The sequence below is a fragment of the Oncorhynchus clarkii genome, chromosome 16, assembly GCF_045791955.1.
Source record: "Oncorhynchus clarkii lewisi isolate Uvic-CL-2024 chromosome 16, UVic_Ocla_1.0, whole genome shotgun sequence".
NCBI lineage: Eukaryota > Metazoa > Chordata > Actinopteri > Salmoniformes > Salmonidae > Oncorhynchus > Oncorhynchus clarkii.
Window position 1 is genome coordinate 36467838 of NC_092162.1, and position 144179 is coordinate 36612016.

At 43.0% G+C, this 144179-nt stretch overlaps 5 protein-coding genes across 8 annotated transcripts in view; 3 read left to right on the plus strand and 2 right to left on the minus strand.

The window, feature by feature from the left end:
- The first annotated feature begins 32218 nt into the window (after positions 1-32218).
- On the plus strand, positions 32219-37449 carry LOC139368360 (keratin, type II cytoskeletal cochleal-like). Its single transcript, XM_071107136.1, has 8 exons — positions 32219-32893; positions 34642-34850; positions 34935-35091; positions 35204-35368; positions 35484-35609; positions 35735-35955; positions 36120-36181; positions 36308-37449. The coding sequence occupies exons 1-8, from the start codon at positions 32327-32329 to the stop codon at positions 36577-36579; spliced, it is 1779 nt and encodes a 592-aa protein (XP_070963237.1). The 5' UTR covers positions 32219-32326; the 3' UTR covers positions 36580-37449.
- A 3728-nt stretch (positions 37450-41177) lies between these two features.
- On the minus strand, positions 41178-47115 carry LOC139368362 (mitogen-activated protein kinase 14A-like). 2 transcript variants are annotated; one of them, XM_071107137.1, is made up of 12 exons: positions 46907-47115; positions 46150-46279; positions 45674-45732; positions 44916-45027; positions 44471-44500; positions 44317-44364; positions 43964-44078; positions 43742-43813; positions 43402-43481; positions 43152-43230; positions 42715-42888; positions 41178-42520 (listed from the first exon to the last, which is right to left on the minus strand). In XM_071107137.1, exons 1-12 carry the CDS (start codon positions 47023-47025, stop codon positions 42459-42461), a joined length of 1080 nt encoding a protein of 359 aa, XP_070963238.1. In that variant the 5' UTR covers positions 47026-47115; the 3' UTR covers positions 41178-42458. The 2 variants fall into 2 exon arrangements, with proteins under 2 accessions (XP_070963238.1, XP_070963239.1); XM_071107138.1 differs by having other exon boundaries at positions 42346-42520; positions 46150-46260; positions 46907-47090.
- Positions 47116-55228: 8113 nt separating this feature from the next.
- On the plus strand, positions 55229-105817 carry LOC139368363 (plexin-B1-like). Its single transcript, XM_071107139.1, has 38 exons — positions 55229-55451; positions 82079-82156; positions 82267-83383; positions 84288-84470; positions 85269-85397; positions 85682-85782; positions 85948-86083; positions 86192-86348; positions 86487-86595; positions 86686-86791; positions 87123-88031; positions 88464-88562; positions 88664-88786; positions 89819-89912; positions 90009-90175; positions 90275-90426; positions 90531-90636; positions 90745-90881; positions 91054-91230; positions 91314-91548; positions 91888-92130; positions 92253-92429; positions 92628-92776; positions 92896-92996; positions 93168-93385; positions 93542-93720; positions 93857-93923; positions 94033-94179; positions 94352-94520; positions 94742-94845; positions 94974-95058; positions 95237-95409; positions 95671-95831; positions 98017-98164; positions 98361-98425; positions 103076-103151; positions 103304-103378; positions 103489-105817. The coding sequence occupies exons 3-38, from the start codon at positions 82277-82279 to the stop codon at positions 103591-103593; spliced, it is 6669 nt and encodes a 2222-aa protein (XP_070963240.1). The 5' UTR covers positions 55229-55451; positions 82079-82156; positions 82267-82276; the 3' UTR covers positions 103594-105817.
- An 8636-nt stretch (positions 105818-114453) lies between these two features.
- LOC139367579 (SRSF protein kinase 3-like) lies at positions 114454-125068 on the plus strand. Of its 3 annotated transcripts, none has more exons than XM_071105836.1 (12): positions 114454-114698; positions 119862-119962; positions 121191-121299; positions 121400-121487; positions 121779-121866; positions 121980-122086; positions 122228-122393; positions 122604-122680; positions 123097-123204; positions 123478-123547; positions 123668-123760; positions 123947-125068. In XM_071105836.1, exons 1-12 carry the CDS (start codon positions 114646-114648, stop codon positions 123985-123987), a joined length of 1101 nt encoding a protein of 366 aa, XP_070961937.1. In that variant the 5' UTR covers positions 114454-114645; the 3' UTR covers positions 123988-125068. The 3 variants fall into 3 exon arrangements, with proteins under 3 accessions (XP_070961937.1, XP_070961936.1, XP_070961935.1); XM_071105835.1 differs by having other exon boundaries at positions 114468-114698; positions 124468-125068; XM_071105834.1 differs by having other exon boundaries at positions 114474-114698; positions 121191-121320; positions 124468-125068.
- A 16131-nt stretch (positions 125069-141199) lies between these two features.
- Positions 141200-144179, minus strand: part of LOC139367580 (LHFPL tetraspan subfamily member 3 protein-like) — a 19467-nt gene continuing 16487 nt past the window's right edge. The window contains exons 2-4 of the mRNA XM_071105837.1: positions 142337-142576; positions 141489-141505; positions 141200-141259 (exon numbers count right to left, since the gene is read on the minus strand). Coding sequence (XP_070961938.1) covers positions 141200-141259; positions 141489-141505; positions 142337-142576 — 317 coding nt within the window. The remainder of the gene's footprint in view (positions 141260-141488; positions 141506-142336; positions 142577-144179) is intronic.

Here is a 144179-nt window from a genome sequence, read left to right on the forward strand (position 1 = left end):
GTCGGAACAGTGGAAGCAAAGTGGCTCAAGCCTTGTAGAACACCTCCTGTAGGTTCTGGTACTCCGCGGGAATGGCGAAGAGGTCCTGGGCACCTTCCGAGCCCCCAGGAAGACGTCTCGGGGCAGGTTGCGCTGACATCAGACACTGGGCGTGGCAGAACGGACTCCAGCCCATGATGAGGGGATTGTGTCGCTGGAGCAAGGAGAATCCCAATACCACGGGAATCTGAGGAGACTTGATGAGTAGGATTTGAATAGTATCGCTGTAATTGCCTGACACCCATAGGTTGATGGGAGTGGTAATATGAGTGACCCGGCCTATAGAGTGCCCATCCAGTGCTCTAACATCCATGGGAATGGAGAGAGGCTGAGTGGGGATGTTCAGCTCAGAAGCCAGGGTAGCGTCCAAAAAACTCTCATTGGAGTCAATGAGGACCCGGAGAGATTTAGACTGGCTACCCCACAGCAGAATGGCATGAACAGGGTTGTGAGCAAGGGAAGCAGGAAAGTTCTCCATATGGCCCACTCGCTCCTACCAGTGAGCCTGATCTCTTAAAAAGGACAAGAGGACACAAAATGACAAAGAGTCCCGCAATACAGACAACTCTCAGTGTTGATCATGTATTGCCGTTCCACTGGCGATAGCCCAGCTCTACCTAGTTGCATAGGCTCAGGAAGCGGTGACTCAGCCGTCTCCGGCGACTCTCAAGGAAGGTCGGGAGGCCTCGGGTTCTCTCGGCAACGGGATCGTCTGGGACTTCCGGGATAACTCGGAGGCAAGGTGGAATTGTTGGACGTGTGAGCAAAGTCGAAATTCTTCTCCCTCCGTTATTCCTGTTATCGCCCATTGATTCGGATGGTCAAAGCGATGAGGGAATTGATATCCGTAGGTAACTCCCGAGCAGCAAGTTCGTCCTTGACCTCCTCCAAGATGCCGTGCAGGAACATGTCGAACAGTGCTTCCTGGTTCTAAGCACTCTCCGCTGCCAACGTGCGGAAATCCAGCGTATACTGTAGTCAGCCACACTGTAGGAGTCCTGCCGAAGCTGGATTAGCTCCCAGGCAGCTTCTCTCCCGGAGAACGGGGTGTAAAGAACCTTATTCACCTCTCCCACAAACCCCTCCAGACTAATGCATATAGCCAGCTGCTGTTCCCATACAGCATTAGCCCAGGTGAGAGCCCTGCTGGACATCAGCGTGATGAGATAGGCTACCTTGGAGCGATCCGAGGGGAAGGAGGAGGGATGAAGCTCGAAAATGAGGGCACACTGAGCTAGAAACACCATAGGTGTGGGGGGGAAACTATGGGGTTCTAGAGAAGATGGAGTGGCCGATGTGACGGCGCTGCTATCAGCTGGGTTACCGAGGGGCTGTGGGGTTACCACCGTGGTAGGCTGCTTCCCAGACAACCCGTGGAATTTCTCCAGCAAACTGTTCAATGTCCGGTCATGGCGTTCAGCCAACGTTTGGATCCCCTCCATAAGGCTACGAAGCAGTTCCTCGTGCCTCCCGATGGTGGCTCCACAGGAGGAGATGGCGTAGCGCAGCTGACCCGGGTCTGCTGGGTCAGTCATGGCCAATTCATATTATCAGGATAAGGTAAGACCCAGATGGAGACCGTGTCGAAGTAGCAATGTTAATTACAGCAGGAAGGCAGGCAGGCATGCATGCTCAGGGTCAGGTCAGGCAGAGGTCGGTAAATCCAGAGACGGGGCAAATGTACAGGATGGCAGGAACGCTCAGGCAGAGTGGTAGCGTGTGGGCTCACAGTCAGGACAGCCAAGGGTTAAACCAGGACAAGAAAAGAGAGACTGGGAAAAAGCAGGAGCTGATACAAAAATGCTGGTTGACTTGACAAACAAGACGAACTGGCAACAGACAAACAGAGATCACCGGTTTAAATACACAGGGGATAATGGGGAAGATGGGCGAAACCTGGAGGGGGTTGAAGACAATCAAAAAGACAGGTGAAACATATCATGGCGTGACATTAATGTACAACTTTGTTCCTTTTTATCTGATAATATTCTTAATATAAACCAATCAGGGTTTAGGTCTGGGCATAGTACAACCACAGCAACCACGCTAGTTGTCAATGCCTTGGATGCTAAAAAGAGCTCTGCTGCCTTGTTTATTGAGCTGTCAAAGGTTTTTGACACTGTTGATCATTATGTTTTGCTGAAGAAATTAGGCCTGGGATAGAGTAGGCCTGGGATATACAGCCTGTTTATGGTTTCAGAATTATCTTAGCGACAGAACTCAGGCCATCTTGATAGATGGGGTTAAATCTGAATTTCCTGAAATTCAAAAGGGTGTTCCTCAGGGATCGATTTTGGGAAAATCTGCATTTTGTTGTTTTGCACATAATTTGTGGAACAATATGCAGAGTTCTAGATGTGCTGGTGCCACTCAGGCAGTTTAAATGATTGATTGAGGACCTCTATGTAGTTGAATGTGATTGCTTTCAATACATATGCTTATTTTAGTTTATTGTGCTGAATTATATTGTTTTACACACATACACTACCATTCAAAAGTTTGGAGTCACTTAGAAGTGTCCTTGTTTTTGAAAGAAAAGCACATTATTGTCCATTTATAACGATGTACGCTGAGAGTCGGGAAGCAAGTTCAGTGATGGAGTCCAGGTGAGTGTCATTATGCGTGTAACGCTGGTGAAAGGTGTGTGCCCTAACAAGCAGCCGGAGAGGGAGCAGACGTGACACCATTAAAATAACATAAAATGTATTAGAAATAAAGTGTGGATATTGTTAATGTTGTAAATGACTATTGTAGCTGAAAACAGCTGTATTTGCATGGAATATCTACACATAGGCATACAGAGGCCCATTATCAACAACCATCACTCCTGTTTTCCAATGGCACGTTGTGTTAGCTAATCCAAGTTTGTTATTTTAAAATGCTAATTGATCATTAGAAAACCCTTTTGCAACTAGTTAGCACAGCTAAAAACTGGCCTTCTTCAGGCTAGTTGAGTATCTGGAGAATCAACATTTGTGTGTTCGATTACAGGCTCAAAATAACCAGAAACAAAGTACTTTCTTCTGAAACTCGTCAGTCTATTCTTGTTCTGAGAAATGAAGACTATTCCATGTGAGAAATTGCCATGAAACTGAAGATCTCGTACAACGCTGTGTACTGCTCCCTTCACAGAACAGGGCACACTGCAGTCAGTTGGTATTCTGTCTATAATGGAGTGGCCAGCACAGTCACCGGATGTTTTTGAAGGACACAATTACAAATCGTAATTTATGAAGTCTTGACTATATTTCATATTCATTTTGCAACTCATTTCATGTACAGTGAGTGCCTTGCGAAAGTATTCGGCCCCCTTGAACTTTGCGACCTTTTGCCACATTTCAGGCTTCAAACATAAAGATATAAAACTGTATTTTTTTGTTTTTTTGTGAAGAATCAACAACAAGTGGGACGCAATCATGAAGTGGAACGACATTTATTGGATATTTCAAACCTTTTTAACAAATCAAAAACTGAAAAATTGGGCGTGCAAAATTATTCAGCCCCTTTACTTTCAGTGCAGCAAACTCTCTCCAGAAGTTCAGTGAGGATCTCTGAATGATCCAATGTTGACCTAAATGACTAATGATGATAAATACAATCCACCTGTGTGTAATCAAGTCTCCGTATAAATGCACCTGCACTGTGATAGTCTCAGAGGTCCGTTATAAGCGCAGAGAGCATCATGAAGAACAAGGAACACACCAGGCAGGTCCGAGATACTGTGGTTAAAGCCGGATTTGGATACAAAAAGATTTCCCAAGCTTTAAACATTTGCAGTGGTCTGATACTCCTTCCATTTCAATATTACCGCTTGCACAGTGCTCCTGTGCAAGCAATAATATTGAAATGGAAGGAGTATCAGACCACTGCAAATCTACCAAGACCTGGCCGTCCCTCTAAACTTTCAGCTCATACAAGGAGAAGACTGATCTGAGATGCAGCCAAGAGGCCCATGATCACTCTGGATGAACTGCAAAGATCTACAGCTGAGGTGGGAGACTCTGTCCATAGGACAACAATCAGTCGTATATTGCACAAATCTGGTCTTTATGGAAGAGTGGCAAGAAGAAAGCCATTTCTTAAAGATATCCATAAAAAGTGTCGGTTAAAGTTTGCCACAAGCCACCTGGGAGACACACCAAACATGTGGAAGAAGGTGCTCTGGTCAGATGAAACCAAAATTGAACTTTTTGGCAACAATGCAAAACGTTATGTTTGGCGTAAAAGCAACACAGCTGAACACACCATCCCCACTGTCAAACATGGTGGTGGCAGCATCATGGTTTGGGCCTGCTTTTCTTCAGCAGGGACAGGGAAGATGGTTAAAATTGATGGGAAGATGGATGGAGCCAAATACAGGACCATTCTGGAAGAAAACCTGATGGAGTCTGCAAAAGACCTGAGACTGGGACGGAGATTTGTCTTCCAACAAGACAATGATCCAAAACATAAAGCAAAATCTACAATGGAATGGTTCAAAAATAAACATATCCAGGTGTTAGAATGGCCAAGTCAAAGTCCAGACCTGAATCCAATCGAGAATCTGTGGAAAGAACTGAAAACTGCTGTTCACAAATTCTCTCCATCCAACCTCACTGAGCTCGAGCTGTTTTGCAAGGAGGAATGGGAAAAAATGTCAGTCTCTCGATGTGCAAAACTGATAGAGACATACCCCAAGCGACTTAAAGCTGTAATCGCAGCAAAAGGTGGGGCTACAAAGTATTAACTTAAGGGGGCTGAATAATTTTGCACGCCCAATTTTTCAGTTTTTGATTTGTTAAAAAAGTTTGAAATATCCAATAAATGTCGTTCCACTTCATGATTGTGTCCCACTTGTTGTTGATTCTTCACAAAAAAATACAGTTTTATATCTTTATGTTTGAAGCCTGAAATGTGGCAAAAGGTCGCAAAGTTCAAGGGGGCCGAATACTTTCGCAAGGCACTGTATGTCTTCATGGAAAACAAGGACATATCTAAGTGACCCCAAACTACGGCAAGCAGTACCAGAGTGCAAATTCTAGGTCCAAAAGGCTTCTTAACAGCTTTTAACCCCAAGCCATAAGACTCCTGAACAGCTAATCAAATGGCTACCCCCCCCCCCCTTTTACAATGCTGCTACTCTCTGTTTATTATCTGTGCACAGTCACTTTGACTCTACCTAAATGTACATATTACCTCAATTACCTCGACTAACCGGTGCCTCTACACATTGACTCTGTACCGGTACCCCCTGCATATAGCTATTGTTGGTTATGGGCTTGTTAGTGAGCATTTCACTGTTAAGTCTACACATGTTGTATTTGGCGCATGTGACAAAAAACTATTGATTTGATTTATAGTGCAGACATCAGCAGATTGTTAGACAAGTTGAATATTAAAGTCCACATTGAGGTAAATTACATAAGAAATGTGTGTTAGAACTGGTCAATTCAGTGTCTATTCCACATTGGTTGAATGTCATTTCACATTAAGAATCATGTGGAGACAAAGTTTATTCAACCAGTGTGTGCCCAGTGCTTTGTTCTGGCTGTCAGCTTAAAATATAAGAGCAGATAGACTGGCTCCATACAAATAATGTACAGTTGATACCCCTAGCACAATGCAGGCTGAGACAAGGCAAACTAATCTCCTTCAACCTTTAAAAACCTCACATTTCACTTCAAAGGGTTCTAGGATGGGCTTCGCCGCTTGTCAGAGCTTGCCATCCTGGAAAAATATGTGATGGAGGTGTAGGCCTATCAATGAAGGGGCGTATCAATGAGAGAGGCCCTATATTTCACACACAGTGTTGAAACTAAGTCCTAAATCTATCTGTGACCAGGGAGTGCGTGACATTCAGCCTCCCCACATCACAAGGCAACAGATTCACCGCAATGAAGTATTGTTTACTCTTTGACAGAGGGGCGTATTTGAAAGCAGTTAATCAGCTGGCTGGAGTGTTTACGGACATATTCAATCTCTCCCTATCCCAGTCTGTTTGCTTCAAGATGTCTGCCATTGTTCCTGTACCCAAGAAAGCAAAGGTAACTGAAATAAATTACTATTGCCCTGTAGCACTCACTTCTGTCATCATGAATGAAGTGCTTTGAGAGGCTAGTTAAGGATCAGCATTCAACACCATAGTACCCTCCAAGCTCATCATTAAGCTCAGGGCCCTGGGTCTGAACCCCACCCTGTGCAACTGGGTCCTGGACTTCCTGACAGGCAGCCCCCAGGTGGTGAAGGTGGGAAACAACACCTCCACTTCACTGATCCTCAACACAGGGGCCCCACAAGGGTGCGTGCTCAGCCCCCTCCTATACTCCCTGTTCACCCATGACTGCATGGCCACGCACGCCTCCAACTCAATCATCAAGTTTGCAGACGACACAACAGTAGTAGGCCAGATTACCAACAATGATGAGACAGCCTAAATGGAGGAGGTGAGGGCCCTGGGAGTGTGGTGCCAGGAAAATAACCTCTCACTCAATGTCAACAAAACAAAGGAGCTGATTGTGGAAAAAGCAGAGGGAGCACACCCCTATCCACATCGAAGGGGCCGCAGTGGACACGTCTCTGACAATAGTCCAGCCACACAGAGTGTGGTGAAGAAGGTGCAACAGTGCCTCTTCAACCTCAGGAGGCTGAATAAACCCTCACAAACTTTTACAGATGCACAATTGAGAGCATCCTGTCGGGCTGTATCATCGCCTGGTACAACAACTGCACCACCCGCAACCGCAGGGCTCTCCAGCGGGTGGTGCGGTCTGCCCGGGGGCAAACGCATCACCGGGGGCAAACTACCTGCCCTCCAGGACACTTACCGCATCCGATGTCACAGGAAGGCCAAAAATATCATCAAGGACAACAACCACCCGAGCCACTGCTCCTGCTATCATCCAGGAGGCGAGGTCAGTACAGGTGCATCAAAGCTGGGACCGAGAGACTTAAAAACAGCTTCTATCTCAAGGCCATCAGACTGTTACATAGCCATTACTAGGCAAATTCCACCCGGTTAAGTAATCCTGCACGTTAGAGGCTGCTGCCCTATATACATAGACTTGAAATCACTGGTGTCGTGTCTTTGGCTATGCCGGATTAAGTGATATGACATGCTATTCTATAAAATCATTTCTCCGTAATTAATATTACCTGATTGAGCTAATCGTGTAAATGTAATTAACAAGAGAGTCGGGGCACCACAAAATAATATTTATAGAGCAGTTATCTTCTGAATAAACTCTTAAAGACCTAGTAATATTTTACATCAATAGCAGTCTATATTAATCCACATCTGAATTCAGTCTCATCTGAAAGTTGTAAATTCTTGGTTATCTGCACGAACCCTGGCTAACAAGTTGAATCAGTAATACAAAATTGGGTTTAATTATTTATTTACTAAATAACTAATCACACAGAATTACACATACACATAATTAATCATAAATTGATTACAAATTACGTCATAAAGGAAAACGTCCCTAGCGGGCGGAACAGATATGACAGCCTGGATTTGAGTGAAAGAGAAGACTGAGGGACAAAGGGAGAAGCTGTGCTATATTAAATACAGTATCTCATGCATTCTAAATTACCGCTCATTTGGAAAAAGAAAATGCAATAAATATTTACTCTGAGCTGCGCTTCGGTAGGTTGGTGGTAGATGGAAGGCCGTGTTGCCCAACCGAGTCCTTTGTCTTTTGAAGAATGTCTCTGCTGGTAAATTGGCTACGTTGTAGTAATGTTGTTGTGTGGTAGACGGGATACTCTGTCTGTTCCTTCCTGACCTGCGTTTGCAGCTGCTGTTGATAACTCAACGGCTAGGAGGTATCACTTCTGTAGTGAATAAGTTTTCAAAGTTCATACCATTTGCAACATTTGTAGTTATTATCTGAACTATTCTGACATCGGACCGTCGTCATCACATCCTCGGAACAGGAGGTTATATTGTCGTCAAGGCTTTATATAGGAAGGGAGAGGAGGGCGTGTTTTTCATAGTTTACAACCTATGTCTCTTCATGTGGGCGGGCCACTGAGTCGGGCCTGATTCACTCATGAAAACCCAATTCTCACATTTCAGAAGCTAAAATCACATTTCATCCAATCACGAATAATTTCATATTCAAACATTTAAATTGAACAACAATTCCATGTGAATCCGATAACTCTGATGTGTAGACTTTCCACTGTAGAGTTTATGTCATCTTATCATTGATGAGAATGTTTCAAATGACAACCGAACTGACATCATATTCAGTAAGTACCACCGCATATGTTCAATTGGTCGGATTACCAGAATATAGTTAATTTCCCCCCACCTTCTGATGTTCCCAGAATCTCTATGTTAACCAAGGGGTTTGCACATGTAACATCAGTAGGGTAGAGAGAGGAAAAAGGGGGGAAGAGGTATTTATGACTGTCATAAACCTAACCCCCAGGCCAACGTCATGACACTGGCCACTTTAATAATGGAACACTAGTCACTTTAATAATGTTTACATATTTTTTGCTTTACTCATCTCATACTGTATGTATGTACTGTTTTCTATTCTACTGTATTTTAGTCTATGCCACTATGACATTACTCATCCTAATACTTATATATTCCTTAATTCCATTATTTTACTTTTAGGTTTGAGCTAGAAACACAAGCATTTCGCTACACCCACAATAACATCTGCTAAACATTTGTATGTGACCAATAACATTTGATTTGATTTGTTCATACAGGTTTCACAATCTTGTGGATATACAGTACAGTATGTTGTGGGAGAAGCCAAAAGCATCTTGTTGCTTCTGAGTGGACAATACTTTACTATACAGTAAGGGTATACTGTTCATATGTAACAGCTCAACCTTGTGTTATGGAATGAGGTCATGGAAAAAGGTCAGGTACAATGTCAGTCTGATTCATGTAAAATTCTCAATCTTCCTTTCCCTTCAAGAGGAAGCTTCTTACTGTAACCAGTGCCTGTAATCTGGTTCAGGTTATTCATTTACCAGGGTGTTAATGTAACAGTATAACTTTAGACCGTCCCCTCGCCCTTACCCGGGTGCGAACCAGGGACCCTCTGCACACATCAACAACATTCACCCACGAAGCATCATTACCCATCGCTCCACAAAAGCCGCGGCCCTTGCAGAGCAAGGGGAACTACTACTTCAAGGTCTCAGAGCAAGTGACGTCACCGTTTGAAACACTATTTAGCGCGCACCACCGCTAACTAAGCTAGCGTTTCACATCCGTTACACTCACCCCCCTTTTGACCTCCTCCTTTTCCGCAGCAACCAGTGATCCGGGTCAACAGCATCAATGTAACAGTATAACTTTAGACCGTCCCCTCACCCATACCCGGGCGTGAACCAGGGACCCTCTGCACACATCTACAACAGTCACCCACAAAGCATCGTTACCCATCGCTCCACAAAAGCCGCGGCCCAAACTTAGGCAGGAAATGCCAACAACGAACAGTGAGCCATAATATTCATGCATAAAAATAATTTATGAAAGAAAAGCATTGCAAGTTTGAATTCTATAAAGTTAGTGTGGGCGAGGTTAGGTGGGAAAATGATTGTTATTGATCAATAATAACAAACCTCCTGGCATTGACAACTTAGATGGAAAGCTACTGAGGATGGTAGCTGACTATAGCCACTCCTATCTGTCATATATTTAATCTGAGCCTAGAGGAAAGTCTTTGTCCTCAGGCCTTGGCGGGAAACCGAAGTAATTCCGCTACCCAAGAGTGGTAAAGCGGCATTTACTTGTTTTAACAGCAGACCTATAAGCTTGCTGCCAGCTCTTAGCAAACTGTTGGCAAAAATTGTGTTTGACCAAATACAATGCTATTTCTAACAACAGACTTTCAGCATGCTTATAGAGAAGGGCACTCAACAGGTACTGCACTGACACAAATAATAATAGGAACATTTTGGGAGCTGTGCTATTAGATTTCAGTGCAGCCTTTGATATTATTGACCATAACCTGTTGTTGAAAAAACACATGTGTTATGGCTTGTTAACCTTTGCCATATTGTGGATTCAAAGGTATCTATCTAATAGAACTCAAAGGCTTTTCTTTAATGGAAGATTCTCTTAATGTCAAACATGCAAAGTGTGGTGTACTGCAGGGCATCTCTCTAGGCCCTCTACTCTTTTCTATTTTTACCAATGACATGTCACTGGCATTAAACAAAGCATGTATGTCCATGTATGCTGATGATTCAACCTTATACACTTCAGCAACTACAGCTAATGAAGTCACTTTTTTTTTTTTTTTTTTTTTTATTTTACCTTTATTTTACTAGGCAAGTCAGTTAAGAACAAATTCTTATTTTCAATGACGGCCTAGGAACAGTGGGTTAACTGCCTGTTCAGGGGCAGAACGACAGATTTGTACCTTGTCAGCTCGGGGGTTTGAACTTGCAACCTTCCGGTTACTAGTCCAACGCTCTAACCACTAGGCTACCCTGCCGCCCTTAACAGAGAGTTGCAGTCTGTTTTGGAATGGGTGGCCAGTAATAAACTGGTCCTGAACATCTCTAAAACTAAGAGTATTGTATTTGGTATAAATCATTACCTCAGTTCTAGACCTCAGCTGAATCTGGTAATGAATGGTGTGGCTGTTGAACAAGTTGAGGAGACTACATTTCTTGGCGATACCTTAGATTGTAAACTGTTATTGTCAAAACATATAGATTCAATGGTTGTAAAGATGGGGAGAGATCTGTCCATAATAAAGAGATGCTCTGCTTTTTTGACACCACACTCCAAAAGCAAGTTCTGCAGGCACCAGTTTTGTCTAATCTTGATTATTGTCCAGTTGTGTGGTCCAGTGCTGCAAGGAAATATCTAGTTAAGCTGCAGCTGGCCCAGAACAGAATGGCACATCATGCTCTTCATTGTAATCAGAGGGCTGATATAAATACTATGCATGCCAGTCTCTCTTGGCTAAGAGTTGAGGAGAGACTGACTGCATCACTTCTTATTTTTATAAGAAACATTGTGTTGAAACAGCTCCAAAACAGCTCTGACACACACTTACACCACCAGACATACCACCATGGATCTTATCACAGTTCACAGCTTATGGGGATCTAACAAATACCATCCTAATCTTGTGTTACAGTAATTTTGGTATTTATCCTCATCGATTTTGTCCAATATTGACTCCACAAACTCCCCATAGGAGGTTTAGGGATTGTTTCCTCTCAAGAGACTTCAGTGCATATATATTTATATATTTTTATATACATAAGCTCTGTCAAAACAATGGCACTAGTTATGATTGGTCCAGTACAGACAGATTGATGGAGTAATACACCTTGTCATTGTAACGCTCAAAGAGTGTATGGAGTCAGGCGCAGAGAGCAAAAGGATGCGGGAAAAACACGCTTTAATGTCCAGAATAAATAACAGCAACAAAATAGAAAACAATAATGTGAAAAAATAAAGGACAGCGAGAAACCCGAAATGCAAACACAAACCACTCTAGCACATACATACGAACAAGCCTGCACAAACAGAAGCGGGCTGAACAAACTTATATAACCCCACCCTAATAACCAAACAAGAAACAGGTGAAACCAATTAGACAAAACCAAATGAACACAGAACAAAGGATCGGTGGCAGCTAGTAGACCGGCGACGACGACCGCCGAGCGCCACCCGAACAAGAAGGGGAGTCACCTTCGGTAATATTCGTGACAGTACCCCCCCCCCCCCCCCGACGCGCAGCTCCCGCAGCGCGCCGACGCCGGCCTCGGGGACGACCCAGGGGCCGAGGCGCTGGGCGATCCGGATGGAGGCGATGGAACTCTCTCAACATAGATGGATCCAGAATATACCCCACCGGGACCCAGCACCTCTCCTCCGGACCGTACCCCTCCCAGTCATTTCTGCCCAGGGGATGTATCTCGCCCACTCCCCTGGCCGGTCCTGGCAATACGACCACGACCGCAGAAACCTACCCACCTCCTGGTTCACTCTCTCCACCTGCCCATTACTCTCCAGGTGATACCCTGAGGTCAGGCTGACCGAGACCCCCAGACGTTCCATAAATGCCCTCCACACACGGGAGGTAAACTGGGGACCCCGATCAGAAACGATATCCTCGGGCACCCCGTAGTGCCGGAAGACATGGGTGAAAAGGGCTTCCGCAGTCTGCAGGGCCGTAGGGAGACCGGGCAATGGGATAAGACGGCGGGACTTAAAGAACCGATCCACAACGACCAGGATCGTTGTGTTCCCTTGAGAGGGGGGAAGGTCAGTAAGAAAATCCACCGATAGATGGGTCCGCGGCCGTTGTGGAACGGGGAGGGGTTGTAATTTCCCTCGTGGCAGGTGCCTAGGAGCCTTACTCTGGGCGCACAACGAACAGGAGGAGACATAGAATCACACATCCCTCACCAAGGTGGGCCACCAGTACTTCCTCCTGAGACCTCGCACTGTCCTAGAAATACCTGGGTGACCCGACGAGGGTAGACTATGAGCCCATCGAATCAATTGATCACGAACAGCGAGCGGCACGTACCTACGACCCTCCGGACACTGTGGAGGCGCAGGGTCCTCCCTTAGCGCCCGCTCGATGTCCGCGTCCACCTCCCATACTACTGGTGCTACCAGCTTAGCCGCCGGAATGATGGGAGTAGGATCGATGGACCGGTCCTCAGTGTCATAGAGTCGGGACAGCGAGTCGGCCTTAGTGTTGAGGGAACCTGGTCGATACGATATAGTACAACGAAATCTGGTGAAATACATGGCCCACCTTGCCTGACGAGCATTCAGTCTCCTAGCTGATCGGATATACTCCAGGTTACGGTGGTCAGTCCAGATAAGGAAAGGGTGCTTAGCCCCCTCAAGCCAGTGTCTCCACACCTTCAGGGCCTTAACCATAGCCAACAATTCCCTGTCCCCCACATCATAATTCCGCTCCGCTGGCCCGAGCTTCTTAGAAAAAAAGGCACAGGGGCGGAGCTTCGGTGGCGCACCCGAGCGCTGTGAGAGCACCGCTCCAACCCCAGCCTCGGATGAGTCCACCTCTACTATGAACGCCAAAGAAGGGTCCGGATGCGCCAACACCGGTGCCTCAGTGAACAGCGCCTTCAACCTATGGAAAGCTCCGTCCACCTCTGCTGACCACTGCAAACGCACCGGCCCCCCCTTCAGCAGTGAGGTAATAGGAGCTGCTACCTGACCAAAACCCCGGATAAACCTCCGGTAGTAATTGGCAAACCCTAAGAACCGCTGCACCTCCTTTACCGTGGTCGGAGTCGGCCAATTACGCACGGCCTTGACGTGGTCACTCTCCATTACCACCCCCGAGCTGGAAATGCGATAACCCAGGAAGGAAACGGCTCGTTTGGAAAACTCACATTTCTCCGCCTTCACGTACAGGTCATGCTCCAGCAGTCGTCCAAGAACCTTGCGCACCAGAGACACATGCGCAGTGCGTGTAGCGGAGTAGATCTAAATATCGTCAATATACACTACCACACCTTGTCCGTGCAGGTCTCTGAGAATCTTATCCACGAAGGATTGAAAGATAGCTGGAGCATTCTTTAACCGGTATGGCATGACGAGGTACTCATAATGGCCAGATGTAGTGCTAAATCCAGTTTTCCGCTCATCTCCCTCCCGAATACGCACCAGATTATACGCACTCCTGAGATCCAGTTTTGTGAAGAACTGCGCTCCGTGAAATGATTCCACTGCCGTAGCAATGAGAGGTAGTGGGTAACTAAAACCCACAGTGATGGAATTTAGACCTCGATAATCAATACACGGACGCAAACCACCATCCTTTTTCTTCACAAAAAATAAACTCGAGGAGACGGGTGACCTGGAGGGCCGAATGTACCCCTGTCCCAGAGCTTCGGTGACATATGTTTCCATAGCCAACGTCTCCTCCTGGGATAAAGGATACACATGACTCCTGGGGAGTGCAGCGTTTACCTGGAGGTTTATCACGCAATCCCCCTGTTGATGGGGTGGTAATTGGGTCGCCTTCTTTTTACTGAAAGCGATAGCCAAATCGGCATACTCAGCGGGAATGCGCACGGTGGAAACCTGGTCTGGACTCTCCACCGTTGTCGCACCGATGGAAACCCCTACACACCTGCCTGAACACTCATCAGACCACCCCTGGAGAGTTCCCTGTTCCCACGAAATCGTTGGATTGTGAATAGCCAGCCAGGGAATCCCCAGCACCACCGGAAACGCAGGTGAATCGATAAGGAACAGACTAATTCGCTCCTTATGATTCCCCTGCGTAATCATCTCCAAAGGAATTGTGGCTTCCCTGACCAGCCCTGACCCTAATGGTCGACTATCTAAAGAGTGCATGGGAAAAGGGGGGTCTACTTTTACTAACGGAATCCTCAACCTCTGAGCGAGTCCGCAATCTATAAAGTTCCCAGCTGCGCCTGAATCTACTAGCGCCTTATGCTGGAGAGTGGGAAAAAATGTAAGGAAACAAATGAATAAAAACATGTGACCAACAGGAAACTCTGGGAGAGTGTGGTGCTTACTCACCTGGGGTGACCGAGGAGTGTTCTGCCTGCCTTCTCGATTCCCAGATGAACTCCTCCAGCACCGACCTGAAGTGTGCCCTCTCCGGCCACAACTGGTACAAGAGGAGCCTCCTCCTCCGATCTCCCTTGACGCGGCCCCTCCTAGCTCCATTGGGATAGGAGCGGGAGGGTCAGGAGGTGGAACTAACAGGACCCTTTCAGAACGTCCGCGAGCAGCTAGCAGATGGTCTAACCGGATCGACAGGTCTATAAGTTCATCAAGGCTAAGCGTAGTGTCCCGACAAGCCAGGTCCCTGCGGTCGTCCTCTCTCAGGCTATACCTGTAATGGTCTATCAGGGCCCTGTCGTTCCACCTTGCTCCAGCGGCCGGGCCCGGCTGAGTCGGGACCGTTCCAGACAGCATTGGCCCACTCCAGGGCTCTACCCGTAAGGCAAGTGACGAGGACACTCATGCTCTCCTCGTCCGAGGGAGCCGGCCGAACGGTGGCCAGGTAGAGGTCTAGTTGAAGCAGGAATCCCTGGCACCCCGCCGCTGCTCCATCGTACTCCCTCGGAGGCGTAATGCGCAGAGCGCTGGAACCAGATCCCGCTGGGGGAGATGGTAGAGTTGCTGGTGGGAGGGTAGGTGGGGTAGTAGGGAGACCACTCCTCTCCCAACGATCCATCCTCTCCATCATTTGATCCATCGCTGATCCGATGCGATGGAGGATGGACGTGTGATGAAGGACTCTCTCCTCCATCGAGGGAATAGGGGTGGTCGCTGCTCCTGCTGACTCCATATTATGGTGCGGGCTTCTGTAACGCTCAAAGAGTGTATAGGTGTGGAGTCAGGCGCAGAGAGCAAAAGGATGCGGGAAAAACACGCTTTAATGTCCAGAATAAATAACAGCAACAAAATAGAAAACAATAATGTGAAAAAATAAAGGACAGCGAGAAACCCGAAATGCAAACACTAACCACTCTAGCACATACATACGAACAAGCCCGCACAAACAGAAGCGGGCTGAACGAACTTATATAACCCCACCCTAATAACCAAACAAGAAACAGGTGAAACCAATTAGACAAAACCAAACGAACACAGAACAAAGGATCGGTGGCAGCTAGTAGACCGGCGACGACGACCGCCGAGCGCCACCCGAACAAGAAGGGGAGTCACCTTTGGTAATATTCGTGACAGTCATCCAGCCAATGAGACCTGGGTAAGCAGCACCATTGGCCAAGCAGTCTCCCATCCAGACCACACAGTGATGCCAAGCTGCAGCCAACTAGATCATCTGGCTCATGGCTTAATTGTCAAGTCATGTGACAGTGGTGCGATCGGGCGCACTCATCTAGTCCACACCTATTTATGTAGGTGCTGGCATCTCTACTATACTACAGCCAACCAACGGTATGACACTGTCTCTTGGGCATGTACCAACAACATCTCCATGAGCCTGGCAGAGGATCTGCAGCAGGTTGAGAATATTTGTGGAATTCATCATCATGTATATTTAAACCTAATGAGCTGTCATGGTTCATGATTCATTGTCATGTTCTTCACTGACCCAATTTCATACATCTGTTCTGTGTGTGAAGGCACAAATTCAGTAAGTCACCAGGTAAGCCAAATTAGTCCTACTATTCAATTAATTTTTATAGAAAGAATTACTTAAATTTGGCCTCCAAGACTAACTGAATACCTGTCACAAATACTATGTGTAAGGACTTAGGTGTGGCTCTATAGCCGACAGGCTATAGAGGCTTCTGCAGGTACTTGCAGCACAGAGTATGACCCCAGGGGAGCCTGTCAGCGAAGGGGTGTGGAGCAGAAAGTGAGAGTGACTGAGTATTGTTCTGTATTAAACAAAATAAGGGAGAGGCCGTAAAAGACGGAACAAGAAATAGAAAACTGTAAAGTATACTATGGAATATACAACGTACACAGACATTGACATAATCAGATATGGAGACTACTGATCGTTGCAGAAAGTTCAAAGGGTTACTCATCAGTTCAATAAATCGAAGTGTTAACACGGTTGTTGTTTTTCGGTCATCAGGTAGGCTATGCCAGCACATTGAAATCAATAAAACATGTAGAAATGTAGCAATGACACATATAAGTTTTGTCGTTTTTCCAGAAGTTGGTTTGCATCTTGAGGTCTTTGAGATAATCCCTTTCCTGCAGTCAATGACCAAAAGCATCCTCTTTGGCCTCATGGGCGGACTGACTAGTGATGGAACGGGTAGCGCTTTTTTACTGATTCAGAACTTTTTGACTTGTTCAGTCAAAACAACAAATCTTTCCACTAATTTCATGAATTTGAGTCAGTAGTGCCCAGAGCACGCAGGACCAGCGAACGATGAACTGAAAATTCAGAAGAGTCCAAATTTGGCACAGACGTCAATTCAATGTCTATTCCATGTTGGTTTGAAATGATTTGGAAACGATGTTGATTCGGCCAGTTGTGCCAGTGAGGGTCATGGTTCTACAAGCCTCTTGTTCACCATAGGGGCCAGGCCGGATCACCTATCGACGAACAACTAACTGAAAACTCGAAAGAGTCACGACTCTACAAGCCTTTTGTTCACATGTCATTCACCAAAGGAGGCTGATTGGAGCTGTCATTTGTGAGTGAGACTTGTAAAAGTGTGCTTTAAACAACGTACATTCGTTGATTGCTAGGCATACAGATACGATTATTTCTTGATACATTTGAAACGAGACCTAGTTGTGGCCACAACCGGACTAAATTGTGAATTACTCTTGGCGGAATGCATTGCTTGACTCTCATGAGGATGAGAAGAACAATGTAATTTGCGCACCATGCAATCAATCATCAGTTCTAAATGTCTTTTTCTTCTCTGTGCTCACAATCATCAGTATTTCCCTGTGCACATAGGACAGTTGGTGATCAGAGCATGTCTCTGGAGCTGCTGAGCAGGATGAGTGTGTATTAATTCTGCTGTAGGACTCATTGTGGCCAGCACTATGAGGTCAATGAGTGACTAAAAGTCACTCAGAAAAATCAATCATGACTCTCGAGTCCGTTAAAAGAGTTGTTATAAAAGAACGTATCATTTGCGAACTGCACATCATTAGCGAGGACAATGGCGCCCGATGATGACAAAGATGATTCTGGCCAACTGGGAGTGAGATTTTTTGAGAAACTGCATCCTTGGCTTCTGGCTGAACCATATGTGATGTCAGGTTGGGTGGAGAAGAGGTTGGGGACTATTGAATCAATGAAAGTAACTCAAAGTTAATTAAAACAAGTACCAGAAGTCCCACTATGACTTCTGCAGAATCATCAAATGAGCAAAAGGACAATATAGGAATAAGGGGGAATCATATCGCACAGGCTCTGCCTCCTGCCCCCAGTTTGATAAACAGATAGTAGCAGTAGCATGAAGGAGGGGTTGGCGGGTGGTGGGTGGCGGGACACAATGCAGATAGCTTGGTTAGCCAATATGCTGGTTGGTCGGGTTGGTCGGGCCAAATGAGGTAGTATGTACATGAATGTATAGTTAATGTGACTATGCATATATGATAAACAGAGAGTAGCAGCAGCATAAAAGAGGGGTTGGGGAGGCACACAATGCAAATAGTCCTGTTAGCCATTTGATTACCTGTTCAGGAGTCTTATGGCTTGGGGGTAAAAACTGTTGAGAAGCTTTTTTGTTCTAGACTTGGCACTCCGATACCGCTTGCCATGCGGTAGTAGAGAGAACAGTCTATGACTGGTGTGGCAGGGGTCTTTGACAATTTTTAGGGCTTTCCTCTGATGCTGCCTGGTGTAGAGGTCCTGGATGGCAGGCAGTTTAGCCCCAGTGATGTACTGGGCCGTACGTACTATCCTCTGTAGTGCCTTGCGGTCGGAGGCCGAGCAATTGCCGTACCAGGCAGTGATGCAACCAGTCAGAATGCTCTCGATGTTGCAGCTGTAGAACCTTTTGATGATCTGAGGAACCATGCCAAATCTTTTTAGTTTCCTGAGGGGGAATAGGCTTTGTCGTGCCCTCTTCACGACTGTCTTGTTGTGTTTGGACCATGATAGTATGTTCTTGTGTGTTTTTGTCCTTCTTTACATGTTTTATATTACTACTGGCATTGATTAATGCATTTCTGGTAATGAGCTTGCAAGAAGGCATTTCACTGTACTTGTGCACGTGACAATAAGAACTAATGATGGAATGTCCTTTCTCTTTGCTTATTTGAGCTGTTCTTGTTATAATATGGATTGGTCTTTTCCCAAATAGGGCTTTCTTCTGTATAGAAAAAAAATTGAAAAACCATTGAATGAGTAGGTGTTTCCAAATGTTTGACTGGTACTGCTGTGTAATTCCTATTGGAATCCAGCCAGATTGAGGATATCCAACAATTGGAACTTTTAGTCACCCATAACCTGCATTGAAAATGACTGCCAGTCTAGGGAATATTGACTCTTCTTCTATGGTATTATGGTGGTCCGCAAACATTCGTTAGAGGTGCATTCTGCCACCTACTGTGTGGGCTGTATCAGCCTACTTTTTCTGTATACCACCCCTACCTTGTCACAACACAACTGATTGGCTCAAACACATTAAGAAGGAAAGAAATTACACAAATAAACTTTTAACAAGGCACACCTGCTAAATGAAATGTATTCCAGGTGACATATCCACTACCCTCTGTAGCGCCTTGTGGTCGGACGCCAAAAAGTTGCCATACCAAGTGGTGATGCAGCCAGTCAAGACGCCAAGCTTATGATCATGTTGCAGCAGTGTGTAGGAGGGAGATTCCTAGATGTGAGAAATGTGCAGGGGGGCATGAGACAAATAAATGTGTTGTATCGGTGGAAAAAGCTGTGTCTGTTAACTGTAGGGGTAACCATGTTACTGGAGATCAGAAGTGTCCGGTGAGAGAAAGGCAGGTTGAGGTTGCCAGGGTCAGAGTAGTACAGAAGGTGTTGTATGCTGAGGCAGTGGAGAGAGGCTCTCTGTAAGTAGGCCGAGGCCAATAGATTATATAATTTTAAAATAAAAATGTGTAAACTAACACTCACTTGACCTCCCCCCCCCCCTTACTAGCTCTGACCTTGTTGATAGCTGCTTATTGAGGAAAAATGTACTTACTATGACTGTGAAATGTGGTTGTCCCACCTAGCTATCTTAAGATGAATGCACTAACTGTAAGTCGCTCTGGATAAGAGCGTCTGCTAAATGACTAAAATGTTCAAATGTAAATGTAGAAATAACATGTGCTTCAGTAAAGTTGGCTTCTTAGCGTTCATAGCCATGGTTATAAACTGTACTGTAGAAATAGAATGTAAATCACAGAAAAAAAGATGTTGTAGTGTTGAGGTTTTAAAGGATGTAGTTTTTTTTATTATTTTTTTATTATTTATAACCTTTATTTAATTAGCCAAGTCAGGTAAGAACAAATTCTTATTTACAGTGACGGGTTAGTTGGTAGGACAATTTATCTTCCCTTTTCCTTCCCGTTTTGTGTCACAGTGTAAGGAATTCTCACTTCAGAAAAAGTAGGTGGATACAGCCCACACAGTAGGTGGTGGCATGCACCTCTAATGAATGTTTGCGAACCACCATAATACCATAGAAGAAGAGTCAATATTCCCTAGACTGGCAGTCATTTTCAATGCAGGTTATTAAAAGTTCCAATTGTTGAATATCCTCACTCTGGCTGGATTCCAATAGGAATTACACAGCAGTACCAGTCAAAAATGTGGACACACCTACTCATTCAAGGGTTTTTCTTATTTTTTTCTATACAGAAGAAAGCCCTATTTTGGAAAAGACCAAGTCCATATTATGGCAAGAACACCTCAAATAAGCAAAGAGAAATTACAGCCCGTCATTACTTTAAGACATGAAGGTCAGTCAATGAGGAACATTTCAAGAACTTTGAAAGTTTCTTCAAGTGCAGTCGCAAAAACCATCAAGCGCTATGATGAAACTGGCTCTCATGAGGACCACCACAGGAAAGGTCCCAGAGTTACCTCTGCTGCAGAGGATAAGTTCATGAGAGTTACCAGCCTCAGAAATTGCAGCCCAAATAAATGCTTCACAGAGTTCAAGTAACAGACACATCTCAACATCAACTGTTCAGGGGAGACAGCGTGAATCAGGCCTTCATGGTGAAATTGCCGCAAAGAAACCACTACTAAAGTACAACAAACACAGGCAATGGACATTAGACCGGTGGAAATCTGTCCTTTCGTCTGATGCGTCCAAATTAGACATTTTGGGTTCCAACCACCATGTCTTTGTGAGACGCAGAGTAAGTGCACAGATGATCTCTTCATGTGTAGTTCCCACTGTGAAGCATGGAGGAGGAGGTGTTATGGTGTGTGTTTTTTTTACTGGTGACGCTCTCTGTGATTTGTTTAGAATTCAAGGCACACTTAACCAGCATGACTACCACAGCATTCTGCAGCGATACTCCATCCCATCTGGTTTGTGCTTAGTGGGACTATCATTTGTTTTTCAACAGGACAATGATCTAACACACCTCCAGGCTTTGTAAGGGCTATTTGACCAAGAATGAGATGGTGCTGCATCAGATGACGTGGCCTCCACAATCACCCGACCTCAACCCAATTGAGATGGTTTGGGATGAGTTGGACTGCAGTGAAGGAAAAGCAGCCAACAAATGCTCAGCATATGTGGGAACTCCTTCAAGACTGTTGGAAAAGCATTCCTCATGAAACTAGAGAATGCCAAGAGTGTGCAAAGCTGTCATCAAGGAAAAGGGTGGCTACTTAGAACATCTAATATCTAAAATATATTTAGATTTTTTAACACTTCTTTGGTTACTACATGATTCCATATGTGTTATTTCATAGTTTTGATGTCTTCACTATTATTTTACAATGTAGAAAATAGTACAAATAAAGAAAAACCCTTGAATGAGTAGGGTGTGTCCAAACGTTTGACTGGTTCTGTATATATGTATTTATTCATTTACACCAAAGAAAACAAGTCATAGATAGCAGTTTGCAGGTGTGGTTGGAAGCACAAAAAAAATATATAGACGTGTATATAATACATACTGTAAGTACAAAAATAAAAAAGGTTTGTTAAAACCTACTAATTATAAATGTATAAATGAATTGATCTTCAATCATCAAATTATAATATTTGTTTTGTTTAACTGTGTGTGTGTGTGTGCATGTGTCCATGTGAGTGTGTAAGAGTTAGGCTACATGGAGGATATTACTATATGTAACGTATTTTCATAAAAATATCATTTTACACTGAGAAATATGCAAACAAGGTTGAATTAATTCTCAAGTTGAATTGTATGGTCACTCAATCTAATGCTATTTTGTTGAGCATATTCACAATCCTATTTCAGCTTACAATATGTTGAATTAACTTTTATTTTACAGTGAAGGTGGTCTGTCAGCATTTGCTTTCTTTATGCAGTTTGTTGTGGTAAACTAACAACAGACAATGCTTGGGATACCCCCAGGTCAGCGGACTCTCTGGCCTATCAAAAACTACCGGAGGAAGAGAAGAACCAGCGCTACTACAGACCTTGAGGCTCTGGTTTGAATATCCCTGACCTAGTGTGAGTTATGTAATGGCTTGGAAACATCAGAGCTTCTGTGATTTAGCTTCTTATTAAGACAATGATGTACTCATTCACCTCAGGGAGGACGTAAATTATCAGCAGTAATCTCAGTGACAGTCTTACATTCTTTCCTACCCCTTCCACCCCTTAAAGTAGGGCCAGTAGGTGCTGGGATTTGTACACACGCAGGCAGGAGATACACATATGTGCCATGGGCGGCGGCCTTAACTGCAAGGCCACCCTCAGGCTGACAGTCTCACATTCTACCTATAAAAATAGTATTGTATTGTCAAAGAGAACTCTCTGTTGTTTAACCATACTCCCTTAAGAAGAGGTCTTATATTTTTTTAAGTTACAGTTTTTTTGGATTGCTTACACACTAAAATGAAAAGTAGTACACTATTAGCAAAACCTTACACTCAAGAAGCAAAACATCAGCCCATATTTGCACAACTATAAGCACATTTTCAAACCTCACACTTGTTGCAAAACTCTACACACAGTGATTTGCAAAACACTAAACACACTTAACATACATTACACACAAAAATCTATCATGAAGTCACGTCCTTGCAATACCAAAGCACTGACTGTCAAATTACCACACCGTCCAACCAATTGGTTCAACACAGTCATCAGGTGTGCAAACACTCGTTTGCTTAATTGTAGACACACCAATCAGGTGTATAAGCACTAAAAAAAGCAGCAGGTGAGTTCATCGGTCTTCAAGCACAATGGAAAGAGTCAGAGAAAGAGTAAGACGACGAGGAGGAGGAGGAGGAGGAGGAGGAGGAGGACGACGACGAGGAGAACGAGAAGGACGAGGAGAACGAGGAGGACGACGAGGAGAATGAGGAGGACGAGGAGAACGAGGACGAGGAGGAGAACGAGGAGGAGGAGGAAGGGGAGGAAGAGGAAGAGGAAGACAAGAAGGTGCTCAAAGAGGACCGAATCTGACAAATGAGATCCACGCAACACTGGTTGACCACGTTGTCAACCACGGCCTGACGCAGAGGGAAGCTGGACTGCGCGTACAGCCAAATCTAAGCCGATATACAGGGGCAAGTGTGATGAGAACATTTCGACTGAAAAATAGGTATTGTAAAAATATCATCATATCAAAAACATCTGCACGGTTTCAGTAACTGCTTACAGTACTGTATTCTATGCACTATCAGCACTTCTGTTACCTTTTCCAGTGAAATTACTGTACTATTGTATACTGTTTTTTTTCTACATAGGATTGAGTGTCAGGGACGACAAGGGGGAAGGCCTCCTATGTTCACAGAACAGCAAGAGAGGGAGATAGTAAACATGGTTTTGGCCAACAATGCTATAACACTCAAGCAGCTCCAAGCTAACATTGTCAATAACCACACCATTTTCAACGATATCCATCAGGTCTCAACATCAACACGCATCCTAAACAAAAAACATATTCAAATGAAGCAAATTTATCGAGTGCCTTTCGAGCGCAATTCCGAAAGGGTGAAACGACTGCGGCATGATTATGCAGAGGTATGTATTCACTTTAGCAGTGTGATCTTGCATACTGTCTCATAATATTTTACTGTACTGTAATATGTATACTAGATCTACACTGAACGACACAATTTTGCCTGACACTGTTTTTCAGAGAGTTTTACGAATGGATGGAGAGGAGATCCAGCATGAGTTCATTTATGTAGATGAGGCTGGATTCAACCTGACGAGTACACGAAGGAGGGGAAGAAGCATCATTGGCCACAGTCAATGTCCAGGGCAACGTGGGGGTAATATAGCACTGTGCAGCCATTACACAGAATGGGGTCCTCCAAAGTCATGCCTATATGGGCCCTTACAACACAGCACTCATACTTACATTCTTGGACCAATTGCACAACATAACAGCAGCAAATCAAATCGATCATATGCAATACATTGTTGTCTGGGACAATGTGTCTTTCCACCGCTCTGCTCTGGTTCAGAACTGGTTTCAGCAAAATCCACATTTCACCGTCCTATATCTTCCACCATACTCTCCATTCCTCAACCCTATAGAATAGTTTTTCTCGGGATGGCGGTGGAAGGTATATGATCTCTGTCTCCAGGTTGAGGTACCCCTCATCCAAGCCATGGAGGAGGCCTGTGACCAGATGGAGGTAACAGCAATGCAAGGATGGATTCGTAATTCAAGACGTTTCTTTCCAAGGAGTCTTGCTAATGACAACTTTGCCTGCGATGTTGATGAAATTCTCTGGCCAGATCCAGCTAGGCGAAGAGACAATGTCTAGTTATTTTATTTTTTATTTTTTTGAACTTACAATATGTAAAGTGACGTTTGGTTACAGTATTATGAATCTCCATGTCAACATTTTGGGCGTGTTGAGAAATAAATGAGTTTCTTCAGTCTGCAACATTGGTCTTGTGTAGTGTTTGGTGAATTTACATTATATTTGTACTTTGTTGATAGTAGCCTACTCTAATCATATGGAAGTAGAAGTGTTAAAAGTGTTTTAGGTTTATCACAGCAGAGTGTAACTCGTGTGAACAGAGTATAGTAATGTGAAACGTGTGTGTTTCATATGGTAACAAAGTGTTGTTTTTAAAAAGAAGTGTATAGTTTTTACAAGAGTGTTTAATTTTGCAAAGGATCTGTGGTGTTTTGCTACTTGGGTGTGTGGTTGTGCTAATTGTGTGTAGTGTTTTGAAAACACGGGCCCTGTTTTGAAAATCGTGCTTAAGCAATCAAAAAAAACTGTAAGTAACTGCTCAGGAGGGTGCGGTCTTCAACGGTTACATTTGACCTGTAGTGCCTGTCTTAACATCTGCACGTCCTTTGTTCAGAGTGTTCTCACGTTCTGTTTCCAAGCCTGGTACACTCAACTATTCATCTCAGACAAAAACCAACCACCTACACCATCAGGTCGTCAATACAGATCCCGTGTACACAAAACTGCCAAAACGCTGAAATCATATTCCCCCCCCCCCCCCCCCCCCCCCCCCCGCCATGAATCTGACCTGTATGAAATGTTGCTTACCATATGAACTATATAATGTGTTGTTTTTGTTGTTACAATTTTGCTTGTGATTTACATTGCTGTATGTAGGGAAATTATGTATTTATAAACTATACGTGGTGATGCTGTGCTGTTGAGTTTGAGATGAGATGCAAGACAAATTTCCCGAAAGGGACACACCATAAAGAAATGATTACCGGCAGCCAAAAGTCAACTGTTGGTGCATTAAGGAAAAAAGTTAGAAACAATGCAGCATCATCAATGAGACATTAGCTGCGTGAAGCAGATATTCTTTCCTGTACTGCTCCGCTACTTCTCTCTTTTCTGTCATACTCCATGTGTCACTCATCACATTTAACAAGGGCTGCACCTACTTTAATTTTCTTTAGCTAAAGCAGGAATTTCACCATTCTTACATTCACTACTATTACTTTTAAAACTCTTTGCATTCTCAGCGTCATTGTCATTCTCACACCCCTGAACTTTAAGCTGAGAAGAATGTTCTTTAAGGACTAAACTCCCAGGGCGAAAGCACATGCCATAGTATGATCATTAAAATCAACCTTTACAAATGTGTTCTCATCACTTCTTTGGGGAGCGGGTTCACATTTGTTGGATTTCGTGCATGATTTATCTACACAAATAACATGCTTGTTTTTCATCTCTGTGGTGAAAAGCCACTTTTACCACAGCAATAAGTCACTGTAATGACTGGAAAGAGAACGTTCCTAACGCCCACCCACAGTTACAAGTGAAATGAAGTCAATCTGAACAGAATGGTACGCTAGAGTTATAATTGTGGTTCTAAACCCGAAGACAATGTAGAGCTAATCCTTGGTTACTCTTGTTCAGGAAAGTGCAGGTATAGGTAGACCTAATGCAGGGTATTTCAAGTATACCTTTGAAGTATTTTGAATATAAAATGTAGAATAATTATCTGCCATTTAGCAGACACTTGATTTCAAAGTGACTTAGTAATGCATGCATACATTTTTTACATATGGGAGGTCACAGGAATCGAACCGACTATCCTGGCATTACAACCTCCATGCTCTTACAACAGCTACAGAGGATAATTTTATTGAAGTGTTTTTATAAGCTATACCAGCAGTGTTACGTATAACACACCATGTATGTACAGTAGGCCTGCACTTTATAATGTTCAACTGAGTTAAATGAAGAACTCCCAAACACTGCCAGAGATGTGACATGCAATGATTCATTGAAAGTATAACAAAACAGTCCCTTAACATCAATAGTGCGTCTTCTGCCAGAGGCTCATTTTACTCACATAATCACTCTAGCTTTTCTCATCAAATCTGCTGCCAAGTGCAGATAAACTGGATTTGAGCTGGGCTGTCACTGAAACACTCACAAGAGCATACCGCATGCAGCCTGTACCAACAGGCAAGCTGAAATGTCACATGTCATATCTGAGAAGATCAGATAAGATCATCTAGTAGCTGTACAACATTGCATCTTCTCAGCAATGCAACTCAAGTCAACAGTAAAGTCACACAAGAGTCATAGTCTCTTTATTATCCCCATGGGCGTCACGCCCTGACCATAGAGGGCCCTCTAGGTCAGAGCGTGACTAGGGGGTGTTCTAGTCCTTTATTTTCTATGTTGGTGATTTGTATGGTTCCCAATTAGAGGCAGCTGGTAATCGTTGCCTCTAATTGGGGATCATATTTAGGAAGCCCTTTCTCCCACCTGCTTTGTGGGATATTGTTTGTGTATGTGCTTGTTGAACTACGTGTGTGTGTGTGTGTGTGTGTGTGTGTGTGTGTGTGTGTGTGTGTGTGTGTGTGTGTGTGTGTGTGTGTGTGTGTGTGTGTGTGTGTGTGTGTGTGTGTGTGTGTGTGTGTGTGTGTGTGTGTGTGTGTGTGTGTGTGTGTGTGTGTGTGTGTGTTTGTGTTTGTTGAGAAGTTTCACTTTTAATAAAGATGTGGAACTCAAATCACGCTGTGCCTTGGTCGGTCCATTCTAACAACCGTGACAATGGGGTAATTCATTTTGCCGGACATAGTAAAAACAATAGACACAAAAACAAAACAATATATACAACACAGAAAGTAGACATCTAAACTAGACATGAAAAGAGAGTTAGTCTGTACCTTAACAGTACAGTACTACAGCTTATTGAGAAAGCTGATAGCAGCTGGGATGAAGTAGAGCAGGATTCCCCAACTGGCCCCCCAAGTTTTCTGGCGCACACACAGAGACAATTATTTTATATAGAGGTGCTGACTAACGGCAAATAAACTATAAGCTCTAAAAGATTAAGAGTCACACACAATATATAAACCACCAGTAATTTATTGGGTAAATCACCAACGTTTCGGCATGACTGTGCCTTCAAATTTAATAAATGTTTTGCTGTTGGACATAAAAGATAAACATACCAGCAAATCAATTCCAAGCGATTTACATTTTGGAAATCTATTCCAAGGTGTTCTCACGCATAATAGAGAGATATTCATTGAGTGTACAAAACATTAGGATTAGGAATTTCTAATATTCAGTTGCACCCACTTTTTCCGTCAGAACAGCTTCAATTCTTCGGGGCATGGACTCTTTCAAGGTAGCGAAAGCATTCCACATTATGGAATGGCCCATACTTGCCACAGTTGTGTCACGTTGGCTGGATATCCTTTGGGTGGTGGACCATTCTTAATACACACTCAAACCGGTGCGCCTAGAACCCACTACCATGCCCCGTTCAAAGGCACTTAAATCTCGGTCTTTGCCCATTCATTCTCTGAATGGCGCACATACACAATAAATGTCTCAATTGTCTCAAGGCTTAAAAATCCTTTAACCTGTCTGCTCCCCTTCATCTACACTGACTGAAGTGGATTTAACAAGTGACATCAATAAGGGATCATAGCTTTCACCTGGATTTACCTGGTCAGTCTATAGTCACACAAGAGTCGTAGTCTCTTTATTATCCCCATGGGTGTCACGCCATGTACTGTATGTACAGTAGGTCATGGAAAGAGCAGGTGGTCCTAATGTTTTGTACACACAGTGCATGTGATCATACACAACAAATGTAAGCAAGGTTTTTAAATTATTAAGTTTTAGTCAAATGTTATATTTGTTTGATCTTTTTGCAGTCAATTTGCAGAAACACAAATGATTTGCAATTATGTTCCTGCCCCCCCCCCCATCCGCTGAAGAAAGAATTGGCCTGTGGCTGAATCTAATTGGTGATCCTTGAACTAGAGTTTAGACCTGTATCTGCACTCAGGGAACCAACGAAAATTCATCAAACAGGGGATGCTAGGATCCTGCTAAATGGATTGCACCTTACGTATGACAGGTGTCTGATACAGGTGAGTAAATTCATACCAATGATCCTGCTATCTAGTTTCACAATATTACCCAGCCTGTTCTTGCTCTCTAGGTTTAGATTACTGAACCAGCAGATCATATTGAGTGTTAGCTCTTGTGTATGAGCATTCATATACAGTACTGTATTTGCATGAGGTACATTTGCTTACAACCATACTGTAAAGACCATGCAGACCTTTAAATTGATATGGCATTGACAATGTCTCCGATATCAGGTTTCCTTTTTCTGACATTACCATGTTTGGGAATAAAATGTTCTTAGAAGCCCTGTGTGTGTGTGTGATGGCGTGTTGAGTGTGTACCTTCCATTTGGGTGAAATACAACTGCACCCTGCAGACATTTTAGGTGTACTACGGAGAGAGGGATGTATCCGCCTGTACCAAGTCTGAACAAGTATTTGGTGGTTATTTGAATAAGTCTTAACAGGTACATTTTTTCTCATTTTTACTACCGCTGTCTTTTCTTCTAAACTGTCAATGAAATAGTTCCGTTTTTGAATAATAAACTTGAAATAGCCTTTAAGGTATAGGACCATTTACAGTAAAATAATAAACCACTGAATGTTGGATACAGTGTGATCACAAAAACACTTTTCAGGATGTTGGCATCTTTTAGCACCAAAGCGGTAAGTGGTATGCTTCCCCCTGGCAGCCCATGCAGTAACAGGCCAACACACATAACACAGCCAATGCCATAGATTATGACTGAAAGGATTAGGGCTTACTACCACCTGTCCCCACCTCAGCTTCTCTCCTATGCCTTTCACCAGGAGATGATGAGCCAATTAGCAAACCAGATTCATACATGATGCTACTTGTCGGGACAAAAATGAATCATAGCCTTGATATTTCTGTTATTATAACACTGTCAAATTTGCAGTAGACGGTGCCAAAAGCAGCGTCCTTTCAAAGCACCAACAACTCAACCCATAGTAAATATCTTTCTCTGTGCTTTATCTCCCTGTGCTGGTTCTCTCTGTGGATGAGATCACTTACAGTATGTGTACCGACAGCCCTGAGCTCACCATGTTTTGACTTGACAGGGTAACTATAGCAACACAAGGCCTACAATCAATCCTAGATGTATAACTTCTTCTATGGCTTTTCTGCATCCCCTGCGTATCTCCACTGCCATTCCACAGTCTAGCTCTTTTTCAACCTTTCGTCGTCCCATCAACCAAGATCAAGAGTAGCCCTAGATCAACTCTCCGCAACCACAAGACAGAAAACATACAGGAGAGAGGTTGAGACAGAGGCAGCATTACCCCCTGTGCTGCAACGCCACCTACAGAATGTGTTGATCAGAATGTAGTGTCAACGTATCTCTGTCACGCCACTATGAGGTAGGAAGAACCCTAAGGATAGTGCTGCAGAAATATAACCCACGTGATAATTGTGGATGTATCAATCTGTATATATGTATTAAAAGTGTCTTAGACCCTAACCAACACCAATAAATGTCAACAAAACACCTAACTATTCTCAGGCAAAAAGATGGCCAGTCCAGTCTCCAGGATGACTCAGTCCAGTCTGTGTCCATGAGTGAAACATTGAGCAGAGAACAGAGATGTGTTTGTTTTTCCAGACAGTCCTAGTCTCTGTTGAGATGAGAAAGATGATAGCCTCTTCTGGTGAGAGGTTAGGCGTGGTACAGTCTTCAGCAAATGTTACTCACTCAACATTTCCAGCAACCAGTACGCTATGCTATACTATACCGTCCATGTAGCATTGGAGGCTGCTGAGGGGAGGATGACTGATAACAATTTCGGAACGGAGCCATGTGGAAACCATGTGTTTGAATGTCACTACCATTCAAAAGTTTGGGGTCACTTAGAAATGTCTTTGTTTTTGAAAGAAAAGCACATTTTTTTGTCCATTAAAATAACATCAAATTGATCAGAAATACAGTGTAGACATTGTTAATGTTGTAAATGACTATTGTAGCTGGAAACTGATTTTTTTATGGAATATCTACACAGGCGTACAGAGGCCCATTATCAGCAACCATCACTCCTGTGTTCCAATGGCACGTTGTGTTAGCTAATCCAAGTTCATAACTTTTAAATGCTAACTGATCAATAGAAAACCCTTTATGTTAGCACAGCTGAAAACTGTTGTTCTGATTAAAGAAGCAATTAAATTGGCCTTCTTTAGACAAGTTAAGTTTCTGGAGCATCAGCATTTGTGTGTTCAATTACAGGTTCAAAATGGCAGAAACAAAGACCTTTCTTCTGAAACTCGTCAGTCTTGATCTGAAAAATAAAGGCTATTCCATGCGAGATACTGCCAAGAAACTGAAGATCTCGTACAGCGCTGTGTACAGCAGACGCCTCACAAGTCCTCAACTTGCAGCTTCATAAAATAGTACACGCAAACACCAGTCTCAACGTCAACAGTGAAGAGGCAACTCCGGGATGCTGGCCTTCTAGGCAGAGTTCCTCTGTCCAGTGTCTGTGTTCTTTTGCCCATCTTAGTCTTTTCTTTTTATTGGCCAGTCTGAGATATGTATTTTTCTTTGCAACTCTGCCTAGACGACCAGCATCCCGGAGTCGCATTTTCATTGTTGACGTTGAGACTGGTGTTTTGCGGGTACTATTTAATGAAGCTGCCAGTTGAGGACTTGTGAGGCATCTGTTTCTCAAACTAGACACTCTAATGTACTTATCCTCTTGCTCAGTTGTGCACCGGGGCTTCACACTCCTCTGTCTATTCTGGTTAGAGCCAGTTTGCCCTGTTCTGTGAAGGGAGTAGTACACAGCGTTGTACGAGATCTTCAGTTTCTTGGCAATTTCTCACATGGATTAGCCTTCATTTCTCAGAACAAGAATAGACTGGCGAGTTTCAGAAGAAAGGTCTTTGTTTCTGGCCATTTTGAGCCTGTAATCGAACCCACAAATGTCAATGCTCCAGATACTCAACAAATCTAAAGAAGGCCAGTTTAATTGCTTCTTTAATCAGAACAACAGTTTTCAGCTGTGCTAACAGAATTTCAAAAGGGTTTTCTAATGATCAATTATCCTTTTAAAATTATAAACTTGGATTAGCTAACACAATGTGCCATTGGAACACAGGAGTGATGGTTGCTGATAATGGGCCTCTGTACGCCTATGTAGATATTCCATTAAAAAATCATCCGTTTCCAGCTACAATAGTCATTTACAACATTAACAATGTCTACACTGTATTTCTTATCAACTTGATGTTATTTTAATGGACAAAAAAATAGCTTTTCTTTCAAAAACAAAGACATTTTTAAGTGACCCCAAACTTTTGAACAGTAGTGTAGTTGTTACCATTCCACCAATTCTGCTCCAACCATTACCACAAGCCTTTTCTGCCCAATTAAGGTGCTACCAACCTCCTGTGCATGCAGATATTAGTCTGTGCTACCAACCTCCTGTGCTAAAAATCCAGATTAAACTATGTGATGAACATTTAGTCTTCAGTACACATGAGACAGTAATGACTCTGAGCAACCTCGTCCGCTCTCTCCCCAGCACTAACTGAATGGGTTTGTCAGTCTTGCTTTCCCCGCCTCTACCCTGGGGTCCTTCTGCCATTCCTCTGTGTTTGCACCTGGGTGTGCCAGAGCCTGATCAGTTTACGGGGTCTGGCACGGATACCTGTCTGACGAGCTCGATCACTCCAACCCTTCAGTCTCCAGGTGCGACAGCTAGGAGGCAGGCCGATGCTGGGGAGGAGCCCTGTACCAGACAGGTAGATATAAGCCATCTGCCACCAGAGAGGAGTCACTCAGAGGGGCTTGACCTTCCTCTTAGTAAGCGCACCTGCTTCACCAATCCTCTCTGTCTCTCTCTCTCTCCTTTTCTTTTACTCCCATCAGAGGATCAGAAAAGCTGCAACCATGAGTTACAGGAGCAGTGGCAGCATGAGCGGAGGCTTCAGCTCTGGCGGAGGATTCAGCTCCGGTGGCGGTGGTGGCGGCACTGTGAGGAAGAGCTTCTCAAGCTTCTCCTCCTCAGCAGCCCCTATGGGCTCCAGCCGTATGAGCAGCTCATCAGTTAGACGCTCCGGAGGTGGTGGTGGGGGCGGCTTCGGCATGGGCGGTGGTGGAAGTGGAGGAGGCTCCAGCTTCAGCTATATGAGCAGCGGTGGAGGCATGGGCGGCGGCGGCGGCGGCGGCGGTGGAGGCTTTGGTATGGGTGGCGGCGGTGGAGGCTTCGGCCTTGGTGGCGGCGGTGGAGGCTTTGGCCTGGGTGGCGGTGGTGGAGGCTTCGGTGGAGGTGCAGGCTTCGGCATGGGAGGTGGTGGCGGCGGAGGTGGCTTCCCCCCCATCACAGCTGTCACAGTCAACTCAAGCCTGCTTGCCCCCCTCAACCTGGAGATCGACCCCAACATCCAGACCGTCCGCACCAATGAAAAAGATCAGATCAAGGGCCTCAACAACCGCTTTGCCTCCTTCATCGACAAGGTCAGTACACCTTTATTCTCTTAAAGCCCTTCAATTTAAGAGGATGTTAAACCTATCAAGTATGCCATGACTATGGGCCTGTCCAAGTAAATTAAAATATATTGCATTGCTCCTCATCTACCATATGCCAGCATAAACAGGGTACAGATATGCTGCAAAGGAGATACTGCAAAGGGATACTGCAAAGTATCTGGAAAAGGACACTTTGCAATAGCAGTTTATGGCTGGGATGTTGTTTTATGGTACTGGCTGCAAATAGCACACTTGAATAGTTCCAAGGCTGTGTCTCTTGTGTGCTACTGTAGGGCTCATGAAATATTTCACAGCCACTGATAACGCAGCCCCCGGAAAACCGGACCGTATAGGATCCAGTTAGAACTGGCTCTGAAAACAAATACACAGAATGATATAGTGACTGCATCCTCCACCTGAATGTATTAACAGGGGCATATCACCTTATCACAGGTGGTCAAAGTCCCAATGTGCAGCCAGTTGCATCGGAACTGACAGTTGAGTAGTTTTCTTTGGCCGTAATTGCCTTGGCTCTGTGAGTATGGGAGTGGGAGTGAGTTTGGAAACCATAGCCCAAGCGGATCTTATGACCATGAGGGAAGGGATCGGGTTATAATAGCCCCATTCCCATGGCAGCAGGAAGGGACTCACTGGCTTTCAATAGAATGCTATGTCTCTGATGGTGCACCTGAGAGTTTATCCTCTCTCCCATCTCTCCCTCACAACCTGCAGAGACACAGACACACACCTGCACAAAGTTGAAGCTGTTATGGCTAATAATATACTTTATCCATATTTCTGAAACAGCAAGGAGTTGTGTTAAATTAAAGGTTCTTCCTAAACACTTTCATCTTTCAGACAACAGCACGATAGACAATAGTGAACATTTTCTCAAGGGAGAGTTAGAAACTGCACAGTCAGCTTTACATAGACTCTAACCACACCTGCTTTTATTTTGGATGAATGGACAGATTCAATTCAATTACCTAATTTGCCTTCTTCTGCAAACAAATTGTATTTACCTTGTGCAAGGTAAAATACAACAATTAACCCTTAATTTTGCTGCTGTTACAGTCACAAATCATTAAATGCAGGTCATTCTCAAATTCTGCAGAATGCCTTATAATAACAGTACATGGCAGCAGGTAAGTTCATTCACTAAGAGGTGATTCCACCTCAGGCTAAGGCAGGGAAACCCAGCCATATCTGCTGGGACTTGCTATTACTTAGAATAAGGGGGGCTAAGGCGTGGCAGGCTTAGACATCTCCCTCCCGCCTCAGGGATGTGCAGCCACGCCCATGTACCTCACATGGAAGGTATCTTCTGAGAGCGAGATATAAAGTGGATAGATCTCTTCATGTCTGCCCCAGCCCTTAGGGAATGACTCAGCTCAGTACAATAGGCTATGGAGGGCTGTGTGTGCAAGTCACTCCTTTTTTACAGAGGTGTGGGAGAATGCCAGCTCTGTCTGAGAAAGTCCCAATAAAAACTTCAAGCAGACCGTTTTCATTACCTCAGTGAATGTAAGTCTAATCTTGAACCACTACATAAATCCACAAGTAAACCTTGCCAGGGAGCTGTTGCCAAGGCAACATCACATGATACAACTGGATATGACATAATATGACATAACCCAATTTAAATTCTCAACGTAATGGAAGATGTGTGCCAACCTGGTTCTAGCAGTACATATGACACCTGGTTGTAACTATTATATTTCTCTCTCTACACACAGGTACGCTTCCTGGAACAGCAGAACAAGATGCTGGAGACTAAGTGGAGCCTCCTGCAGGACCAGACCACCACCCGCTCCAACATTGATGCCATGTTTGAGGCCTACATTGCCAACCTGCGCAGACAGCTCGACGGCCTGGGAGGAGAGAAGGTCAAGATGGAAGGAGAGCTGACAAACATGCAGGGTCTGGTGGAGGACTTCAAGAACAAGTAATTTTTACACAAGACATTGTATGGATGTTCTAACTGTCCTACATGCTGGCCCATGTAACCATTGGTAATCTGTTTTTCCAGATATGAAGATGAAATCAACAAGCGTGCTGCAGTGGAGAACGAGTTTGTCCTCCTCAAGAAGGATGTTGATGGTGCCTACATGAACAAGGTTGAGTTGGAGGCCAAGGTCGACGCCCTTCAGGATGAGATCAACTTCCTCAGGGCCATCTATGAAGCGGTGAGGGCCATGTCAAACCACAAACAGCTTAGTTTTCGAAGCGCTGTGATATGAACAAAAAATCATCGACATTATGGCTTTCCTGACGTCCTTCTCTCTCATCTCTCTCCAGGAGCTGAGTGAACTGCAGGGACAGATTAAGGACACCTCAGTGGTGGTGGAGATGGACAACAGCCGTAACCTGGACATGGACTCCATTGTGGCTGAAGTGCGCGCCCAGTATGAGGACATCGCCAACCGCAGCAGAGCCGAGGCCGAGTCATGGTACAAGCAGAAGGTATGAGGAGACTTAAGTATATTTCTATGGATTTCATATAAATGAGAGGTGCAGTAAAATATAATACATAGGCTTCAGACTGACTAATGACTGTGCCAATCCTCTCATCCTTCAGTTTGAGGAGATGCAGTCCTCTGCAGGACAACATGGGGATGATCTGCGCAACACCAAGTCAGAGATTGCCGAGCTGAACCGCATGATCAGCCGTCTCCAAAACGAGATCGAAAACGTCAAAGGACAGGTATGTACAGTATGCTGGCAAATGACGGTCAATTCAAAATATCATCAGGTCTGGCACAACACTAACATTCAATTAAGTGAAAACATCAATCTTACTTCTGATCTTGTCTTTTCTTTACCTGGTAGCGTTCTACCCTTGAAGGCCAGATCGCCGAGGCTGAGGAGCGCGGGGAGATGGCAGTGAAGGACGCCAAGCTCCGCATCAGAGACCTAGAGGATGCCCTACAGAGAGCCAAGCAGGACATGGCCCGGCAAGTGCGTGAATACCAGGAGCTGATGAACGTCAAGCTGGCCCTGGATATTGAGATCGCAACCTACAGGAAACTGCTGGAAGGAGAGGAGGACAGGTGAGCACAGGATCAAATATAGACATTGTGAAACAACACGAGACAAATGCATGGCTAGGAAATGTAAAGGCACAAGAAATGGAAAATCTTCTAGATGCAGTCAGCTCTTTCACTATAGTACATGCCTAGAGATTATGTCAACTAATCTATACATCTTTACAAAGAATTACCTCTGGAGGGGGAACGGCAACCATCCACATAACCTCCGGCAGCAGTGGTGGTGGCGGTAAGAACTTCATACATATGCATTTAAATTCAGTTGGACAAGAAAAATAAAATAATACTTGTATGTCTGATTATCACCATCATCAGTCCAAGTATTGACTTTTCTCCTACCATCTTTCTCTCCCAGGCGGAGGTGGTGGATTCGGCATGGGCGGAGGCGGCGGAGGTGGCGGTGGCTTCGGATATGGCGGCGGCAGTGGCACGTCCATGAGAAGCGGTGGTGGCGGCGGTGGCTTTGGCATGAGCGGCGGTGGTGGCGGCGGTGGCTATGGCGGCGGTGGCGGCGGTGGCTTTGGCATGAGCAGCGGTGGTGGTGGCGGCTTCGGCATGAGCAGCGGCGGTGGTGGCGGCGTGTCCATGTCCCGCTCCTCCATGACCTCCACATCCAGACGCTTCTAAACACAGGAGTCTGTATGTCTGTCCCCACCTCCCCCTCTCCTCTCACACCACAACCAAAACAAGCTACAAACTCCTCCTGTCACATGCAGGCACAGAGCGTCCACTGATCTACACTATAACTCAGGATGGGCTGTTAAATCTGACCCCTCCTTAGCTGCATATTCCCCATAGCTACTGGCTGGTAGGAAATAGTGGATGACATCAGAGGATGCACTTTGAATGCTGACAGATCTTTTTTATCCCAATGTTTCCAGTGTTTTATTCCTGCTACCTCTTCAGCATCCTGTCCCTCACAGATTCAGAACATAGCCCTTAAAGATAGAGGCAGTGATAGTAAGAACCGGAAGCAGAGAATTACGTCTACTCCCTCTTCAGTCAGCCTGTCTTTAACTTGCTGGATGGTGCCTGTCATGGTGACACAACATTGGTTGGCGGTGCTGTGACAGTGCATCTTCATAAGGCAACACTAGTTTCTCATCGCACACAACATAGCGGCAGTCTCCAAATGAGCCTGGCAGGCAGGTGCCATGTTGTTCACTAAATGTTGAGACAACTGACAGTACAACATGCCACTACCCCCTGTGTTCCACTGCCCCCATATTGCTGTGCATTATGGTGAATGCCAGATCAACTTTAGCAGCTCTACTAAAGTGGCACCCCCTTTCTCTGGGGTAAACAATCTAGCATTAACTCTTAATTCTCCCTTTCCTAGGGACAATGGGTTCTCCACTGAGGTTTGCAAACAGTGTTTGGTTCTGTTTTTCTTTTCATTCTGATCAAAAAGGGATGACTGGTACACCCAGATTTATTGAATGTAATTGATCATGTGTCATCAACAAAACATCCTGAATAAATCTGAGTTTTATAAAATACTTGTGTTGAAAATTTTTCTTCTGACTGTATATAGGGGTGGCAGGTAGCCTAGTGGTTAGAGTTTTGGGCCAGTAACCAAAAGGCTGCTGGATTGAATCCCCGAGCTGACAAGGTAAAATCTGTTGTTTCCCGGTAGGTCCACTGTTTCCCGGTAGGTCGTCCTTGTAAATAAGAATTTGTTCTTAACTGACTTGCCTAGTTAATAAATAAATAAATAAAAAATATATATATATGTTCTATTTACATAGACGGTCAGACAATTGGGTAGAAAATGGCTCTAGATTTGGGGTCAGATGAGTATCATTCAGAAGAATGAGACACATTGACGTTATTGACAGGGCTGATAGGATTACTTAAAGCAACAACAGTATTCAAATTGTCAGTTGAGTATCCATCAGAAGAAGGAGAAACAATGACTTTACTGACAGGGCTTATAGGATGACTTAAAGCAACAACAGTATAAATGTTCTTAAAGAGTTAACTTAATTTGAATGAACTCAAGCACTGTAAAATGCCTTCTTGACAGTTTAATCCACTTTGGCAAGTAAACGTAAAAACGTAATCCTTATGACTCAACACCTTGTATTTATTTAATGCCCATGGATAAAAGCTGTTACACGGTGCATACCCAGATAATATATAACCGTTAAGGCCTCTGACACAACGTAAAGGGATCTATCATCACTATAAACTATAGAGAACCGCCAAGTTATTAAAGGGATAGTTCACCCAAATTACAAAATTATATTTGTTTCCCTTACCCTGTAAGCAGTCTATGGACAAGGTATGCTATAATTTGGTTTTGTTTACCTGGGAGTTGTTTCAAATGCTGCCTTTTTAGCATTTGTGTCAGAAATCCAATGCAAGTCAATGGTACCTGTATTAGCATTTCCGTGCTTCATGCTGTCATGCCTTGTCCATAAACTGCTTACAGGGTAACAATACCAATATATAATATAAATACTTATATCTGCTTCAAATTTCGACAGGTAGGCTACAGGCAGACAACTTTAACTAATGTAAGATATGCATATGTCTACCGTACCACAAGTGAAGTGACAACTTGACCTATCTAACCCATTCACAAAAACACATCCCTCGGCTTATGCTGCCCTCTAGTGAGAATAGAGGGCAGCATACAGTAATAATATTATACTGAACAGGTGTCGTCTACTGTACAGTATGTGTAATTATTCTTTCAGATTCTGTTTTCTGGTATCTAACATAATCTTTAATTTTACCCACATGAAAAAATAATATATTTTACTATAGAATACTAGAGTTTACTATAGAACACTGCAAATCAAATCAAATCAAATTGTATTTGTCACATGCGTCGAATACAACCTTTTAGTGAAATGCTAGCTTACAAATACGTGTTAAGTAACAGATAATTAAAGAGCAGCAGTAAAATAACAGTGGCTAAATAGAGGGGGTACCAGTACAGAGTCAATGTGCGGGGGCACAGGTTAGTCGAGTAATTCAAGTAATATGTACATGTAGGTAGAGCTATTGAAGTGACTATGCATGCATTAGCTTCTGTAGTGTCTTGCGGTTGGAGGCCAAGCAGTTGCCATACCAGGCAGTGATGCAACCAGTCAGGATGCTCTTGATGGTGCAGCTGTAGAACTTTTTGAGTATCTGAGGACCCATGACAAGTCTTTTCCGTCTCCTGAGGGGGAATAGGCGTTGTCGTGCCTTCTTCCAGACTGTCTTGGTGTGTTTGGACCATGATAGTTTGTTGGTGATGTAGACACCAAGGAACTTGAAGCTCTCAACCTGCTCATCTACAGCCCTTTCGATGAGAATGGGGGCGTGTTCGGTCCTCCTTATTCTGTTCATAATCATCTCCTTTGTCTTGATCATGTTGAGGGAGAGGTTGTTGTCCTGGCACCACACTGCTAGGTCTCTGACCTCCTCCTATAGTTGTCGGTGATCAGGCCTACCACGCTGATCAGGCCTACCACGGTGATCAGGCCTACCACGGTGATCAGGCCTACCACGGTGATCAGGCCTACCACGGTGATCAGGCCTACCACGGCGAACTTAGTGATGGTGTTGGAGTCTGTGGGTCTGTTGGGGTGGTATGCAAATTCGTGTGGGTCTAGGGTTTCTGGGATAATGGTACTGATGTGAGCCATGACCAGCCTTTCAAAGCACTTCATGACGACAGACTTGAGTGCTACAGGTCGGTAGTCATTTACGAAGGTTACCTTGGCGTTCTTGGGGCACAGGGAGTATGGTGGTCTGCTTGAAACACGTTGATTTTACAGACTCGGTAAGGGACAGGTTTGTCCTTACAGGGCTCCCGAGTGGCGCAGTGGTCTAAGGCACTGCATCTCAATGCAAGAGGCGTCACTACAGTACCTGGTTTGATTCCAGGCTGTATCACATTTGGCTGTGATTGGGAGTCCCATAGGGCGGCGCACAATTGGCCCAGCGTCTTTCGGGTTTGGCCGGAGTAGGCCGTATTTGTAAATAAGAATTTGTTCTTAAAACCTCTTAAGGACCCCTCTTTTTCAATTTTTGCCTAAAATGACATACCCCAATCTAACTGCCTGAGCTCAGGACCTGAAGCTAGGATATGCATATTCTTGAAACCATTTGAAAGGAAACACTTTGAAGTTTGTGGAAATGTGAAATGAATGTAGGAGAATATAACATATTAGATCTGGTAAAATATAATCTAGTGGCCAGCTACAGGTAGTTAGATTTGGGAATGTCATTTTAGGCAAAAATTGGGGCGGATCCTTAATTATTAACAAAAGACTGTCATCTGAGTGTGCCAGAGCGCAGAATAACTGATGAATTTACGAACGCTCAACACTCATTGAATATGGCCGGTGTCAGTAAACGTGGCAAAAAGCGTAATTAAATTGTTGCCAGCAGCACAGTTACAGTCACCAACGCTCTGGATAACATGAAAACAGCCTAACCATTTCTGCTAGGGTGAGTAAAATGGTTAGAGTGAGGTGTTTTCTCATTTGTGTCTGGAAGTAGCTAGCAAGCTAGCCAATGTTAGCCAGTTAGCTTGGGTGCTTGACTGTCGTAGTGAGAACAGAACGTTAGAATCAACCCTACTCATTAGCCAGAGCATCCAGTGTGCGCTCTGAACGCTCTGGAATTTACAATCTGACAGCACAGTTGCAGTCAGCAACGCTATGGGTAATATAACAGCCTAATCAGCTCTGCTCGGGCAAGTGATTTTCAGTGAACTGTTCTCTCATTTGTGTCTGGAAGTAGCTAGCAAGTTAGCTTGGGTGCTTGACTGCTGTTGTTAGTACAGAGCACTCGGATCAACCCTTAAAGAGATGGGTGGAGCTAAAGCTTAAGAGGGTGTGAACAATGCTTAATGGGTGCAAACAAAGAAGGGCTCTCCAGTAGTAGTACCAAAACATTCAAAGGCCATTTTCTCAAAAGTGAGTTTACAAGTTTATCAACTTTCAAAGCAGAATAACTTTCCCATTGTTCCTCAACTGTAGTGTATGATATGCCATTTTGTAGCTCTGAGTCTCTACTTTTATCCAATGTAAAAAACACAATTTCAAATTCTGTTACATAAGACCCATTTGAGCTGGTCGGTCACATATTATAAATACCTCACATGTTTATCCGACTCCGTTAAGATGATTAGCAATATGCAAGAGACGACAGTTGAACCATGTGCAGTCAAGTATTATCCATTTAGCAGACTAAGATCAATGAATGGTCATGAGAAGCGAATATCAAAGCAAGTATTATTTAATAACTTTGTAAAAAAAAAAAAAAAGGCAATACTGACATTAACAAAGCATAATTCTAGGCATATAGATCCTAAGGTTAACTTGCGAGACAAAGCATGTACAAAGAGATGCTTACTAGGCCAGAGTAGAATAGAAGCCTAGGAAATTAGAATTGATCATACAACCGTCCTCCATGGCTGGAAACAGGATAAGAGAGAGAACAAAGCCATGTAATTCCATTTATAACATCTGAAGGTGTAACCTTTCAACCCAAGACCAACCACCATTGACCAATCAAACGATACCAGGTTTACAGTGTAACCTGACCACAAAGGCCCAATCTACACAGGATGTCACAACATCTAAATGCTTGTGTAGCGGATTGGACCACTGTAAATGAGACATAATTCCTGAGAGGACGATAGCACCGCTGAGCGTAATTTAGAGTTTACCCTATACAGATACAAGTAACCACAGAGATCATACATACATAAACACGTGTATATACATAGCATCAGTTATCCTCAGTGAACAAGTTTCGGATAGATACTGGACATGGATACTATAGTATTATTATATCACATCCAATAGTCTGTCCTCTGAATACTGTAACAGAGAGAAACATTTTGGGCCCTCAGTGGGAGAAGGGCTGACTAGTCATTTTGCATTGTTCTCTGTCTTCCAACTCCAGGCGTCCAAGAGCACAAGCCTGCACTACATGGAACCCAATAGGGTTCGACCATAGGAGACCGATAGAGGATTCACTTTTGTATCTGTGCCATTATAGCGTCTGTGACAGAATGTAGTCAATTTTCTTCGCTGATCCCTCCTGATGACCCGGTTGGACATGGCTTCAACCGGGTCACCAAGAGGGATCAGCCAATTATGTTGAAAGTCCCACCCAGTTGACTACATTAAAATGGTGGAAGCACTCAATGGTGCTGACCATGCTAATACAGCCTTTTAGCCACTAGAGGCCTCTATCAAAAATTGTTGTACCAAAAAGGTTTCTTCAAAGGGTTCTCCTATGGGGACAGCCGAAGAACCCTTTTAAGTTCTAGATAGCACCTTTTTTTAAAGAGTGTATGACCTTCCCTTTAAATATGAGGAATCCATAAAAATTCTGACATACAGTATGACATTTCATAAAGTCATATACCATGTTGTGAAATGTGATACGCAAACTTTATATAACATATGTTATTCTCGTTTGTCATGCAGTTCATATGCTAAACTCCATGGTTCAAAAACTGGGGGGAGCCAGTGCTCTGTGGCGTCTGTCCACTACAATGCAGTTGCACTGGGGTTACTGGGGTCGAAAGCCATAATCTCCATGTGGATCAGACCTTAACAGGAAAAATCAAAGCATTTTAGAATTGTATCACAGGAATCACACCATATAGTATTTCAGAATTTCATATCCTGAAAGGGAAACTTTGCAGAACTTTAACTGTAAGTCTCCAAGAACCGTGAGATATTCAGGATAAATGCCATCAACATGTGCAACCAGGTAATCAGTCATAGAAGAAGATATACTCACTACTCCACTCTCCCACGTCAATCTTCAGGCTTTCAAAGGAGTCGTCGTACGTCGGGGAGTCGGGTTCAGATTCTGGGTCATGGAACTCAGCTAGGTAGGGGTGTGAGAGGCCCTCTTTAGCCGTCATCCTGGTCTCTGGGTCCAACAGCAGCACGTTCTCCAGCAGATTCACCGCTGGACAGAGGAACACACAGAACAGAGAGAGAGAGAGAGAGAGAGAGAGAGAGAGAGAGAGAGAGAGAGAGAGAGAGGGAGAGAGGGAGTGAGAGAGAGGATAGATAAGTATTACACAGTGAAAGGAAGGCATTAGGAAGTGGTGCAGGGAATACAGAGTCAAGCAAGCCCTCAACTGTTCTCGATACAAAGTAGGAAAACTGAGATATTCATAACCACCATGCAGGACGTAACATTAGCACAGTGATAATAGACCAACTCACCGTTTACATGCAAGGAGGGAAAGACCTCCTTGAAGTTTTTCTTCTTTTGGATAGGGAGACTCTGTACATATGAGCGAGCCTGCAAGACAATACCAACAATGTTCAACTGTCAACTGTATTTTTTCAACGTTATCTCCTTTTTCTTACAAGTTACCACCATAGTGAGCATACTTGTGATTTCAACACCAAGCTACATTGAATAGTTGCGAGCTGAACAGTTGCCATTAGATTGAGATGACAGTAGGCCTACATCTTTGCTCTGCATCTTCTGCACCAGGTAGGATGGTGGTGTTCCTGTAACGTTGAGGATCTTCTTCAGCTGGTCAATGCCTGAACAGGATGGTCAAGGAGTGTGTAGGGAAACACAAGGCAGACAGTAGAAACCACTACAAGCAAAATACTTAGAGCACTGATCAGTGAACAGTCTGCTACATGATTGGTGTTGTCCCTTGTGCAATTGCAGAATGATAACTAATTCATGATACGTACATCAGTAATATACAAAGAAATGGGGTACAGAGTATATGTTTTTTGTGTTGATGTAAACTTAGTGAGTTATACAGGTGTTAAGAGGAAACTTGAGAGGATACTGTCACTGCCTGGGAAAAGAACCTGGCCTGTCATCATCTCAGCCAGGATGCAGCCGGCAGACCACAAGTCCACTGAGAGTGGGACACACACACAGAATAAATAACACATGAGCTACAGCTGAACCAATAGTACAAAAGTAAGATCACCCCAGAAGTGCAGTGCATGGAATGTGAAGCCCAAATAAATTAAAAGGTAGTCATTGTGTGTTGGTGATAGGTCACCTGATTGGCTATAGTGCATCCAGTTGAAGATGACCTCTGGTGACCTGTACCAGCGTGTCACCACATAGCCTGTCATCTCACTCTCTGCATGTCTTGCTAGACCAAAGTCCAGGATCTGAGATAGAGAGAGAAAGCGAGGGAATGTGAAAGAAAAGTCAATTGAAGCTTATAAAAAGAAAGCCTAATACGTAACCACAACAATCAAACAATAATGTGTAGTCATTAAACACCAGTGTGTTATCTTCCTAAATCAAGTACATTATGTTTATCTTACTGTCTGAAGGTTTTACAATAAAAGGTTCAGTATAATTAAACAATTAATAATTAAAGAATGTTGCCAAATTCTTAATTACCTTTAATTCACAGTTCTCATTCACAGCAAGGTTACCAGGTTTTAGGTCCTGAAGAATACATTTTAAAAAACAAACATAGGATCTTATATGATCTGGCCACTCAAATGTACTTAGAAATGTATTTCAAGTATATTCATAAGAACCTAATACAAACCCGATGGATGATCCCTGCAGAATGGATATACTAAGGGATAGAAAAATGTAAAGAAACATTATCTTCAGGTGAATATAAGATTACGATTTAAGATTAAGATCAAGGTCCAACCAAAATTTGACTTCCGCTTTATCCCATCCCTTCTGAAAGATACACGCACATACAGGTTGAGAGGTCAGAGCAGGGGTCTGCCACACTGGGCGCCTATGGAGCAGTTGTTTTGGGGTGGTTTAAGTGCATTGCTCAAGGGCACAACGGCAGGCAAAGGCATCTAGGATTTGATACCAGCAAACCTTCGGTTGCCAACTCATTTCCAGATGGATAACCTTTTCCTCACAGATCGGGGATTCAAAATGGCAACCATCCATTTGCTGGCACCCCTCTCTGACGGCTAGGCTACCTGCCACCCCATATAATACAATGATTTCTTAGTAGTGGTGAACACCTTCAGGCCACGTAGCAGCTGGTAGAAGAGGTAAACGATGATGCGATCGGTCAGTCTCCTGCTCTTCATGATGCGACCGAGGTCCTGAGCCACAAAGGGCATTACCATGTAACTGTAACATGGAGGAGAGAGATGGGAAGTCAGATACAAACAGTGTTACCATGTAACTGTGACAGAGAAATAAAGTAGGGAAAGGGAATGATACAATACGTCATGTACTAAAGCTATCTCCTCAAACTAAGCATTATAAATGTATAAAATGATTACATAACAAAAAATGCTGGTAATATCATACACTATCATACACAGACATAAAATATATGTTTTAACACAGCTAACAGATTATATCACATACACAAGCACATACAAAGGAGCAAAGGCGAAGTAAGCACAAACAAACATGAATAAACCTGCACACACACAGCTTTGTTTTTGGAGTGTAAAAATGTTTGACAATTAAAAATCGTATTTTCCCTAACCCCTAACCCTAAATCTAACCCTAACCTAACCCTAAACTTAACCTGAAAAACCCTGAACCTGACCTTAATCCCAAAACCTAATACTTAAATTTAAAATAGCATTTGAACAAATTCAGAACATTCGGTTGAAATTTTAGGACATTGGGGTCCTAATAATGTAGGAAAACAAGTACACACACATGCACGATCAAATTCAAACTTCATGATACACTCTCAGCAGCCTGTCTCAACAAGCTGTGACAACTGGCAGAGGAATGTGGTTCACAGCTCCCCACTTACAACGTCTGGAATTTCTCCAGGGAGAAATCAGGTGTGAAGACATTGAGGAGGCTGATCACCTTAAGGAAAACAACAGGAAGAAGGAAAGTAATGAAGAGTTTATTCCCACAAAAAGTGACCACACAAACATATACATTGCAGTAATACTAATTCATCGCCAGTAGTACAAGTAGGCCTGAGGAAGTACAAGTGCTCTGTGAATATGTTGAGTGAAAACACTGGCCCATAAGAGGGGCTATTCCTCTCCACCAAACATAAATAAACATAGGAAGGAGGCAAAGGAATAAAACTGGACGTCTTTGGGTGACTGATATTCAACACACAGATTAGTTTAAAACTACAAATTATCCTGATGTGAAGTGGAATGAATGACAATTACTGCATTGTGATGGATTTTCATGTTTGAGTGTCTGGAATCTCTGTCCAGGGGAGTGTATCTCAGATGTCCACTATTATAGTAGGTAATAAAGACTTACATTGTCGTGCTGGATATGGCGTAAAAGTCTTAGTTCACGGTAGGCCCGTTGAGCGTGGATTAGGGACTGAAAGGGACGATAGAGCTTCTTTATGGCCACCTTCTCCTTAGTCTGCTGGTCAATAGCAGAACTAATGAATAAAACAAGTTCAAAGTCAAATAACGTTAGTGTTGGATGGAAGAATTCTGTCACAGAATGTAGACAAGGGGGATATAGAATGGATACTCTCAATGCCAATAGTAATACTTCAAGTCAGTATAGATCAAAGAGTACAGAATCTTTGAGTAGCTTTCATGTCAGTTTGACGAATGATTATAAGTAGTACTACAAATAACATTTCAGACGCTTGTGTGTTCATTCTATATGACCGATATCTGGCAGAGGTACAACTGGGTTTCAAGATGTGTTAATATGGGGCTCGCTCCAGGTTGGGAGTGCAAAATTAGTCTCATCTCGAGACCTGCTTCAATTGGATAATTTCCTTGAGGCAATAGTGCCTCTGTTAGCAATGTCCTGAGTCTTTTGTTATGGGAAAAAAATGGAACAACAAGTTAATATTACACAATATTCAATATTGTAGAATTTTGCGTATGTAACTAATATGAAATGAATAAACAATTATAGGCTTAGGTAAAGTTGTTCCCTTATTCTGTTTATGTTCTATATTTTAAAGTATATAAAATGCATGCTGGTTTGGCGAGAAGTTATTCCAGGAAAGCTACCAATAATTGCCCCTTCACAAAGCCCCTTCACTCACCATACTGTCCCGTAAGCGCCCGAGCCAACTGCTTTCAGCGCGATATATTGCTCTGGAACATCCCATGTTGTTTTCTTTATCTCCAGTCTATGGAAACCTGTCTTCACAGGCGATTCCATTTTGTCAATAAAATGTGTCGATCTAGTTCAAACCAGTGTGGTACCTATTGGTGATTTTTCATAGCCTTGAGGTTTCGATATGACAGGTAAGCAGAGGTAGCCTACAACTGTGATACCCCACCCCACCTCACGTGATGTAAATGGCATTCTCACTGCACTGTGTACACACTCACCTGTCGAAGGCTCTGTATAAAACTCATACATAGGCCTACTAGTATAGTAGCCTAAAATATTGCTGCTCTTTTTATAGCACCATTCCAAATACTGCAAAAAGCTCCCAAATTCCTCTTACTCTTCTGTTCGATCAGATGTGTAAAAAACAGGATTGAGTTGGTTTGTGAGATCTGGTATTAATAGTGCTTCTTGTTCCTGCTAAACGTCTCTGTAGAGGTCAAAGTCATGCACAGATTGCGGACAGAGTAAAGCAGTCACACAGATCACATTTACAGTATAGTATTAATCTAAGTTTTCTGTACTACCAACCATGGACCAATCAAAAACTGTAACTAGAATCTGCTGTGTATTATAACTTGAAGGCTACTGTAAAAACCATAGATACGTTATAAGACCCTCCACCTTTGTCTGACCCCATTAAATTATTTACTAAGGGATATCTATCTTGTTCTTACCATTAGTGGAACATGGGCATCCTATAGACCCTCCTGGCAAAAATATTGGTCAATACAAAAAGTTTATGGTTCAAAGCTAGCTCAAATTTTCTCATTTGAATGCTCAGATTGAATGACCAGCAGCCAGAGTGAGGGACAGATGTATTGGGCATAAAGCAAGCATACTGCAGGGCACTCCGTCTGTAATGGTTCTGTAGCGACAGATGCTTGGAGACGAGAAGCAAGTACAGGGCGTGCATTTAATAATAAATAAACATGAAACATAACAAGAAGAGCGTCTGGACAGGAGAAACATAACATCAATGCTGACTCGGAAATGAAACTGAGGAAGTGACAGATATAGGGGAGGTAAATGACATGATGGAGTGCAGGTGAGTCCCATAATTAAGCGCAGGTGTGCGTAACGATGGTGGCAGGCGTGCGTAATGATGAGTGAACTGGTGACCTCGAGCACCTGAGAGAGGGAGCGGGAGCAGATGTGACACTGTCAAATAGGCCTACATTACATTCCTCTAGTCAAGTGGGATGAAAAAAAGTGCAGAAAATTCTGAGTCCACTACATTATTAAAAAACTTATTCGGGATCGGTGTCCCTTCCACGGGACGGCTGAGCTAATGTAGGCTAATGCGATTAGCATGAGGTTGTAAGTAACAAGAACATTTCCCAGGACATAGGCATACCGTCTCTGATATTGGCAGAAAGCTTAAATTTTTGCTAATCTAACTGCACTGTCCAATTTACAGTAGATATTACAGTGAAATAATACCATGCTATTGTTTGAGGAGCGTGCACAATATTGAACATGAAAAGTTATTAATAAACAAATTAGGCACATTTGGGCAGTCTTGATACAAAATGTTGAAGAGAAATACAATGGTTCATTGGATCAGTCTAAATCTTTGCACGCACACTAAATTGCACCTGGGCTGGAATAATACATTATGTCCTTTCTCTTGCATTTCAAAGATGATGGTACAACAAAATACAAAATAACGGTTGGTTTTTTCTTTGTATTATCTTTTACCAGATCTATTGTGTTATACTACATTCATTTCACATTTCCATAAATTTCCAAGTGTTTGCTTTCAAATGTTACCAAGAATATGCATATCCGCGCTTCAGGGCCTGAGCTACAGGCAGTTAGATTTGGGTATGTCATTTTAGGCAAAAATTGAAAAAAGGGGCTAATCCTTAAGAGGTCCTTAATGAGTCCAGGTCACTGTAAAATGGGAAAAAGCTGAATAGATAAAGATAAAGCTGGATTCCATTGAGTATAATTTTTTTTCAATGTAATGTGTGATTATCTGAAAAGTAGTTTTGTGAGACATGTGAGATTGCAAAATGTGTTCATACATGCAAAACAACCATTTTTCAAATGTCCACCTTTGGTTGGGTCTTTTGTTTTGTCCGTTTATTAGCAGCTAAGATAAAAACATACCAATAGGCTAATTCCATAAAGGCAGTAGGCACATTTTATTGAACTTTGAGCATTGAGTGTAGGTGGAAAGGCACTTTATACATCCAATCAGTTATTTCAATTATTATTATTATTTTTCCAAGGTGTTACAGTGAGCACTGTAATAACTGTATCACCGAGATTTTAAACCTGTATGTATACCATAGACAGAGATAGACAGCTCTAGTGCCCCAAAGCTATTTTAGTCAACTTGGTGGGACTTCCTATGGGTTAAGGAGGGATCACATAATTCCATCCAGGTCATCAGGAAGGCTCAGCAAATTAATTATTCTCCTGAGAAAACATTCCATAACTGTAGGAAGCAGTACATTTCATTGAAATGACATGGAAACAACGTTGATTCTACCAGTGTGTGCCCAGTGGGATATTGCTTACACCTGTAAAATCCTCTCAGATTAGTGTGTAGGGCTTAGGGGTCTATTTGGGAGTGGGTCGTTTACTCTCTTTGACTACATGCTCTCCATACCTGGGCATACCTGAGGTGCATTCAATATGACAGAGTGGTGTTCATCGTTTAATTCAACAGAAACGGTACTGTACTAAAAAAACAGTTGGCAAACGATGTGGCCCAGAGGGTGATTGTGTAAGGAGGTGTGCTGCATGAGTTTTGCGATTTCAAATGGTCACACCCATATTGATCAGGCCACACCCACCAAACGGGAGTAAATATACCTCAAAAGAACAGTGTGCACCATTTTGGGAAAACGTGTAGTTCGGTACAAACTTACGGTAGGAAATGTTGAACAGAACTGAATGCACCCCAGGGTTGGAGTCAATTCCATTTAAATTCCAGTCAATTCAGAAAGCAAACCAAATTCTTATTTAAATTCCAAATGTTCCTCATTGAAAACCATTGTAATTGTAATTTCAGTTATCTTCCTGAGGTAGTATTGCATTACCTTACCTCCAAATCACATTATTGCTCCTTTGGAAGTCTGCAGAAATGTATATTAGCTGAAACGGTTAGATTAACCCAACCCCGTTCAACAGCCCTGCACCCCCACAGCAACTTGCCAAATATCCCCTATTTCTCCTTCACCCAAATCCAGATAGCTGATGTTCTGAAAGAGTTGCAAAATCTGGACCCCTACAAATCAGCTGGCCTAGACCATCTGGACCCTCTCTTTCTAAAATGATCAGCCGCAATTGTTGCAACCCCTATTACTAGCCTGTTCAACCTCTCTTTCGTATCGTCTGAGATCCCCAAATATTGGAAAGCTGCCGCGGTCATCCCCCTCTTCAAAGTGGGAGACACTCTAGACCCAAACTGTTACAGACCTATATTTATCCTACCCTGCCTTTCTAAGGTCTTCGAAAGGCAAGTTAACAAACAGATCACCGACCATTTTGAATCCCACTGTTCCTTCTCCGCTATGCAATCTGGCATCAGAACTGGTCATGGGTGCACCTCAGCCACGCTCAAGGTCCTAAACAATATCATAACCGTCATCGATAAAAGACAATACTGTGCAGCCGTATTCATCGACCTGGCCAAGGCTTTCGACTCTGTCAATCACCACGTTCTTATCGGCAGACTCAACAGTCTTGGTTTCTCAATGACTGCCTTGCTTGGTTCACTAATTACTTCTCAGACAAAAATTAAATGCATGCTCTTCAACGGATCGCTACCCGCACCTGCCCGCCCGTCCAGCATCACCACTCTGGATGGTTCTGACTTAGAATATGTGGACAATTAAACATACCTAGGTGTCTGGTTAGACTGTAAACTCTCCTTCCAGACTCACATTAAGCATCCCCAATCCAAAATTAAATCTAAAATCAGCTTCCTGTTTCGCAACAAAGCAGCATTCACTCATGCTGCCAAACATACCCTCGTAAAACTGACTATCCTGCCGATCCTTGACTTTGGCGATGTCATTTATAAAATAGCCTCCAACACTCTACTCAGCAAATTGTATGCAGTCTATCACAGTGCCATCCGTTTTGTCACCAAATCCCCATATACTACCCACCACTGCGACCTGTATGCTCTCGTTGGCTGGCCCTCCCTTCATATTCATCACCAAACCCCCTGGCTCCAGGTCATCTATAAGTCTTTGCTGGTTAAAGCCCCGCCTTATCTCAGCTCACTGGTCACCATAGCAGCACCCACCCATAGCACGTGCTCCAGCAGGTATATTTCACTGGGAACGAATTGCAAAAATCACTGAAGCTAGAGACTCATATCTCCCTCACTAACTTTAAGCATCAACTGTCAGAGCAGCTCACATATCACTGCACCTGTACATAGCCCATCTGTAAATAGCCTATCCAACTACCTCACCCCCATATTGTTATTATTTTTATTTTTTTGCTCCTTTGCACCCCAGTATCTGTACTTGCACATTCATCTTCTGCACATCTATCACTCCAGTGTTTAATTGCTAAATTGTAACTACTTCGCCACTGCGGCCTGTTTATTGCCTTACCTCCCTAATCTTACCTCATTTTCACATACTGTATACAGATTTTTTTCTATTGTGTTATTGACTGTACGTGTTGTTGTTTGTGTCTCACTGCTTTGCTTTATCTGCCGGGTCGCAGTTGTAAATGAGAACTTGTTCTCAACTGCTCTAACTGGTTAAATAAAGGTGAAATAATAACATAAAAAAATAAAAAATAACAGCCAATAAAATGTAGGCGCTGTAAGCCACGCCTACATTTTACTGGACGTTACATTTCTAGAACCCTCCCCCATTGTCTCATGTCAGATGGCTTCAATCTAATGCTACATGCACTTGCCAGAAGCCAGCACAGAATGCAGTCACTCTTTCTGATGTGAGACGATGCCACCCCCCCGACATGCCTGTAGATTGGATGCTGCATGTAATGACATGTGCCACTGGGTGTTCGTGCTCCTCACTCCAAGGACATTCTATTTAGTACAGTCTTGTGAAGACGAGAGTGTGGAGAACTCATCAAAAATTACTTTTGAAGCGCTGCACACTCAGTGCTACTGCATTACCTTTGACCAATACAGACAAAACCAGATAACTACATAAATCAATAGCTAGCTTGTAATTTCATAATTATCAGCCTTGATGGGTAAGCTAGCTAGCTACCAATTCTTCATCAGTTCGCCTGTGATCTATGCAAACTATAGTGGATATTTCAGGCAGTTAAACATGCCATAATTAACACAGTACATATTTATTAATGTATCAGAATAAAATGTTATAGTCAGGCAACATGTTATGTGTCGTGGGTTTCATAACCACGTCTTTATAATAATTCAATAATAATGATACAAGAATTCAGTTCAACCTTTTATCTCGAACGTGATCATCTCAACATACCACAACTCCCATGATGCTCTGCGGCATAACCCCAATATGCAAAATCTCCTCCATTCCTTATTAAATTGCCCCCATTATGAACAACAGTCCTGAAAAAGTGACTGTGAGCCCCTAGGTGACGACTGTAACAGTTCTGGTCCACTCACAGTACTCAACAGTAACTTATCAGTGTGTCTTTTCCAGATGAAGTCCTCTGAAGTCTGGACAGTGTGGGACACAGGACCAGTCTGAGCAATGACTGTAGCAGGAACCCACTTTGGTCTGTTGAGGTAGTACCTAGATAGTTTCTTCAGGATTGAAAGCTCTGTCCTTTAAAACATGTTTTAAATTTAACTAGGCATGTCAGTTAAGAACACATTCTTATTAACAATGACAGCCTACCCCATCCAAACCCTAACAATGCTGGGCCAATTGTGCACCGCCCTATGGGACCACCAATCATGGCCAAATGTGATAACAGCCCAGGATTGAACCAGGGTCTGTAGTGATGCCTCTAGCACTGAGATGCAGTGCCTTAGACCGCTGCACCACTCGGGAGCCCGCTCAGTTCATGTTGTCACACTGCCTCCTTTGAGTTCAAAGGTTTGAGTAGGTTGAAACTTGTGCATAGCTCTCTCTTCATGAGTAGTGATACAGAAAAAGCATTGGTGGTTGTAAGTGGCATGTTCCTGTAGGATAGCAGGAAGCTGTTCAAGCATTGGTGCCATTTCCCTTGACCCTGAGATGCTTTGAAGTCATGTTTCATGGTCTGCACAAACCTCTCCACCAGCCCGTTGGTTGATGGATGATACGGTGCAGACCTGATGTGCTGTACGGCATTCACCTGTAGGAACGAGGCCATTTCTTTGGACATTTCTGTGGTCCGTTGTTGTTAACGAGTTGGAGTAGCGATCCAAACCGACTAAACACTTCCACAAGCTTCTCAATGGTCTTCTCAGCAGTATATCTCAGGATGGCAACCACTGGCCACTTTCTATGAGCATCCACGACCACGAGAAACAAACTTCGACTGAACCTGTGAAGTTGACATGCATGCATTTCCATGCCTCCTCCATCCAATCCCATGGATGAAGAGCTGCAAGTTGAGGTACGTTGTGAACCTTTTAGCATGGGGAACATGTTTTTGCTTTCTCCTCAATGTCTCCATCCAATCCAGACCAAAAGTAGCTTTGTGTGATTTCCTTCATGCAAACCATTTGATTCGCTTTTCATTCTGCCTTCGCTGGTTTCCTCAGCAAAGGCGGAATGATAACTTTCCTCCCCCACAGCAGACAACTGGAAAGGTAAGGTTTCAGTTCCGGAGCATTTCCTGCGGCTTTACCTTGGATGATGATGTCTATCACTTCAGATAACACCTGGTCAATTCTGTTGTTTCTCCGCACTTGTGATGAAGATGTCAACTTGGCATGACTCAGTCTTGACCACAGGTAGTGGTAACCTGGAAAGTCCATCTGCTTAGCATTACAGTTCTGACTTGTGGCACTTGATGTCGTAGGTGCTGACAACAACAAAGCCCACCTTTGCATTGCTTGCTTGCAGTATGCGGTCCAAAGATGCTAGTCAGTGGACAATGATCTGTAGGATGATCAGTAAGAAGGGTGAACTTCCTCCTGTACAAATACTGGTGAAATTTACGCACTCCAAAAACTATTCCTAGGGCTTCCCTTCTATTGCGTTGTTACTTTCTGCTTTCTACAATGTCCTTGATGCAAAAGCAATTGGCTTCTCTTCACCGGAAGGCATGATATAGGACATGACTGCTCCCACATCATAGGGACTAGCATCACAAGCTAGTTGGATGGGCAATGGGTCGAAGTGTGTCCAGATTAATCTAAATCCCTCAGTTTCTTCTCCGCAAAGAAACCCACAGTACCTCCAGAGATGATATCTAGACCACGAACACATTCTAACCATTCTGATTGGTCCCAGAAGTTGATGGCTTGAGCCAGAGCAAGAACACACATGGTTAAAGCAGTGTTTTGAAAATGCGTCATTGGCTTTGATACTCTGATTGGTTAGAAATGATCCAATCATTTTGACATGAGTGGTGTTATACAACATTTGACTTAGATGATGGCAGTCACACTGAAGCATGTATCAAAACATAGAGCAGCGGAAGAAATCAGTTTGAGTCTTTAGTCTTTTGTAATATACAATGACATCGCAACACAAAAAAACACATAAGTAGGAGGCAAAAATGGTTCCTACACAAGTAAAGAATGAAAGACATGCTATACAATTATGAGCGATAATCAAATCTGTTATTTAATTTTTTTCCTCGCCTGGTACGTTAGGTTATTTTTTGTGTAACTGTGCTTTCAGTCCCACTGGCAACCACCAGAGGAGGCTCAAATCACATAGGTCTACATACAGATTTTGAGGTGATGCTAATCATTGAATTTCTTCCTGTATTACCACCTGGAACTGTGAATTTATACCGTTCTTTGTTGTTTATAACTAACTAATGTTTGTGGTGGTAACACTTATGTTTTGGGCAGGGGATAGGCCTACGTATGGGAATTTACTAAATCATTATATAACGAATATAATTAAAATGAGGAAAAAATTATCCATTATTTCAAGTATTTAACTTGTTTTTGTGAAAGTTCCACGATGTCATTCATTTATTGCGCTTCTTGCTTGTCTGTAAACAATGGCTCACTGCGGGACGAAGCAATTGCGCTTCCACAAAATAAGTTGCCCACTCCCAGATATGCCTAAAAAGAAGTCTGCCACTAAGCTTGAGCTTGTTCGTTGTAGTAACTGTTCCTCTGAACTACCCGTGCGCAAACCAAGCGGCTTGTCAGCTGTGGGGATCCTCAAAAACAACGAATGTACCATACGACAACTGACACAGTGCTGCTGCTCGGTAAAGACTAGGAAGGGGCAGTAAAGTAAACGCACGTTTTTAGAATAATTTGTCAAACAATTTGCATTTGGATTAGCTGGAGAACATTACACTTTTCTCTCGCTAAAAACGCCGGGGAGCTCACATCGAGACTCCGTGACATCGTACTTTTTAAGGTAAGAATACAGTTTGATTTGAGTCCCTTTAAAACTAAAATTTACTTAAAGTAGTTTTTAGTGCCTAATAAACATTATAACCTAGAGGAGAAACAAATGCGACAATTCGGACTACGTTGAATGAAACACATTATCGGCTAGAGTTTCAAATGTAACCTCATTCCATAGATTTTTAAGATGGGAAGGTGCAATAATGTATTACGTTGTTGCAATACTTTAAAAGTTCCTATGTTGTCAAAAAACAAGTCTAAGTCGAATGTAATATCACTCAATACATCCATTTGTCCATGAGCCTTTTGTTAAAACGTTTTTAACACTAACCCCTGCACCGAATGAAGGTATCCTTTGAAATAAAAACTGGTTTTGCGTATGAGTGTATTGTATTGAATTGCTCAGTGGAGACAGTTGTCTAGTGTGATTATTCCACTTGGGGTCGTTGTTCAAACTGTCTAGGCATAGACCATCAAAACAAATATTTTGTTTGTGTATTGTCTGACTATCATTTGGCAATTATCAGACAAACTATTGATGTACCACCATCACTTTTGGACATTAATGCAAGTAAAGCTGCCAGCATGCCATTCTCCTTCTCCCATATGTAGGGATTGATGAGAGGATGATCCAGCTGACACAGTTGGGCTCCACTGTCACCTGAATACTGCAACTGGATGTGTTGTGTGATTTTTCAAATGCCATTTTCAGCTGTTGTCATAATCTTTTGGATACAGACAGACACATCCTCTTCCTAACTGTCTAAAGCTGTTGTTCCCCCTTTGAAATTAGCTTACAACTTGCCATTGGCAAAATCAGTTGAATTTGTACATATCTGTATGTTTGCCTAGGTGTGATTCTGAAAAGGTTTGGTCTTATCTTTTAACAGGGGCTACAATTATAGCCTAACAGTGGAAGTGTATATTTTTTTACATAGCCAGCCACTCCCTTTCTTTTTCTTTCTACTGCAGGAAATTATTGTGTAATATTCAAACTTTATTCATACAGTGGCCAACGTTTATAAAGGATTACATTTTCAGCTGTGATCAGGCTAGAAGAGGCTTTGTTTAAAATCCCCCAAAATCCTGTTTTGCACCCAATAAACCCTATTGAGATGGTTCTTTCATTCTTTCCCACCCCAGTCGGTTTTCACTTTCTTACCTTGTGTAGGTAATCCAGAAGTGCAATAAACAAAACCAGATATATATATATATTTTTGTATACCAAAGGACAACCTTTTTCTAGGTGTATTGGCTGATCAGATGTAATTTGATTACGTTGGATTAGGGTTTTGATTATCCAGCATCTTACCCTAGCCCAGTAACATCATTACAGGAAGACTTTGTAGTAAAATGGCCATGGGCATGACCTTCGAGCTCTTACTCTTTCATTTGTTTTGCTGTTCAAAACCCAGACGGACATTCTTGAATAGCAGGCCATCTGCTAGTCCAAGTGCTTTTTCCATGAGCACAATATCACATTACCCTCAGATCACTTTGCGATAGAGTGGGGGATGTGATTTGTTGGCAAGGGGGAATACAGTCTCATTCCCAATAGTATGTCTTAAACACAATGTCTGGTAAGGCCTTTACATTTGTGTGGGTGGCTACCACCAACACCATCTTTGCTTCCGCTAAAAACCCTGCCATCTGATTGGTTGAGACTTGTGGGCTCACTTTCCTTGGCTGGCAAAGACACCACCGAGGATAACTCTCAGATTTGGATTGCTGTGTGCTTTCGCTCATGTCTTAAAACTGTCTGACTATTTGGCCCAGAGGCCTATTTCAAGTTTTCAGGTAACAGGAATGAACATGCCGGCCTCCTTCCGGTACCCTGCCCTGAACCTTAGTCACTATTAGTAACCGGCTACCACCCGGTACTCTACTCTGCACCTTAGAGACTGCTGCCCTATGTGCGTAGTCACTTTAATAATGTTTACATATTGTTCTACCCACTTCGTATGTATATACTGTATTCTAGTCAAGGCTCATCCTATATAACTACTGCTGTACACACCTTTATATTCATATTCTGTCCATTCATACCATTATATAAATGTATTTTATATTTATATTCAAGACTCTGACATTGCTCGTTCTGATATTTTTGGGATTTGTGTGTTGTTTTATACTGTTAGGTATTACTGCACTGTGGGAGCTAGAAACATAAGCATTTCCCTGCACCTGTGATAACATCTGCAAAATATGTGTACGAGACAAATGCAATTTTGATTTGAAAAGATCAAACGTTGAAGGCACTAGGACCTCTCAGATGTACAAAATAAAAAAACTTCATCAGCAGCTGCCGTTCAATCTTGCTTTGTGACTACATTTTTTACAAGCAATAGAATGGAGGCTGTCATCTACAGGATATATATACTTGATTGATAAGTGAAATGTTAAAGGGATACTTTGGGATTTTGTCAGTGAGCCCTTTTATCTAGTTCCACAGCCTCCAATGAACTCGTGGATACCACGAAAGTTCAAGTTGTAAGTTTCAATGTCACATGCACGAGTACAGTGAAAGGTCTTTCTTGGAGACACAAAGCCCAACAAGGCAATAATCAATAACGATGTATTGCTAGAAAACAAAAAAACACGAGTAAGTAAGCATACCATATACAGGAAATATTTAAAGTCAGTTCCAATACCATATTTACATGTGCAGGGATACTGGAGTGATGTAGGTAGATATGTATAAGGGTAAGGTGACTAGGCAACAGGATATAAGATAAACAGAGTAGCAGCAGCTTGTAGGTGTGTAGAGTCAGTAAAAATGTACGTGCATATTATCTGTGAGTGAGCAAATGATGGAGTGAGCGTTTGTGTGCATTTTGGCGTGACAGTGTGAGTGTGTAGGGCTCTGTGAGTGTGCATAGAGACAGTGCAAATACTGAAATAAAAGGTCAAACTCGGTCCGTGTAGCTATTTTGTTAGCTATTTAACAGTCGTATTGCTTGGGGATCGAAGCTGTTCAAGAGCCTATTGGTGTCAGACTTGATGCACCGGTACCTCTCTTTTTCAGCATCCTGAGGGGCAAGAGGCACTTTCGCACCTTCTTCATGAATGTGCGTTTGAACCATTTTAAGTCTTTAGTGATTTGGACACAGAGGAACTTGAAGCTGTCTACCTGCTCCACTGCCGACCTGTCAATGTGTATGGATGCATGCCCCCCCCCCCCTCCCTGTAGTCCACAATCAGCTCCTTGGTCTTGCTGATGTTGAGGGAGGGTCTGTTGCTCCGGCACCACACTGTCAGGACACTGACCTCCTCCTTGTAGGATGACTCATCGTCGCCGGTGATCAGGCCTACCACTCGTGTTGTCAGCGAACTTGATAATGGGATTAGTCGTGCGTGGCCACATGGTCATAAGTGAACAAGAAGTACAGGAGGGGACTAAGCACACACCCCTGTGGGGCCCCTGTGATAAGGGTCAGCGTGGTGGAGGTGATGTTGCCTACCCTCACCACCTGGGGTCAGCACGTTAAAGTCCAGGATCCAGTTGCAGAGGGAGGTGTTCAGACCCAGAGTCCTAAGCTTGTTGACGAGCTTGGAGGGGATAATGGTGTTTAACGCTGAGATGTAGTCAAAGAACAGCATTCTCACAGGTATTCCTCTTATTTAGGTGGGTGAGGGCAGTGTGGAGAGCAATTAAGATTGCGTCATCGATTGATCTGTTGGGGCGGTATGCAAATTGGAGTGGATCTAGGGTGGCTCGATGTTGTCAAAGCGTGCATAAAATGCATTGAGTTCGTCTTGTAGAGAGGCATCGTTGGGCAGATCATGGTTGGGTCTTCCTTTGTAATCCGAAATAGACTGTAGAACCCTGCCACGTGGTGGGCGTCGGAGCCTGTGTAATATGATGCCCCCATATTCCTATATTTTCCTTTTGCTCGTTTGATGACTCTGTGGAGGTCATAGCAGGCCTTCTTGTACTTATTTATGTCTTCGGCCATAGCATCAGAGTTGTCTGTGATAGCTCTGTGTTCAGTAGCCCTGCTCTTTAGTTTAGCGCCAACCTCTGTGTTAATCCAGGGAATTTGATTGGGGAAAAAGCAAACCCTCACCATGGGTACAACGTTGCCGATGCATTTTCTAATGAAGCCTGTTGCTAACTAGTGCTAGCGCAATTGCTAACTATTGTGCGAACGTTTGCGAAACTACCTCTAACTTCCTTCATACTGAACACAGAGACAAATGGTAAACACAAGTTAATCTGACTCTGGGTAGTATCCCTTTAATGATGTAGGCTAACCCTTTTGCTTTTCTCAACATGAGAACAAGCTGACCGAGGGGTGATTTGTTGGCACTTTTGAAACAGGATGCTCACTGTATGAGTAGGGGGTTTCCCAGAGTGACAGTTGCAAACCAGTATGTTCTGAGATAATAAAAAGTAACTCCTCACATGTAACATGAGCATTAATGGAATTTAGGGATTTTTTTTTAGCTCTGGCCAGCTGGTCTAGCTATTTCTCCTCATCCTACTCCGACTGGTCGTGTAGACTTGTATTCTAGGCCCCAGAGACATAGACTATTGACTATTGGATTGGTGGAGATCTCAAGACAGTCTCAGTTCAGCATGGCAAAGGGGATTGACACTTGTCTTCCTCTGAAGCAACAGTAGATATACTTAAAGTAATTATTCTCACAGTGGAACAAGCCTAGATGACAGAGACTTGACAATAGGGAGAGAGTGGGTCAAATAACTCCAAGCATATCTAGACAGAAGGACATCTTATAGTAATCTCCTTTAAAAATATATTTTTGAGTGTTTGGGGAGAAGATGGCCATCTTGAGGTTGGGGGTGGAAGATCTGAGAGGTCAAGGATTGTTAGGAGGTATTTGGGGCGTCCACCCCATCAGTCACTCTAGCAGCAGCTGCGCTGCCCTTATGATGCGTCCTTGTGCTGCGGGGTGTGGTTTTATGATCTGCCGGGGTGTGGGAGGTTGACAAGGGGGCACCAACCATGGGGCACCACTCTGGACATACTGCGCAGAACATCACTGTGAGAAAATGAAGGAATATTACAAAGGATTTACATGGTGAAAGTATATAAAGTATTTTAACTGTTTAACTGGCAAAAGTTATGTGACTATCATAGGTACAGTGCCTTGCGAAAGTATTCGGCCCCCTTGAACTTTGCGACCTTTTGCCACATTTCAGGCTTTAAACATAAAGATATAAAACTGTATTTTTTTGTGAAGAATCAACAACAAGTGGGACACAATCATGAAGTGGAACGACATTTATTGGATATTTCTAACTTTTTTAACAAATCAAAAAATGAAAAATTGGGCGTGCAAAATTATTCAGCCCCTTTACTTTCAGTGCAGCAAACTCTCTCCAGAAGTTCAGTGAGGATCTCTGAATGATCCAATGTTGACCTAAATGACTAATGATGATAAATACAATCCACCTGTGTGTAATCAAGTATCCGTATAAATGCACCTGCACTGTGATAGTCTCAGAGGTCCGTTAAAAGCGCAGAGAGCATCATGAAGAACAAGGAACACACCAGGCAGGTCCGAGATACTGTTGTGAAGAAGTTTAAAGCCGGATTTGGATACAAAAAGATTTCCCAAGCTTTAAACATCCCAAGGAGCACTGTGCAAGCGATAATATTGAAATGGAAGGAGTATCAGACCACTGCAAATCTACCAAGACATGGCCGTCCCTCTAAACTTTCAGCTCATACAAGGAGAAGACTGATCAGAGATGCAGCCAAGAGGCCCATGATCACTCTGGATGAACTGCAGAGATCTACAGCTGAGGTGGGAGACTCTGTCTATAGGACAACAATCAGTCGTATATTGCACAAATCTGGCCTTTATGGAAGAGTGGCAAGAAGAAAGCCATTTCTTAAAGATATCCATAAAAAGTGTTGTTTAAAGTTTGCCACAAGCCACCTGGGAGACACACCAAACATGTGGAAGAAGGTGCTCTGGTCAAATTAAACCAAAATTGAACTTTTTGGCAACAATGCAAAACGTTATGTTTGGCGTAAAAGCAACACAGCTGAACACACCATCCCCACTGTCAAACATGGTGGTGGCAGCATCATGGTTTGGGCCTGCTTTTCTTCAGCAGGGACAGGGAACCTTGATGGGAAGATGGATGGAGCCAAATACAGGACCATTCTGGAAGAAAACCTGATGGAGTCTGCAAAAGACCTGAGACTGGGACGGAGATTTGTCTTCCAACAAGACAATGATCCAAAACATAAAGCAAAATCTACAATGGAATGGTTCAAAAATAAACATATCCAGGTGTTAGAATGGCCAAGTCAAAGTCCAGACCTGAATCCAATCGAGAATCTGTGGAAAGAACTGAAAACTGCTGTTCACAAATGCTCTCCATCCAACCTCACTGAGCTTGAGCTGTTTTGCAAGGAGGAATGGGAAAAAATGTCAGTCTCTCGATGTGCAAAACTGATAGAGACATACCCCAAGCGACTTACAGCTGTAATCGCAGCAAAAGGTGGCGCTACAAAGTATTAACCTAAGGGGGCTGAATAATTTTGCACGCCCAATTTTTCAGTTTTTGATTTGTTAAAAAAGTTTGAAATATCCAATAAATGTCGTTCCACTTCATGATTGTGTCCCACTTGTTGTTGATTCTTCACAAAAAAATACAGTTTTATATCTTTATGTTTGAAGCCTGAAATGTGGCAAAAGGTCGCAAAGTTCAAGGGGGCCGAATACTTTCGCAAGGCACTGTAACTATGACGAACATACTGTACATCCTGCTGTTTTGGTAATTACATCTTTCAGCCAGACCTGTAGCTTGATGCACTGCACAGGTTGAGTGTACTGTACAGTTGCCGTATGCAGATCTCAGAAGCTGCCGACTCGCTGACTGCTCTGCATTACATCACTAAGCCCACCCAGGATAGAATATTCATTAGCTAATGCTAACACGTGTGAAAGCCCTGCATAGTTTCCCTTATTTTTTAGGTAAAACTGTCTCTCTCTTTATGTCCTTATCTGCTTTCATGTCTCCCCTCTCTTTCTTGCAAGTCACTGTGGAAGTTGGAACACACGCCGGCTGCTGATCCTGCTCTGAGGCTGTGCCCATTTGATTTGGCTTCCTAATAAATACCCCTTTTCATTAGTGGTAAGCAGCTTCTGTGTTGTGCTTACCAATGATAAGCTTTTCCATTTCCTGACTAAGCTAAGGACAGTGCTGATGGTCATTACCCTCAATAGGGACTGGTGGACTGGGTTGAAGATGAGCACTGTCTGGATACCAAGTTACTGCCTTTTTTTGTAGTTATTTCCCTGGCCTTTGGAAACAGGTGATTTTAGAGCCTGAGGAAACAAGGACGGTCACAGCAAACACCAACAGCTGTCAGATAGGTTAACAGAACATTGTTTTGCAAAAACATATTCCCATGGGCTGTTTTTCCACTCTATTTTGGTGTCATCACATTGTATGCGGTTTTCCATCAAGGCCTTAAAGGCTGTTCAAGTTCTATAGGGAATGTCAATTGATAATGTCCCTACGATCCACCTTAACACTTGAAATGTATAAAAAAAAAATAAACGTAATTTAATTTTAAGTGTCAGTCTGCTGAAAATTCCCCCTTTATCGTAGCTCTTTGCAGTCCCATGGGAAGCCCCAGATATGGAGGGTGTGGTTATTGTGCCGTAACATGGCAACCTCCCTCCCTCCCTCTGAACACTTGCCTGTGAGCCCAGCTCAGCTATGCAAGTTATTTCAATCACAGTTGTTAGCATTCCCTTGCTAAACGACATGCCAGTAGAACCTTGTGGTCCCAACTGGAGCCTGGCATGACTGACAAATGGTGTTTATGCAGTATGGCATCAAATGTTCAGATATTAAATTATACATTATTGCACAAGTAATGACTAAAATCAGCCTAAAACCAGTTAATTGATTAAACAAACCTCCAAGCATCTTATCCCTCTGCCAATCGAGTTAATGCATATGGGATTACTGTACTTGAACAGAGGGGTGTATTGCAAAGTCAGCTTGGCTTCTCACAATTTTCTCTGTTTCTCATCTTTATTAGCAGTGAAGGGGATTTGGAGAGAGTCTGGGTAGATCCTAGATATGGGTTCGCTTGAATCCCCTTTACCTCAGACAATGAGATTGAGGAAGAGGAAATATGCACAGTAAACAGAGGTTAAGGACTATGGTCATGTTTCTTTGAGCCATCTTTTTTTTACTTCCAATATCTAACTTCCTGAAACACATTGACGGTTTTGTTAGATCCTCCTCAATTATGTGACCTGTGGCTCGATATCAGAATAAAATGCTAATATTCAAATGTAACTTTCTACCTTTCTAAGTTGTTTTGGAGGGTTGTTTCAGTATCGTCATTGCTATTTTAGATTCTCAAGAGTTTCTTGCCCCTTGCCCCTTGTCCCTTGATTTTAAGGAAAATGCTAAAGAAGAGTAATGCATTAAAGTTGAACTCAAGCCTTGACTTTAAAGATTAGACCACAGGGCTGGCCTCCCAGTCTTGATGCTCTGCCCAATACGCAGTGCAAGTGACGCGTTCCTAAATCATACTTCCGTGTTCATGTCCCTTGTCTTTTTGAATGGGCTTGATGATGATCTCATAAATTTCATAACGATTATGTTCTTGTTTGTTTATGAATTTACTGCCAGATGCCTTTCATTAAGTTTTGGCACTGAAGACCCTTTTTTTAAAAGCCTACAAAAGTTCAAAAACCGAAAGGCTACTTGCTGTGTCATTTTGCATAGCGTGTATGTCCCAAACTGGTTACCGTCTCTAGGACATTTGGGTCACCAATAACTATCCTTTTTTTTTTTGAGTATTAGCGTGCCAGTTTGTTTAGACATTAGAAGGGAAAACTCAGCAACAAGGAATGCAAAATAAATATTTTGGTTATTTGAAGTCAACCTTTTTATTTTTAATCTTTGTGTGCTTTGAACGATGTTGACCTTAGGTCTCAGTCAAAGGCAAGTAATTGGCTTCACAAAACATTCCCTTTTGATCTCCAAATAATGAATGACATGGTTGTTCTGAAATGTCCACATAGTTAAACAGACCAGGGACGATAATGCTGATATCTATCTATGTAGTGCACATGAATATGCAGTAATGGCGTGTATTCAGAGAACACATTCAGAGACCAAACCAGAGCCATTATGGTAGGAGCAGAGTAGAGCGGATGGCACGAGATGCTTGTACTTACATTGACAGTAAATACCCTCAAATCGAAGAATTAAATCTTAATTCCAAGAAGCTCACAGTATCTTGATCCCAAAATTCAAGATGCTTGTTTAATGTTTACCAGATGTCATTCAATTGATTATTCAACTTAAGTTTCTAATATTGCTAGTAGGCCTTAGACAAAACTATTCCATAGAAGTAACATTCTGCATTATATTTAGCCTATTCTTCAAATTGTGTTAAAGGTTAGTTTCACTCAGACCGTGGTGAATAAGCAGATGCAGAGTCCTTTTTCTTTGCAGACAGATTTATCCGGATGGTTGTATTGAACCTGAGGAGTGGCTTTAAATTACTTCAATCTCTGGTTGAAACCTAGCTACGTCTCAGACCAATGGAAGATTCCTTCTGCCAAGCCTCCCTACTTAGTGGTCTCTGAGACTGACTGCTTAGTGTTCTATCAAATGGCAAGTATTGGAATTTCTGTCTGTTTGAACTTTGTAATTTAGTAGAGGATCTTGGCCAAGAAGACCGTGCTGTTTGTTCCAGTTCTATAGTCAGCAGAGAGTAAAACATGCAGAGTTGTTTTGACCACTGCAAGCGACTCTGTAGGCCTACAGCCTATTCCATCAAATCTCGGTAACACAAACACGTATTCTATTTCTGTGCGCATGCATTTGCATTGTGTTCCGTATGCATTGCCTGTCATTTGATCCCTGAGAGTCTTGTCTATGTATGCCTCTGTCCAGGGATCTACTCAGTCACAGCACCTTCATTCATCAGTCTAACCTTTATTGTAAAGACTTCTTGGGGACTCTTGAGCAGAAGTCAAGTTGTGGTAGTGGGGTAAAGAAACAAAGGAGATTGTATTTTCCTAATTCGGTAGCTAGGTCTAGAAAAACAAATTTTCCTAAGAACCTACAGTATTAGAGTAGACCACACAGTCTTTCTGTGGGGAAAGTGAGAAAAACAAAACAAACAGATCCTCAAGCTCAGTCTAATACTTTGAGCCTCTCTCCCCTCTCTCTGTCATTGTTCAGTCACAGCTTTGCTGCTTGCTTTTCCATGTATACTGAACAAAAATATGTGTTGATCCCATGTTTCATGAGCTGAAATAAAAGATCCCTGAAATGTTCTGTATGCACAAAAAGGTTATTTCTCTTGAATTGTGCACATCCCTGTTAGTGAGCATTTCTCCTTTGCCAAGATAATCCATCCACCTGACAGGTGTGGCATATCAAGAAGCTGATTAAACGGCATGATACTTACACATGTCCATGTTGTGCTGGGGGACAATAAAAGGCCACTCTAAAATGTGCAGTTTTGTTGAATATTAATTTCTCTACCATAAGCCACCTACCATAAGCCACAATTTGGCAGTACGTCCAACCGCCCGCACAACCGCGGACCACGTGTAACCATGCCAGCCCAGGATTGTCTGAGGCCAGCCACTCGGACAGCTAATGAAACTGTGGGTTTGCACAACGGAAGAATTTCTGCCCCAACTGTTGTCCTCACCAGGGTCTTGACCTGACTGCAGTTCGATGTCGTAACTGACTTCAGTGGGCAAATGCTCACCTTTGATGGCCACTGGCACGCTGGAGAAGTATGTTCTTCATCGATGAATCCCGGTTTCAACTGTCTTGGGCAGTATGGCAGACAGCATGTATCGCATCGTGTGGGTGAGCAGTTTGCTGATGTCAACATTGTGAACAGAGTGCCCCATGGTGGCGGTGGGGTTATGGAATGGGCAGGCATAAGCTATGGACAACGAACACAATTGCATTTTATCAATGGCAATTTGAACGCATAGAGATACCGTGACGAGATCCTGTGGCCCATTGTCATGCCATTCATCCTCCACCATCACCTCATGTTTCGGCATGATAAATACACGGCCCCACATCGCAAGGATCTGTACACAAGTTGATTCCATGGCCAGTATACTCACCAGACATGTCACCCAATTGAGCCTGTTCGGGATGCTCTGGATTCCAGTTCCCGCCAATATCCAGCAACTTCGCACAGCCATTAAAGAGGAGTGGGACAACCTTCCACAGGCCACAATCAACAGCCTGATCAACTCTATGTGAAGGAGATGTGTCGAGCTACATGAGGCAAATGGTGGCCACACCAGATACTGACTGGTTTTCTGATCCCCGACCCCACTTTTTATTTTTTTTAAAGGTATTTGTGAGGGCCTAATTTATTTATATAAATCAGTAAAATCTTTAAAATAGTTGCATTTATATTTTTGTTTAGTGTAGAACTTGGCATTGCTACAACTCTCTCTGGTGATCTAGCAACATACCCCAAGGGACCTTAACCCTGTCAGCTCTCATCTGCAACATTGTGTTTTCTGTGAGGATGTGATATGAGTCAAACTGAGTTGTTTGCAATAACAAAAAGTAATTAGTTAGAAAACATCCATGTCAATGAAAAGACAATGTCCTATGTGTTCTCTTTTTGAGACTCGCAGTGTTAGCTCAGGGATTTGTGTGTGTTATTTACCTTTCTAATTGCTGCTGTTAAGAAAGAGGCTAGCCTCAAACCATCAATTTGGGTTTAAGATGACAGCATTTGGAGCTTTTACTGTTTTTTCTTAGCACAATAATTATATAGGCTTACTACCACAACACTACTAAAGACTGGAGCAGGCATTTTTAAGTCTGTCTTGGCCTGTCTTGATGTACAGTCATGTTGTCTGAATGCTTCAGGGCTTATGAAGTTGGAAATGTGATCCAAGAACATAATTAAGTGGTATACTGCATCTGCTCATCTTCATATACCTCTGTAATTATACTTATAATTGATTGCAACTGTTATTAAAATTTCAATTGAATCAGCAATTCAACTTAATCTAAATACACGGAAACAAAAATTTACAAGAATACTCAAATATACAGAAAATATTTTAAATCCTAGATACTCAAATACCTGTGTTTGAACCCAGGTCTGATTCTACAACAAGAGACCCAATATCACTTTGAGGCAGCATTCATTTCACACATGGTAACAGATTTAACGCTGAACTTTTCCACAGCTTGCTGCATATCACCATTTATAGACATTGAATTACATTTTGGAGATGTCTGACGTTAGCGAACATGGCAAAGTGGAGCCTATTGGACAAGCATAGCTGGCGACGTGAAATCCCACCTCCAGCAAGAGGATATGTTGCCAGACGCCCCAAAGAAATCTGATTTGCCGTAGTACATGCCGATGCTGTAGCCTGCATTGTGACCACACAGTAGCTCCATACAATCCATCCATTGTGGCAACAGTCTGCTAACCAGGAGGTGTGTTCTCCTCTGTGTTTATACAGATGAGCCTCCCCGCATCTCTCCCTACAAGCAGCCCTGGCAGCATATTGTTTTAATATCTTGCTTTCAGCTCCATGTGTAATGGCAATTTGAGAAGGAGCACGGCCCACATGGTGGCTGTGTTTTTAATTGGGCGCTCCAGGGCATTCAGTGGCCTCTCCTCTCTCTTCTGTTCTGAGACGTGCTGCAGTCTAACCAGGTCTGTTTGTCCAGCTGCTGGATTACCCCCCCCCCCCATCTCCCCCTCCTTTATTCTCTTTTAAATATATGTGCACGCACACACGCATTCACGTGCACACACACTTGCTGAGAGTTTTCCAATTGGCCTTTGTCATGACAAAAATGGGTTACGTTTTCCCCCTTCACTCAGTGGCATGTCCAAAGGCCATGTCTGTCTGTCTCCCTCGGTCCTTCTCCTCTCCTCCTCTCTCTCTTTGTATCTTTCCTTTTCCGGGGTGTGCAGTTTGACCCTGGTTGCCCTTGACACATGTGCCTCTAAAGGCTGAACCAATCAATATGGCTCTCAGGGTCCAGTGTCAGATGTCTCCGCTCACTAATTGAATTCAACATTTCAGTTTATGCATGAATGGAGGGGCTATAGGCTAATATGCAGCATTGTTGTTTTGATATGGACTTTTTGGTTTGGGGACATAAAACAGTAGGCCTAACCTATTTCTAAAATGTCTCCAACTCAATCCCAAAAAGTGTCTAGAATAATTTGTTTGGAGCCTGAATGTTGCTGACCTGTGAACAGAGGGAATATGTCAGGCGATGTCAGTGTGCACATTTGTCATCAAGGCAAAGTTTGGCTACTTTGAAGAATCTGATATATAAAATATATTTTGATTTGTTGAACTTTTTTTTTTTGGTTACTACATGATTCCATATGTGTTGTTTCATAGTTTGATGTCTTCACTATTATTCTACAATGTTGAAAATTGTAAAAATTAAGAACCCTGGAATGTGTAGGTGTGTCAACTTTTGACTGTGTGTACGTACAGACAGACAGTTGAAGTCGGAAGTTTACATACACCTTAGCCAAATACATTTAAACTCTGTTTTTCACAATTCCTGACAATTAATCCCAGTAATAATTCCCTGTATTAGGTCAGTTAGGATCACCACTTTATTTTAAGAATGTGAAATGTCAAAATAATAGTAGATAATTTTTTTTATTTCAGCTTTTATTTATTTCATCACATTCCCAGTGGGTCAGAAGTTTACATACACTCAATTAGTATTTGGGAGCATTGCCTTGAAATTGTTTAACTTGGGTAAAACGTTTCGGGTAGCCTTCCACAAGCTTCCCACAATACGTTGGGTGAATTTTGGCCCAATCCTCCTGACAGAGCTAGTGTAATTGAGTCAGGTTTGTAGGCCTCCTTGCACACACATGCTATTTCAGTTCTGCCCACAAATGTTCTATAGTATTGAGGTCAGGGCTTTGTGATGGCCACTCAAATACCTTGACTTTGTTGTCCTTAAGCCTTTTTGCCACAACTTTCGAAGTATGCGTGGGTTCATTGTCCATTTGGAAGACCCATTTGTGACCAAGCTTTAACTTCCTGACTGATGTCTTGAGATGTTGCTTCAATATATCCACATAATTTTCCTGCTTCATGCTGCCATCTATTTTGTGAAGTGCACCAGTCCCTCCTGCAGCAAAGGACCACCACAACATGATGCTGCCACCCCTGTGCTTCACGGTTGGGATGGTGTTCTTCGGCTTGCAAACCTCCCCCTTTTTTCTCCAAACATAACAATGGTCATTATGGCCAAACAGTTCTATTTTTGTTTCATCAGACCAGAGGATATGTCTCCAAAAAGTATGATCTTTGTCCCCATGTGCAGTTGCAAACTGTAGTCTTGCTTTTTTATGGCGGTTTTGGAGCAGTGGCTTCTTCCTTGCTGAGCGGCCTTTCAGTTTATGTCGACATAGGACTCGTTTTACTGTGGATATAGATACTTTTTGTACCTGTTTCCACCAGCATCTTCACAAGGTCCTTTGCTGTTGTTCTGGGATTGATTTGCACTTTTCGCAACAAAGTACGTTCCTCTCTAGGAGACAGAACGCGTCTCCTTCCTGAGCGGTATGACGGCACCGTGGTCCCAAATGATGTCAATTAGCCTATCATTAGCTTCTAAAGCCATGACATCATTTTCTGGAATTTTCCAAGCTGTTTAAAGGCACAGTCAACTTAGTGTATGTAAACTTCTGACCCACTGGAATTGTGATACAGTGAAATAATCTGTCTGTAAACAATTGTTGGATCAATTACGTGTCATGCACAAAGTAGATGTCCTAACCGACTTGCCAAAACTATAGTTTAACAAGAAGTTTGGAGTGGTTGAAAGCTAGTTTTAATGACTCCAACCTAAGTGTATGTAAACTTCCGACTTCAACTGTGTGTGCATGTGCGTGTGTGCATGCGTGCATATTACCTTTCAAAACTTTGGGGTCACTTAGAAATGGCCTTGTTTTTGAATAACATAAAATTGATCAGAAATACAGTGTAGGCATTGTTAATGTTGTAAATTACTACTGTAGTTGGAAACGGCTGATTTTAATGGAATATCTACATAGGCGTACAGAGGCCCATTATCATCAACCATCAGTCCTGTGTTCCAATGGCACATTGTTAGCTAATCCAAGTTTATCATTTTTAAAAGGCTAATTGATCATTAGAAAACCCTTTTGCAGTTCATAGATTGTGCACAGAGTTAGCCTACAGTTTTATAGTGAATTTGCATTTAAAAAAATATATTTCCAAAATGAATAGCCTGACACATTACCTTTTTAGCTACCGATTCTCACCACTGTGCGTTTCCACCTCTCTCTCCTTCATTCTGTCAACAGTTTAATTTAAAATATGTTTTGTTGTGATGTTGTATCGATGTTCCCGATCGATGTATCGATGTTCACTTTTTTTCTCCAAATTAAGCATGGGGTAGCTGCAGGAACAGTGTTGGAGAGCCCATGGCATACAGAGTTTGGGTGTACTATCAACTGTCGCCCAGCGAGAGGCTGCATGCTTCTCAAACAGTGGTTGATGCGTGGAGTGAAATTAGTGTGTTTTATATGCAATTAGGCATTTCTATATGCAATCCTGTGTGAAAGCAGAGCTCTGATGGTTGCCACTAAAAATAGGAAGTTCCCAACCTTCTACTACTGATATTTATTTCTCAGCTAAAATATTAAGCATTGCTCAGCTATAAAACCAGAGTAGCCAACCCGGAATGATTTAAAAACGAACCTCTGGCCTCCATTCGCTATTCGAGAGCGCATGGATGATGTCTTCCCCCCCCCCCCCGCCTCTGTTTCTTCCCATTTGATAATGGACCTTTTCTAAATTGAAATAAACATTATATATTAGTAAAGACTAGATTAAATTGAGAATAGTCTGATGGATGAAAATATGCTCAAGTGATGAGAGAACAGCTTGTGCGGCAAAGAACAGAGTGCAAGCTTTTTTTGCTACTTTTTCAACTCCTCAATAGTCTACAGTCGCATCATGCAGCCCAATAATGTTTGGATTTCTAAGACATTATAGGGTGTGTATCATTCACAACTAAATTTGCCAATTAACTGTCATATAGGACTTGTTTCAAATGATCACTTTTACGCTCAACAAAGGGAAAGGGGTATACCGAGTCATGCCTTAATCAACATCCACGGTGCCTGGGGAACAGTGGGTTAACTGCCTTGCTCGGGCAGAATGACACATTTTTACCTTGTCAGCTCCGGGATTCGGTCCATCAACCTTACGGTTAGTGGCCCAATGCTCTAACCACAAGGCTATCTGCCGCCCATCTTCATATGCGCACTCGCTCCGGAATTAGAAAAATATGCAGTTTTATTCAGCTAAATTCAATTATATTCTTCTTACTATAAAATCATATATTAGAAAATAATGGCACAGGACTTATAAGCATATCATCTGCTAAATGAACTAGCCTACAACCTATATGGCATGGCGTATAGCCAGATAACATGCAGTAGGCCCACTCATATTCTGTTCTTCTGAAATACATTTTCTTCAAAACATAATGTTTGTTTAGACCTGTCTAAAGTAATGGATTTATTCTGATGGTGTATATTAAAAGGATTTAGAATTGTTTTAATGTAGATGTTCCAAAGGCACACGGCATGGCATGTATGCGTAGAGGTCGGGAGATGCTTAATGTGTTTGTTAATTAATGGTCAATTACCAATACACCGACAGTCATTTGCATGAGAATTACTGACTGACAAAATGTCGTGACCACCACAGCCCTACCCATGAGCCCTGTCATTGCATTTACTGAAACCAGCATCCTTACCCACTAAGCAACCACCGACACCAGACTTCCATGGACATTGAAAGTAGTTACAATTTGGTCAGTCCATCCTTCCCTTCATCTCAATGTCAACAGACGTCATTTTTTGGTACGGTCCGAACCAGCTTTAATTTCAACGTCCACAGATGTTGATTTTTGGACCGGACTTGATTTGGCCGAAACACAGACGTCCATGATTGGTTCGAACCAGACCACATCTGAAGCAGTCGTAGACATTTGGAAAGCACTGTACAGTCGTTTTTTTTTTTTTTTTTTTTTTTAGCATAGTACAGTAGAGCACAAAGTAGAGTACAGTACACAGTAGAGCACACGAGTTGAGTACACTATTGTTCTGTAATGTACAGAGCTCTACTGTTCTGTGCTTTACTGCACTCTACTGAGCTATACTATGCTGTACTTTGTTGTGCAAACTTGTGAAACAGACATCTATGATTGACTGGTTCAGATTTAGTCTGGGACCAACCAAATTTGGTCTTGTTTGGGGGGGGTGCTCATTTAAATAATAGACAAATATGAAAAGGAGGATAATTGCATATTTATACTTTTATTTTTTTACCAACAGTATTTAGGATAAATCATCATGAAGCGAATTATATTCATGTCTATAATTATGCATTTCTGTGTAGTAACAGATCAGGGACCCATGATGAAATTCCGTTTGCATAATTCTGTTTCCATGGAATTGCCCATAAAGTGAATCCTCAATCCCTCTGGAGAGAGAAATATATATATATATATTGTGAAATTCAATGTCACCATCTAGTTCAAGACACGTGGTTTTAAATAATTCAAACAACCTCTGCCAATTTTGGTTAATCCGTCAGTTCCACTGGGAGGGCATGGCCAAAACGGCTAGCTAGTGTTAGCTAGTTAGCGAAAATTAGCTAGCTTAGCAAGATTAATGTGAACCTAGCATTAGTACTCTGCTAAGTTTAGGTAGCTAGCAAGCAAATGTCTGATAACTAACAACGCAGGCACATTTGAAGGAACAGGTCCCTCATCAAAACATTAGCCTATTCGACTACATCAAGGGAAAGGTATTCCCTGAAGGCTGTTCTATTCAGGAACAATGCTTATGGATTGCCAGTAAAGATCTGTGTGGATTAGCACTGAGTGTCCTGTGGAGGAGGGATTGTGGCTCTGCTTACTAAGCTAATTAATCTCAGTCAGCAGTCTGAACATCCTCTTTTAATGAAGCTTTCGGTCTGGGTCACGGCACAGTTTGGGGATTTGGATAATTATTCAGAGATTCAGCAGTGATGCCAGCACAGACCTCCCTCTATTGTATTGTAATAGCCGTGGCAAAAACTCTCCGTCAGCTCCCTCTCTGCTAATAAGTCCAAACACTGGTATCTACTGCTGGGCTTTCCCCGGAATGCCAGGTTGCATGACTAGTTGCACTGAAAAATAAAGCTGAATGAACACAGGCTTATGTCAGTTTTTTTATTTCTGTGTTTATCTACATATTTTCTGCAGTGCGTCAAACAGTAGGCTATAGATTCTCAGGGCAGTAAAGGCATAAAAGAAAGTGTCTTGCTGAGCAAAAATGTTGCTTACAGTAGGTGATACTTTGGAGAGAGCCGGCCGGGGCAGTGGGGAAGAGGGAGTAGTGGTGTGGAAGAGGAGTGTACCTAACTAACCATCACGTTTCAGTCCCTGTGGAACACTTTAATGCTCTGTTTATCTTTCACTGATCTGGGCACAGCCAAAACCTAACACACAGCCGGCCACTGCAGCATACCAGTATTTACGGCTATCCTTTGATGTTAGTATCTACAGTATGCAGGGCTTTTCTGTCGCTGACTGGAACTGACCATGTACGTTTTGCTTGGCCTTTTGTTTGGGTGAACTTAACTCACTGACTTGATGGTTAATACACCAACGCTGAGTTAAACCCTCAGTCAGTCTGGCTGAAACCCATTGAAGCCCATCCACTCCCTCATACTGGCCTGATCAATGATTAATGCAGTCCCCAGGTGTCAGTCCTGTTAGCAGACTGTCTCAGGACCTCAGGGGAGTGAGCTCCTGGTCTGACTCCTCCCAACCCCCATGCTATGTTTCCCAAGGCTGTCTCTCTCTCGCTCGCTGTCCGTCTCTCGCTGTATGTCGCTCGTGGTCTCTCTCGCTCGCTTGCTGTCTCTCTCGCTCTCGCTCTCTGTCTCGCTCGATCTCCAAGCATCAGAAAGATTGCCTCAATTAAAGGCGCGGCGGGGTACCCTAAGCCATTATCCATATTAGTGTTGGGTCCATGACTGTGGCCCTCTTAAACAAAGACTTTCTAATGCTCTGTGGTGCGGCTCATCCATAATTATTCTGCTCAGTCTGATTTAGAACCCCATCTAGTCACAATTTACTAATCTTGTATCGAAATTGCATAAGAAAGTCTTTGTTTGTGAAAGATGTCATGGATTTCAGTTAAGATCTTTTCACTGCCTCCTCCTGCAGGTTCCACCCTAGATTTCACCACCCTATTGTCCTCAGGTCATAATTAAACACCTTTGCTTTCAACACAGCAAGCTCTGCACATCCATCATTAATGATTTTCTGTCAGGGTTTAGAGAAAGGGGTTGTGTGTGTCACATGCATGCACTTCTGCTTAAGAGAGAAAGAGTACACTCTATTAACCATTTGACAATTGAAGACCTCCCACTCGTAGAGACCTGCTCTGATTCTCTCCCTCTCCCATTATCTTTTAAATGAAGCTGTCTGTCATTCAGCACACGAACAGAAGGCCACGATAGCTCCCACCTGCCTGGCTCTGCCCAAAACCCTTTTTTGGAAAGGCATTGTTTTTGTAGTGATTTTTTATTTATTTTTGAAATAGAATTTAGACAACAAAAAACAACACATGTACAGTGCATTCGGAAAGTATTCAGACCCCTTGACTTTTATCCACATTTTGTAATGTTACAGCCTTATTCTACACACAATACCCCATATTGATAAAGCGAAAACAGGTTTTTATACATTTTAGCAAATATTCTAACATTTTATAAACCAATACCTTAATTACATAAGTTTACAGACTCAAAATTGAGCTCAGGTGTATCCTGTTTCCATTGATCATCCTTGATGTTTCTACAACTTGATTGGAGTCCACCTGTGGTAAATTCAATTCATTGGACATGATTTGGAAAGGCACACACCTGTATGTATATGTAAGGTCCCACAGTTGACAATGCATGTCAGAGCAAAAACCAAGCCATGAGGTCGAATGAATTGTCCGTAGAGCTCCGAGACAGACAGGATTGTGTCGAGACACAGATCTGGGGAAGGGAAATGTCTGCAGCATTGAAGGTCCCCAAGAATACAGTGGCCTCATCATTCTTAAATTGAAGAAGTTTGGAACCACCAAGACTCTTCCTAGAGCTGGCCGCCTGGCCAAACTGAGCAATCAGGGGAGAAGGGCCTTGGTCAGGTAGATGGTCGCTCTGACAGGGCTCCAGAGTTCCTCTGTGGTGATGGTTGTCCTTCTGGAAGGTTCTCCCATCTCTACAGCACTCCACCAATCAGGCCTTTATGGTAAAGTGGCCAGACGGAAACCACTCCTCAGTAAAAGGCACATGACAGGCCGCTTGGAGTTTGCAAAATGCACCTTAAGACTCTCAGACTATGGGAAACAAGATTCTCTGGTCTGATCAAACCAAGATTGAACTCTTTGGCCTGAATGCCAAGCTTCACATCTGGTAGAAACTTGGTACCTTCCCTACTGTGAAGCGTGGTGGTGGTGGCAGCATCATGCTGTGGGGATTTTTTTCAGCGGCAGGGACTGGGAGACTAGTCAGAATCGAGGGAAAGATGAACAGAGCAATGTTCAGAGATCCTTGATGATAACCTGCTCCAGAGCGCTCAGGACCTCCGACTGGGGTGAAGGTTCACCTTCCAACAGGACAACGACTCTAAGCGCACACAGCCAAGACAACGCAGGAGTGGCTTCGGGACAAGTCTCTGAATGTCCTTGAGTGACCCAGCCAGAGCCCAGACTTGAATCAAATCGAACATCTCTGAAGGGACCTGAAAATAGCTGTGAAGTGACGCTCTCAATCCAACCTGACAGAGCTTAAGAGGATCTGCAGAGAAGAATGTGAGAAACTCCCCCAAATACAGGTGTGTCCAGCTTGTAGCGTCATAACCAAGAAGACTCAAGGCTGTAATCGCTACCAAAGCTGCTTCAAGAAAGTACTGCGTAAAGGGTCAGAATAAATGTGATATTTCAGTTTTAAAACCTTAGCAAAAATGTCTAAACCCGTTTTTGCTTTGTCATTATGGTGTATTGTGTGTAGATTGATGAGGGGAGAAAAAAACTAAATCAATTTAAGAATAAGGCTGTAATGTAACAATGTGGAAAAAGTCAAGGGGTCTGAATACTTTCCATATGCACTGTATATCATAAAATCTGGCCTTGTACGGCGTCTTTCCCATATCAAAACTACCCCTTAACTTTCAGTCACTCCTCAGTGTGGTATTTTTCTCAACAGTGTTATTGAATTATTGCCACCTTGTGAAGGGTCGTCGTTCCATCGTGTGTGTGAGGAGAGTATGTAGTTAACCCTATGGTTAGTATTTTTCTCCTGAAAACAGGATTACAATGCATTGCAGAGCTTCATGATCATCAATTTAGATGCATATTTTTATAGTTTGACCAAAATATCTGGTACATCTGATTGTCACTCTGGGAAAGGAAAGCAACCCTTTATGAATAGGACTGATTGCGGTCTTTCTCTGGTCCAAAGGCAAAAGTTAATTTGGAACGCTTCTCACAGTACCTTTTTAACCATTCAGAGTGATTATTTCTGCATGACGTCTCTGGCAACCGATGAAACACATTTGTGATGAAAATAACAGTCTTTGCATACACTTGTCCTGAAAAATCATGCCAATGAAGTAATCTTGCCAAGTTCTCTCTCTTGGCTTAGTTACAGACTACTAAAGAGATTTGACTTTAGATCCATCAGCATAAGTTATTGCTTCGGTACGGTATGTGATTCAAACAGAAGCTTTAATTACACTGCCTTAAATACGTTGCTCTGGTTAACCTTGGCAATCCAAGTAGAATGACTGGTTTTACATGTGTCCTGGATAAAATGTCAGACCAGTAAAGAACATTGAAACCCATACTGAAGGTAACTGAGGCTGGTAATTATTCAGATGTATTGTGGTTTGACAGAGATGACTGATTTGAACACCTGTAATGAGTGAAGGTACATGTGCGTACACACACACACAGCTAAAAGATCAAAGGTTGCAGACTACCACACTAATATTTAATTTCCCTGACCAACAGCATGTATTTGTTAATGGAGGAGGACAGAAACGACACACTGTGTGTAACGGCGCTGGCCTCACAAGAGCCCCTCTATGAGACTGCCAGGGGGAACACCAGTTCAGTCTGCACAGCATTTAAGAGGACCAATCCCAGCTCTTGCTGGGTGATGCTCAGGGGGGAAAAGCAGGCATAAATAAATAAGGGAGGGAAAATAAACTCCCATTTCTTCAGATTTCAAAATGCAGTCATGGAAAGGCTTCGCTGTTTTTCTGACTTGATCTACTCTGCGATGATGATGAAATGTGTACTAATGACAGCTTCACCAAATTGACCCTGTGAAACTGTCTACAGTGATGAACATCACTCTAGCCAAAGCACAATTCCTTGGAAATCGGCTAATGTAGACTTAAACTGTATGTCTAGTTGGATAGTAAAGTTGTACAAGCCCAACCTGGCATGATACTAAGCAGAGATGTGCATGTTTCTACATGAAAATAGAAATGCGCCGAGCCGAATGGCCTTTGGGCTGACTGGCGTATGTCTACTCAGACTACTTAAGGGCCTATTATAAGTGCTTAATAAATATGATTATTACAATACCACATCAGTCATGGAGGCCTATATTGCCCAGATAAGCTAAAACTTCTCCATTTTCCATTCCCCGGTAGTTGAGTGTTTTGTTAGGGTATACGCTCCTCCACACTGCTTGGGAGAAGCCCTCCCTGCCAAGCATTCAGAAAATGCTTGGCATTCTAATAGGTGACTGTGATACCAGTCCCTGAAGGAAGAGGAGAGTGAGTAGTGCAGTGTATCTATGTTCATATAGGCTTACATGGGGGGGGGGGGGGGGGGGGGGCTCTGCTGTTGCCTATGTGTTCTTATGAAGTGCTAAGAGCTTCTGGTTCATTTAGTTTCCTCACTCCTCTATTTGCTGTTAGGGGGTCAAAGCCTAGTTGGGATCAGCAAAATACATTTTCTACTCTTTTTCAAATGAAACAAAATAGCTCTGCTCTTGTTAAAGCTTTTCGAATCATTTTAAAGATGAGGCTTGTTATTTTCCGTCCATCTCTAGATTCTGAGATTACAAAGGGTCGGTAGAAACATAGCTTTTGCCTGCACGGCACGTTGGAAATCATTCCAACTGGTGTACCTTCTTGGTTTCGATTTATAATATTTTCTTGTCAAGTCAGGGGAAGAATTCAGTGCAGCATTAGGGAGCGTTTCTTACCACGACCTCTATTCCTTAAATGATAATACCAAGCACCTAACCATGAATTATTTTGTCAGGGAGCTTGAGTGGTTGTACAGTTTCTACTAATTCAAATGCCTATGAGTTGACGCTAGACTTCAGCTCTCCTTTTCATCCAACCACGAGACGTCGTCAAGACAACCACAAATGACAAAGGGCTTTCTCAGTCTATTCAGCGATATGAAAGAGAGGCTGTTTTGTGTGATGGAGATGTGATAGCACATGCAGTGGGTGGTAATGTATGCAGCCAGGGCACAAACACATGAATAAGCATGTTTCGCCACCGCTTCAGCCTCCTGTGATGCCAACACAAAGACATGCATTATCAATATATCCTATTGACGTGACGCTAAAATAACCATATGGTCGGAATAAAACACATTGACGCAATCACAACAATCCTTAATCGCACGTTTCTGTTGTAGCTCCTTCTGCTCGACAGAACCCAACCGCTGAATGCCATTTTATAACTCACTTGGCAAACGTTTGTGGCACAGAAACGGGGAAAGAGTGTAAAAAGAAAGCATAGCTAGAAAAATAGAGGAAGAGATTTGAGATTTTCTACATTCACACGCTCTTCCTGTGTTCAGATTTTGCTCACATCAATCCCAGAGGAATCTCCAGTCCAGTAGTTTTGTCTGTAATTTAGTTGGAGCAGTTGGATTCTGCCCTGGTCCTGTACCCACAGCAGTCAGCAGGATCTGACCACCAGACACTTACTGGCCTCTCTTCCTCCCATCATTCACTACCATTCTTTTGAAGGGTCCTTATTTTACAGTAGTGTGGGTTTGAAATGTGTTATTTGATCCAATCTTAATTCACCATATACTTAAGTTTTACACACTACTATATATAGGTATATGTATGATATAGCCTATAAATACAGAATCGTCAACCCCTCCAGAAACCCTTGGAAAGCATTTCAGCTGCTTCCATCCGTCATTCTTGCGGAATGCTGTCTTTTTACTGTGCATACAACAGACTTCCGGGCTGTATCGATCTTGTTTGGGTTGATTTCAGACTCTACTGTCAACTGTACTAAGTTCTTCTGCACCTTGCTTCCCGCTGACAAACCACCTTCAGAAAGGTCTAGGCCTACATGAAGGGTCCCGTTATAAGCCAGACTGTGTGAAGCTCTTTTTTTTACAAGGAAGTGGCTTTATTCTCCACCCGGTCAGAGAAGCCACTTGGTCAGAGAGGACTGAAAGGGACACTATTCCCACCAACGGCTACACACAGACTCCCTTTTCAACACCGGGGGCATTTTTAAAAAGAGGGGAAGAGAGACCCTCTGTGCGTTTGTTAGAGTGGTTTGCTATAGACCTAAAGAAGTAGACGGAACTGGCAGAGGGCCGACGTGTGTGTCTCTGTGTGTGTGTGCATCCTCCTTTGATATTCGCTTGTTAACATTTTCTTTGTCGACAAACATTTTCTATTCTATACTGTAGAAATCACATCTGTGACTGGCCGTGACTGTTTTTATTCACTACAAAAATACCCTCAAAGTCTGACGATCACACCCTGTGCTGTGACGTTTTATGTGTTGTAAAACAGAAAATCTATGTCTAAGATTAACTGTACTGTAGTTGGATTCTGCCTCGTAGTCATAAAACGATGAACTATGGTGGCTGTGTGTTCCCCGGAGCCTGTCATAACTCAAGCAGACGGGTACAGTACCATTTGGCTGTGTTCCAGAGGGGAGATGCCAGGAGCAGCAGAACAATGTCAGGCCTCCGAGCCTGAGGCCGTCTCTCATTCAGACGCCGCATGAAGAATCGCACCCTTGTCTTTTTGGAGGGATTCGCTGCTGACCTCACATTTTTATGGGGTCTTAGCGTTCAGACCCCTGTCACAGATCATTAAGAGTTGAACGTTAAACGTGCACAGCAACCACTTTCAATGATTGATAAACATAGAGGGGAGTCTCGTCGAGCTGTGGAGCTCGGCGGACTTGGCTGTAGTGGAATTGTAAAGCCCCGATCAGACCCCCAGTGATGCTGACAGGCTAATAGCCTAGCAGTAGTTATTTATAGGTTCCTTGGACTGCACCAGGGCAGAGCCATGCATTCCAGACACGGCCAATGAACTCTGGAGATTGTTGGCTCTGCATGCCCCTGTTACAGAGCCCCCCCCCCCCTCCTCCCAAGTTATTGTTTTATCATTACAACCACTACACTTTACAGTAGTAGCAGCAGTAGTAACAATGTGCTACATTACTAATTACAATGTGGGCATTTGGCAGACTCTACTTTTCCAGAAGTACTTACATTCAGCTGAATAATCTTGTGAAAAGTCACTACAGCCATGATCAGGAAGAGGAAACGTGATGGATGTAAAATAAATAATAAAAAAATGAGGCTACTTTATTATTTTTTTGTATAAAAGGAATGACTATCGGTTTCCCAGTCCTATACTGCTGCTCCAGTTACTAAGAGGAAGTTCCCATGACGATTGGTCCCCATGCACTATAAATATTGACAATGGGATGTCAGCCGTTCAAAGAGCTGGTGAGGACTGCAGACCAGTGGCATGGCTGTGTTCTCCATTGTTTCCAGGCCTCACAGTGCAGCTGTGTATCATAGGCTAATCGGTCTAGACTGAGACTGAGCATCAAGGACAACAGTGACAGGAATAGAGGCCCACAAATAGACATGTTGTGGATAGTGCTAATGGCTCTAGAAAGTGTTTTATTCCCCCATACTATTCTTATCTCTCAAAGCACCCCTATTCTGGACATAGGTTTGTCTCAATAAAACATGATGCACATGGAATTATGCATGTATTTTTCATGGACTACCCTGTGGCAGTGGGCCTGGAAGTTACCGTCCAAGAAGTGACAGACCTCTTATCCCTCCATGAATAAGTAAAGAGGGGTCTGACTGAGACACTTACTGTATCAGAGCAGCACACCAGACGCACCTGCTCCAGGACCACCAACTAGGGCTCTCTTCACCCATCCTCTTGTCACTGGCTACAGTCACGTACTGTAGGACTACTGCACTTAGCCATTCTTGACCTCTCACCAGGGTGGAGGGTGAGGATGGGGAAGAGCTGCTCAATTATTGAAGGGGTTGCAGCTGTAATAGAGGACTCCCACTGGCCAATTGATTTGCTGGGGTAGTGAGGTGACGAGTGACAAGTGTCCAAAATTTCAGAATGCGCAACATCGGCTCATGTGATGTAGATAAGTGGCAGGGTGGCAGATTCTATAACATGATCCAACCAATGTTGTAACTCCTGATGGATCATTGGCTAACATTACATTTGCAATAATATTTCCATATTTTATTTTCTCTACAGGTGTAGTGAACAATAATGGGTTATGTTTGCGGATGATCAAGAGGAGACTGGCGTCTTGAGCTTATCGTCGGACACATGGTTAGACATTGAATAGATATCTATTAATACTGTAAGCATTTGTATAGCAAACTTGATGTTGAGCTTTTTTTAAATGTATTTATTTATTTGTACTATTCTTGTTTTTGCAGAATATTTGCCATGCCACTTGGGATGGCTCTGTTCTCAGCCCTGCTCATCCTCCTACTGATCACCACCTCATACACCCTCGCTGTCCGCACTTATCCACGCTTCTCCAGAAATGACACTTCTTTTGAGCACCTGGTCCTGCACCCGGACCCCTCTGTGGGCACGGTTTACGTGGGGGCCAGGGACCACCTCTTCCAACTGGACGGGCTAGACGGCCTGCGTCTGGAGCATGAGGAGAGGACCGGCCCTGTGACTGATAGTAAGGAGTGTCTTCCCCCTGTCACCGAGGCCAACTGCCCCCAGGCCCGGCACACCTCCAACCACAACAAGCTGCTCCTAGTGGACCCCTCAGCCATGGAGCTCATCACCTGTGGTAACGTCCACCAGGGCACCTGCCAGAAGCGCAGCCTGACCTCTGTGAAGGAGGTCTTGTTCTCCACAGAGAGGCCGGTGGATACCCAGTATGTGGCGGCCAACGACCCGGAGGTGTCCACAGTGGGGCTGGTGGTGGGGCCCCGAGGCGGGGAGCGGGCCGTGCTCTATGTGGGGCGTGGTTACACAAGCAGCCATCCGCCCATCTCCACACGCCATCTGGCCCACGAGCCTGTGTTCTCTTACGAGGAGACAGCCAAGCTGGCCGTGGCGGGAAGGCTCTCGGAGTACGACCACCATTTTGTAGCCGCTTTCGCTCGCCGTGGGCATGTGTACTTCTTGTTCTATCGCCGTGACATTAAGGCTGTGTCGCGGGAGTACCGTACGTATGCTGCCCGCGTGTGTCTGGATGACACCTCCTACTATTCCTATGTAGAGGTACCCCTGGTGTGTCACTCCTCTACCTCCTCCCCAGAGAGGAACTACAACCTCCTCCAGGCAGCCCAGGTGGGTCAGGGGGGTGGCAGAGAGGGGGAGACCCTGCTGGGGGTCTTCTCCACCCGGGTCAGCTCTTCCAACGGGCCCTCCGAGGACTCCGCTCTGTGTGTGTACCCTCTGGACGAGCTGGACAGACTCATCGACTCCACACGAGACCTGTGCTACACACTGGATGGCCGGGTGATGGGAGGAGGCGAGGTGGCCTACATAGAGTATGAGGTCAAGTCCAGCTGTGCCAACTTACCTACGGTAAGGTGTCCGGAGGAGCAGCTGTTGTAACAGTACATGCACCTTTCACACTGCTTCATCGGAATTAAACACATTTCAATGTAGGTTTCCTCTGCTCAATGCCAAGCATTTGCCCTATTTTTTTTCCTAACATCAGACTACTACCAATGTAATGCCTTATCTAGTTAAATCCTACTTATTCTCTGCCTTCACTGCTGTAATGGCTTATTGGCTTCAGCAGTCTGGAAGAGGAGTAGATCCAGCCTCCGCTCAGAGCAGCCGTAGAGAGAGGAAGGCCTGTAATTCATGAAAGGCCTTAATGAGCACTGTGCCAAAGAGCCAAAAGATCCCTGAAGCCGGGGAGGGAAGTAGCCCTGCAGGCCTACGACCCCGGGGTGACCTCCAGCCTGGAGCCCCGGAGCTCGTCAGGCCTGCCTGCCCTGCAGCCACGAGCAGTTTAATGGGATCGTTAGGATCAATAAAACTAACTGTCCCGACTCAGCTATCAGACTGGTAAATGAAGGCTGACACGGATGGGTAAGAGCCCTTTGAAGTCCAACGAGACTGACAGATGGATTGGAACACATAGTTAATTTGGTAAACAATTTGCTTTGAAGTAAACAAGCACTGTAACAAAATAATTTCCAATTTACTGGAGTTGGGCTGAATACTTATTTGTAGGCTTTAAGGGGTTACGCAAAAGCAAAGGCACAAGATTGCATTCTTAGTATGCTTCCCATCTAGTATAATATTTAATCCTCTTATAAAATCTAAGAGGATTGGTTGGACTGTGAAAGACCTGTACATTAAATATTGCTGAATGAAAGTTATACTGTTGGACTTAAAATTAATAACCATGTTCCTGTGATAATGTGAATGGAACGTTCTCTGAGAGATGTGTTTTTGTTTGTTCTCTGTCTTCCAGAACACCCTAAAGGCTTATCCCTGTGGCTCTGACCACACCCCCAGTCCAATGGCCAGCAGGGTACCCATGGAAGCTGAGGCAGTATTGGACATCCCATCTGCCCGTCTCACTGCTGTGGCTGTTGGTATGAGGGCTGGGCACACCATTGCCTTTTTAGGAGACTCTAAAGGGAATTTGCACAAGGTATGCCAAGTTACAGTAGGTCATGATGCATTTTATTTGTTAATACTTGAGATCTAGATCAAGATAGTGTTTCAGACGTACTTCTGCTCTGGATATCGTCTGGTAGCCTTGTTAAAGCTGTGGTCCGAGCCGGTGGGAGAGACCTTCTCAGACAGAAGAGAACAGAGGGCTTTGAGGTGCCTGATCAAAGCTCCCTTAGTATGCAGCTGACTGAAGTTACCCATTATAAAGGGATTATCTCATCACTGCACACCAAATTCCACAACCACCATTCAGACACACACATGCACATGCATGCGTGAACACACACACACACACACACACACACACACAGTGTGGATACAACTTGCAGGTTTCTAAATCGAGTGTCTTATTTTGTCAGCTCGCTAAGATGTGCTGACAGAAACTGCACTTGACAAGCAATTTGATTCCTGCTTACAGCACTGAGATCACTGCACAGGCTTATGGAGTCTGACATAAAAATCTATGCTAATCTCATTAAACTCAGGTAACTTGAGAGTTCGAGGGCTCATGAATCACTTAGGCAAAGGTGTCTTGGTATCCTCCAGATTAGATTTACTGACTGCCAATCAAATTAACTGTTCTCTTCACAATATGATCCTGCAGACAGTACAAATGCACCTTCAAATTGCTTTTAGACACATTCTAGCCAAGACTTCTTTAGCCTTTTCAATTCTCTTTTTCCGTTTTCATATGTACTGTATGTGCTGAGTTTTATAACCTTCACACTTGGAAATGGTTGATGGTTTCTGACCATAACCATCTGCTTCTCTCCAGGTGTTCCTAGGCTCTGGAGGCCGGGTGGAGATGTACTCCTCCATGCTCATCCAGCCCAACTCACCCATCAGCAGTGACCTCCTGCTGGACCAGACGGAGACGCACATCTACGTCATGACCGGCGCAATGGTTAGTCTGAGTGAACAACACCGCTCAAACACATCATCGCTAGCTAGATACTTGACTCCCCTAATAGTCTAGGGTCTTTAGCTGGTGCAGGAATGCAGTGAAGAGGATCAAGAGTAGGTACTGTACAGGTGTGTTTTGCATTTTTGACCATGCAGTTCACTGGTAGTAGTTCAGGGCAAGGGCTATGAAAAAATATATAATTGATCGAACACAATTATAGCACCTCTACGGTTTCATTGTATAGTACAGCTGTTTTTAAGAAAAATATGTGGGTAACCTTTCAGGTGGAGAAGCGACCAGTGGCAGAGTGTGGAGATCACTTGGACTGTCAGTCCTGTCTTTCAGCCCGAGACCCTTACTGTGGCTGGTGTGTTCTGGAGGGCAGGTGAGGAAGCACCAACGGACTATCCTATACCAAAGAAAATTTAAGTTAAGAGCTCAAAAATATAGGAAGAGCAAAGGCAAATGTCAACATTAATGAATGATCACCTTCCCCATTTCTCACTTGTTCCTCTCCTGTGCTCAACCCCACTTCCCCCTGTGATGGCAGGTGTGTCCAGCGTTCACAGTGCAGTCGGGGGGCTCTGCAGGGCCAGTGGCTGTGGAGCTTTGACCACCAGCAGCAGCAGTGTCTCGGTATCCAATCCCTGAGCCTGTATAACATCAGCCGTGGAGAGGAGACGGACGTAAGACATGAGAGGAGGGGGAGATGCAGTACTTGTTTCGAGCTTGAAAGAAAGAAGAAATGGACACCCTGTATGTATTTTTGTCCTTCTCTCTCTTCTCTCTCGAAGATTGCTGTGTCAGTGAAGGGGTTGCCCAGTCTAGTGCAAGGCGAAGCATACAGCTGTTTCTACCAGGATGTGGAACGTCTGGCTACTGTCACAGACACTGGTGTGATCTGCTCTACTCCCAACGCCAGCAGGCTGCCTCCCATTGGCCAGGGAGAAGGTGAGTGACATCCGTGTGAGTCCAATTTGACACTACAAAGCAGAATGATTCCTTTCTCTTTCTTAATGATCACCAAAGCTAACTATCCTTTTGGAGGGTACTGTAATTTAGGGATGTTCTGACTTCTCTCCTGCTCAGACTCAGTCACCATCCCCCTGTCCCTTCGCTTCCGCAATGTGACTGTGGCAGCTCGGGAGTTCACCTTCTTTGACTGTGGTGTGGTCCAACAGCTCTCTGGACTCATGCCGTGAGTTAAAAGGCTGACATTTCTAGACACAATGCAATTGTATATCTCCCCCTGTTAACCTCTCTGTCTCGGTCTTCTCTCTGTTTTCAGGTGCAGAGGGTGTGTGAGCAGTCGCTGGGGCTGTAACTGGTGTATTCACCAGCACATGTGCACCAATAAAATCTGTGATGAGGGAGTCACAATTTACAACAAACACGTAAGTCTACCTGCAGGTTATCAGGCAGTGCAGTTATAGGACTGCTAGCTGGTACAAACTATATATACTAACCAGTGTATTCAGGTTTGCTTTGTAGTGAAACTGGTATCTGCCCCCTAGGTAACTGTTAGTTTGTACGTGTCCTGTCTATTTATGTTTTGTCGTGTTCCATTGTCTTTGTTTTAAATTTGTACTTTTTTTTAGTAAACAGTTAGTTTTTTTTGTGATTTCAGTCTTTATGTATTTATTTGCATATTTCTTGCTATTCCTCTTGTTTTACCATCGTCTCCCTCCTCTCCCCCTTTCTGCTCATTTGTGTTACCATCTCAAGTTCAAACCAACATTCACTCCCCCAGCAACCAAACAATCTGACACTCTAACTCCAACTCTCCTGGCTGCTGCAACACTCCCACCCACAGGGACATCTATTAGGACCACTCCCCCAGTCCTGGCCAGCACACCTGTGCCCCCATCCACCACACCCACCACCACCACCCCCGAGCCAACCGCAGTCCCCACCACCCACTCACCAACCATTGCCACCACCACACCCTCAACCACACTGGCCACTCAGGCTACCACTGCAACACTAGAGGTGACAACCAGTCTGCAGGCAGGGACACAGACCACCGCTGGAGAGACCTCAGTGGATGGAGACGGGAGCCTCACCAGGACTACTGCTGGAACAGGGGAGACGGAGCAGACAACAGTCACTAGGGTTGAGCTGCTAGACTGGCCCGAGTCTCCAGAAACTGAGGCTCCTAATAGTACAAATGGACTCCCCGACACTGACCACACTGTGCCGGAGCCGCCCTCTGACACCCCATCAACCACTGCTAGTGGTGTCCCCCTGTTAATGGACCTGCCCACTGTCTCTGACGGGGATGAAGTCCCCCTGTTAATGGACCTGCCCACTGGCTCTGATGGGGATGAAGTCCCCCTGTTAATGGACCTGCCCACTGGCTCTGACGGGGATGAAGTCCCCCTGTTAATGGACCTGCCCACTGGCTCTGATGGGGATGAAGTCCACCTGGCCCCCTCTGAAGGTACAGACTCACCTGCCTGGACAAAGGAATGGGAGAAGGGAGAGGGAGAGTCAGAGATGGACCCTCCAACATCCTCTGCCACAGTGCCCTCTGGAGATGATGACCCAAACCAGCCCTCTCAATCCTTTACCCTCACACCTGACCCTGACTCTTCAGCAGACTACCAGTCTGACTCCTCTGAAATTGATCTGCCGGTGAGTGGGGTCTTTCGGTGGCAGTCTAGCTGATGCACCCAGTACAACACATGCACTGAATCGGATAAGTGCAGTTGCATTGGCGTCGTGTAAAATAGGTTACTCTTAATTTGATCCGAAATTCCTACCCTCTTATGTCTAATGTGTGCAAACATTGCATCGCCATTACGTTTTATGTTTGAGTGTCATTGAAGTGGTCAACTGTCAATACTTTGGAGATCAAACCATCAAAAATGGCTGTCTTCAGTTTGCTGCTGTTTTTGTTTTACGCTTTGTCAGTGTTTTTGTTCTTCACTTCAGTCGCATATAATAAACTTTTAATGATTTGAAATTGGTGAGACCTCACCTGAAAATGTAAGCTGGTGTATTGTTTGATGTCATATGTCCCATGTGTGTGTGTGTCCTGTAATGTATGTCTTATAATATGATCAGGACTGCCCGTGTGTGGAGAAGGTCCAGGGCTCCTCTCTTGTTCCTGTTAATGTGGAGCGGAAGATCACTCTGGTGGGACGCCACCTTCACCTCTTCCAGGTGTGTGAGAAATGCTTGCAAAACCCAAATGGCTGATGGTTTACTTTACCCAAGATGCGTGGTGTGTAAAACGTGGCGTGTGTGTGTGTGTGTGTGTTCAGGATGAGGATCTGGACTATGAGTGTGTGCTGACCATCGAAGGGCGGTCAGTGGTGGTCGACGCGTACGTGGAGCCAGACGACACCCAGCCCTCTCTCTACTTCATCACATGCCAGCTACACCAGGTCAGTCTTCATACAACATCAGCCTATGTGGTATTGCAACAGTGCTGTTAATTTGAACAGCGTTTGTCTGCATGTTGTTTCAATGTTTTTTTGAAGTGATATTTCAACTATAGTGCTGTGAAAAATATTTGCCCGCTTTAAAATCTTCTCATCTTTTGCATATTTTTTTTTATACTGAATGTTATCATCTTCAACCAAAACCTAATATTATATAAAGGGAACCTGAGTGAACAAATTACAATTGCATACATATTTTATAAACAGTTATGCAACACCAATACCTTTTTGTGAAAAAAGTAATTGCCCTCTTACACTCAATAACTGGGTGTGCCACCTTTAGCTGCAATGACTCCAACCAAACGCTTCCTGTAGTTGTTAATCAGTCACGGTGGAGGAATTTTGGCCCACTCTCGGGATTAGGTCAGGACTTTGTCTAGGCCATTCCAAAACTTAAAATGTGTTGCTTTTTAGCCATTTTCATGTAGACTTGATTGTGTTTTGGATCATTGTCTTGCTGCATGACCCAGCTGTGCTTCAGCTCACAGAAGGATGGCCTGACATTCTCCTGTAAAATTCTCTGATACCGTACAGAATACAAAATTCCTTCTATTAAGGCAAGTCGTCTAGGTCCTGAGGCAGCAAAGCATCCCCAAAACATCACACTACCACCCCCATGCTTGACCGGTGGTATAAGGTTCTTACTGTAGAATGCAGTGTTTTGTTTCCGCCAGGCATGAGGGGACCCATGTTGTCTAAAAAGTTATACTTCTGACTCCCCTGTCTTTAGAAAATTCTTCCAAGAGTCTTGATCATCCAGGTGTTTTTTGGCAAACTTGAGTCCAATTATGATTTTTTTTGTGAATTCAGGTTCCCTTTACCTAATATTAGGTTTTGGTTGTAGATCGGATAACGTTCAGTATCTCAAATTGAGCAAATCAGAAAGAGGACAAGTACCTTTTTTTCACGGCACTGTATGTGGGCATCTGTGATTGTGGTCACTGCTAAGACTACCTTATTTCTGTCATGTTGCAGTACGCCTATACTGCCTTTGTGGAGGAGTACAATGCCGTGATCAATGTGAGGAGGAGAAACACCTTTCAGATTGATAGTGCGGATGACCTTCATGGTAGGTTATACAAGAGAGCTACTGATGTAGATCTCATTGAGATTATCTCTTCAGATTATGCGGTGTTGTTGACTCCCGGTATCCTCTCTGTTCCAGTGACGTTGTTTAACTGCTCTGTGGGCCGGTCAGACTGCAGCCGGTGTCGTACAGCTGATCAGAAGTACGGCTGTGCGTGGTGCGGGGGAGCTCGCTCCAAATGCAGTTACCGGGACTCCTGCGCTGGCGAAATCAAGCAGTCCTGCCCAGCACCTGTCATCCACTTAGTGAGGCTTGATTTGTGTCCTTGTCTTTTAATGGTTGACGTGTCTTCAGACAGTGACATGGACTCGTTTTTTTAACTTCTCTGTGACTGTGTGTTGCAGATGGAGCCCATCTCTGGACCAGTAGAGGGTGGTACTGTGGTGACCATCTCAGGCTCCAATCTTGGACAGAAAGCTGAAGACATCCAGAACTCTGTCACTATAGCTGGTGTCCCCTGCACGGTCATCAACAGCAGATATGAGATCTCCTCAAGGTAATGTTCTTCTCGTGCAACAACGTTTATTTCCATCTTCTGCAGCTCTGGTTGTATCTGCATTCAGAATGAGAACCTGCGGTAATTCTCCATTTCCCCTTTAGGATTGTGTGTGAGACCACAGCCAGTGGGGGAGAGAAGAGTGGTCAGGCCTCAGTCGAGGTGAGAGGAGGAGGGCTTGGACTCTCCAGTCAAAGGTTCAGCTTCCAGGTATCTATTACAGACATTATTATACTCTACTAAAATCTTGCTCTAGCCAAATGGACACTTGCCCTCAGTCTGATAATGTATTCTTAATGCCCTTCCTTTTGCCCTCAGGACCCGGCTTTGATGGGGATAGCCCCTCAGAAGGGGCCCAAGGCCGGGGGCTCAGAATTGACCATAATGGGCCAGAGCCTGAAGACTGGACACCCCAGTGAGGTCAGCGTGCTTATTGGAGGAGTCTCATGCCTCATGTAAGTCTCTTACACATCTCTTACATTCAAAGTCACCAGATCAACCACTGTAAAGCAAGTGGAGTCAGCACTGCATATGAGAATTCATACATCATTTGTGAAAGTCCTTAAAAAAGTCCTGTAACTTGCTGTAGCAGTAGTTGTGATATCTTTTAAATGTATTATTTTTTAGCTCCTCTGAGGTCGTGGATGACCAGATTACATGTATGACAGGGGGCAGCAACAGAACTGGAGAGCATGGAATCACGGTCCGGTTTGGTAGAGCAGAACGCCATCTACAGGGAGCCATCTATCATTACACCTCAGATCCTAACATAACCATGGCTGCACCCTCAAAAAGCTTCCTCAGGTGGGTGTCACAATGTCACTCGCAATGAATTGCCATATTTTTTTAATTCATGTAATAAATTCTTCTTCTCTCTGTGTGTCCAGTGGTGGAAGAATGATCCGTGTGTCTGGGCAAAACCTAGATGTAGTGCAGGAGCCCCGAATCCGGGTGACCCTTAGTCCTCTGGAGTCCCTTTCTCCGAGGAAGAAGAGGAGGACGAGGAGGAGCAGCAGAGATGGAGAGAGTAGAGTGAGACACACAGAAATCCCACTCAAGAGGCAAAGACGGATAGTTCCTGAGCCAGAATGTCTTGAAGATGCACTCTGTGTGGTAAAAAAGGTAAACTGGTGGTCCTCTGTTGGTAGAGCATGGTGCTTGCAATGCCAGGATAGTGGGTTCGATTCCCGGGACCACCCTTATGTAAAACATGACTAAGTTGCTTTGGATAAAAGCATTCTGCTAAATGGCTTATTTATTATTATTCTATTCAACTGAAATGTATGTTGAGTCCTCTAAACATGGTGTTCAGATGTCTACTGGCTTAGTTTGAGGGATAGGCTCTCTTTTCTTTGATCACGTAGTGTGATGTATCACCCTTTTAAAGGTAAAGTTGAGAATCAATCATTGCTATTGCTTTCCATAAATATCTATAAATACGCCTCATCTCTTGCTCTCCAGTTTGAGACGAGTTGTGCTGTAAGCAGCTCCTCTCTGATGCTGTGCCCTACGCCTGCCGTGGGGATGGAGGCCCACCATGCTCGGGTCAAGGTGGACTTCCTACTGGATAACCTGCACTTTGACTTCAACTCTGTGGGCAGTGGAGCTTTCAGCTACGAGCTCAACCCCAGACTGTACCCACTGAACCAGAATGACCCCAGCAAACCCTACCACCACAAACCTGGCAGCATCATCTCTGTGGAGGTCTCTGTTACATCCCATTTCTGCTACCATAACAGTTTCTCCAACAGTTTTTCAGAACCTGCGAGTGTTGTCTGTTTTCTGTCCAGTTGGCTTTCTCCAATATCGTTATTGTTATGATCTAGGGAGAGAACCTGGACCTGGCCATCTTTAAGGAGGAGGTGGTGGCTCTGATTGGGGAAGGGGTATGCTCTGTGAAAACCTTGACCCATAACCACCTCTACTGTGAGCCTCCATCCCAGCAGCCCTCTGTGATGGCCAGCAAGAAGCAGGAGGGCATGGATTCTCTCCCCGAGTTCACTGTATGTCTTCACTCCTTGCGTCACCACTATTGGAATTAGAAATCAAAGAGGGCACATGTCTTTTGTGAATAAGTTTGGTCAAATCTGTGTAATTCTGAATATTATTTAGTTGTGGTGGTTGTAGGGATGCCAAGTGTAAAACACTTCAACGTTGAATCTAATCCTTCCACTCTAAAATCAATTGCTGTCTTGTCCCAGGTCCAGATGGGGAACCTGAACTTCTCCCTGGGTAGAGTGCAGTATGACACCCAAGGCCAGTCCACCTTCCCCCTGGAGGCCCAGGTGGGCGTAGGGGTGGGGGCTTCCATCGTAGCCCTCATCGTTGTCATCATAGTGCTCATATATAGGTGGGTGCCAACAGTCACTCTACTTTGCCAAGTATACACCATTTCATCTGTTCAAAGTAATGCTTGGTACAGTATACTGGATGTGAGCTTTTCTGTCTGTCCGTATGCATCTCTGTCAGGAGGAAAAGCAAACAGGCCGTGAGGGACTACAAGAAGGTCCAGATTCAGCTGGAGAATCTGGAGACCAGTGTGAGGGACCGCTGCAAGAAAGAGTTCACAGGTGAGAGAAAGTGCCATAAGCTTCAACATAAGTTCACAAAACCGCATCTTATACCACAAAAACCTAGTGGCTTCAAATAAGTAAGGTTTTTCAGGTGTAGGTTATATATGATTTTGCTGAAAGGATTCTCACGATCTCAATGTGGTCTATTTTCCTCCCTCCTCTGTGTAGACCTAATGACTGAGATGATGGACTGTTCAAGTGACCTGGTGGGTTCTGGTATTCCCTTCCTGGACTACAAGGCGTATGCAGAGCGCATTTTCTTTCCTGGCCACCGGGAGTCGCCACTGAGGCGAGATTTGGACGTGCCGGAGTGCCGTAGACAGACGGTGGAGCAGGGACTGGTTCAACTGTCCAACCTCCTCAACAGCAAACTATTCCTCACCAAGGTAACCTTAACCAACTCTGAAGAAGTGAACTTGACCTACCGTACCTCTCAATACCATTCAGACTATAAAACGTCAGCGGTAATATGTAACGCATGCACGTTATGCTTCACGTTCACTGTGTCACTGTTTTGACCCCTTTGTGCCACTCTCTCCCAGTTCATCCACACCCTGGAGGTGCAGCGGACCTTCTCCCCTCGGGACCGGGCCTACGTGGCCTCCCTGCTCACCGTGGCCCTGCATGGGAAGCTGGAGTACTTCACTGACATCCTCAAGACTCTGCTAAACGACCTGGTGGTGCAGTATGTGGCCAAGAACCCCAAACTCATGCTTCGAAGGTGAGGGGGGATGATCAGTATATGTTCTCATCAGTCTTGGGTAATGGCAGGCTTCTTCCTGTGTCTTTTTTTTAAAGTCTCTTGTGGTTTTCCTATCCGTGTTGGACACATTCACGTGGAACATGTTCTGTTTCAGAACTGAATCGGTGGTCGAGAAGCTCCTGACCAACTGGATGTCCATTTGTCTGTTCACCTTCCTGAGGGTGAGTAGCTCAGCCTGCTCTTTCCCCATTCACCCCCCCCCCCCCCCCCTGTGTCTCCTCACTAAAGAGGCATTTAAAGAAACATGTCCCATCTGTGCTGTGTTATTAGGACACTGCAGGGGAGTCCTTCTACATGCTGTTTAGAGCCATTAAACACCAGGTGGACAAGGGACCGGTGGACGCCGTGACAGGAAAGGCCAAGTATACACTCAACGACAACAGGCTGCTCCGCGAGGACATAGAGTACAAAACCTTGGTGAGAGCACAGCACACACAAACCCTGATGTCCCTTTACCATAAATACACATCTACATTCAGGTTTTGTTTATCATTATAAAGCAGGGGCTGGAATAAAGGAGCTGTGCAACATGGTGAAGTAGTCATGTTTTTGTGTGTAGTGATTTAATTAACTACCATTAACCTTCCAGACGCTGAATGTCCTCATGCCAGCGACAGGCAACGGTGGTGTGCCCCAGACCGCTCCTGCCAAGGTGCTGGACTGTGACACCATAACCCAGGTGAAGGAGAAGGTCCTGGAACAGGCATGGAAGGGCATGTCCTTCTCCCAGAGGCCCCACACAGACTCTCTCCACCTGGGTGAGCCTCCACTACAGCTCTCTGTCATTCACTGTTCAATCTGAAAAGGTGACATCTTTGTCCATTCTAGAAATGAAGCCAAAGAACATTTATCCAAGTTAATGGGCGTACTATAAACCTGAAACACCCTAGAATTGACAAAGCCAACAGAATCCTTCCTTGGTCATCAGTTCTAATCAACTTTTTTGATAGCTAATCTTTTGTATTGTGTCCTTGATCAGAGTGGCGTGCGGGCATGGCAGGTCACCTGATCCTGTCAGACGAGGACTTGACGTCGGTGGTGCAGGGCTCCTGGAAACGCCTCAACACCCTGCAGCACTACAAGGTCAGAAATGGCAGGCCACACATCCCATCCATCCCTATCCCCTTTAACTAGAATGACTACATGACTGTGAATTATTTGTTTTGTTTACTTTGTTCATTTGATTTAATGATTTTACAAATGGTCTGCAGGTTCCGGATGGAGCCACTGTTGCACTGGTACCCCGGAACTCCAAGCACATACACAATGACAACCATGACTACTTTCCTGGAGAGAGTTGAGTCTCAACTAATCTATGGCGCATAACGTGCAGCATGGTCATAGGATATTGTTCAGCAAATTTGGACAATGCACACATTTTGGGGATTCTGTATTTAAAACGATAAAAGATGTAGTCTAGGTACAGTGTATAAGTTATATCAGAGATGTCTGACCGTGTGTGTCCCTCTATCAGAGACGCCCATGTTGGACGATGGGGACGAGGGAGGTGTGAAGCTCTGGCACCTGGTGAAAGCCAATGAGGAGCCAGACCTGCCCAAACACAGGCGTGGCAGTCTGAGAGAGAGGGAGAGAGAGAGGGCCAAGGCCATCCCCGAGATCTACCTCACACGCCTACTCTCCATGAAGGTGCCAGAATGCACATGCACAACACAATGCAACAAACAAGCAGTCACACACACACACACACATACATACATACATACATACATACATACATACATACATACATACATACACACACACACACACACACACACACACACACACACACACACACACACACACACACACACACACACACACACACACACACACACACAAACGGTATGTGTAATATTTACACTTGTGCATATATTTATCCCCATATCTTCCTACTTTCTCTCCCAGGGCACACTGCAGAAGTTTGTGGATGACTTGTTCACAGTGATCCTGAGCACTAACCAGCCAGTTCCCATGGCTGTCAAGTACTTCTTTGACCTGCTGGATGAGCAGGCTCTGCAGCACAACATTACAGACCCTGAGACCATCCACATCTGGAAGACTAACAGGTAACTCGGTACTACTACTGGCTCATTTGCTTTTGAACACAAGTGTTTCCTGTCCTTTGTAATTACAGTAACCAATACAAACCTGGGCTTGTTTTTATATCAATATCAAATCATTTCTGGGTAACAATTAAGTACCTTACTGTAATTGATTTCCATTGAAATGGGCAAAAATAGCTTTTTAACAAAACTATTTCTCAAGCAAGAATTTTGCTAGGAATGTCTGGCCCTTACCAAAATATACCATGGTAGTGCAATAAAAAAAATCCATGGTTCTATCATTGTTTTCTGGTCAACTCCATGGCAGGAAATTACAATGGTATTATCACCAGTACCATGGTATTTTCCTGCCATGATAGTGAACAAAAAAACATGATGGTACCAAAGTATTGTTTTTCATTGTACTACCATGGAACAAAAATGTACTGTGGTAGTACAACGAAAAAAGCCATGTTTTTGTACTAGCAGTATGTGAACCATGAAAGTATGGTAGTTGTTTAAAATGTATTATCATGATGGTCTGTGTCCCACCATTTTTCAGGTAAAGTGACCAAAAATGTAGTAATTTGTGGTACTCACATAATGCAACATAATGCCTAGTGTACCCTCTTAAAGCCCTTTAGCTCATAGCAAAAAACCACAACACACATGATCTAGTAGTGTACCATCTTAAACCTTCTGATCTGGATATGATATTGTAAGAAGAATGAAGGGATAGTGGTGGAGAGTCGACTCCAAAGTAATTGCTTCCTCGAACTCCTTTCCTGTTGGCTCCCATTTTCCTCGAATCCTAAGATTCCGTTTTTTTGCAACCGAGTCTGAGTAGTTGCCATAAGCTACTTCCAAGAACACAAACTCTTATATCATTCATGGTATTCATGGTAGAGCCAGGGGAGGGGCATAGGTAGGCAAGGTCGGCCACCAGGCAGACAGTCAAAATCATGCATAGTATCAGTAATCAAAAGTTGTATCTCTCAAATTCTTGGCATGCAAAGTCTCCAAAGTTCATGAAAGTAGGGGCTATCAATTAGTAAGTAGGCTCTTCTACACGCAACAGACACTGGCATATTTCATAGCGAAGAGAAACAACAGGGAAGCCAGCGAGGGAGAGCAAGAGGCAGTTGGAATATTTTAGTTAACCTTTATTTAACTAGGCAAGTCAGTTAAGAACAAATTCTTATTTACAATGACGGACTAGGAACAATGGGTTAACTGCCTTGGTCAGGGGCAGAACAACAGATCGGGGATTCGATCTAGCAACCTTTCGGTTACTGGCCGAGGCGGAGCTTAGCGAAGGGTCAATTGTTGAGGAAGGTACGTACGAACTATCTTGTGAACTTATTTTTTCTCAAAGGCCCAGTGCAGTCAACACTAAGGTTGGAATAATACTGTAAAATTGTGCAAATTATGATAATGCTCTTTTAGTCTACGGTAAATTAGCTAATAGACCAATAAGAAAGAGTTTCAAACCTCTTTGCCAATAACAGCTAGTTTTCAGTTTTCCCCCTCTCCACTCAGACCATTCCCAGACAGTACTAGCAAAGTTCTTGCTTGAAAAATCACAGTAAGGTACTTAATAGTTACCCAGAAATGATTTGATATTGAGAGTTGGCGCAGTGGTCTGAGGCATGGCATTGCAGTGCTAGAGGCGTCACTACAGACCCAATTGGCCCAGGATCATCCGGGTTAGGGGAGGATTTGGACAGCCGGGATGTCCTTTTCCCATCGCGCTCTAGCGACTCTCCTATTGGCGGGCCGGGTGCATGCATGCTGACTTCGGTTGCCAGTTGTACTTTGTTTCCTCCGACCCATTGGTGCGGTTGGCCTCCGGGTTAAGCTAGCAGTGTCAAGAAGCAGTGCGGCTTTGCAGGGTCATGTTTCGGAGGACGCATGGCTCTCGATCTTCGCCCCTCCCGAATTCGTACTGGAGTTGCAGAGATGGGACAAGACTGTAACTACCAATTTGGATATCACAAAATTGGGGAGAAAAGGGGGTAAAATGTTCAACCAGGAACATTTTTTTTAAATAAATCCAATGTAGCCGTTTTATTATATATTTTTTTAATTTTTTTAATTTTTTGTGTAGTGTTTTGGGAATCTGGGCCCATGGCTTGGTCATTGAATAGACTTAAGTTAGTTCTGCATTTTATATGGTGCGACTTGTTTGTTGTTTTTGTTTTCCCACCAGTTTACCCCTGAGGTTCTGGATCAACATCCTGAAGAACCCCCAGTTCATCTTTGATGTTCAGGCATCAGACCATGTGGATGCTGTGCTGTCTGTCATAGCCCAGACCTTCATGGACTCATGTACCATCGCAGAGCACAAGCTGGGCAGGGTGAGCCACACACAGGGAGAGGATACCTTACCGAGGATGCTAAGGGGGAACGGCAGATCTAGCAGAAATGAAGGGAGAGTAGAGATGCCAAGGGTTTTGAAAGAAAGAATACTAGATAATGAGAGCATGCAGGTTCTCAACATTCATGTAACCATACTGTGTTTCGAATATAACGTCAATGTTTTCTCCCCTCTAGGACTCTCCTATCAACAAGTTGCTGTATGCCAGAGATATCCCACGGTACAAGCAGATGGTAGAGAGGTGAGAAAACACCAGGCTCTTGCCCTCCTGATTGGCAGAGCAGAGAGGGCATCGCCACTGTATCAGTGCATTGCCGCAGCCACACAGAGCCTGCAGGGCTTCTTCTATGGAGAGTCTGTCTGGCAGCACGCTGCACACACCATTGCTGTAGCTATACACTATGCTTGAGGAAACTCAGTCATACGAATTCTACTGTACAGTCTTGGCCAAAAGTTTTGAGAATGACACAAATATTAATTTCCACAAAGTTTGATATTTTTGTCAGATGTTACTATGGAATACTGAAGTATAATTACAAGCATGTAATAAGTGTCAAAGGCTTTTATTGACAATTACATGAAGTTGATGCAAAGAGTAAATATTTGCAGTGTTGACCCTTCTTTTTCAAGACCTCTGCAATCCACCCTGGCATGCTGTCAATTCATTTCTGGGCCACATCCTGACTGATGGCAGCCCATTCTTGCATAATCAATGCTTGGAGTTTGTCAGAATTTGTGTTTTTTTTTGTTTGTCCACCCGCCTCTTGAGGATTGACCACAAGTTCTCAATGGGATTACGGTCTGGGGAGTTTCCTGGCCATGGACCCAAAATATCAATGTTTTGTTCCCCGAGCCACTAAGTTAACACTTTTGCCTTATGGCAAGGTGCTCCATCATGCTGGGAAAAGGCATTGTTTGTCACCAAACTGTTCCTGGATGGTTGGGAGAAGTTGCTCTCAGAGGATATGTTGGTACCATTCTTTATTCATGGCTGTGTTCTTAGGCAAACTTGTGAGTGAGCCCACTCCCTTGGCTGAGAAGCAACCCCCACACATGAATGATCTCAGGATGCTTTACTGTTGGCATGACAGTAATGACAAAATCCAATTTTCACAAAGTCTGCTGCCTCAGTTTGTATGATGGCAATTTGTATATATTCCAGAATGTTATGAAGAGTGATCAGATGAATTGCAATTAATTGCAAAGTCCCTCTTTGCCCTGCAAATTAACTGAATCCCCCAAAAACATTTCCACTGCATTTCAGCCCTGCCACAAAAGGACCAGCGGATGTTGATGAGGACAAGGCTGGAGATCACTCTGTGATTTTTTTTTTTTCCATTTTTCGTTGTTGAACATTTTACCCCTTTTTCTCCCCAATTCCGTGATATCCAAATTGGTAGTTACAGTCTTGTCCAATCTCTGCAACTCCAGTACGAATTCGGGAGAGGCGAAGATCGAGAGCCATGCGTCCTCCGAAACATGACCCTGCAAAGCCGCACTGCTTCTTGACACTGCTAGCTTAACCCGGAGGCCAACCGCACCAATGGGTCGGAGGAAACAAAGTACAACTGGCAACCGAAGTCAGCATGCATGCACCCGGCCCGCCAATAGGAGAGTCGCTAGAGCGCGATGGGAAAAGGACATCCCGGCTGTCCAAACCCTCCCTTAACCCGGATGATCCTGGGCCAATTAGGTCTGTAGTGACGCCTCTAGCACTGCAATGCCATGCCTCAGACCACTGCGCCAACTCTCAATATCAAATCATTTCTGGGTAACTATTAAGTACCTTACTGATGGTAGCGCTCACCTTGTCTTCTCCGGACAAGCTTTTTTTCCGGATGCCCCAAACAATCGGAAAGGGGATTCATCAGAGAAAATTACTTTACTCCAGTCCTCAGCAGTCCAATCTCTGTACCTTTTGCAGAATATCAGTCTGTCCCTGATCTTTTTCCTGAAGAGAAGTGGCTTCTTTGCTGCCCTTCTTGACACCAGGCCATCCTCCCAAAGTCTTCGCCTCACTGTGCGTGCAGATGCACTCACGCCTGCTGCCATTCCTGAGTAAGCTCTGTACTGGTGGTGCCCTGATCCTGCAGCTGAATGATAAATGCAATCTTACTGGCAGCAATATCCTTGCCTGTGAAGCCCTTTTTATGCAAAGCAATGATGACGGCATGTGCTTCCTTGCAGGTAACCATGGTTGACAGAGGAAGAACAATGATTCCAAGCACTACCCTCCTTTTGAAGCTTCCAGTCTGTTATTCAAACTCAAACAGCATGACAGAGTGATCTCCAGCCTTGTCCTCGTCAACACTCACACCTCTGTTAACGAGAGAATCACTGACATGATATCCGCTGGTCCTTTTGTGGCAGGGCTGAAATGCAGTGGAAATGTTTTTGGGGGATTCAGTTCATTTGCAGGGCAAAGAGGGACTTTGCAATTAATTGCAATTCATCTGATCACTCTTCATAACATTCTGGAATATATACAAATTGCCATCATACAAACTGAGGCAGCAGACTTTGTGAAAATTGGATTTTGTGAAAAATGGATTTCAGAAAGGAAATGCCATGTATTCATTTATTAGAAAAGATTAACAATACATTAGGTATTGGTGATTGGCTATGCCCCTTCAGGGTCGCTCAATGCCAGAGCAAAGCTTCAATATACAGTCAGGTCCATAAATATTTGGACAATGACCAAGTTATTATTATTTTAGCTGTCACAGCATATTGGAGTTGAAATTAAATAATGAATATGAGCTGAAAGTGCAGACGTTGAGCTTTAATTTGAGGGTATTTACCTCCAAATTGGGTGACCGGTATAGGAATTACAGAACTTTTTATATATGGTCCCCCCGTTTTTTAGTGACCAAAAGTAATTGGACAATTGGCTGATCGGCTATTCCATGGCCGTGTGTGTTATTCCTTCATTAGTTAATTTACAAGTAAGCAGATAAAAGGTCTAGAGTTGATTTCAAGTGTGGTATTTACATTTGGAATCTGTTGCTGTTAACCCTCAATATGAAGTCTATAGAGCTGTCACTGCCAGTGAATCAAGCCATCATTAAGCTGAAAAATCCAAACAAACCCATCAGAGAGCAAAAACATTAGGTGTGGCCAAATCAACTATTTGGTACATTCTTAAAAAGAATGAACACACTGGTGGGCTCAAACACCAAAAGGCCCAGAAATCCATGGAAAACAACTGCGGTGGATGACAGAAGAATTCGTTCCCTAGTGAAGAAAAACCTCTTCACAACAGTTGGCCAGATCAAGAACACCCTCCAGGAGGTAAGCGTATCTGTGTCAAAGTCAACATTCAAGATAAGACTTCACCAGAGTAAATACAGACGGTTTACCACAAGATGTAAACCATTGGTAAGCCTCAAACAGGAAGACCAGATTAGAGTTTGCCAAACAACATCTAAAAATGCCTGTACAGTTCTGGAACAACATCCTATGGACAGATGAGACAAAGATCAACTTGTACCAGAATAATGAGAAGAGCATGGAGAAGCGAAGGAAATGCTCATGATCCGAAACGTACCACCTCATCTGTGAATCATGGTGGGGGTAGTGTTATGGCGTAGGCATGTATGGCTGCCAATGGAACTGCTTCCCTTATATTTATTGATGATGTGACTGCTGACAAAAGCAGCAGGATTAATGAAGTGTTTGGGGCTATATTATCTGCTCAGATTCAGCCAAATGCTTCAAAACTCATTGGACGGCGCATCACAGTGCAGATGGACAATGATCCGAACCATACTGCGAAAGCAACCCAATACTTTTATATAGTCCAAGAAGTGGAATGTTCTGCAATGGCCAAGTCAATCACGTGACCAGAATCCAATTGAACATGCATTTCACTTGCTGAAGGCAAAACGCCCCAAGAACAAGCAGGAACTGAAGACAGCTGCAGTAAAGGCCTGGCAGAGCATCACCAGGGAAGAAACCCAGCATCTGGTGATGTCTATGGGTTCCAAACTTCAGGCAGTCATTGACTGAAAGATTAAAACTCACAATTCAATTTGTGATTGTTAGTTTGTCCAATTAGTTTTGAGCTCCTAAAATTGGGGGGACCACATAAAAAGTGCTGTAATTCCTACACTGTTCAACCGATTTTGGAAATAAATACCCTCATATTAAAGCTGAAAGTCTGCACTTTCAGCTTATTGTCTCCCTTCAAGTCCATTGTGGTGGCGTACAGAGACAAAATGATAACTTGGTCAATGTCAAAATATTTATGGACCTGACTGTATAATAAAATAACTACAGGCAGTGAGCACAGTATTCTATACATCTCCCCCTTCAGGAAGGAAAATGGAACCAAACAGGTGGAGGCTGGAGTGGTGGTGGGTAGCAAGAACAAGCACACTCATACTAGCAGTAGCAGAAAGTGGCAGAGGATGTGTGAGCAGAACCTGGTCAGTTTAAATAGACCGCCATATTAAGTATGAAGTGTTAGCATCTGATCTGCACCAATCTCAGACAGGTTAGCATTTTTCGTCATGAATCTTGTTCTGGAGGCAACTCTGCAGTGGTCATTTAGCTGACACAGCCACAAAGTCATACAATCAGATTTTAAATCTATCCCCACTGCTAACCCTAATGCCTAAACTTAAATTAAGCACATTTTTGTTTTCATTAATTTATACAATATAGCTGGCTCCATCTAGCGTAAATCGCTCAGATCTGCCTCCAGGACAAGGTTTATTGGGATTAATATCAACTTGCCAATCTTAGCTGATGCATACACCTGGGTTTCCCTTCTGAACCAGCTTCTCTTTATGAATGAGTGGTGTGTGTAGAGTGTATAGCATATGGATTTTATGAAGGGTGCACTAATCTCAGATTTCCATTCCATCTCTCTTTCTTTCTCTCTTTTCAGATACTATGCTGACATCAGGCAGACTATTTCTGCCAGTGACCAGGAAATGAATTCTGCCCTTGCAGAACTGTCTCGAGTATGTTACATAAAAATAAAAAATAAACACTGGTGCATGTTTTGACATACATTTTCTGCTGTAGGCCTTTTCCGTTTAATCTTTGATTGTTTTTGCATAGAGCACTTAGAAGTTATGAACCAAAGTTTAAGTATTTCCACCTTTCTTTACAGAATTATGCTGGTGAGGTGAACTACCTTGTAGCCCTGCATGAGCTGTACAAGTACATCAACAAGTACTATGATCAGGTGAGTCCAACATTTTTATCCATTGGTTTTTGAGGCCCATACTTGTAATTTCTATTTGATGTTAAGCTAGTTGATGAACTTAACCTGTTATTGGTATTGTCTCCTCCCAGATCATCACTGCTCTAGAGGAGGACCCTACAGCTCAGAAGATGCAGCTGGGCTACAGGCTCCAGCAGATTGCGGCTGCCGTGGAAAATAAAGTCACTGACCTATGATAACAGAGTGGCCCTGAGACGGGACAGGCCGAGACCCTGAGGAAAAGACACCCGCTGTGAGGAGTAGTCCGAAAGGAAAATAATGTGTGAAAAGGAAAAAGACCTTGTGCATACAGGGCTGTGATTTCCCTCTCTTTTTGGCAGACTGAAGGAAGTAAAGAAGGTTGAGGGGCACTCAAAGTGGTGCCCTTCTCTTTTTGCCATATCTGTGTAGAGTTACTGTGCGTAGATTCTCCTGACAAGCTGCACAGGAGATTTCCATAGCAACCTGACTACATTTACCCGCTGCTACTCAGTGTGTACATACATAGACATTATCCTGAGTAAATTAGCAAAACCCTGTTGAACTCTCTGGACTGCTGCAGAGTTTCTGCAACACAAACAATGTCTTACTGGGATGAAATGGATGGATAAAGCTTACAGGACTAAAATTAATTGAATAGCACTTATTCAATTATGCTATTGTCATTCACTTGCTAATGCCTTCTGTTTCCCTGAATCACATTTTCAAAGTCTTACTTTTCTGGTATAACTATCCTTTGCAGACAACGTGTGAGGTAGTATTGTCTTCACTCCCCATCAATGTTTTTGTCGATCCACAAAGTTGTTCTGCTTCATGTAGTTGGACACTAAAGAACAGACTGCTTTCAATACATTGTGAAAATGTTAGGTACTCCATGTGCTGGCTTTTGTCGTCACCCAGCTTTGACATTCTCTATGATTTGAATGTTCCTTTCCAAAATCGGTATGATGTACAAATCATTTTTGTGCATTTCTGATGGTAATTCTACAGTTCCCTATAATTGCAGTAGCCAAGCTGATATTTTCCGTTCTAATGCTGAGATAATGATAGACATCTCTAGCTTAAACCTCCAGAGAAATCTCAGCTAGTTAATGTTCAATCTGCAGAATGTTTCCTTCTCTTAGCAGGGTGCCAGACTTCACTACACATTATCTGTCAATGGCAGACTAGAAGGTGTTCTCAAAAAGGTGTATTTTGTGAGCAGCAGGTGCTAGTAATCAAACACAACAATTCACAGAACTGAATGCGATCAAACAGTTTGTTTTAGAAAATGGCTGGTTATGTGACCAATATGACATTTTCTGTCAACACTGTGGGATGCGACGACTAACAAGCAACAGTTGTTCCTGTTTGCAGGTTTTTCCAACACTTGATTATTTGAACAAATCACGAGTTTAGCAGGGTGTGTATCTTCTGAATTTCGGAAGGGGGGAGATGACATTTGTCCTTCTGACTTAAAAGAAACTTGCAGAGAAAGGGGGGTGAAGCTAACATTCGGCTTCCGCTTCTCATTCTAGTATCTTTTCTCATACATATCCCCCCCCAGAACTTGAAAGAGTATCTGACACAATTACGTAAGATTTTAGTTCTGGGTATCCGAGATTAGTATAGTTGTAAAGGTTGAGCGAAAGGAGTATGAGATTGGCAATATAAAATTGTTTATCTCATAACTTGCAGCATTACATGTTTTTAGTCTCAACAATGAATCCTTTAGCCCAAGGCCTCATGACTGACCTTTTTTATGACTGAAATTAAACGGTAGCCCTATTGTTTGATTTTCACTAATACAACATTTTAACCCTCAAGCTACTGACTGGAGTCATTTTGACGCCCATAGGTATATAGGTTTATCATAGCCCAAAGGTGGTATATTAAAATCTTCAAATTTGTAATAACAAATCTAAATCCATGTTTTTAGTGTTTCTGTATCAATATGGGGGTCATTCCTCCAATTCGATGCCTTTTGGGATGTGTAATTTGGTGGGATTTTTTTGTTGGTGATTTCACCTCATTTTAACATTCTGTCATAAAGCACATGTTCAACTTAATAAAAAACGTGTTTTCCTATCTCAATAGGTTAAATAATTACTATAGTAAGTGCCAAATAAAGTAACCCGGTTGACAATTTAACCTTAAATCAGCCATAAATCTCCTTGTGATGGGGGGGAATGGAAGCTTGTTGTGTGCAACAGGGAGGGGCAATTTGAGTGCAAGCTTCAACATTTAAAAATAATAATATACAGGCTAGAAATGTTTTATCTACGGGTAACAGGGTTGACATGTTATGCTCGACCCATTCAGTTTCCTACCAGAAAATAGCCAAAAAGAGTAGAACCATCTCACCTGTTTTTACACTCATTTCATTATCAGATGTTCAAAGTTTCTTTTCAAACATTGAGTTCACATGTGTTCACCTTAAAATTAGGGACTGTTTTTTTTTTTTTTTTACCTTAAAATGAATCACTAAATAAATAAATCAATTAAATACTTTTCTGAAATTACTTTGTCAAAGCAACAAAATAACCAGGGCTACACAATCATGTGAGAACTTTTTTGGGAAGTCACAGATGATGCACGGAGGGACATGTCAAAATGCTGAATTTTGGCACATTAGCAAGTCTTTATATAAAAAAAATATATATGCTTTATTGAATTGTGCATGTGATCTATATTATAAGGGCACTTCATTGAACATAACAGGCTTTTAAAATTCAATATTGGTGCAAAAATTTGCCTTTAAAATGTCAAAAGGATGCAAAAGATACTAATTTTGTGGAACAACCCATGGACTATTCAGAAATTCAATTCCTTTTGGGATAGTTTTGACACTAGCCAAAAACACTTAATTTTGTCTATAGTAATTTGATTTAAAAAATGACTTATTTTAATCTAGGTTTCTCTAGAGACAAATACAAGTTATCCATTAGGTGGAGGGGGACCTGTATCAGTGATTTTGATCCAATACAGATCCTCTGCAGAGATACAGCTCCCCATGTAACTTACTTGCCTAACATTGTACATTTATTTGCCATGTATCGTATGACTGTACTACAAAACCAAAATGACCTTATTTTTGTGCATGTAAAAAGTGTACAAAGTTTGCCAGTGGTATAAATACTTGATAGAGCTGCAATAGACTCCAGCTACATAGAGAGCTGTATTGGTCTGTATTCTCTGAAAAGTTGTTATTCTAGGACAAATCTCCCAAAAAGTATTTATTTGAATCCAGGTTTCTCTGGAGACAAAATATTAAGTTATACGTAATCATCAGAGGGTGGAGGGGGACCTGTATGAGTGATTTTGACCAAATAGACCGATCACCGGCAGAGATGGAGCAGCTTATGTACTCGCCTATTGTTATAAATCAAATCAATCACATTTTATTTGTCACATGCTTCATAGGCAACAGGCGTAGACTAACAGTGAAATGCTCACTTACGGGTCCTTTTCCAACAATGCAGTTAAAGATTTTTTTTTAAATAGACATGAGGAATAAATACACAGTGAATAACTCAGTAAAAATAAAGAGTAGTGGTAGCTGCAGTGTGTGTGTGATGCGTCTGGGGGGGGGTTGGTAAAAATAAAGGGAAGTCCAGGTAGCCATTTTAATGAGGTATGTGGCAGTCTTGTTTAAAAGTCTTATGACTTGGGGGTATAAGATGTTCAGGGTACTTTTGGTTCCAGACTTGGTGCATTGTTACTGCTTGCCGTGCTGTAGCAAAGAGAACCGTCTGTGGCTTGGGTTGCTGGAGTCTTTGACAATTGTTTGGGCCTTCCTCTGACACCGCCTGGTATAGAGGTCCTGGATGACTATAACTAGGTACGACCATGTACAAAATCAAAATTTACCTTCGATATATGCCAATTTGCAGTCAAAACAGCTCAGAACAGTCTGTCGGTCATATTAATACTTGGTAAAACTGTAATACGGAAACCCACTACCCTCTAAAATGAACACATAGTGCTGTGTATTCTCTACGGTAAATGTTACATAAATTCCTATATTCTATAGGTGCAAGCAACTTGTGATATTTTGGATGCTTTACCATTTGTTTTGAGGTGACTTTGGGCATGCTTTTGAAGCATCCTGCCATAGCCTCTAACACTCCCATTGTTTTACTAACAGTGATGGTAATGCTGTGGGCTTAGTAAATAAAGTAAACTAAGCCATACATTTGGTACATTTCTTTCAGGATCACTTTTTGAAGTGAATTTAATCATTACTTTTCAATAAAATGTAGAATATTTCAAATGGTGTACCGTTCCTTTAAACGGCAGTACTTTCTACCACATAAAATATGCCCATTTTATATTTTCAACATTCTGAAAACGAAATGATACTATAATAAAATAATGGTAAATAAGCTTTTTCTGTAGTAATGTGGATAGAATTTGGAAGAAAAGGCTGCAAATTGAATGAAGGAAACATATTTGAGTTTTTACAGAATATGCAAATTAACTCTAATTTAGCTAAAATAAGTGTTTTGGTCTCTTTTTTTTCAGATTACATTAATTACATGTCTAATGTTTTAAAAAGAAATATGTTGCTATTTTGCTATGACTGTTGCTTTTTCAAATATAGTTTATTCTTGGGGTAACAATGAACCCAGATGGTAATCGATGTATGAAAATATTTTGGTAGCTTGAGGGTTAAAATATATTTTTAGGTTTTAAAATTGTATTTATTTATTTATTTTCCTGTCTGGTTGGCTGCTGGTTCGTTATCTATTTACGAAGACCAAATAATCAATGGAATTACAATGAAATCCATTGTTTGAAAGTGAGATCCGATTTCATGCAAACGCCTGTCATATTCTTCTTTGGTACTGATGACATAGTCCACAATGAATGAATTACACTGTTCTTTTTTAAAATATTTTTTTTATAAATGCAGTAGAAGCTTTATGTAGGCCTATACTGGTCATGTTTTGACTTTTGACCCTTTTTTGATTTTCATTACTGTGTGTTTGTGGGTTGGGTAAGGGTATACTTTACAAAAAAATCTAAGTATCAAAATTACGACTCGCATTACATTCTGGGACTACTGCTTTTTGACATGTCAGTTTTTACATACATTTTTAGATTGTCAAGCTATAATAAGGGAATATCTGTTTGTTAGTAATGTAGAGCAAGTTATGTTGCCGATTTTTAAAGTACATTTTTGTCATCTCTTGCCATGGACATAGCAAAAGCAATCCTTTTTTTTGTTTTCCTTGCTAAATTCAAACATTATTTGGATTTCCTTGTAAATACTTTAACGATTTGTAAGTAAGCCTACCATTAGCTTTCTCTAACTGTTTGATAGGTGAAATGTAACTTAATGTCATGCAATAAAATAGTCAAAATGTCGATGTAATTTGTGGTTTTGTATTTAAAGTGATCATTATAGAAATTTGCTGCCAGTTTAGGGCTTTGAGAGTACCTCTGTTATGCCGGCCATCAACTGCACTACAGCAAGACCCTTCAAGCTGGAGTTAAGCCTACCCTATATGGAGCTAGTGGCCCTATATGTGCCTAGTGGTTAGAGCGTTGGGCCAGTAACCGAAAGTTTGCTTGTTAAAATCCCCAAGCCGTCAAGGTGAAAAATCTGTCGATCTGCAGTTGAGCAAGACACTTAACCCTAATTGCTCCAGGGTTGCCGTCAATAATGGCTGATCCCTGGCCATGACCCCACTCTCCGAGGGTGTCTCAGGATATGCAGAAAATATATTTCCATTTCACAGCTTACAATCATACAGGTTACCCACTTGTACATGCAGTGAAACAGGACTGCATGTACTTTTGGGGGCCCCCCACCTCGCAACAAAACATTTTAGAGGCCCCCTTCTTGACGGTGGAGAGAAATTAAAGTTCACTTCCTGCACTTACATTTTTTTTGCCATGGCGCATAGAGAACTTGCTTTAAAATTGTACAATTTTCTTCAATTCTACACATTTTGCCATGGGTTGGAAATAATTTTTTTGCTGTTTGATAGCCAAATTCCTGCAATTCTACACATTTTGGATTGACTTATGCCATGTTATGATATCCTGAGTAAGAATGACAAACAAAATTAACTGCATGCTTTCCCGAGTTGTAGTGGGAGGACCACACAACATATCACCGCATGACTCCAAGCTTACTTCGATATGATGGTTATTATATACATTTTTGCACATAAACAAGTTTCCACCGCCATTTCTCACATAATTCATTTTACAGACACAAAAAGATCCCACCTTTTCTATTATTATTTGGTCGGGGGCCCGAAGAGACCACTTATGTCGCTTATGCCTGGATCCGGCCCTGTGTAGAAGTGCTGACGTATGAAGAGTAAACTGTATCATTAAAAGCATCTTCACATCATTAAAGTCCAATTTGTCTGACACAGATTTACCATTGAACATGCAAATTAGTCCAGGAGCTGGCATAATCTAAATCTGGGAAAGTGACTTTTTAATGAAGGGAACCACAGGGTACTGCAGCACACTACTCAAAATGTGAATTGTGTTGCTTCATGTAGGCAGATGGTTTACAGTAAATGGTGTTTTTCCAATAATTTTCAGATTGCTCTATTTGTTATGCTGTACTTCCAGCCAATCATTCTGCTGTGAGATATTTACAGTATGCCTGTCTGGTGACTGGTGTGATGAAGAGGTTTAAGAGGAGCTCATGAAAACCAGATAGCCTTGGCAGAATGTCCTCAGTGCCATGTGCTTCACTCCCCTCTAACAAGGACCAGGAGGTTGTGAGTGTTCAAAAGTGGAAACAGTGTCATGTCAAATGAATGCAAGTCAGTGAGGTTGTGCTAATGAAGACCTTGGGGTTTAGAGGGGAAGGTTGGTGGGTGAAATAAGTCAGTGGGGCCTGGCCTGTTGTACTCCCTGCTCGTGTCTACGAGAAGTAACCAAGTTTCTCTCTAGTTGCCGTACCATGTTTGGTTTTAGTCCAGTAGCATTTGTAGTACAGTTACAGTAGCTGTGGCAGCACATCTAAAGATAAGTGATCATTAAAAAAATGTGCTTTTGCAAAAGGCGTACAGAAAGGTGAGATATATTAAACATTAACCATATGTTTATTGCACTTATTCAGTTTTAGACCGTAGCTATAGTGTAGCCTCCCAAGGTTTACAGGGAACATTTACTGAGGATCACTCCCCTGTCTTTACGGGAGCTTAACATTTATCTCCGTTTCAGTTCATCGTTTAACATGGCTAGTTAAAAGGTTTATGCGATACCTATGATATCCAACTTGTGTTTTATATGCACCCCCTTCTGACCCAGTTTTCAAACTCTCCTCATCACGTTTGCGTCTCAGTCAAAGAAAAGCTACAGCTGAGCCCTTGTGGGTCTGCTACTTGTTACCACACATTGGAACAGCAGCCCTAATGGCTAACTGAGGCTTTACAGTTTATGCTGTGCCAAGATTAGGCCGTAATTCAATCAGGCCATAAATAGGAGGTGACTTATGTTTGCAGTAGAACAAGAATATTCAGCCTAAAGAAAATTCACCCAGTGTAACAGAATGAAACAAAGAGGTTATGATGACCTCTCAAACAAATCTGTCTAGTGCTAGAAAGATGTTTGCCCAGTTAGCAAAATTATTCCTGGGCAACTGTAGGCCACATACTTTGTGTTTTTCTGGCCCAGTATAAGCCTGGGTCCCCAGCCCAAGTCTGGTGCACATACTGTATCACCGGTAGATTAAAAAGGAGAGGCACAGATCTGGCCCACACACTGATAAACTACAAATGCGTGGCCCAGCTCTGGCCCACAGTGTAAAATTATTCATTCTAAACGATGTGGCCCACATCTGGGCCATATTGTGCAAAACGATTGTAAAATAAAAAGGTGTGGTACCCGTCTGGCACAAAGGTATGGCTGAGTTCCTGTCTATAGGACCCCGGTCCAGAAGTGGGCCAGATGTAGGCTGCCACATAACCTTATATGGGGCTACATTAAACCAGCTACTCCCCAAATAACATTAAAATACTCTGCTATTAAATAATTAATTTAAACAAAAGACAGGAGTGGTTGTTTTATATAAAACAGATTGTTTGGCTCCTGGATGCTGATTGATTGATATCAGGGGGTTACTCACCACAATCCCCAGGTAATATTAACAGGCCATTTGAATTATCGTTCCACTCTCCCACAGCCATGCCAGGCAATTCATAAATTTCACCTCACCTTGACAAAATACAGTATTCCCCATAATTTTAGCCTATATATTGGATTGCAACAGTTGGTGTTTGTCCAAACCTTGCTGCCTGCCTCTCCAACCTGTGCAACAATGTTGCATTTTTTTTTGCAATCCCCACTGTGCCATCGAGAATGAACTTGTCTGGGTGAGACTGACAGCTTCTCTGAGCCAGGCAAATTCATTTTTCAGGATAATTATAATGGATCTATCTAAAGAAATGTGAAACTAACAAAACTGCACATAGTTTGCTGTCATTTCAGCTGCTTGTGTGCTATATTTAGTTGGCTAGATAGCAAAGTAGGAGCTAACCAGCATAGCAACATTATTTGCTTGGAATGGACGACCAGTCCGCTTGGCTGGCAACCATGCCAATAGAACGGACGACCAGCCTGTTTGGCTAGCAACTTCAGAATCTCATAACTAATGACTGGCTTTTGCCCGGATTCTGCTTTATGTCGGGCCTAAGAACAGCCCTTACGACCATGATCCACTAACCTTGATAATTTGGACAGCCACACTAGCTTTGCCCTCATGTGGGCGCTTGCAAGCAAGCAGGTTAGGGATCAACGGCTATATTGAACTTTGATTGGTCCATCGCTCTGCGATATAGCAGAGTATTTGCTTTCTGCAATTTAGGTCCCGCCTTGTTCATACTTCCTCGCCCATGCATGCATCGCTCAATGCCCCCGCCCACTTCACTTATCTCTATTGAAAACAAATGGGTATTCCGTTGTTTCATCGCTCGATCGTGGATCTGGACGGTTAGTGGGGTGTTATTCACAGGATTTACTCCCGGGTTCTCATGCCCCTTACTAAAACATGTTGAGTGTTTTGAAACGTTTCTTGCCGATATTGTCGCATTGACTTTACAAAAGCGTTTCATAACGCTCGGGCAGAAACATGGTGAGCTGTTGCAATTTGGCAACGTATTCATGTCCCAGCTATATCCCCTGTAGCTCACGTTGTTGTTGAAAATGTTCCTGCCTTTGACCACATATATTATATTTATATTGTTATGACACTGTGCCTTTTCATGTAAAAAAAAAAAAGTGTTTACGCACATGGATTACTCTCTGCAGCTTTATCAATAAATCCTGCACCTATGAATCATCTCACCTCCCGTGCCTATAATATCTAGGCACTGTATTATTTTTTAAATTTCTCTCGACCTGATTTAGGTCTACAGCCTAAAGACACATAAATGAAGGATTAAGGGCTTGTAAATACGCATTTCACGGTAAGGTCTACCCGTTGCTTTCGGCGCATTTGACAAATACAACTTGATTTGAAATGTACCAATAAGTAAGGTCATAAGTCACCTTGGACCAATTAAACAGTCAACCCAGTCGTGTAGGCTATTGAAACCGAGCATTGGGCCTCTTTCTCTCCGATCCATCAACTTTCATTCAGTTTATCGCTGTGCGCCTTGCGGTTTCTGAAGTGTCTTCGGGAGGCGTGTTGGAGCAGAGTGTTAACAGCCCATTATTAATCACAAAGAGCAGAGCCATGCCCGAGACCTCACCCTGCTCTCCCCTGTATCGTGGCCGTGGATATTTTTACCCTCTCTCCAATTCCATGAATGGGGTGGAAACATACTGATGAAAGTGTACGAAGTGTAGCTTCCCACTGATTTGACTTCCCACGGTAGCCATCAAGCAACTGACAGAAGTGAACTCAATGACACAAGACTCGTTTGTTATAGCCCATATATCTACTTTTACTGTTCCTAATTAGATCAAATCAGATATAGCTTATTATATAATTAGATAAAGCTCCTTATGACTGCACCATAGAAGGAAAAATCTAATGCAGTGTACAGCACGTGTCCAGTGCAATACTCTTGTGCTACGTGGTTTTACTTCCTCATGCCGAGATTACTGTAACTCTTAGTTCAAAATTCTGCAGCTTGGTTTTTAACAGGCACCAGAAAATGTAACCATATGAAAACAAATTAAATTGTATTTGTCACATGCGCGCCGAATAGAACGGGTGTATACTTAACTGTGAAATGCTTGCTGACGAGCCCTTCCCAACTATGTATAGTTTAAAATTAATAATAATTAAAAAACAAAATACACAAGAATTGAGCTATATACAGGGAGTACCAGTACCAGGTAAATGTGCAGGGTATGAGGTATTTGAGGTAGATATGTACATGAAGGCAGGGAAAAGTGACTAGGCATCAGGAGATTAATAATAAGAGTGAAATAAAGAACAGAGTAGCAGCAGCATATGATGTGTGTGTGTGTGTGTGTATTTAAACACAACTATTTTAATTTCCCTACACTGGCCACCAGTCACTTTTAGAATAGATGTTAACATTTTAGTAATCATGTTCAAGGCTTGGTTTAGCCCCATCCTATATCTCAGATATTTTATCTCCCTGTGAGCCAGTACACAGCCTGAGATCCTCTGACAGGGCACTGTTGACCATTCCAAAGTCTAGGTTGACAATGACAGGAGACTGGGCATTTGCATTAGGGCCCCTAGACTTTGCAATTGTCTACCAGAGGAGATCAGGCTTGTGCCTATTTTTAAATATCTGCTGAATAAAACTTTTATAAAGATGCTTTTCATGTATGATTTCAATTCATGATTTTCAATTTATGATTTCAATTTATGTTTTTCATTCTCCTTCCTCCCGTCTTTGTTTCTTTGTTAGTACTTTTATCTAATTCTATTTTTTATGAGGTGAAGCATTTTGTTACTTGAATTGAAAAGGTATTATTCCTTGTTTTGATATATCATACTGTACAGGTATTTGCACATGGTGAGAAAAGGGGTGCCCTGGCGTTCCTGTAAGATCATGAACTGTTGGACTGGGGTCGTTAAACCCCCTAGTAACCCCACACAGCTGTCATTTCCTCTTCCCTCTACCCTTTCACAGCTGTGGAGAGATATACAGAGTGGGGGTGAAGGGAAGAAAGAGCAAAAGAAGAGGACAGAGAGAGAGTTGGGGGGTTGGGGATTTCCATGTTTAGACCTGGCCGGCTCCTCATACATAAACACTGCTGACTGGTCACAGGCAGTCAGAGTCCAACTGTATACAGGCTCTGTATACTCAGTCATGGAGAGGAATATGTGCTCAGCTCAGACTTCTGTACAGTTGGCTCAAAAAACGTAAGTATCATCTGTTCTCACTTTAAGTATGCCAGATCTAGAACAGTACACTGACTTGATTATTACTAATTGAAAGGTGCACCTCTCAACCAGTAACCTGGCTGCCCACTTAATTGTCAGTGAGACTCACCTGTTACCCATAGCAAGTCACAAAGTCAATGAGTGGAAGTTTGGTATCTTTTTAATTAAGAAATATTTTTTGAGGAGCAGGTCTTAACCAGAGGACTTTAACCCTGTGTGTGGTTGTTAGCTAGCCTGGTGCCAGTCTCTTTAGCTAACATTCCACTCCTTGTCATTGACAAGGAGACCAGCCTTTCTGTCATCTTCAAATATGAACATTCTATCATTACTGAGATTGAGGAGAACAGAGGAGCTGATCCTGATTCGATAACCCTCACAGCTATCCTCCAATCACAACGATTATCCAAATGTTTTACAATGGGTGGGCCTAATGCTGAATGCTGATTGATTAAAACCGCATTCCAGCCGGTGTCTATTCCACAAGTTACCACCGGCTAAATCTATGACGCTAAAATGCCTATTTACTCTGTTCCATCTGACTGTGCAATCCACTGTCTCATCAGCTATTTATAAACATGATCTCCACTATAAAAATCATCTAAACATTATCTCATGTTTATTTTAGACTAACATTTAGTTTTCAACATATTTGTATAAACTTTGCTGTCTGTCTCTCCAACATTTGCAACATTATTTCAATATTCAAATTCGATCTCCACTTGTACCATAGTAATGAACGAGTCTGGAATCGGGACGAGTGAGCACATGTTTTATGCCAGACAAAATCACACCTCATCAACTCATTGTTAGGGATGTATCCAAATGTCTATAGAAAACAGCTTAAACAAAGCAAATGAAGCTACTTTGCTGTTATTCTGGCTTTTTGACGTGACTGTAAATTAGCCGTAGTTGGCTATCTAGCAATCAAGAGATAAGAACGTTGCCAGCCTGTATGGCAATGGAACATCTCGAACGAACGACTGGGTCGCGTCCATAGATACAGAACAAAAAGACTGAACGACTGGGTTGCGTCTCTAGCAACTGAACCGATAGAATGAACGACCAGCCCTAGATTTGTGACGGGACTATATCTTTAGGACTATATCTTGTGGAAGGATGAAATAGTATGAATAAATTCATAAAATGTTTTTAATTAAAATATGTCAATCATTATTTGAATATGTTGGTAACCCGTTGTATAAAAGTGATAATGCCCTCGAAGCCAGTGTTTGGAGGATATATTGGCAACAATATATCCTCCAAACACTGGCTTCGAGGGCATCATCACTTAATTGGTACTGAATAACTATTTTTCACCACAGAACATGTTGGTACCTGGTTGCTAAGCAAACATTTTTTTTGTGTCAAAAATTGCTAGCTGTGAAGTCTAACTTCTCAAACTAAATACATACTGCAATTCCAATCACAAAACCTGGCTGGTTTGATTGTAAGCCTCAAAATACAATAACTTGCCTAGTTAACAGCTAAATGTTTGTTTTTGACTTTGTTATAATTATAATTCTATTTTCGAGGTTCCACATGTTTTCATGGAAAATATGAATGTTATTATTTCCATCGACCAATGAGCAATTCTGCCATAAACCCAGCTGCATATTGAACATTGACATTGCCTCAAGGCCAGTCTCTGTGGCAATGACATGGAGAGAGGCAAGAAGTGGAATGTTAGCTAAAAAAGACTTGTACCCAGACTAGTTGTTTGCCTCAGTAAATGGAAACCAATTTATAGCTTGACCCTAACCTTTTTTTCCACGGCCAAAGAGACAGCGGCTCCATGTATAGCTCGCCTGGCACACAATGAGAATGTGTGCATTATTTTAGTGCCTCTGGAGGTGAATGTCAGTTTAGAGTTTCACTGGGTCTGTCATAGTGTCAAGGACCTGGGCCAATATCCACGCTCTGAACTGGAGCCACAACATTCTGAGAGACTGTCCCGGAGAGGATATTTGACTATAAATAAATTATTCAGAAAAGGAGCAATAATTGACAGATTTATATACAGTGCCTTGCGAAAGTATTCGGCCCCCTTGAACTTTGCGACCTTTTGCCACATTTCAGGCTTCAAACATAAAGATATAAAACTGTATTTTTATGTGAAGAATCAACAACAAGTGGGACACAATCATGAAGTGGAACGACATTTATTGGATATTTCAAACTTTTTTAACAAATCAAAAACTGAAAAATTGGGCGTGCAAAATTATTCAGCCCCTTTACTTTCAGTGCAGCAAACTCTATCCAGAAGTTCAGTGAGGATCTCTGAATGATCCAATGTTGACCTAAATGACTAATGATGATAAATACAATCCACCTGTGTGTAATCAAGTCTCTGTATAAATGCACCTGCACTGTGATAGTCTCAGAGGTCCGTTAAAAGCGCAGAGAGCATCATGAAGAACAAGGAACACACCAGGCAGGTCCGAGATACTGTTGTGAAGAAGTTTAAAGCCGGATTTGGATACAAAAAGATTTCCCAAGCTTTAAACATCCCAAGGAGCACTGTGCAAGCGATAATATTGAAATGGAAGGAGTATCAGACCACTACAAATCTACCAAGACCTGGCCGTCCCTCTAAACTTTCAGCTCATACAAGGAGAAGACTGATCAGAGATGCAGCCAAGAGGCCCATGATCACTCTGGATGAACTGCAGAGATCTACAGCTGAGGTGGGAGACTCTGTCCATAGGACAACAATCAGTCGTATATTGCACAAATCTGGCTTTATGGAAGAGTGGCACGAAGAAAGTCATTTCTTAAAGATATCCATAAAAAGTGTTGTTTAAAGTTTGCCACAAGACACCTGGGAGACACACCAAACATGTGGAAGAAGGTGCTCTGGTCAGATTAAACCAAAATTGAACTTTTTGGCAACAATGCAAAACGTTATGTTTGGCGTAAAAGCAACACAGCTGAACATACCATCCCCACTGTCAAACATGGTGGTGGCAGCATCATGGTTTGGGCCTGCTTTTCTTCAGCAGGGACAGGGAAGATGGTTAAAATTGATGGGAAGATGGATGGAGCCAAATACAAGACCATTCTGGAAGAAAACCTGATGGAGTCTGCAAAAGACCTGAGACTGGGACGGAGATTTGTCTTCCAACAAGACAATGATCCAAAACATAAAGCAAAATCTACAATGGAATGGTTCAAAAATAAACATATCCAGGTGTTAGAATGGCCAAGTCAAAGTCCAGACCTGAATCCAATCGAGAATCTGTGGAAAGAACTGAAAACTGCTGTTCACAAATGCTCTCCATCCAACCTCACTGAGCTCGAGCTGTTTTGCAAGGAGGAATGGGAAAAAATGTCAGTCTCTCGATGTGCAAAACTGATAGAGACATACCCCAAGCGACTTACAGCTGTAACCGCAGCAAAAGGTGGCGCTACAAAGTATTAACTTAAGGGGGCTGAATAATTTTGCACGCCCAATTTTTCAGTTTTTGATTTGTTAAAAAAGTTTGAAATATCCAATAAATGTCATTCCACTTCACGATTGTGTCCCACTTGTTGTTGATTCTTCACAAAAAAATACAGTTTTATATCTTTATGTTTGAACCCTGAAATGTGGCAAAAGGTCGTAAAGTTCAAGGGGGCCGAATACTTTCGCAAGGCACTGTATACAAGTACAAGACAATATTTATAGTACACTAACCTGATACAGCATATCCTAATGAATTTGACCTTTGCCTCTTTTACGGAGGGTCACAGTGAGGTACATGTAGTCATTGCTGATTTTAGCATGTAAATCTTGGTGGGGCAAAACAACAATAATACTTGGGATGCTTGCCAGCAAAGCCACTACACAACACAATACTAAACAATACATTAATGGCACTATAACGGTGACAAACGGTGCCCACAAACTGTTAGATCCTACAAAAAGCTGTCCCAACATCTTACTACTGCTACACCTGGCTATCAGTGGAGCCTTGTCTGGCAGCGAAACAGTTCATTCAGCCTCATTTACTGCCAGGGTGAGGCACATGGGCTACTAACAGCATACTACACAACATACACTTAGTATTACTTTCTTAGCTACAGTATACATATCTCCCTGGCATATTATGTAATTTTTGCAGCAGCATACAAGACGTTTTTGGACTCACCTTGTTGTGCTGTGCTCACTTGAACAGGAAGGTGGCATGGCAGTCCTCCATGGGCAAATTTTGTCATCAAAGTCTGGCTTTCTCTGGATTTATGGTGCTTTCAAGACAACTGGGTTGAATCATGATGACATCATTGATCTTTAGGTCGTAGGTCTAGAAAGATGCCCGAGTTCCCGACTTACAATGACGGTTCAAAATGTAAATGCTGAAAATGTATTTCCCAGTCGAAGCTAGTTTTTTTTCCGGAATTCCCAGTTGTCTTGAACTCACTGAAGTCAAGTTTTTGCAGTTCTGAGTTAACAGTTGTTTTGAGTGCGGCCCAAATCATGCTTCATTGACAGCATGGCCAATGTTGAATGTTTATCATTTTAAACTTGGAAAATAGACACTTAATCCCAGAGTTGGGACACAGGGCCACTGCACTGAATAGCAGGCTAGTGATTTATTTGCTATGCTTGCAGTTAGCCATTGTCACTGATTCTTTCCAAACCACTCATTGTTCAATTTACGATTTCTACCCTGTTGTGTAATGTTTATGTCCAATGGCCGATGAGCACCGAAACATTTTATCTATCATATAATTTCTCTTCGTTATTTCTCTTCATACGACATGGATTAAAAAGGATTTGCCAGTAGATTGTCAACTTTATTTATTTATTTAGATTTTTTTTCTTAAATGTGCCGCTCTAAACAGGTGGGGCTCTACCCCACCTGCCTTGAATGACGGGTTGCCACCGCATGTAGTCCATCTGGCTGTAGACTATAGTGGCATGTCTATTAAATGACTGAGACCCATTCTGAGTCCTGTCAGCTGGGTATCCATGTGAACACCCAGGGAAGTGTCTAAAAGTAGTCTCACCCTGTCTACTCCCAGCAACCCAACACTGACTTAGCCACAGAGGGGTCACATCTCTGCCCTGTGTGGGATCAGATAGGTTGACAGTGTGTGCACAGTATGTAGACAGTGTGTGTCTTTTGTGTAAGTGTATTAGCATGTGTGTGTTTGTTTGCGCAGTAAACCTGGGACATCCAATGGACTTGATAAGCTGAATCGTTTGGAACAGCTAGAGCCAGAGGAGTCACTGGACAGTGAGGACCCCCGAGAATACTGCCATGGTCTGATATGGGTCTACTCAATCTGTCTTTCTCCTTACATATCTTGTTGTCCTATTCGCTCCTTTCCAGCATACACATAGTCTGTTTGTGTTGAGTACTGTGTTTACACAGTAAATACAGTAGTTGGAGGCCTTCCGTGGCCTGGTTTTAAATGCTAGTAAAACGAAATGCATGCTCTTCAACCGATTGCTGCCCGCACCCGCCCGACTAGCATCACTACTCTGGACAGTTCTGACTTAGAATATGTGGACAACTACAAATACCTAGGTGTCTGGTTAGACTGTAAACTCTCCTTCCAGACTCACATTAAGCATCGCCAATCCAAAATTAAATCTAGATTTGGCTTCCTTTTTTGCAACAAAGCCTCCTTCACTCATGCTGCCAAACATACCCTTGTAAAACTGACTATCCTACCGATCCATGACTTCGGCGATGTCATTTACAAAATAAAGCACCACTGCGACCTCTATGCTCTCGTTGGCTGGCCCTCACTACATATTTGTCGCCAAGCCCACTGGCTCCAGGTCATCTATAAGTCTTTGCTAGGTAATGCCCCGCCTTATCTCAGCACACTGGTCACCAGCAAAACCCACCTGTAGCACACGCTCCAGCAGGTATATTTCACTGGTCATCCCCAAAGCCAACACTTACTTTGGCCGCCTTTGGCGACTTTGGCCGCTTACTTTTTTTCTTCCAGTTCTCTGCTGCCAATGACTGGAACGAATTGCAAAAATCAAATATCTCCCTCTCTAACTTTAAGCATCAGCTGTCAGAGCAGCTTTCCGATCACTGTACCTGTACACAGCCAATCTGTAAATACCACACCCATCTACCTCATCCCCATATTGTTATTTATTCTCTTGCTCTTTTGCACCCCAGTATCTCTACTTGCACATCATCATCGGCACATCTATCGCTCCAGTGTTAATGCTAAATTTGTAATTATTTCGCCTCTATGGCCTTTTTACTGCCTTACCTCCCTATTCTTCTACATTTGCACACACTTTTCATAGATGTTTCTATTGTGTTATTGACTGTACGTTTGTTTATGTGTAACTCTGTGTTGTTGTTTTTGTCGCACTGCTTTGCTTTATCTTGGCCAGGTCGCAGTTGGAAATGAGAACTTGTTCTCAACTGGCCTACCTGGTTAAGTAAAGGTTAAATAAAATTTTAAAAAATAAAAAGTTGGAGTAATAACTATTTGCTATCATCCTGTATGTTTCAATAGGGGGGTACCACCCTGTTCACATTGGAGACACCTTCAACAGGAGATACCAGGTTCTGTCTAAGTTGGGCTGGGGATACTTCTCCACTGTATGGCTCTGCTTGGACCTCAGGTTCATTCACTATGTTGCTGTGTGAGGATTTACTCAAATATCTTCTTCTTGTCATATAGGAAAAGCTCTAGTGTGATTAAAACAGTCTCTGTATGTGCAGATTGGGCAGGCGAGTGGCCGTGAAGGTTTTGAAGAGTGGAGAAGGATTCACACAGGCTGGGCAAGACGAATTGACTATGCTACGCTGTGTGAGTCTCCCTTCTTGTCTCTCTTCATTTCTCTTTCTCTGCTTCCTCTATCACTTTCTCATCCTCACCCCTAACTCTTCTCTAAGGGCAATAGGGCATACATGAATAACACTTTTTGTTATTTATCTGTCACTACCACTTATTCACATCCACCCATGCTTTCATGGTTCATTATTTGTCTCCCTTGTCTCATACAGACCCAGCTCTCTCTATTTAAACAAGGGCTCGACCAGTATAGTCCGGACCCTGACTTTAACCTCTCTCACCCGCCTCTGCCCCTCTCCCCCTCAGGCCAGTGGTCCCACTGTTCGTCACCTCCAAAGCCGGAGGATAGTCCAATTGCTGGATGAGTTTAAGATAGCTGGGGTCAACGGGGTTCGTATCCTTTCTCAGACTGCATAGTCATGACATACACATACACACACAGACAAACCTGCAGCAACATTTGACACCGTAGGGAGCGTGTTTGGTTCCTTGACCTCCTGTGTGAAGATGTATGCCTAGTGCTGGAGCTGCTGGGACCAGACCTCCGCTGTTGGCAAGTCTGTTTTGGAAACCCAGGGCTATCGCTGTCTTGGGTCAAACAGGTCATTGCTCAGGTAAAAGAGTGACAGAGTTCATAGTATGAGATGAGTAGAAACATTTGGGCTGTCATTATCGAATCACTACACTAATGGATGCATCTTTAGTTTTATGCAGGAGTAGTTGGAGTTCACAGTGCCATCACTCTTTCCCTGTAGGTTCTTCAGGCATTGGACTACCTGCACACTCAATGTAAAATCATCCACACAGACATCAAGCCTGAGAATATACTGTTATGTTTGGAGGAGCAGAACCCAAAACAGACAGCAGGGGGCAGTGCCTGTCCATACCCTGGGAAAGATGCCAAGTCAAGGAGCACAGCAGGTAGTGTTCACTGTCCAGCTACAGGTGTTATAGAACTCTGTAAAGTCACATGACTGAATGGACCAGAAAATGAATCTGTTTACTGTACATCAAGGCTAGTATTCTGTTTCTATGTCACTTCAGATTGTCTGTGTCCAGTATGCTGTTGAAGTGTTTAAATCAGATCATAACCCTGTACTGTATGCTGTTTATCTCTTACTGTCTATTCAGAGAAGGACCTGGTCACTCCCATCAGTCTGAAGAAAATCACAGTAAAGATTGCTGACCTGGGAAGCTCCTGTTGGGTGGTGGGTATGATCAGTCAGTCAGCGATTGTGAAATGGCGTCCCCCATGCAATTACTACAAATGCCTCATTTACTAATTTCATGTTGTACATTGCTCTCTGTTACTCTTTTTTTTGTGTAGTCATTAGCACAGTAAACATGACCCAATTTTAGCTCCAAGAAGCAGCCAATTTCAAAACCCGCAAAAGTAGATTGTGCTGATTTATTGGTGCGTGGAACCATGTTGCACGCCATAGTTTATAAAAACTCAGTGGAAAGCGCTAAAACATTGACATCATATCGGAATTCCGACATCTTTATGAACCGTTGCCATTCGTATTCAGTAGTTGGCTACAGAATAAGAGTAACTAATGTGGGATACTGCCCTGGGGTCAGGACTTTATTTCACACGCTGCCTTTGCTCTGTGTGACATTCCAGTACAAACATTTCTGTGAAGAGATTCAGACCCGTCAGTACCGCTCACTAGAGGTTCTATTGGGCTCTGACTACGGCCCACCAGCAGACATCTGGAGTGTAGCCTGCATGGTAAGAGAGACAACCACCATACCACCAACACACCCGCAACAACACTTATAGTCTGCATCTGTTTACAGCTTCACTGAAGTAAAACCATGTTATCTCCGTCCTCCTCTGATTCACTTGCATCACTTAACTCTTGTGCCGTTCAGTTATCCTTCCAGTCTACCAGCACTCTTTACATCAAGACAAATTCACCCACTCCTTTAGCACTAAGCTTATAAGATAGATGCCACTACAGAATAGTTCCAGGCAATTCAATTCTTCTTCTTTTTATTCTAGGCTTTTGAGTTGGTCACTGGGGATTCATTATTTGAGCCCAAAGCTGGGAAGACCTTTTCTTTAGAGGAAGGTATGTCGATGTTAGGCATGACAAATATTGACATAGGATTCAATGGAGATAACATTGTGTCCACTTTGTGACTTTTGCATAATTGTTTATCCAGTGGGGTTTTGGTTCTGTTCCCTCCAGACCACATCGCTCACATAATAGAGCTCCTTGGTAAAGTCCCTGCAGCAGTAGCCTTGTCTGGCAAGTATTCCATGGAGTACTTCAATAGCAAAGGTGAGTGAAGGATTTGCTTTGAAAATCATCAATTGTTCCAAAGTAGACTTTTTGATGTAAATGTTGCAGATTCTCAGTATTTTATTTTATTTTTTATTTTTTTATTTTGTTGTTGTACTTTTACCCAATTTTCTCCCCAATTTCGTGATAACTTCAGTCTTGTCCCATCACTGCAACTCCCCTAAGGACTTGGGAGAGATGAAGGTCGAGAGATATGCGTCCTCTGAAACACAACCCTGCCAAGCCACACTGCTGTCCATACCCTGGGAAAGATGCCAAGTCAAAGAGCACAGCCGCACCAATGTGTCGGAGGAAACACCGTCCAGCTGGCAACCAAAGTCAACTTGCAGGCGCCCGGCCCGACACCTTGAGTCGCTATGGGTCACCTTGAGAGTGCAATGGGTCAAGGAAAACCTGGCTGGCCAAACCCTCCCCTAACCCGGACGACGCTGGGCCAGTTGTGTGCCGCCTCATGGATCTCCTGTGACACAGCCTAGGATCGAACCAGGATCTGTAGTGACACCTCACCTCGCCTTAGACCGCTGCGCCACTCGGGAGGCCCCCTTGCAGATGCTCATTTTGACAAATCATAGTGTACTTTTTTTGTAAAGTCAAACATACAAAAAATACATTTTCTTTCCAAGTCACAAAGCTTTCTTGTACTTACCTCCACTGTCTTTCCCCCTTTCTATTATGTGTTCTCCCAGGTGACATGCGTCATATCGGAGTGCTGCGGCCCTGGGGTCTATATGAGGTGTTGGTGGAGAAGTACCACTTCATGCTGAAGGAGGCCTCTCTGTTCTCTGACTTCCTGTTGCATATGTTGAACTTCCAGCCCTCCAGGAGGGCCAGTGCTGCCCAGTGTCTCCTGCACCCATGGCTTAGCTCCTGAACCCTGGCCCTGGAGCCAACTTGATACCAAGCTAGTAGATAAATGTGTTATATAAAAGTGTTATGCAGAGACAAACACAGTGGTGCTGAGTCACTAAGACTACGGGAAAGATATACAGTATACATTTTGCCAATTGGCTCGATGCCAATGTTCCGGGTGAAATGTACTATTTTATGTTCATTCATTAAGTAAGACTAGATTTGTCTCTTCTGATAAATGTATGGGGCATTTGATTATCTGTAGTGTAATGAATGTATGAAGTACAAACTTATATAAGTGTTGTGTGATTTACTGAAATCTAGTACTTGTGCTCAAGATTTTCCACAGCTGTGCTGCACAGTGCACTGCACCAATTGTACTACTGTATATTTGTAGTTCTTTTTTACAGCATACAATAAATCATGTTTTGCTAGAAATGTATTGTTTCCATTGTCTCTTTTGGGCTCACATCTGCATGCCTTCTCTTTTTCGTCTACTTGTAGTTTCCACAAGATGGTGGTAGGTACTTAGTGCAAGATGGCGTCGACAAAGATGGTCGCCTCGCTTCGAGTCCTTAGGAAACTGTGCAGTATTTTATTTTTTTATGTATTACATTGGTACCACAGGAAATCTTAAGTCTTATTACATACAGCCGGGAAGAACTATTGGATATAATAGTGACTTCAATTTACCAACATTACGATCCCAAAGCGGATCCTCTGTTTGGACCACCACCCAGGACAATGGACCTAATCCCAGAAGCCGACCCTAAACAACGGCGCTGCGGAAGGGGCAGACCGAGCGGCCTCCTGGTCAAGCTCCATAGACGTGCACATCGCCCACCACTCCCGAGTATACTACTCGCCAATATCCAGTCTCTTGACAACAAGGTAGATGAAATTCGAGCAAGGGTTGCCTTCAAGAGAGACATCAGAGATTGAAGCATTCTCTGTTTCACAGAAACATGGCTCTCTTGGGATATGTTGTCAGAATCTGTTCAGCCACCGGGCTTCTCCATGCATCGCGCTGACAGAGATAAACTCTAGGGGTGTATGCTTCATGATTAACGACTCATGGTGTAATCATAACAACATACAGGAACTCAAGTCCTTCTGCTCACTCGACCTAGAATTCCTTACAATCAAATGTCGGCCATATTACAGTGCCTTGCGAAAGTATTCGGCCCCCTTGAACTTTGCGACCTTTTGCCACATTTCAGGCTTCAAACATAAAGATATAAAACTGTATTTTTTTGTGAAGAATCAACAACAAGTGGGACACAATCATGAAGTGGAATGACATTTATTGGATATTTCAAACTCTTTTAACAAATCAAAAACTGAAAAATTGGGCGTGCAAAATTATTCAGCCCCCTTAAGTTAATACTTTGTAGCGCCACCTTTTGCTGCGGTTACAGCTGTAAGTCGCTTGGGGTATGTCTCTATCAGTTTTGCACATCGAGAGACTGAAATTTTTTCCCATTCCTCCTTGCAAAACAGCTCGAGCTCAGTGAGGTTGGATGGAGAGCATTTGTGAACAGCAGTTTTCAGTTCTTTCCACAGATTCTCGATTGGATTCAGGTCTGGACTTTGACTTGGCCATTCTAACACCTGGATATGTTTATTTTTGAACCAATCCATTGTAGATTTTGCTTTATGTTTTGGATCATTGTCTTGTTGGAAGACAAATCTCCGTTCCAGTCTCAGGTCTTTTGCAGACTCCATCAGGTTTTCTTCCAGAATGGTCCTGTATTTGGCTCCATCCATCTTCCCATCAATTTTAACCATCTTGCCTGTCCCTGCTGAAGAAAAGCAGGCCCAAACCATGATGCTGCCACCACCATGTTTAGAGTAGAGCACATTAAATACAATTTGATCCAAACTAAATGTAATGTACCTTTCAACTAAATGTACGTATAAATTGATATTATTATTTATAAGGTATGGTTTCCATCTGTTAAGACAAAGGTTTGTTTTTGTCTGATTTTCAATAGAAGTAGGTCATGTCATTCTAGAGGTTATGTTGGCAGACAATATTGTGTATGGAAGAAGAACATCAGGACTATGTAAGAGGGAGCTCTTTAATGGAAAAATAATAATAACATTTATTTTACAAGCATATACATATGAAATATAAAAATGTCTTTAAGACAAAAAGATGCAACAACCAACCATTTATGAGCAATCTCATTCTTGAGCGAGCATTAACAATTGAACATCAGAACAGATAAGATCACTCTCTGAATGAACTTAGATTGAACCCAATACACTGGAACTGTATGCAAGAACAGCAATTAGGTCCCGGAAGAAAAACTATATTAGACTTATTTCATTAGGGAAAGATTTTGTATCAATGTGAAACTGTACAGTAGACTTACCATCTATGAAGGTAATATTGACAGTTCTTGCTCTCTATATATTCTGCAGACAGAGGCATCAACCACTCCAGCTATAGGCCCAGCTATAGGCTATAGGCCCAACACTCCAGCTCTGGGCTGAGCTTGTAGACGACCCTGTAGCCACACTCTGTCAACAGCCTTTGACATTCCTAGGCCACAAAGTTTGATTATTTTGCCTACAGAACATACACAAGACATGGGTTTTTATGCAACATTAACATGTGCCGGATGTGATAAACCATTGTTCAGGATGATTGATTTCTTGAAATGTACAATTGTCACAACATTTTCATGATTTGGCACAGTTTAACTCACGAAAAGCAGAAGAAGCCAAACTCGTGACCAACGCACTTGTCACAGCCTCCTTTGGAATGATGCTCCCACCTTGAAGAGCATGTCTTTGTACGTGCATTTACAGTGGGGCAAAAAAAGTATTTAGTCAGCCACCAATTGTGCAAGTTCTCCCACTTAAAAAGATGAGAGAGGCCTGCAATTTTCATCATCGGTACACTTCAACTATGACAGACAATATGAGAAAAAAAATCCAGAAAATCACATTGTCGGATTTTTTATGAATTTATTTGCAAATTATGGTGGAAAATAAGTATTTGGTCACCTACAAACAAGCAAGATTTCTGGCTCTCACAGACCAGTAACTTCTTCTGTAAGAGGCTCCTCTGTCCTCCACTCATTACCTGTATTAATGGCACCTGTTTGAACTTGTTATCAGTATAAAAGACACCTGTCCACAACCTCAAACAGTCACACTCCAAACTCCACTATGGCCAAGACCAAAGAGCTGTCAAAGGACACCAGAAACAAAATTGTAGACCTGCACCAGGCTGGGAAGACTGAATCTGCAATAGGTAAGCAGCTTGGTTTGAAGAAATCAACTGTGTGGGAGCAATTATTAGGAAATGGAAGACATACAAGACCACTGATAATCTCCCTCGATCTGGGGCTCCATGCAAGATCTCACCCCGTGGGGTCAAAATGATCACAAGAACGGTGAGCAGAAATCCCAGAACCACACCTAGTGAATGACCTGCAGAAAGCTGGGACCAAAGTAACAAAGCCTACCATCAGTAACACACTACACCGCCAGGGACTCAAATCCTGCAGTGCCAGACGTGTCCCTCTGCTTAAGCCAGTACATGTCCAGGCCCGTCTGAAGTCTGCTAGAGAGCATTTAAATGATCCAGAAGAAGATTGGGAGAATGTCATATGGTCAGATGAAACCAAAATATAACTTTTTGGTAAAAACTCAACTCGTCATGTTTGGAGGACAAAGAATGCTGAGTTGCATCCAAAGAACACCATACCTACTGTGAAGCATGGGGGTGGAAACATCATGCTTTGGGGACCAGGACGACTGATCCGTGTAAAGGAAAGAATGAATGGGACCATGTATTGTGAGATTTTGAGTGAAAACCTCCTTCCATCAGCAAGGGCATTGAAGATGAAACGTGGCTGGGTCTTTCAGCATGACAATGATCCCAAACACACGAAGGAACGAAGGAGTGGCTTCGTAAGAAGCATTTCAAGGTCATGGAGTGGCCTAGCCAGTCTACAGATCTCAACCCCATAGAAAATCTTTGGAGGGAGTTGAAAGTCCATGTTGCCCAGCAACAGCCCCAAAACATCACTGCTCTAGAGGAGATCTGCATGGAGGAATGGGCCAAAATACCAGCAACAGTATGTGAAAAACTTGTGAAGACTTACAGAAAACATTTGACCTCTGTCATTGCCAACAACGGGTATACAACAAAGTATTGAGATAAACTTTTGTTTTTGACCAAATACTTATTTTCCACCATAATTTGCAAATAAATTACAATGTGATTTTCTGAAAATGTTTTTCTCATTTTGTCTGTCATAGTTGAAGTGTACCTATGATGAAAATTACAGTTCTCTCTCATCTTTTTAAGTGGGAGAACTTGCACAATTGGTGGCTGACTAAATACTTTTTTGCCCCACTGTACCTGTTGACATGAAATGGAGATAAAAAGCAGGTTGGCATTTATTGTCATGAATCTTGTTCTGGAGGCAGCTCCGCAGAGCTGTCCCTATAACTGGCACATCCACAAAGCCATAAAATCTGATTTTAAACGTAAACGTAACCCTAACCTTAACCCTTACCTTAACCACAGCGCTAACCCTAATTCCTAACCTGAACCTTAAATGAAGACCAAAAACCTCATTTTTGTTTTCGTTTTTACAATATAGACCATGTTGACTTTGCAGCTGGCCCTGCAAGCTCAATTCTGCCTCCAGGTAAAGATTCATGACAATACATGTCAACCTGCAGATAAAAATGGTAAGTGACTGTTCTCATATGCCAGACAGGACAGATGTGTTTAAAACATTTTGGCTTGATCCTGTATTTGCCCTCCAGTGTTGAGATCACACTTACTTCATGGTTGAGTTCCTCTTGTCCCTACAGGGTATAGGCTGGGACCAAAAAGCCTCATGGAACACATGTTTCACCTTGAGAGAAGCAGATCTAGCATGAAGAGCCCTTTAGGTCAGATAAACACAAACACCCTCAGAAGTAGAGAAGATGGGCAAGTCGTCCCATCATCGCCTGCAGCACCAGTCACTGTGAAAGTGTTAGACATACATTAGCCCCGGGCAGGCAGGGCTCCTCTGCCAACCCACTGGGACAACAGTGGTAGGCTGTGTTACTTTTTTATTTTGTCTGATTCCATGATTTTTTAAACTTACGGGTGGCAGTGGTACACTGTAAGCAGAACAGCACTAAGCTACAAAAGAAAACACACAAAAAAAATCCACTTTCAAAATACCACGTTTTTATCAGATCCCATTCCATTAAACATTCGGTATCACTGTGGTTATCAGAATTAGCAGCAGCTGTCGGGAGAGTGTGAGAGCAGGTTATACCTCTGGAGTAATTACATGGAGGCCTGGGACAGACCACAGCTCCATAGGAGGATGAGAGACAGGCACGCGGTCCACAGCAATGAGCATGACCATGATGGGGTGACCACACTCCCTAGACGCAACATAAACATCCACTGATAAAAACTGGATTTTCAATTATTAAAATGTTTTGTTTCGAAAAGTCTTCAACTAACTCTTCACCTTAGACAGATGGGATGGTGCATATGAAGAGAACTTGGGAGCACATCCACTTGCAGCTACTGTAATACCTTAGTGACAACCCAACATCTCTACAGTCTGTATTTATAGACTATTTCCCACCTGTGAACTCTACAAAAAAATGTGTTGAGGCCTTCTGACAATTTGTTTTTTTCTCTTTTCATTACAGCCACTGATCAAATCAAATCAAATCAAATGTATTTATATAGACCTTCTTACATCAGCTGATATCTCAAAGTGCTGTACAGAAACCCAGCCTAAAACCCCAAACAGCAAGCAATGCAGGTGTAGAAGCACGGTGGCTAGGAAAAACTCCCTAGAAAGGCCAATACCTAGGAAAAAACCTTGAGCGGAATCAGGCTATGAGGGGTGGCCAGTCCTCTTCTGGCTGTGCCGGGTGGAGGTTATAACAGAACATGGCCAAGATGTTCAAATGTTCATAAATGACCAGCATGGTCAAATAACAATCATCACAGTAGTTGTTGAGTCAGCACCTCAGGAGTAAATGTCAGTTGGCTTTTCATAGCTGATCATTAAGAGTATCTCTACCGCTCCTGCTCTCGCTAGAGAGTTGAAAACAGCAGGTCTGGGACAGGTAGCACGCCCGGTGAACAGGTCAGGGTTCCATAGTCGCAGGCAGAACAGTTGAAACTGGAGCAGCAGCACGGCCAGGTGGACTGGGGACAGCAAGGAGTCATCATGCCAGGTAGTCCTGAGGCATGGTCCTAGGGCTCAGGTGCTCCGAGAGAGAGAAAGAAAGAGAGAAAGAGAGAATTAGAGAGAGCATACTTAAATTCACACAGGACACCGGATAAGACAGGAGAAGTACTCCAGATATAATACACTTACCCTAGCCCCCCGACACATAAACTGCTGCAGCATAAATACTGGAGGCTGAGACAAGGGGGGTCAGGAGACACTGTGGCCCCATCCAATGATACCCCTGGACAGTGCCAAACAGGAAGGATATAACCCCACCCACTTTGCCAAAGCACAGCCCCCACATCACTAGAGGGATATCTTCAACCACAAACTTACCATCCTGAGACAAGGCCGAATATAGCCCACAAAGATCTCCGCCACGGCACAACCCAAGGGGTGGCGCCAACCCAGACAGGAAGAACACGTCAGTGACTCAACCCACTCAAGTGCCGCACCCCTCCCAGGGACGGTTCCCGGCCAGGCAGAGACAGCAAGGGCGGTTCGTTGCTCCAGAGCCTTTCCGTTCACCTTCACACTCCTGGGCCAGACTACACTCAATCATATGACCCACTGAAGAGATGAGTCTTCAGTAAAGACTTAAAGGTTGAGAGCGAGTCTGCGTCTCTCACATTGGTAGGTAGACCATTCCATAAAAATGGAGTTCTATCGGAGAAAGCCCTGCCTCCAGGTGTTTGCTTAGAAATTCTAGGGACAATTAGGAGGCCTGCGTCTTGTGACCGTAGCGTACGTGTAGGTATGTATGGCAGGACCAAATCGGAAAGCTAGGTAGGAGCAAGGCCATGTAATGCTTTGTAGGTTAGCAGTAAAACCTTGAAATCAGCCCTTGCTTTAACAGGAAGCCAGTGTAGGGAGTAATATGATCAGATTTGTTGGTTCTAGTCGGGATTCTAGCAGCCGTATTTAGCAACTGAAGTTTATTTAGCGCTTTATCCGGGTAGCCGGAAAGTAGAGCATTGCAGTAGTCTAACCTAGAAGTAACAAAAGCATGGATACATTTTTCTGCATAATTTTTGGACAGAAAGCTTCTGATTTTTGTAATGTTACGTAGATGGAAAAAGCTGTCCTTGAAACAGTCTTGATATGTTCGTCAAAAGAGAGATCAGGGTCCGGAGTAACGCCGAGGTACCTCACAGTTTTATTTGAGATGACTGTACAACCATCAAGATTAATTGTCAGATTCGACAGATCTGCTTTTCTTTCTTCCACTCTCCCTTCACCTTTTGTTTCAGGGTATTTGGGTTTGGCTAGTTAACAAAGCATCCCTGTAAATATTAATATTGGCCCATGTGGTGTCTACAAGTCCCCTCTGCTCTGCTCTGTGTGGGTGAAGGGAACGGGAAAGGGGGATACCTAGTCAGTTGTACAACTGAATGCCTTTAACTGAAACGTGTCTTCCGTATTTAACCCAACCCCTCCGAATTGGAGAGGTGCGGGGGGGGGCTGCCTTAATCCACCTCCATGACAGGAGCACATATATAAGTGAAACGTTGGTCATTACATTTTACATTTACATTTTATTAATTTAGCAGATGATTATCCAGAGCGAGTGCATACATTTTCATACTTTTTTCATACTGGGTTTCCTCTGATCATCTGGGTTTCCTGTGGCTATCCTTCCTGCTGTCATGGCATACTGTGGTTCATCACAGAGTGTTTCTAGGATGGAGATTCTTTCTTTCTCTCTGTCTTTTACTCCCTCTTTCCCACTTTATTGCATGCACATGCACATGCACAGTGCATGCAGTGTGGTAGATCCTTCATTGTCATAGGCTTCAACATTTATGCCAGGCGAGAAACCAATTCAGGAAATGATGAAACAATACAATTCATGTACTGTATATGCTTTTGTGGTCATTTCCAGAAAAAAACATGTCAGAATGTAGGCCTACTAAATAATGTCTTATTTCTTCCACTCATGTGGCAGGTTAGCCTAGTGGTTAGAGTGTTGGACTGGAAGGTTACAAGTTCAAACCCCCAAGCTGACAAGGTACAAATCTGTCGTTCTGCCCCTGAACAGGCAGTTAACCCACTGTTCCTAGGCTGTCATTGAAAATAAGAATTTGTTCTTAACTGACTTACCTAGTAAAATAAAATGTACAATTAACTGTATTGTTGTAAAGTCTTTAGCCACATTATTACACATATACAATTGTGGGCACCCACTTTCACAGACACAAAGCGGAAGGGTTTAAGAGGTGTAGGCCTATACAGTGAGTTTTACAGACCTTTGTTGTCATAGAAGGTTCCCTGTCTGTATGTAAACTTAGCAAAAAAGGAAACGTCCCTTTTTCAGCACCCTGTCTTTCAAAGATAATTCGTAAAAATCCATATAACTTCATTGTAAAGGGTTTAAACACTGCTTCCCATGCTTGTTCAATGAACCATAAACAATTAATGAACATGTACCTGTGGAACGTTCGTTAAGACACTAACAGCTTACAGAGGGTAGGCAATTAAGGTCACAGTTATGAAAACTTAGGACACTAAAGAGGCCTTTCTACTGAAAAATGAAAAACACCAAAAGAAAGATGTCCAGGGTCCCTGCTCATCTGCGTGAATGTGCCTTAGGCATGCTGCAAGGAAGCATGAGGAGGGCAATAAAATGCAATGTCCGTACTGTGAGACGCCTAAGACAGCGCTACAGGGAGACAGGACGGACAGCTGATCGTCCTCGCAGTGGCAGACACCTGCACAGGATCGGTGCTGTGATGGCAACAACAACTGCCCGAGTTATACCAGGAACGCACAATCCCTCCATCAGTGCTCAGACTGTCCGCAATAGGCTGAGAGAGGCTGGACTGAGGGCTTGTAGGTCCTCACCAGACATCACCGGCAACAACGTCGCCTATGGGCACAAACCCACCATAGCTGGACCAGATAGGACTGACAAAAAGTGCTCTTCACTGACGAGTCGCGGTTTTGTCTCACCAGGGGTGATGGTCGGATTCGCGTTTATCGTCGAAGGAATGAGCGTTACGCCGAGGCCTGTACTCTGGAGCGGGATCGATTTGGAGGTGGAGGGTCCATCATGGTCTGGGGCGGTGTGTCATAGCATCATTGGACTGAGCTTGTTGTCATTGCAGGCAGGCTCAATGCTGTGCGTTACAGGGAAGACTTCCTCTGCCCTCATGTGGTACCCTTCCTGCAGGCTCATCCTGACATGACCCTCCAGCATGCCAATGCCACCAGCCTTGCTGCTTATTCTGTGCGGGATTTCCAGCAAGACAGGAATGTCAGTGTCCTGCCATGGCCAGCGAAGAGCCCCGATATCAATCCCATTGAGCTTGTCTGGGACCTTTTGGATCGGAGGGTGAGGGTTAGGGCCATTCCCCCCAGAAATGTGCTTTGGTGGAAGAGTGGGGTAACATCTCACAGCAAGAACTGGCAAATCTGGTGCATTCCATGAGGAGGAGATGCACTGCAGTACTTAATGCAGCTGTTGGCCACACAAGATTCTGACTGTTACTTTTGACCCCCCTTTGTTCAGGGACATATTATTACATTTCTGTTAGTCACATGTCTGTGGAACTTGTTCAGTTTAAATCTCAGTTGTTAAATCGTGTTATGTTCATCCAAATATTTACACATGTTAAGTTTGCTGAAAATAAACGCAGTTGACAGTGAGAGGACGTTTCTTTTTCTGCTGTGTTTATGTCTGTCTTCCACCAGGCTACCTAGCCAGTCAGCAAAGCTTGCTTTGAGAGAAAGGATAACAAATGGTCCCAGAGTCTAAGTGACTGGATCATGTGGTGGCCCTCTGTCAGGCCAACTGGAAACATAGAAGTCTGTATTCCCGCTTACCACCAGTCACCCCTCAACCCAGACCAACCGACACCACAACCACTAAGACAACTGCTGCGGTCACATCAACGTCAGGCTGGTGTCTTTTGTCGACAGTCATGCTGGAATGTGAGGCAAACATCGTCTTGTTTTGCCTATTGTAAATGGGCCTATGATTGCTCTGCTTCCATCTATTGTGTAATTGCCAATATTGATGTGGCAGGGCTGTGTTGACTCCCATTTTTCTCTGATAGTAGGCCAACTGTGGTAGGTAGGTCAGAGGACCACACAGTGAAGACCAGACTGATGATGGACTGTTATGACAAGAGTGAGAATTTGTGAGGCTCTCTTCTCAATGCCATCCTAGGAGACTCCATTCTCTATGGCCTTAAATTCCTCCTTGGTGACATGATGCTCTGTACACTGCCCCTATCCAACACGTGTTATCAGGATAAGGATCAGCAGCTCCTGAACAAATCAAGACTAGCCTCCTCTGTAAGTAAAGCACATTTATTTGACCTTCTCCAAATACTTTATAACAGTAATGTCAGATGGCGAATTTGAACTTTATTCACACATTTGACTTGAACATTTCAGATACAGTGCCTTATTTATTGGGACAGTAACAATTTATTTTGTTGTTTTGGCTCTGCACTCCAGCACTTTGGATTTGATTTATACAATGCCTCTGAGGTTACATTGCAGACTGTCAGCTTTGACATGAGGGTATTTTCATCCATGTCGAGTTTAGAAATTACAGCACATTTTAGGGGACCAAAAGTATTGGGACAAATTAACTTATGTGTATTAAAGTAGTCAAAAGTTTAGTATTTGGTCCCAAATTCCTAGCACGCAATGATTACACCAAGCTTGTGATTCTACAAACTTTGTTGGATGCATTTGCTGTTTGTTTTAGTTGTGTTTCAGATTATTTTGTGCCCAATAGAATAATGTATTGTGTCATTTTGTAGTCATTTTTATTGTAAATAAGAATATAATATGTTCTTAACACTTCTACATTAATGTGGATGCTACCATGATTACGGATAGTCCTGAATTAATTGTGAATAATGATGAGGTTACAGACGCAAAAATATCATACCCCCAAGACATGCTAACCTCTTACCATTATAATAACAGGGGAGGTTAGCATTTTTTGGGGGGGGTTATGATATTTGTGCGTATGTAACGTTCTCACTCATCCTTATTCAGTATTCAAATACTGAAATATTCAAATATTCACGTTTTAAATACCCTCAAATTAAAGCAGACAGTCTGCACTTTAACGTGTATCATTTCAAATCCAAAGTACTGGAGTAAAGAGCCAATAGAAGAAAACAATATTTCACTGTCCCAACAATTACAGAGGGCACTGTACAGTGCATTCAGAACCTATTCAGACCCCTTACCTTTTTTCAGATTTTGTTACGTTACAGCCTTATTCTAAAATGGATTAAATAAAAAATATATAATTTCTTTTTGAAATTTTTGCAAATATATTCAAAATAAAAAACAGAAATACCTTATTTACATAAGTATTCAGACCCTTTGCTATGAGACTCAAAATGTGAGCTTAGGTGCATCTTGTTTCCTTTGATCATCCTTGAGATGTTTCTACAACTTGATTGGAGTCCACCTGTTGTAAATTCAATTGATTGGACATGATTTGGAAAGGCACACACCTGTTTATTTAAGGTCCCACGATTGGCAGTGCATGCAAGAGGAAAACCAAGCCATGAGGTCAAAGGAATTGTCTGTAGAGCTCCGAGACACTATTGGGTCGAGGCACAGATCTGGGGAAGGGTGCTTGGTCTGGGAGGTGACCAAGAACCCTATGATCACTCTCACTCTGACAGAGCTCCAGAGTTCCTCTGTGGAGATTTGAGAACATTCCAGAAGTACAACCATCTCTCCAGCACTCCACCAATCAGGCTTTATGGTAGAGTGGCCAGGTGGAAGCCACTCCTCAGTAAAAGGCACATGACAGCCCGCTTGGAGTTTGCCAAAAGGCATCTAAAGGACTTTCAGACCATAAGAAACAACATTCTCTGGTCTGATGAAACCAAGATTGAACTCTTTGGCCTGAATGCGAAGTGTCACGTCTGGATGAAACCTGGCACCATCCCTACGGTGAAGAATGGTAGTGGCAGCATCATGCTGTGGGAAGGTTTTTCAGAGGCAAGGACTGGGAGACTAGTCAGATCAAGGGAAAGATGAACGGAGCAAAGTACAGAGAGATGCTTGATGAAAACCTGCTCCAGAGCACCCCGGACTTCAGACTGGGGAGAAGGTTCACCTTCCAACAGGACAACGACCCTAAGCAAACAGCCAAGACAACACAGGAGTGGCTTCGGGACAAGTCTCTGAATGCCCTTGAGTGGCCCATTCAAAGCCAAGACTTAAACCCGATCTAATATCTCTGGAGAGACCTGAAAATAGCTGTGCAGTGACGCTCCCCTTCCAACCTGACAGAGCTTGAGAGGATCTGCAGAGAAGAATGGGAGAAACTCCTCAAATACAGTTGTGCCAAGCTTGTAGCATTATACCCAAGAAGACTTGAGGCTGTACTCGCTGCTAAAGGTGCTTCAACAAAGTGTTGAGTAATACTTACAGTTGAAGTCAGAAGTTTACATACACTCAGGTTGGAGTCATTTAAACTCGCTTTTCAACCACTCCACAAATTTCTTGTTAACAAACTATAGTTTTGGCAGCGTAGCACAGTGGTTAGAGTGTTAGACTAGAAACTGAAAGGTTGCAAGATCGAATCCTCGAACTGACAAGGTACAAATCTGTCATTCTGCCCCTGAACAAGACAGTTAACCCACTGTTCCTAGGCCATCATTGAAAATAATAATGAGTTCTTAACTGACATGCCAAGTTAAATAAAGGTCAAATAGAAATAAAAAAATAGTTTTGTCAAGTCATCTACTTTGTGCATGACACAAGTAATTTTTCCAACAATTGTTTACAGACAGATTATTACACTTATAATTGTATCACAATTCCAGTAGGTCAGAAGTTTACATACACTAAGATGACTGTGCATGCATAAAAATTCCAGAAAATGATGTCATGGCTTTAGAAGCTTCTGATAGGCTAATTGACATCATTTGAGTCAATTGGAGGTGTACCTGTGGATGTATTTCAAGACTTACCTTCACACTCATGCTTGACATCATGGGAAAATCAAAGGAAATCAGCCAAAACCTCAGAAAAAACATTGTAGACCTAAAAAAGTCTGGTTCATCCTTGGGAGCAATTTCCAAACGCCTGAAGGTACCACGTTCATCTGTACAAACAATACTACGCAAGTGTAAACACCATGGGACCACACTGCCATCATTCCGCTCAGAAAGGAGACGCGTTCTGTCTCCTAGAGATGAACGTACTTTCGTGCAAAAAGTGCAAGTCAATCCCAGAACAACAGCAAAGGACCTTGTGAAGGTGATGGAGGAAACAGGCACAAAATTGTCTATATCCACAGTAAAACCAGTCCTATATCGACATAACCAGAAAGGCCACTCAGCAAGGAAGAAACCACTGCTGCGAAATCAACATAAAAAGCCAGACTATGGTTTACAACTGCACATGGGGAGAAAAATCCTTATTTAAAAAGAAAAATTGAACTGTTTGGCCATAATGACCATCGTTATGTTTGGAGGAAAAAGGGGAAGGCTTGCAAGCCAAAGAACACCATCCCAACCGTGAAGCACGGGGGTGGCAGCATCATGTTGTGGGTGTGCTTTGCTGAAGGAGGCACTGCTGCACTTCACAAAATAGATGGCATCATGAGGATGGAAAATGATGTGGATATATTGAAGCAACATCTCAAGACATCAGTCAGGAAGTTAAGGCTTGGTCTTCCAAATGGACAATGACCACAAGCATACTTCCAAAGTTGTGGCAAAATGGCTTAAGGACAACAAAGTCAAGGTATTGGAGTGGCCATCACAATGCGCTGACCTCAATCCCATAGAACATTTGTGGGCAGAACTGAAAAAGTGTGTGCGAGCAAGGAGGCCTGCAAACCTGACTCAGTTACACCAGCTCTGTCAGGAGGAATGGGCCAAAATGCACCCAACTTATTGTGGGAAGCTTGTGGAAGGCTACCCGAAACGTTTTACCCAAGTTAAAAAATTTCAAGGCAATGCTACCAAATACTAATTGAGTGTATGTAAACTTCTGACCCCACTGGGAACGTGATGAAATAAATAAAAGCTGAAATAAATCATTCTCTCTACTATTATTCTGACATTTCACATTCTTAAAATAAAGTAGTGATCCTAACTGACCTAAGACAGGGAATTTTTACTAGGATTAAATGTCAGGAATTGTGAAAAACTGAGTTTAAATGTATTTGGCTAAACTTCCGACTTCAACTGTATGTAAATGTCATACTTCAGCTTTTATTTTTTATACATTTGCAAAAATGTCTAAAATCATGTTTTTGCTTTGTCATTATAGGGTATTGTGTGTTGATTGAGGAAAAAACAATTCAATAAATTTTAGAATAAGGCTGTAATGTAACAAAATGTGGAAAAAGTCAATGGGTCTGAATACTTTCCGAATGCAGGCTACAGGATTTTGACACATTTATATATATGGACAGTCATTAGACAATGGGAAACTCTTATTTGATGCTGTTGTAGTTGTTGTTTTTGTTGTTGGACCATCACTCTATCAATAAGTGTTGCCTTACAAAGTGAGTGACTGAATGATCATCACCACATTTTCTGTGAAAGTCTCACAGTACATTACTGCTTCATTCAATAGCACATACAACTAAAATGTGAGCAGAAATACTCAACAATCACATATACAGTATTATACTTCAATATACAAAAACAATACACCAGTTATCATTGATATGTTTTTCAAATGATGGCAACATATTTTGGCAACATTTTTGTGGGTAAGATATTTTAAAAAGTAGGAACTGATTGAGACCAACATCTAAAATCTTTTTAGATTATGTATATTCTTATTACTGTGTCTATCCCCAGTGTCTCTTCTCCTTGACTCTGTTAGTTGCCTGCTATTTAAAGAGCCCTCCCACTGAGTTCAGTGATGGGACAAAGACAGGACAGAGCTACTTTGGAGCCAGAATAAAACATCGGAGTCACTGGTTATGTATCCCATCTGTATTATAGACTTCCATATGCACCTATAGGTACAGTAGTTTGCTCATTGGGTTAAGGTTTGTCTGCTCATTGGGTCACAAAAGCTATGCTTGAAATCTTGAAGTGTCTCATCAGACCCAAGGCTCTATTCTGGAGGAACATTAGTGTTTGAATCAGTGTACAGTAATTGCTGTCTTACAGTACAGCTTCCTGAGGATCGGCTGCCACCTAAAAACTTACGTAGCTTCTCAATTTACAATAACTGTATACAATGTAGCAAAGATGATGGACAATAAGTACAAATGTGTAGTCCTTCACTAGATACCATTTGAAAATATTCCTTTTAAAAGTTAGTAGAAATCCTGCCTCTACATAGATTTTTACCAGGATACTTTTTCCATTGTGGGGTGTTAAGGTGAATTACACACAGGCCCACTGAAAGCCCATCTGGGCTGGCAGCCTGGCACAGTGTGTGTTGGTCACTGCAATGTGCCGTAGAAGGCCAGTTTGGACGGTATGGTGGAGACCTGTGGCCCGAGTGTCTCAGTGCCTAGAGAATGCAGCATACAGGGCTTCCTTCTGAGAGATTAGTGCCAAATATGACGTTTTCCTGTCATCTATCTACTGGATCATTTCTTTAATCTACCCTGTTTCAGTTTAATAATTTCAAAAATTATTCTCACATTTTCACTGTTTACAGTAAATGCCTTCAAAAAGAAACACCAAAAGCTTAGTTTTATAGGGTATATTAAATGTTTACAAAATATTTGTTTTGTTCTACTTTATTCTACCCTTTACTCAAATCGTTATGCAAAGGGTAGAAATACACTGAACAACATTTTCATTGTTGGATGATCTTGTTTTTTTGGCCAATGTACCAGTACCAATATACTGTATACATTACTTTGTATGTACAGTACATAGATTCCCAGAGATGTCGATTTCTGTAAAGCTGCAATATATAGTTCCTTTTGGACACATAATATTTACAAATACTGTCATTTTTTAAAAGTATTGTTAATGCACTTTACAACATCATAGCGCCTTCGTAAAATATGGTTTCTCCCAGTTTTATAACACTGAATGCTGTACAGATGTAGGCTCTTCATTTGATCACCTTGTTGCAGGAGAACTTTCTTGCAATGCAGTAAACATTAAACTTGTAGTGTATCTGAGGTTTAAAAAGACTTCTGAAGTTTGTTATTTCCACGTTGAAATTTCAGACTTGATTTTCCCTTACAAAAAAATGGATCAAGCCCCTACAAAAATGTCAATTTTTTATTATCCACAAAATAATTCACATTTCCCTACTGTAGCAAACTGGCTCAAATTAAGATCCTACATCTATACATGTGGTCTGCACATATAGCCGAATGACTGGATGGCAGGGAGTAGAGGAGAGGTGGTCATCCACGGTAAAGATCCCATCAGTACAACCGCTGGACGCCAACATACCTTGGGTCGCTTCTTCTGTCCCGGACCTCAATCTAAGGGCAATAAAAAAAAGTCTCACAGCAGTGCATCATGTAAGGATATTGAAATAATACCAATTATATAGCAATGTATTACAATACAGAACCAGACAGTGCTTTGAACTCATTCAGCCAAACACATATTATACAAGATGGGACTAATGGGACAAACACACTGATCAATTTAGACAATAACTGCACCATGCACGAAGCCATGACACTGTTCACTTACGAAGTCACTTACCCCGGACACAGCAAAATCTGCGAGAACAAAGTAAAATATTGTTGTAAATAAGGGGGTCAAAAATACACATTCTGTTACAGCACATACAATATTACACACAGTATAATCTCTATCGGTGAGTTAGTGCAGGGTTAATCAGATGAGTGGTGAGCGAGACACTGCAGATGATACATAGATACTGGCATATCCCACTGAAAGCTGGTGAGTAACCATGGAAACCACCATAGGAGTATAGTATAAAGAATTCACGATACTTTGGCATTTCCCTACCAAACAGTGTAATCCTCTGATCTGACAGTTAACTTCATGAGGGGTCTATTACTTTTCTGTCATAATGGTGACAGTGAGTTTTAGAACACTTCATATAAGATTCTGACATCAATCTCTTCAAAGGTCCCCTGAAAGAACATCTCTCCGCTCTGATAACTCAATATGATCCGACCAGTCTGATGCAATCCTGTGCAAACAGTGAGAACAGACTCTGGTGGACATTCCTACCCTCATCCATGCAGTTTCACAGTGAGTGCAATAAGCTAGACTGATCGACTTAATAACAATACCAGATGTAATATTTTATCATTCAGAAATCATGACAACTATCAGAGCAGGTTATGCAATCTATCTCATAAGTATACAGGAAAATCTATCTGATTTTGGAAACCAATGTGGATTAATTATAGATACGATGTGTTTTGGTCAATGCTTGTTTGCGTCTGAAATGGCACCCTATTCCCGACTGAACTGCTTTTAGCCAGAACCCAATGGGTCCTGGTTAAAAGAAGTGCATTATGTAGAGAAAATGGTGCCCTTTCAGATGCAGTCTTGTCTTGGTCTAATCCATCCCTCACCTTTATTGTTGTCAGCCTTGCGTTCCTCCAGGAACATGTTGTTCTGTCTGTTTCCCAGGACGAAGGCCAGGAAGGAGAGGATCAGGGCGTCCAGGATGCCGATAATAGCAAGGATGTAAGACCAGCGGACAGAGCAGTTACCCAGGGTATACTTCCCCGTCTCTTCCCCACACAGGTCCCGCACCACCTCTGCATCCCAGCCATCTGGAAAGATTATACAGCCCAACACCAGGCATACAGCTGGGGGAGAGAGAAGAGAGAGAGGATGTTCAGGAGATAGAGTCTATGGGAAACATGGATGCATGATTCAAAAGCTAAACTTTTGTTACATTGTCATCAAAAGACCAGTAAAAATCATAGAGCTGTATAAAGATCATTACATGTAAATAAGCGTGTTTTTTTGCATGGACATTATCATTGAGGGTTTCCGTCATTTTAAAGTAGTCATCTGAGTGGGGATTCCTATGGGTTGGGAGTGATCAGCCAATGATCAGAGCATTGTCTTCTTCAAATTGGTTTGCCTACTTTGTAAATGGCTTTAAACTATATGACCGCCATCTTGTGGCCACAATAAATGAATGACACAAGATTTGATTCCAGACTCCAGCATTGCAGATAGCTTTACACTTAACTACTTTAAAATGGAGATAGCCACAAAGGCACTCTACATAACTTCACAGATGCCATAATTGGCACAGATACAATGTTGAGATCTCTATGGTCCAAATACAGTATAGGCAATGGGGGTTGGATAAAAAATGCAAACCATAATTGCTGTAATTGCTATAATGTTTTAGAGGAGACATGAAGGAGACATTAGCATTGGCATGGACAATCACATAGAAGTCATGAGTCACTTTTCTTTGAGTGAGAGAGTAAGTAAGATCCCTGTGCCTGGCTCTCAGGGGGTTGATGGGGTGGAACAGGGTCTTTTCTGCTGATGTTCCTGCTGCTGCTTATCTTTCAGCTCTGGGCCTCTGGGTCTCTCTGAGTCCCCAACTCTCACTCATTCTTCTGTCCCGGAGTCTCTGATTCCCCCTCGTCTGCCTCGCTGCTGCTGAGCTCACCGCAACCTCTCTGCTGATCCCATTCTAATGAGCTTGTAAGATTGCCTCCCAGATGATATTCCCAATACTGCTGCGCAGCGCCAAACACACGGCAGCTTCCCAAGCAGCTCATCCATCAACGGTATTGAGCTCAGACAGTCCGGTTGATAATGATGGCATTTTGCAACTGCAAACATAGACACACAGATGAAAAGACACAGGACAGAAACTCTCTAATAATAAAATCGTTTCATGGTGCAGCTAAATGTAGAAATGCTTGTACTAAATTTGGACTATGATAGACATTCACATTTTCAATTGGAAGGGTCTTTCTCCTCCTCAGTCGGCCCTGTAAAGCTTCCCCTGAGGTTTGGTGAGTAACACTCAGCAGTGTACACTACATCCCTCCCCAGCCTTGCTGGCCTGCTGGCCTTCAGGCCTACTAACCGCCTTTTTATTTATATGGCCTCCAGGTTGAAAATCAATTGCACCACAAATAATCTTGTTCTGAGAAACAAAATCCAAGGGCTTTGAAGTTGTCATTTCTCTTCTTTTCCCTTCGGTTCCTCCCCTCTCATAAGATATTTCTGAACTTGTACAGAGAACTTCAAAGGTAGCAGCCAGGGAGAGGAGTGAGGAGGAGACAGAGCTACAGAGAGCGGTAGAGCTGGCCCACTTTTAGTCTCTCTCTCTCTCTCTCTCTCTCTCTCTCTCTCTCTCTCTCTCTCTCTCTCTCTCTCTCTCTCTCTCTCTCTCTCTCTCTCTCTCTCACACACACACACACATTCCTGTTCTCT

Bases quoted from the DNA above. Each gene is read 5' to 3' on its own strand.
- LOC139368363 (XM_071107139.1), top strand. From the start codon at position 82,277: ATGCCACTTGGGATGGCTCTGTTCTCAGCCCTGCTCATCCTCCTACTG. The intron at 85,783-85,947 runs GTGAGGAAGCAC...CTGTGATGGCAG, and splicing joins TGGTGTGTTCTGGAGGGCAG to GTGTGTCCAGCGTTCACAGT. The intron at 86,349-86,486 runs GTGAGTGACATC...TCTCCTGCTCAG, and splicing joins TCCCATTGGCCAGGGAGAAG to ACTCAGTCACCATCCCCCTG.
- LOC139367579 (XM_071105834.1), top strand. From the start codon at position 114,646: ATGGAGAGGAATATGTGCTCAGCTCAGACTTCTGTACAGTTGGCTCAA. The intron at 121,321-121,399 runs GTGAGGATTTAC...CTGTATGTGCAG, and splicing joins TTCATTCACTATGTTGCTGT to ATTGGGCAGGCGAGTGGCCG. The intron at 122,087-122,227 runs GTAAAAGAGTGA...CTTTCCCTGTAG, and splicing joins TCAAACAGGTCATTGCTCAG to GTTCTTCAGGCATTGGACTA.
- LOC139368362 (XM_071107137.1), bottom strand. From the start codon at position 47,025: ATGGAATCGCCTGTGAAGACAGGTTTCCATAGACTGGAGATAAAGAAA. The intron at 46,280-46,906 runs GTGAGTGAAGGG...TTTATTCATTAG, and splicing joins GGCGCTTACGGGACAGTATG to TTCTGCTATTGACCAGCAGA. The intron at 42,521-42,714 runs GTGAGTATATCT...TTTCCTGTTAAG, and splicing joins TGACGTGGGAGAGTGGAGTA to GTCTGATCCACATGGAGATT.
- LOC139368360 (XM_071107136.1), top strand. From the start codon at position 32,327: ATGAGTTACAGGAGCAGTGGCAGCATGAGCGGAGGCTTCAGCTCTGGC. The intron at 32,894-34,641 runs GTCAGTACACCT...CTCTACACACAG, and splicing joins TTGCCTCCTTCATCGACAAG to GTACGCTTCCTGGAACAGCA. The intron at 35,369-35,483 runs GTATGAGGAGAC...CTCATCCTTCAG, and splicing joins AGTCATGGTACAAGCAGAAG to TTTGAGGAGATGCAGTCCTC.